The sequence below is a fragment of the Artemia franciscana genome, chromosome 7 (genome assembly GCF_032884065.1).
Source record: "Artemia franciscana chromosome 7, ASM3288406v1, whole genome shotgun sequence".
Classification (NCBI taxonomy): Eukaryota; Metazoa; Arthropoda; class Branchiopoda; order Anostraca; family Artemiidae; genus Artemia; species Artemia franciscana.
Window position 1 is genome coordinate 15,305,762 of NC_088869.1, and position 121,896 is coordinate 15,427,657.

Sequence of the window (121,896 nt, forward strand, 5' to 3'; positions counted from 1 at the left end):
AAAAACTGGTGGTTCCAAACAAGAAACACTAAATCTCGAGCTTTCCGCGCTTAACAATTAGCATGATTCACTTTCAAAATTCTTGCCTATTTGGCTCGACGAAACGGGAAAAACGCACCGATACTATACCACACCAACTAGAAAATATTCCTAACCCCAAAGCCGATCGGTACTACTGGAAATGCGTCCCCATGCGTATGAACGGGTTTTATCCGATATTCTATTCGGGTATCTATAACGTAAAAAGAACTTGAATAAGTTCTTGCTGTTTCTAGAAAGATATCATTTGCAGTACGTCGTGCAAGGAATCACTGCATAGAAGTACTGTATGTAACCTTAGACTCCAGTGTATGGTTATCCACCACGGTGTAAATAAGTTTTGCTATTGGTCCTGGAATTATCTAGTTCTGTGCCAAATGAAGTGTATTTTCCAATAAAATATATTTTATTACACGAATTTATTCGAAAGAAATGTACAGCCAAAGCACAAAGAATTAATGTTGAAACATACGATGACCTTGCTCTACTGAATGAAGCATGCAGAGAGCATGCAGGAGGCAGTCAGAAATAGTGATGAAAGCACTCGGAGGTGCAAAAAGTTTAAAGATAAAGAGTTAAAAAATCTTTGGTCTTTGCATTTAAAAGTACATTGGTTCTTAAATTTATTTGTAAAAAAAAAAGTGAAGAAAAGTGAGAACCATTCCATGGTCCTTATAAATTAAAGACAATTTCGATTTTTTAAGACAAAACAAAGAAAAATTTGGATTTCACGACGCTTAAGAGTAAAAAAAGACCTTTAATTATTTTTAACCTAGGATTCTATTTGTACAAGCCGAAACATGCGTAGGTTTAAATTATTATACACTCTTCTCTATATATTCCATAAAGGATCCACTTTTAACTTCTGAATAACTGAAACAATTTAGGTTAACGGCACACTTACTCCAGATGAACTTTATATTTTTGTACAAAAAATGAATTTTCTCAGGCCAGAAAAAAGTCCTTCCAGCACACGCTGGACTATCAACAATTGTCTTTAAAAAGCAAAAAGGACATAAACGAACAAAAGAAATACATTAACAACTTTCCAGTTGGGTGTTATGAATTGGTGTTGGACGTAAAAAAAGGATTTTATCAGGCCACAGAAAAGTCCTTCAAGCAAAGGCTGAACGATCAACAACTGTCTTTAAAAAGCAAAAAGGACATAAACAAGCAAAAGAAACGTATTAACAACTTTCCAGTTGGGTGTTATGGATTTATACACTGGGCACTGAAAATCCAAGCCACGCCACTGAAAATAATGTTGGGCCCTGTGCAATGGTGATAGCATCTCTGAAACCAATCCCTGGGTGTGCTCTCAACTTCTAAATTTGAGACACTCAGCCTTAATGAATACAACCTTCCTAGAACCCACTAAGTACATCCAAGTCTATCTTACGAGACGGAGCGCCCAAATTCAAGAAAAATAAAAAGTAATTTCATACCTGACTAACTGAATATCTCAGGAGTCCCTCTAAGAAGAAACGTGGTAGATCATCCGGTACTCTATCGCCAGATACAGCAGGAATCAGGGGAAGAATGTCAGAATCACATATAGGCCCTGACGAGATAAAGTTTGTTAATATTAAATGACAACAGTTGCAATAATATAAAATGACAATCAATTTTTAACGTTAGCTAATGAAAAATTTCCGACATTTTTTATGAAAAATAGAAGATTTTCAAAAACCTTAAAGCGAAATAAATCAAACATTTATGTCAACAAAAATCAGAAAGAAGTAAATGCACAAGAAGCAAAGAATTAAATATTTGAGATACTGAGATTGTTACTAGTCACGACCAAATTGCTTGGACAACTTGACTAAATACCCAACTGATTAATAAGTACTGGTTAACTAATAGGCTATTTTTATTCCGTTACAATATTAAAATACGTATTGGTCTAAAAAAATATGAACTATACTTCCAGTATTGAACCCTCCAATACTGGCAAGGGATGTGAGTTATGCAATTTGCTTACTATTACTTTTCTTTGAAAAACTTCTTGTTCGGAATTTTTTTTTCATCAACTAAATTAAAAAAACATTAATTTAAAAAATTTTTTAATTTTTTAGTCCAGACATTCAGATTTGAAACACTCGCCATTAAAGATGAATCTAACTACATCACAATAATTGTGGTTATGTCCTGCCTTCCTCCTTAATGAAATGGTTGAAACTCCTCCTAAATTAGCTTAAGAATCTTAAAGATGGTACAAGAAAGCTTACGTTAAGCTATCATTGTTGCCTCAAGACAGGAGGGATCGTAGGGGACATCTCCTGAGAAGGGGGGAGGGATGTGTAATTGTAGAGGGGATTCCGCACGAACGAGATCCTGAAGCGAGTAAGTTTTTTTTAGAACTAAACGTTTAAACATTTTTATAATAATCATGGATTATACTTATTTCAAAATACTCATTCAAATCAAGTTTTATGTATGCGTAAACTCCATACATGATAAGCACTACTATTAGAATAAAATCGTAATTCTAGCATCCCTATTGACCTGTCTTTTCGTACATTATCGCATCTTTGTTCTATTAAAATCAGAACTTTGTCAAGTAGAGACGAAAATCATAAAGTTTTCTTAGATAAGATCTCGAAAGAAAAAGACTGGCAGCATGTGCGCTGATGGGAGCGAATTTTCCTCTCTTATTACGGAAATAAGATTTTATTTTGGTAAATAATATTTTATTTTGATAAGCTAATACACTAAATGAAGCTTTTTCTCGATGTATTGTTATTCAGAAGTAAAATTTTAACGTAACGAATAAGGGATGAGGGGGCAGTAGTCCCCTCTTATATAGAGTAACCCTGTATATGACACTAAAAACAAAAAAAATAAAGAAAAGCTTTAATTAAATGAAAGTAAACAGCAGCATCAAAACTGAAAACGAAGAAAAACTGTATTTTATATAAGGAGGCTGCCACCTTTCCTTTAGCCCCTTTTCGCTAAATTTTCACTGTTTTCTCCAAAAGCTTCAAGAACAAATGTTTGAACAATAGACCAACTAGAATTGAAATTAGAAATTGAAATTAGGATTTCAAATTAGATGTTCCTGCACTGTTTGATGTTTAGCTTAGGGCACCGACTCTGTCCGTTTAGAGAACGAGTAAGGTAGTGTCATGAATTAAAACTGAATTAAAATCGAATAGTTGTGGGCATCAAGCCATGGCTAATTGTAGAAAAAGCGAAGACAGATAGTCCGATTGACTGAAAGGCAAATCTGGCTTTAACCCCCTTATCAGGACTGTATAAAAATAATGTTAGTCCATTTTTTAATAGATAAGTCTATCTATTATCCGTCCATGCGTCATTCCTAGGGCAGAAGAACTAAGGTAGATAGTCATAGAACTAAGATAGTCACAGAGCATGTCCAAGTGTTTCGCAATACCTCAAGAGCGGAAGCACTTATTGATACGCATGTTTTAAAGTTTCAGACACACGAACCAACATATTGTTGGGTCATGCGCACAAATTTGTATCTGCTCGGAACAGAATTCTACTGACCGATATTCGCTCAGATTCGGCTAGCAAATTCGACTAGCAAAGCCATTTTAAAGCCATACACAAGCGAATGTCGGAACCAAGCTAGTTGGGTTCTATTGGTTCCTAGAATTGCTAGAACAAAGGTGAAAAAGAAAGAAACTCACCTAAACTTGGTCCTTTCAAAAGAGCTATATTATTTATTCCCAAACCCGGGAAAGGAGATTCGAACCCGGGTATAAGAGTAGCAAAGATAGCATGAACTTCGTTGGTCGCTTCTTCCCCGAGAATTTGATACCAAGTAATGAAAAGTCTAAAAAAAAAAAACAATGACAAAACGTCCAAAGTTCCAAAGGACGCTTGAAGAACTAAAAAATAAACATAACTCGAAAAATTTTCGTAGAATTTTATTTTCAAAACTGACTTTATTTTAGATTTCATTAGAACAGCCTTTTAATTTTCGTCAAAAATTGATTTTAAGAGGAATTGGAGCATTTCAAATGAATATTCATTCATCTTCTTTGTGATTAGCTATAAGCCAAACGGCTTAAACAACTAAGTTTAGCATTGAACATACAAGCACTATTCGCCACCAAAATGATAATGTAAACATGCAATAAAAAAAGGAAAAAAGAAGATAACTGCAATAATAGAATCAAATAAAATTAGGGTGTGGGTAAGAGAGTAGAAACTAATCTAGAAAACAAGAAGGTGGTGTTCAGGGCTCATTTTAGATGTAAATATGTTATTTTGAGTGAGATAACATATATGTTCAAAACAGGAGGCAGCCAATATATGTTCAAAAAAAGGAGGCATCTCTGCGCCTGGACAGTATGTTGTATAACAGTATGCTGTATAACAGTATGTTATACAACAGTGGTGGTTTTAGAGGTGGCACTTGCCCTAGGAGCAGAGATGCCTCCTGTTTTTGAACATATATTGGCTGCCTCCTGTTTTGAACATATATGTTATCTCGCTCAAAATAACATATTTACAACAGTGGTGGTTTTAGAGGTGGCACTTGCCCCAGGCGCAGAGATTTTAAGGGTTCAAAATTTCAAAAAAAAAAAAAAAATCTAACAGTTATAGTCATTTTGTAATTTTTTAAATATAAGTTTTATTAAAATACAGTAGAGGACGCAGTTGGCAGCATGTATAAGCAAACTGAATTCAACATATTTATTTATTTTAATCCAAGATATTTATTTCGAAAATTTACTATCACAAGTCCCAAAGGGCATATTTCAAATTTCCGAGTCACAAAAAGAAAAACAAGCAAAAAAAATACAGAAAAAAAAAAGAAAACTTAAAAATTGGCGAACAATGCCAAAACAGCTAAGATAGTTAAAATGTAGTGTCAGATTAAGTTAAAAAAAATGATAAAGCTAAAAAAGAACTAGATAATATATAAAATAAAAATTAAAGGGTAATATACGCAAAAGGGGGACGGGGGCAAAACAGGCGAATAAAACACAAAACTTGGGCAACACTAGAAAAACTGTGGTGGTCGGAATCTGGGTTGGGGAGTGTCTATAGAGGAAAATAATTACAGTGCGAGTGTTCGCAACTGCATTTTTTGCAAGACAAAACATAGCTCAGCTATACTCACGTGTCTACAAAAATTACTCGCAGGGCTCACTTTTGGATAGATTCAATTTTTTCTGATTCTTCACGGGAAATGCCAGGGCGCCCAACTGGACAAGCATATTCAAGATGCGGGTGCATAAAGGAGGTACAAATCCTTAAAGAATCAGAAGGGGGGAGCTAAATTTATTTAAGAGCTTAAGAAGGGAAATCGAGGCATTAGCTCTATGAATAATATTTATAATGTGAATATCCCGCTTTAAATTAGAAGAAATTGTGACGTCAAGTAGCCTAGAGGATTACGCAAAAATTCCTGAGGGGACTGGGTTAAAAAATCGAAGTATGGTTTTAAGGAAACATCATCATTGACTTAGATGGGTTTGCTTCCATATCTAAATTCGAGGCATCGTCTGCAATGTCATCGCTGATGCTCGTAGGGTTGCTTATTAAATTTCTATAGAACGTTTCAGCAACTATTAGATAATCCATAAATCCCATCTGTCAGGACATTCATTAGCAAGTCTATTAATCATAAGTGAAAAATGAGGGGACCTAGGAGAGTACCTTGAGGTACTCTATTGTATACAGAGAGGGAACCGGAACGATGATTCAAATATTTGACTACCTGTAATCTATTTGATAAGAGGGAGGCAACCAATTTTCTCAGACAGGAATTAATATTGTATTCACTGACAAGGTTCTGAAGTAATATACTGTGGTTAACAAGGTCAAATGCTTTATTAAGGTTAACCGAAATTAAATTTAGCCAGTAATTAGTCTTTTCGAGAATATTCCTTATTGAGTCTATAAGAGAAACAAGGTAACAAGGTAACGCGTTGTAGAAGTGAATTTGAGGCTCCTGAATTGCCTCCAGTCAGTAAGAGGTAGAATTTTTTTTTTTTAGCCAATATGCAAGGAATCCTTCATATAGTTTTGAGAAAATAGGAGAGAGATAAATTGGACACGCACCTTCAAAACCAGGAGTGATGCACAGGGCGGCTACAAAACCTCACCAGATATCACGTAGGGGAGCTGCAGCCCTGACTTCCTCTCAGTGTTGCTGAAGAGACATCTCCCTCTACTCAGATCCTGATCATACTGCCGTCGCATGATGAGTCTTCGAAGGCCTTTTTTGACCCCCCCCCCTTCAAGGTACCACTCATAAAATGTACATGGGAGTCAATCCTCTAGCATAAGAAGGACATGGCAAAGATACGTTCATCTCAGAAGGTCAGTAACTAATGTTTGACCGGTTTACTGGCAAACTCCTATGTTCGTAACCTTTTCCTGCCACGATATCTTCAGTATTCTTCTAAGGCATATGTTTTCAAAGGCAAGGACACTTTTCTGTAGTGAGATATTTGGTTTCCACCTTTCACCTGCATAGAGAAGAATGGGCATCACATTGTTATTCCTGAGGCAGAGCTTCAAGCACATGGAGTATTTCCTGTTGCACCAATTTAGTTTCAACTTATTACAAGATGATGTAGCTTGTCTAATTTTCCCCTTGATTCCATTGATTATTTCACCATTATAATCTATCCAACTCCCGAGGTACATAAATTCATGAGCCTATTCAATTGCTCTATCCCTGCATTTCAGAGTCAGCGGAGAGTCAGATATAGCCATCCTCTTTGTCTTACTGACATTCAGAGTAAACCCCACTAATTCAGTAATTTCATCTCTGGCGTCGAGTAGCCGCTGCAGTCGCTGTTTAGCTTCTTCGAGAAGAACAACGTCGTCAGCGAAGTCCATGTTAGATATCTGTGGGCTGCAAATCTTCACTCCAGAGCCTGAAGACTGCCTTAGAATGCAGTCTGTAACAATAATAAACAGGAATGGGAATAGGACAAATCGCTGTTTGTTAGCAATTACGTCAATTCGTAAGCAAGTTCAGATCGACTATAAACCAGAAGCAACTAAATGATTTAGCGGTAATAAGCACAGAATAGCGGTGAATTAAAAGCTGTCGATTCGGACAAGGTTATTAATAATTTGAAGAGGCTATAGTAAGAAAGTCAGATTAAGCACGAGTGTATGGAAAATTTTGTTAATAAATGAAAATGTTGTTAAAATTTGGCCAGAAAATTTTGGGAGACAGGAGGGAGGTGCTAATCAAGATTTTGCCCAGTGTACAAGAGAGGCCAGAATCTCCACTGATTTACCTTTTAACACTATTTATAAATAATTTTAGATCACGGTTGTCAGGCTTGGTTAAACGAACCCAAATGAAAACATTATTTGCCCCGTGGTTTTTAAGCCAGTTTGTGCCTAATCTACGTAAACGGGCTTAGTTCAAAATTTTCATAGGCACACTTCAGTTTTTTCAAGCTCTATTGGTGGAAACTAGCCTAGCCTAACAGCAATCAATCCATAATATTTTCAAGAAAAGCTTCAAAACGAAGTCAGTGTAACTCAAGAGACTAACGGCATTTATTTAGTCTAAATGACAAATTACCCCAAATCACCAATTAGCCCAGTTTATCCAATTTTAGAATAATTCTTAAACTGAGTAAAACTGTTCGAACTTTCTACACGATTTGACAATTTTTTTTAAATTCTATTAGCCAAAATTATATTTCTATGAATCTTATTTTTGAAAACATATCAAAATACCATCTCTACAAGGGTTAAACTAAAGGCAATCAGCGTTAACAGTTTTTACACTATTATCCCCATCTAGATGTTTATGCATCAAAGTGTAATTTTTTCGCACCTATCATATCAAATATTCGCGTCCCCACCTCCACAAAAAAGAAATGGATCCCTAACTGGCGGATCAACTCTTCTTTTTTGACCACCTTCGTTTTTTAACGTATACGCACGTTATCTTGCTCAAAATAACATATTTGCCTCTTGAAACGATCTAAAAACGACTTTTACATTTTAGATCACGGTTGTCAGGTTTCATTAAACTAACCCAAATGTGAAAAAAACAATTGTTCTATGTTTTTCTAAAGCTAATTTGTACCTAATCTACGCAATTAGGCTATTTCATAAGTTCCATAAGCAGATTTCAGTTTTACTAGCCAGATGGATGAAACAAGCTTAATCTGACAGCACTACAATCAAGACTATTTTCAGAAAAAAAAACTACAAAGTAGTCTTTGTAAGTGAAGAGAATAGCGGCGTTTTATTTAGCCCAAATGCCAGATTAGTCCAAATTATTAGCTCATTTCAGCCAATTTTAGAGCTGTTCTTAAACTAATTTTGATTTGAAGATAAATATACAAGGTGGTTCAGAAGGGGATATGTAGAAATTTATCTATCATCTCCCTACATCAATGAGAACATTTTTGGACTGAGCCAGCAATACGGGTGGTATTGGGTGATAGCTCCCCTCTTATACAGAAAAAACGATATGTGTAACATAAACTATTATATTCACATTTTTCCGAATCTTTCGAATCCAGGGTTTTTCTAAGGCGAAGTCCTTTTAAAATGAAATAATAACGAGACAAATTGTGAATATACAGAGATCACGTTCTCAACTATTTCATTTTATCATGAACCCACAACAAATTCAATGTATAAGAAAGAAAGAAAAGGATCGAGGGGTCGCCAATTTTCAGATCTCACATACACCAGGTGCGCGTGCCAAGTATGGTGAAAGTGTATCATGGCGCATCTGTGCAAACCATTTTAGGGACTCTGTCAGGCGTAGAGGAATTAAGCAGCACAAGTGGTGCTCAGTGATGTACACTAGGAAGCGAAAAACAGCTGACCCCTAGAAAAGGACACAAGAGTGTAGAAATTATTAGCTCAATTCAGCCAATTTTAGATGTGAACTGAGTTAGATTTTTCTAACTACCTACAGGATTTGGTTAATTTTTAATAGCCGAAATTATATTTTTATGAATCTGCATTCTCAAAATATCATCTCTACAAGGGGTCAAACTAAAGGTATTACGGTCATATAACTTATGCAGTTTTGATTCTAGATATTTATGCCTCAAAATATAATTTGTCTGTTCCGTCACATCAAATATTCGACATGACACACTCACCCCCTCCCTTCATAAAAAAAGAACCGGGTCTTTAACTGTAGGATCTGTTGTCATATCTAAGTCTATCATCTTTTACACGAAAATCATATTTAAAGATTGGATTGGAAAACTTGACAAATCAAATTTTAATCACCCATGTGCCGTAAGATTTCCAAATACATTCCCTGCCAGTATAAGAATACAGGTAAACAGGGGTAAATTTATTTTCGATAGTCAGATTTCATGTTGACCCCCTCAAAAAGAAATCATGTTGCTGAATATTTTGGTAAGCTGCTGTCGCCATATCAGAGCTAAAAAAAAATTATCATTATAGACCGTAAAATTTTCTTTAAAAAAGAAACAATAGCTTCTAGTTTCTGCACTAGAAAAATATACTATTTGTGCTTTTTTTAACATATAATTTTACAAGAGCTTTTTTTTAAAATTTTCAGAAGGACTTAACAAAATTTCGCTTCCAATTAGATATATTTTGGAGACAATAGACCTTTGTGGCATTAGTAATAACCCAATTTTATTAGCCTGACCGCAATAATAATAAGATATAAAAGCTGGAAATCGTACAGAAACATTGTGTGATATATGCACCGTGTCGTAAAAGGCCATTGTTTAAGGTCATTTTCACTTGAAAAGATGTTCCGTTACAAACTATCTTAAGTTAAGAAGGCAAATCAAACGTGGGATTTTTACTAGGATAAATTACAAAGTTGACATATGGCGATTTATTGGGCGTCACCAATCGATCCTAAAGTGCGAAAAAAACATATGGTACATGTAACTCAAACTTGTTTTTTGTAGGGAATACATTTACGACCAGTAATATTTCATGAAGCACTTGCTAGAACATGGATGATAAAAGAGCACCGGTTTCAGAGTACTTTCACCTGATGAATGTTGACCAAAATATCTCAAATTTATCCAAATTTAAGATTTCCAGAAAAGCGTCCTGTATAAAGCATATGTTTAAGGATTCAGCATCTTAAAGAAGATGGGCAGTAAAACTACAAGGTGAGCATTTATAGCGACGGTTTTTCAACTCGGATGGAGAGAAGAGGGATTTCCTTCTAACTCATGGGCGCGATTATAGAGCTGATGGTACGCATTACTTACTTGATGGCATCTTTTCTTGCGCTGGGATTTGCTTGATAGTGGAGCAATCTCAGAAAAACCCGGTACAAAGTGTGATAATGCCAATGCTTACGCAGAGTCTCTGGAATATACAGCAGCAATTGTTGTAAAAGGCTTAAAACTGACTCGACTTCTTCTTTGGCAGCCCTGATACCTGTAATGAGAGAGAGAGAGAGAGTTGTTAGTGTTGTTATTTAAACAACAATCGTAGCTCAACTCACTAATTTGATGTTGAAATACAAAACATGTTATTATGCACTATTATATAATGACGTAAAAAAAAGGGGATGAAAGAGTTCTGGTAGCGGTTTATCTGAGTACGCACAGGCAGAAGTTTTAGCTTCTGCCTCGTACAGCTGACTGTTAGGGCTTCTGGGGGGTAAAATGTCACGGTGAGCAGGGTTAGACAGCGTCATTTTTGCCAAACCTCAGGATAAGCGTCACCCAAACGGAGTTCCAAACTTTTGAGTTCAAGGGTTGCTATGGCATTGTGGTAGGAAATGTCTCTTATTACTAAGGATTATCCTGGTTGCCCGTTTTGGGACTGAATCCAGTTCCTGCATTAGATAGGCGGTTCTTAATACTGACGGGCCCCAGACGGGACAGACGTATTCTCCTTTCCTAGTAATAATTCATTAATTCTATTTTAATACTTTGGTTAATAGCAATTTATATTCCAATCATTTAACAAAACAAGTTATTGCTATTATATTTCAATTAAATTATTATTAATTGGAACTACATTACTATACAACATTTTGAAACATAATAATTATGTGCAGAAATGTCGAAAATGACAGAAATGAACGAAAAATTCATAGTTTAAATTGATGCAAAACACATGGTCATAGTTGATATGCTTTATGCAGTCACATTTGATACAATCATAATACTTTAGTCATCCAAATCCATGATTCCCAGCATGGGACAAGGCCTCACGGGTATGGTATGGTAATATTTTGGTGGGTCATGGGAAGGACGTGCACCCTTCCGTTGACTTGACTTTATAGCCTTAATTTTGAAGAAAAAAATGATGTAAATGACGTCAAATTAAAATGTATTTAAAGAGTAAAAAAGATACTTGATAGGATTAACAATGGTGTTACACGTTGTAAAAAGAGCTGCTGTACTCAGACGATATTTTCCATTAGAATAAAATATATCCCCCTCCCCCAAAAAAATAATACCAAGTTAATGGTCTTTTAAGCTTCCTTCAGGTGAATACATGTAAAGTTTTTAACTACAAGATTCGAATATTACCAGGGAAGCATCAGGATTTAAAAAATGCCTAGGTGGGGCATGGCACAACATCGGTTGGGAACCACTGCTATAAATTGATCGTTTTGCACACTCACCAAACCTCACCTAAGTCAGCAAAACATTTTATTTCTATGATACGAATTTCTCAGCGTAAAACTTAACAAAACGACGTTTTCTATTAGCCCCTCACTATCTTGCGATTCCACAAAATTAGATTTTTTGTAATTTCACAAAAAAAAATCTAAAATCTAATGTAATTTCACAAAATAAATAATAATAAGATGAAAATTATTACAGATTTAAAGAAAAATACTCGATCAGCAGCTATGGAATAATTTAAGCGCAATTTCTGAAATTACAGAAAACTTTAATTTTCAGTTTTTTTTATTTTCAAATGTTTTTAGTACCAAATTAAGATTTATTCACCCATAGAGCATGTTATGTTCTAAAGAACATAATGTTTCAATGTTTTCTTCATTTTGTATATCACTGATCTCTTGAAAAGGGATTTGAAAGCAAATAATTTTCCCGACTTATACTGACGGTTCATATACAAATAAAATAAAGTGAAAATATAGAAAAACGGGTATGATATTTCAAAAAAGTTAGAAGTAAATGGCAAAGAAATTGTTGGTTTTTCTACTTATAATATAAGTCCAAATATTTTGGCTTCTCTTTCGGAAGCCTTTATTAACAGGAAAAAAAACTAAATTAAATTAAACAAAATACATAACGAAAAGGAAAAAACGAACACATAGTCGATAAAACTTACATTTTAATTATGTTTAACATGATTGATACCTTTTAGCAACTGTTATTGTAATTTCAGATACATTTTATATTTAAACTGCATCTAAAGCCAACCCCTTTGAACTCTGGTTCTGTTGCTTGACCCAGCCCATTCTCTCAGTTCACCAATTAACCCCATTTCCTCAATTACTCAAATTACCAAAAATAGACAAATCGATTAAAACCTGTTCTCAACTTGTTTCAAAATCATGAAAGGTTTAAGAAACAATACTCGAGCAGCAGCTATGAAATAATTCAAGCGAAATTTCTGAAACTGCCCAAAATTTTGCAGTTTGAATTGATCTCCCAAATAGTAGAATTAAATAATTATCAACGTTTCAAAAGCTGTTAAATCCTAGCTTTCAGATAGACTTTTAGCACATAGGATGTTAAATACTTATAAGTTGGAAAAATATACGAACATGGAGCTTCAAAAATGTACCTCAAATCTCAAGGCAGTTTCACGTTTTATAATTACTAATTACCCCGTTGAGATATCAAAATTCGAATCAGGGGTGTTGGTTTACGAAAATGTAATGAGGGGAGGGGGAGACGAATACATTTTTAAGAATCTAAGGGAGGGTTGTTTTGTAGTTTTATCGACTTTGTCAAACCAAAAAGAGGCAGTTTTCGACGACATAAATAAGGTATTTCTCAAAATCCATGGTGGAGATGGCAATGTAGGAGGAGGGGGGGTCAAAAAGAATATTTATTTTTGAATTCCTTTCGAAAAACCTTTCATGCTTGATCAGAGCTTGGAGCTCCACCTCCATTCTATCTTCATAAGTTTTAAAACTTCGCTTATGATGATTGCGATGGTTTTAAACGATGATTACGATGTTGCGATAAGTTTGAAAGGACTTGTTTAAATATGAAAGACTATACTTAGCCTATAGTCACTAAGCATATTATAATAGAAAATAACGTATTTAGCGTGAAAGCCGCTTAAATCGTATTGGGTAAACAAATATATATATATATATATAATATGTACCTTTCTGCTTAACGTATCCATCTAGTAGCGAAAAATTTTCCGAAAACAGGAGCATGATATGAGAGGCATGATGCTCAAAGAAACACTTCTTTTCAAATCCATCCAAGTTTTCTGAAAATGAATAAATTTAAAAATAAAGAATGAAAGAAAACTTAGTGTGAAGGGGGGAGGTCAATCCTAAAGTGGAATAAATTTAGAGAAGAAACGTTCGAAATAGCAACAAAGACTTCCAAAGTTTAGCGATTAAAATCGGATTCCTTACTTTCGGGTTTAATTGTCTAATAATACATATTTAGAACCAATGCACATCAAAAGGATAAATATCGGAATGGGTCATAAAACACAAACGGATATCAACAATTCAACACAGAACAGCCCAATCAAGCCCGAGGCGAGGCGAGAAGTGTCGGTACACTATTTTGGACTGCCTATCTTACAAACCAGTCAACTTCTCAATAACAATCGGCAGATTTAGACTTTTTGAACTGTTTTTCAAAAGAGGAAAATAAGAAAGAAACTTGCAAAACCGAAATAGAAAGATTGAATATTGCTAATATTTTTTTGTTAAAGACAGGGTAAAGGACAGAAAGGTGAAGAGTACAATGAACAGAAAAATAGAATGAATATTATCGAAGGGTAAATACACTGTAGTTCTCTCCAATGGAAAATTTTAGAGTTGCCAATCTGGGTTTTCATCCCAGTACCCCAGACGACATGCTCCCGAGCAGTTTTTCCAAAGTGCCACGCTCAACTACCGGATGGGATCTACCTTAAGAAAAGAGAAATCTGGATAATTTAGAGTCCTAGTAGAACAAAGGAAAAAAGATTGAAGGAAAGATATTCACAATTATTAACATTAACCAAAGATTTAGTAAAAAGAAAACGAACTTATTGAACAAATTTCAAGGCAATTGTAAGACCAGTTTGCATCTACAAATAGAAAGTACCCTGTAAATGCTCAGAGTAACAAATAAGCAAAAAGCCAGATGGATTTGGTTCAGTTTTCATTCATACCCCCATATTTTGGATGACTTCCAGAATATCTTTTTCAATTCATGAATTAGAGCTTATCTATCAGTTCACTAAAACAACTAAGTTTCAGTTTATTGGAGTACTGATTCTCCAAGCATTAAAAAATAAAACCACCAATGCATTCACTTTAATACTGAACCTTCTATACATCTGCCATTTACATCTTGAAATGAAACTTCAAAATTTGGGATCAAAACTACAGACGCAGAGGCTTCAACAAATAGGATTGAGCGAGGAAGTTAAAAGCAAAAAGTACAATATAAGCCTCAAAATTTCAAAAAAATTACCTCAGAGACAAGAGGTCCATTGAAAAGCGTTTAGAGAGGATCCCTCCTACCCTCCCTCCCCCAAATAATCATGTCTGACAGTCTCAGGTTTCCATTAAAAACGACGAAGTTGATAAAGACACGCATATTGAAGGGATAAATTCCAATTTAACATCCGAAAATCTTAAAAAGTGCAAAAGGCTTTTAAACTTGACAGGGAATATAATTTAAATACAAAACTAGAGCTTCGAAATTTGCATGAACTGGACAATACAAAAAATTCTTTCGGGAACATCTAACAGCAGCAGCATTACTTTACATACTTACTTAAGACGAAACACAGGCTATACAGCCCAACTCCAAATGCTTCCATTGGGTTCTGTCTTCTGTGAGTGGTCAAATAAACTCCAGCCACGCCTTGTCCAATTTCATCTGGCCACCAGGTATTTTATTTTCCATGAAGAAGTAAGGGCTGCTAGTAGTACCTGGCGTGTCAGGTTATCTTCCGGGAGCCTCTTTACGTGACCTTGTCACTTGAGACGTCTTTTCTTGATCGTGGTGAAAACGTCATACTTTTGTCTGCATACTTTCATCAGATGTTGGTTGCTAATTCTTTACGCCCGCCATATGTTGTAAATGGACAACAGACATTTTCAATCAAAGGTGTCAAGCTGACACTCTTCCTACACCTTGAGGAACCAGGTCTCACATCCATATAAAAAAAAAAAATTGAAGGCACAGATACTGAGTCGGTCCTGAGCTTCGTCACAAGGTTGATTTCCCTTCTAGCCCAAACTGGCTTGCATAGCTGGCCAAAGACGAACCAAACTTTGTTAATCCTGCCTTGAATCCAAAAAGTAACTCCACCTTTAGCATCTATCGATGATCCTAGGTATTTGAACTCTTTCACCCTCTCAATTGGTTCTCCAATGAGGTATATAGAAGTGTTCTCTTTCGTTGAGAGATAGTTTGTTTTGGGGATACTGATGACGAGTCCTCTGTCACTAGCCGTTTTCGCTACTGTTTCAATCATATTTTGTGCTTTCTGGGCGGAGTCTGCGAGTAGAGTACTATTATCTGCATATTCAATGTCAGTAATTGTTTCTTGTGCTGAAAAGGTAACACCATCATCTTTTTTCAATGCGTTTTTCGTTATCCAATCTATAATCTAGATGAAAAGAATTGGCGATGCTGGACATCCTTGTCGGACGCCATATGCTATTTCAAATAGTTCTGTTAGCTCACAATATATTCGTACGTTACTCAAAGTATTCTCATAGCATACTCTTAGCAGGTCGACTGTTTTCGTCGAAACACCGTCTTTGAGCATTATTTGCCATAACAAAGGTCATAATACAGAGTCAAATGCAGCATTGAAGTCAAGAAAGATTGCGAAGGTATCCGATCCGTGAATGAAAAGTTGGCGAAGAAGAAGCCGCAGGGTAAAGATAGGGTCTACACACCCCATTCCAGGACGAAAACCTGCCTGGTTCTTCTTGTCCGAATCTCGTTCTTTTCTAAAGCGGTTCATTAAAACTATTGCAAGAATCTTCCCAGTTATGTCTATTAACGAGATTCCCCAGTAATTTTTACACTCCCCTTTATCTCCTTTCTTGAATATAGGGATTATAGTTGCATTACGACACTCCTGGGGAATATATTCAGCATCCCATACTTTACTAAGTAGGTTGTTAGGGCTTCAAAGAGCACTGGAATTGCTTTGTATATTTCTGCCGGTAGGGAGTCCTCATCTGGGGCATTGAATTTTGTTACAGACTTTACGGCATTTCCGACTTCCTCCATCAAAGGTGAAGATATATCGCAAGAATACTGCTTTGCTGGTTGTATATTTTGGCAGGAGCGGACGGAAAAAGTTTGTGGTGTAGCCTGGCCTCTTCTATTCAGCAGATCTTTGAAAAGGGTATTTCACCCACAAATGGGTATTTCAGCCTATTTTCAATGATTCTCAAAAATAGAAGATGAGAACATGATAAACACAAATTTGAAGAGCCATACATTTATTCTTAACCAAAACAAATTCTTTCCAAGATGTCTACTATAGTCAAGAAAGAATTAAAGGATACACTTGTTTTTATATCTTCATCTGATTTGGTGTACCTGATAAATCATCAATACAATCTAACCTTGAGCACATTCAGGCATGGGCATATTAAGTGGCTTCTCTCTTTCAACATATCAAAATGCGTCACCATTCATTTTGGTCATGGATAATCCTCTGCACCAATAGACTACGAATGATTCACACATTCCTGTCCAAACTTGCACTAGTGGCAAAGACCTGGGAGTCACTACAGATAATCTTCTGAGGCTGCATGAACACTCTGCACAAACTGTTTCCAAAGCAAATTCTAGCCTTGGACTTATTAAAAGAACACTTACTAGCCAATCACATGGAATCTTCTTGAAGCTATACAAGGTGATTGTGAGACCAGTTCTCGACTTTGGAACCTGTCTTGCTGGTCCTTTTTACAAAGGTGATATACAGTTGATTGAAGGTGTACAAAGGAGGGACATCAAGTGCATCTCTGGACTTGGTGAGAATCCATATTGTGAAAGGCTATCTAACCTAAAACTCCCATTTTTGACCTTCCAATGCAAGTGGAGTGACATGCTACTGAAATATAGATTTTTAAACCAACCCTAAAATAAGCTCTTTTCCCAGTTACCCAATGAAAGACAAACACAGGGTCATTCTAAGAAGCTTCATAGGCCCAGAGTTAACAATACAATTAGGGAAGACTTCTTTAGCCAAAGGGTCATCAATGACTGGAACTATTTAAGCAAGGAGACAGTGTCTTCAACATCAGCTGAAGCTTTTTAAAGGAGACTCAATAAAGAATGGGAAGCCAAACCTTCAAGATAAATCTGGAGTTGCCCATCATTTGTGTCTCATAAATAGTGATTAATATATATTTATATATAAAAGAGTTGTGCTATGATACTGATGGCTCTCGACATAACCAACCAACTTACATACTCTATCAGAAATTGACATTGTGCGGCAGTGTCTACTCTAAACTACAGAGGAATAGTCCCCATGATCATACCTATCTGTGGTCACCATTACCAAATGGGCTTAAATTGCATCTATCCTAGCACACTCTTAGTCGGAAGGCATGTCACTGAGCTTTAAACACAGTCACAACCCTGTTCTTTCATATTTTATGTAAAATGTTTCAACTGCCATTTCAACAATGGAGCCAAACAAACTGAACATTTGACCTTATTTTTATCCAAAGTGCAAAGTAAGGTAATAACAGGAAGCTCTATATACAGGAGTATTTTGAAATTATTTTTTTTTTGCAATCATTGAAAAAAAAATTCATTTCCCATTTATTTTAAAATTTTATTTTTTTGTGTCTAATTTTTTTATTAAAGGACCTGCCCCCGCCTCCCTACATTTTAGTGAATTGACACTTCTGACTGATGATAGTATATACGGCCATCAGAGATGTGGTCAAAATATCAGGTTCTGGAATGTTTATAATTTAGTCCATTGTCTTTCAGATATTTTTCTTTTTGAATCTTTACATTCTCTGTCTGTTAGGCCAGGTATGTAAAAGTTAATCTTGAGATACAATGAAAACATTTTCTTTTTTTAATATTTACCAGATTTACCAATTTACCAGATGAGGAAAATCAAATTACTGACAAGGATAAGCAATCTTATGGATTTTTGCCCTTCCCACCCCCTTCAGACACAGACAAAACAAAGTTCAATCTTAGCAAGGAAGACTGGAATAGAGCTACAGTCTGAGTGTCAATTCAAGCTGATTCCTAAAAATAAGCCGAGGCTGTAAACTGAGATTTTAACTTTCTAAAATGTATTAAGACAGATGTGACAACATTGACTATGTAAGAATAGTTAGTTGAACAACAGTTAAAAAATAAAAAGAACATCTTTAAAAATATTTACCTAAGACAAACTTTAAATGTTTCTGCCTTGTTTGCAAGTCCTTTTTGAGGTCCAAAAATTTTTGCACTGACTTCTTAGGGTCCAACTTACTTTTACTGCTAAACATGGTTATTTCATCATCATACCTCCCTGATTTGATGATTCAAAGATCCTGAAAATAAACCTCAATAGCATGAAAGGTTACATATGAAGTACTGACAAGCTACAAGCTACTCAGCAACTGTGCAATAAGTGATAATGAGCTGTATAAATACACATTTTTTAGATTATAAATCTTGACCCCCCCCCCTCTCACGAACAACAAATCAAAAGAAAATTAAGGTGCAGTGGACATCTTCAGCAATCTAAAACCAAACAATAGAAAAAAAGCCCAAGATCATCAAGAAGAACACTCAGCTGAATTATCAGTCATGATTTAACTGGATTTGTTTTTCAATTCAGTTTTACTTTTTGATTTTAGCTCATGTACTCTTGTACTAAAGAGTGTTGGTGAAAATTAATGATTTGACTATTATGAGCATTCTTATCTTCAGGGACCCTGTTAATTAGTACTTTAGGATGGAAACAAAATATGAATATCTAGATAAACATTTTTCACGGAACATTTTAGATGGTTATTTTTTCAATGTAATGCATCTAAGCACATGAGCATTGCAAAGAGGAAGCAATGACAGTGATGAAGTATAAGCTATAAGAAATAAATATTGTTTTCATATCTTATTTTCTGTTAGCACATAATGCCCCTCAAGAGAAATGTTACAAACCTAGAGTCTTCAAATGGTTCTTGGACATTTTATGAGCCCTGACCTAATCCCTACTGATAACATCAGGACCTGCCCAGATCCTGAAAAAATATGTGGCCAACAGATTTTGTAGAATAATTTTGAATTTGATAACTACAGTAAACAAATTTTAGTTGTTTTTAAATACAAATTTCTTGTTCCAGATTGGAAAAGATGACTGCATGGTTTCTCAACATTTACACATATAAATATGGAGAATTAAATGACACAGTTTACATTTGTGTTATGTGAGGATTTTAAATGGGCTTAAAAATACACAAGAAACAAGTAATAATAATAATAAAAAATTATTGTTGCCCTATGCATACAACACAAATGCACTAAAGAGGAGCATAAAAAAGGAAAGAAAAACAACAAGGGCACAGAAAAAAGACCATGCACAATCCTTGACAACTTCAGACACTTTTTTATTAAAAATAAAGTATCCTCTAATCAGCTACCAACAGGTAGATAAAAAATTGCTAAGAAATTTATTATGACTTGAACTTGCCTCAGATACTATCTATACTAATCCCTGGGATTCCCCCAGGGCTGGATCCAGGGGGGGCCTTATCCCCCCAAGATTTTTCTGGCACCCTCATTCTATTCTGTTTTTTCTTTTTTTTAAGTAAACTGATCAATTTAGTCGATTGTTTGTAGCTTCTTTACCCAATTAACAACAAAAAACAAAGCTTTCCTACGAATGTAAAGAGCTAAATTGAAACTTGAATTGAACAAAAATTATTTATTTTCAGCCAGTTCAGTACATATCTGCAAAATCAGCATACAAATCTTTGATTGTATATCAAGAATTGTACAAATCTTGTATATACATGGAAACTCATGTTTTGATGAATCAGTTTTTCTTTGTGTTACCAGATGAATGTTCAGTGACACTGGGAGTTATAGCTGTTTGTCAATTCAGAATCTGACATTAGATTGAAAAGTAGCTTTGTAACTAAAAGTTCAAAATGGATAAAAATAGAAAATCTGGATATGAGCAAAGAATGGATAAGAGACAGACTGATGGCTGAATGTGGAAGGGGATTAAATGATATTTCTGGATATTTTAGTAAAATATCTGGAAATCAAAAGGTAAGTTTCGACTAATAATAAACCTCCTTCCCCCTCAAAAAATCCTTAACTTTAGTTTTGTGACTAATTAAATAATGAATGGCCCAATAGGGCAATAGGGACCAACACGATTCAGACACCTGCAACAACAATCCTTACTAGACTTAGTTGTAACAAATGACCCTGAACGATTAACTGTGAAAGATTTTGATCAAATGTCTAGATCAGTGGTTCTCAACCTTTTTTTACCCATGGACCCCTTTTCCCTTCTTTTTATCTTTGTGGACCCCTTCATAGCTATTGGATATAAGAACAATTTCCTATTCTTCACTAATATAGATTTTAAGGTTTTAATTATCAGAGAAATAGTATTCAATTAAGCTTTATTTTTAAATGAAAATTAATTTATTATCCATCATTTGTTTTCCATATTTTGTACTTTTCATCTTTAAATTTTGTCTGCATTATTTCATCACTTTGTATTTCCTTGAGGGGATCATGCAAAGATATGTCTATTTTGGCAACACTAACTTTGAAAGGAATTGAAACCCAAATTGTATATCCATCCCGAGTAGGTCGCCAACCCAAGTTTGCATATCTTCATGTATATTTTCCAAATATTCACAATATAATGCAAGATCTTCATCTTGCAAATCACTGTTAACACAGGCCTAACAAGGAAACTGTTCAAATGCATGACGCCTGATATTATTCTTATACAGCTGTAGTTTCCTTAGAAAAGTAGCAATAGCCCTTTTACTAGATATCAGATCAGAATTGTTTTCTTGGAGCTGTTTTTTAAGTGAATTAAATTTTTCAAATATATCTGATAAGTAAAACATGTCACACTTATTTGCAAGCAGTTTTGCTCCAAGTTGTGTGTCAGCAAGAAAAGAAACAATAGAATCCCAAAGTGCAATGAAACGCTTAAGACAATTCCCCTTTGATAGCCATCTCACCTCTGTATGTAATACAATCCACCCAAACTTTTCTCCATTTTGCTTACAGAATTCATGAAAAAGGTAGTCTTGGAGAGAATTTGATTTACTATGGTTAACTATTTTTATTACAACAGTAAGGGCATCATGCAGACATGCACTCATTTCCTTTGCAACTAAGTGCTGATGGTGTATCACACAGTGAACACAATATAAAGTGAACAGTAAATTAGAGTAGAAATTGAAATTTTAAAGATAAAGGGTGTTCTAAGTTAGTTTTCTTCATGGACCCCAAAATATCATTGTGGACCCCCAATTTGTTGTGTTTTGCCTGTGGACCACCAAAAATATTACATGGAAATATTATGTGGACCCTGGTTGAGAACCACTGGTCTAGATGGTCATCTGAGTGGGGTCTGCACTTTAATATGACAAAATGCAAAGTCCTGCATCTTGGACACAACAATCCTAGACAACTGTACTCAATTGGAGATGACTTACTTGAGGCTGTCAGTGAGCAAAATGATCTGGGGGTTATTGTTAATGACATACTAAAGTTCCACAGCCACACACAAACTCAAGTTGCTAAAGTAAACTGAGGTTTAGGGCTAATAAAAAAATATGTACCACAAGGAAGGCATGTGTGGTCACAAAGTTGTACAAAGCTGTTGTAAATCCACACCAGGAATTTGGAATGACCCTAGTGTCTCCCCATTATAAATGGATGTTAAAGCACTTGAGTGTCCAAAGGCAAGCAACAAAGCTTATGAGGAATGCTGTAGCTGTTTCAGGAATGCTAGCTGTATCAGCTGCATGAGCTATGCCTTGTATCCCTCAAACTCCCCACCCTAGTCTATCAAAGAAAGAGACAAGATGCAATTGCTACTTGCAAACTGCTAGAAACTGATCTCTCAAGTCAAGTATTTTCCTCATCCCTTGCAAGAACAACAAGAGGTCACACGAAGAAGTTGCAAGTCCAATATTGCCATCAATGTGAGTACCAGCATTCAAGAAAGGAGTTGATCAGGACTTGACCAATGCAGAGTGTAGACTAACCTGGGATGCCAGACCATAGTCATGTCACACCACCAGAGATGTTCCACAGGAAGCTCATCACCACCTTATCTCACTGGACATGTGATTTAAGGTGATAAGTTTGTGATTAGCTTGAATATTTTAATCATATACAATACTCACAATTTCAAATGAACTAATAAACCATAGTAGAGCCTAAAATTGGACACATTTATAACCTTAGTCTAATTTTGGAAAATTCTATCTAATCTTGGGTGCAGGATCTTGAAGTTAAACAACATATTCAAATCACAGACAAAGTCTATCTTGGATAGATTCAATCTACAACAAGTGTTGTGAAACAGAACAAATCATATGTATATAGAATAGGTTGTAGGGGTGACTTTTATCTAAATTCAAATGTTGAAAGACCAGAATTTTTTCAAGATTACAGTCAGCCAATCCCAACAAGTCTTGTCCTAAATATTAACCAATCCTAGCAATATTAACTTGTAGGTTGTACATAATACTCAAGACTACAAGCCAGTTGTCCATGTACAGGAAAGATAGGCAACTTTTCAATCACAATATCTGTCCAAGATAAGGCACTGGTCAAGTACTGGGGGTTATATCCTTGGCTATTTCTTAAATTTAAGAAGAAAACCTTGGGTAAAGGTATAGAGTATGGGCTATTGAGAAGGTTACATGGGTAAATTTATGACTGTTCATAGAACTGACTTATGAATAAAGTTAACATACCACTTGAAGCTTTTTTTTATGTTCTCAACAAATATAATAATTGCTTCTACAGTAAATTCAAGTTTTAGCACTTTTTAACCTAGTCTAACCTTATTTTAAATAATTTTAGCACTGAGAAAATGTAATTCTTTTTTTGAAAATGATGAAAAAGATGGTGCTGAGAAAAAATAGTATTATTTTGTGGAAAATGAGCAATAGCTCATACTTTGATTGAAAATTTGTCATTTTTGAGCTCAAAAAGTGCTTAAATTTGAATTTGTGGTAGAAGCATTATTATATCCATAAAGCAAGTGGTATGTTCACATTATTGGTAAGTCAGTTATATGAATTGTCATAATTTTTTGAAAATGTGTCATTTTTAAGAGCTCAAAAAGTGCTTAAATTGGAATTTACAGTAGAAGCAATTATTATATTTATAAAGAACATAAAAAAAGCATCAAGTGGTATATTCACTTTATTGGTAAGCCAGTTATATGAACTGTCATAATTTTACCAGTAACATGTTAAGACAACAATCTTTACTTCATAATAAGCAGAATAATTGAAGCATATATATATATATATATATATATATATATATATATATATATATATATATATATATATATATATATAGCCTATATATATTTATATATATATAGCCTATATATATATATATATATATATATATATATATATATATATATATATATATATATATATATATATATATATATATATATATATATATATATATAGCATAGACAGGCCTTTATATAGCATATATATATATTTACAAATATATAGCCCAAATTATATATTTTCTATGCATGCTGCCACCCACTACTCATGTTTTTCCAGTTCTAGTTTCATGACAGCTAATTCAATTTATCCTACAAATAGACAGGTTGAAACAAGAGGGCTATGTTGAGAGAATAAATGGAAAATATCTAATTTACCTGTAATTCACTAATGTACTTGTAAATTAAATCAACTGTGACAAACAAGAACCAGGAAAACAAGAGAGACACATTGGTAGTCTGGAAGAAAAATGTATAATTTTGGCAATATATTTGCAATTTTGGGATGTTTGGGGGCAAATTAAAGTGTAATAAAAATGTATTAGCTATAATTATTCTGCATGGTATGAAATAAATATTGTTTTCTTAATGGGCTATGTCATCTTCTCAACAGCCTCTAGGCCTACTCTAGACTTTTAACAAGCCAAGATATAGCTTAAAATCCTAGAAATAATAGAAAAAGCTTTTCAAAAAACATAAAAAATAAAAAAGACTAAAAACATAAAATTAAGGTCAAACATTTTTTTACAATTTGAACAGTTAGGCTATAAACTCAGGTGAATGTGCAGTTTTACATCTCTTCTGAGAAAAACATAGGTCTAGAATAAAAACAGTAGTAGCATTAGATTCTTTATTTTAAATTCTTTCAAAATCTACCCAACCCACTTTATGATCCTATACAGTCTTAGCAATACATTTTCTGTTATTATACACCTCGTGATACATCATGTATTATTTGTTAGCCATTTATACTGCACTTTAGACCAGGTTAAATACATTTTTAAGTGATTAATTGGAATATTGTATAGGAACAGCCTACTCAAGCAAAGTAGAGTCAGAAGGCTATCCCCAGTTACAAAATCAAATCCTGGCTTAAAATAATTGTTCAAACGTGGTATTAAGGAAAGATTGAAGCCGAAGGTCTGGAGGTTTAAAGCTTGTTCTCTTTTCCAGGTGGATGCTATTTTGCGAGATGGATCCTTTCCCAAAATTTTTAGTGGAAACTTACCTTGTTTACAATTTTCCATTCAAATAAGCCACTTCACTGTTGCCGTGATAAAAATAAACGAAAACCTCCGTGTTTTTCCATGCGGCTTTGGCTTTTATTTTTCCTATAATGGGGCTCTTGGACACTTGGCTAGGTTTTGCACCTAGTTCCCACTTGCTGCACCTTGTGAAAAAGTGAAACTGAACACATAAAAATGCTAGGAAAAAGAATTGCATGGTTTGGAAAAATAGCAACTGTCTATTCCTTAATCCTTACCTACAGAAGTAAGTTTCAACTCACTATTCTCTGTTTAACTTCTGTTTAAATCTATAATTGCTACATCAATAATGGCAATTTATAAGTTAAGATTTGCACGAAAATGAACAATGGTATATCACACTTTCTCACACGCTTTGAAAAATTTCAACTTATTCGATTGTGTGTTTTTCCGCAGAAAAGCTGTTAAAAATTTTCCATAGTCCGCAAAATTGTTACGGTTATTAGAAAAGGCAATACATGGAAACTAGAAACCTTTCCTGGTGAACATATTGTTCATAAGTAATCACAAAAACATGTTTGTTCATCAGTTTTTATGGATCAGCAATATTTTTTCATGAAAACAAGAATTTTCATTCTTGTTAAAAAAAAATGTCAATATTTTCAAAATAACGTGATTATTCTTCTATTATTTTGTGTTCGATTGGAGTTTTCTCCGGAAATTTTAACTACCTAAGCATATTTTCATTGTTTGATCAAAATCTGAAAGCTTCAGTTTTATACGAATATTTTTTTTCAAATTGCTCTTTGGAGGAGAAAGGGGTAGTAAATAAAGATGAAGTAGCGTTCTTATCTTACTTAAGATGAGAGATCGAGCCACAATAACATCATGTATTGAACTTTTCTGCTAAATTTGACCAATCAATCTTTTCGTTTTTTCGTTTTGTTTAACAGAAATTCAATTGTTGGTAGTTTTATTTGACAATAAATTCCACTGTCTATCTCGTAAGCGAAGTTTTTAAGTGGCGAAATCCTGCTGCATCGTGGGAAAAATTTTTTGTTGATCAACAGTTTAAGTGAAATCAAAAACTGTGGAAACAACAATTTGCGTAAAAACTAAGAAACAATTTCAAATTGCCATACACACTACTTCTGTATTATTTAGAATATCTCACACATTCTGCAATTGTCAATTCTTCATAAGATATAACTCTCAAATTAACTCTGGCCGGTTCAGTTATTCAATTCCTTGTAGGGTTTTCCTTTAATAATGGCTTCAGGAGTAGGCGAAATCAGGTAATTACTTCCACTAAGATTATAGTAATACAATAAAAGGCTGAAGAGCAAAAGAGTTTACAAAGTAATTTAGGTAATTTAACTGTGTTTTCGTAACTAAAACACTAATATTCTTTTACTCGCAGGGCTTTAAATTTATCACCAACAGAATCAACAACCATCTTTTACTTTTGTATGTCAATTTGACCAGCATTTGATTACCAGAAGGTTTTCTAGGAGCATCGTAACGATTAAAATAGTGCAAGAAAACGGTTGTTTATCAATAATCTTGATTCAATATTATTTGTAGTGTTTTCGAAAAACCTGAACATATTGTTGGTCAGCAATTTTAATCAACAATATCACCAGAAGTGTACTTATGGAAAGGCAAATCATAATGCTCTTTGAATATTGGGATCTCATTGATCAAAACTGTAACGGTTTTAAAGTTCACTTCAGCGCTACTTTCCTAATGCGTATACACTACCAGTAAGATTGTAAAATGAGCTATGATTGGTCAGCTAAGATTAATCTGCCAGTCGGAATCAAGTTTACATCTTTGTAGATGGTAGGTAATTCAATGTGAACTGGTCAAATAGCCAATGTATATCTAGCATAAATATAAATGAAAACAACGAGTCTAGTTAAGAAATATCCTGTCAAAAGGTTCATACAACTAATAAGTGTTGCAAAATGAAAAAAGTTGAAGGCTTGTCCGGAATGTATTATGAAAAGGGCTAAGCCGATAGTATATTTGGGAATAAAGGCACAAAATTATACTCTATGACAAAATAAAGTTTTTCCTTTATTATTTCTAATAGCCTAAAGATATTTTGCCCCAAGTACTATTTTTCCATTACTATTGCGAGAATGGAAGTTTCTTATTAATATTTTATATATGATGCATTGGACTTTAAAAAGAAAGCCACTTCAAAAAAATAATTAAAAAAGGCACTTTACAGCGATATTAAGCACTGACTAGTTCTGGCTTTAGAGACTACTGGAAATCTTTAAATGCTAAATTTTAAACAGATTTTGATCTCTTCAATAGTGTGAATGTGTTAACTGATTTGTATTAGCATGGGACTTAAACCCTGAAACTAGAAGAAGAGCGCAAAATCCTAAAATTCAAGATACGGTGCTGTCGCCGTAGAACGAGGACAACCTACCCTTACCAAAGGACAAACGAAGAGATGTGAAGACGGGGGAAAGACATAGTGCTAAATTAAATAAATCAGCATCGACTGCGATACCTTTGGCGGATTTACGCAACTAATGTTCGAAAGGACGACATAATGAGGAAGATTCTTGAAGAGGTGAATTGACACTTTGGCCGCCAGTTAATTGAAAAACTTTCCAGAAGAATATTAGATTAATCGGTATATTAGAAACTCGCTTATACCATTTGAAATTGACCCTACATATCCAATGAGAATAGCTGGGAACTAAAGTAGGTTTATCCTTTCCTGTCTGTCTGAAATTTTGTTCTTTGGCTTGTCTCTTTTAGAAAATAAGCAATATTTATGAAGTTACCATATTAGTGCCTTGAACAGGAAAGAAGCAAGATAGACTAAGGAAACTCCAGTGAACAGATAAGATAAGATAGTACTTATTTTCGAAAGACTTTAGCAAGCTCTAACAGAGCCGAACGAATACTTTTTATATGTTCAGTAAAAGAAACAACCAGGGCAGCGACGCATAAAGTTAAAAATCAATCAAGTATAAAAATTGATCAATAGAGATACAACATAATTTAGTGAAATATAACTTTAAAATAAAAATATAATTCTAAAAACATAAGTAAATTTTGTACGATAGGAACAATGGCAAGAAACAGGGAAGGAAAGGGTAAAATAATATTCGATAGCACCATATGACAATCAACTATCAAAAGCTGAAAAAAAAACTGACTTTGCATTCCAAGTCAAACACTTTGACTTGAAACAATTGAAAAATTGAAACAATTGAAATCAAAAGTCAAAATCATTAAAGATACATCAATAATCAGAAATATTTCCAATTGAAGAAGGGACTCTGCAATTTTTGATAAATATCAAAAATGGGAAAAATAAAAACCGTAACAAATAAAAAGGAGAAAGCTTTGTTTTGACAATACACCAGCAATTAAGAAAATATACGAAAGAGTCAATTTCGGTTCAGGGCACGTACCAGGAATAATTAATGTGCCCAGAATAAAGAGAATAAAACCTATTCGGAATATCTATGTAACAGCATGGATCGGAGAGGAATGGGGCTGTACAATTTGGAGAAAAGCTCCTCATTATGGAGAATAGAAATGGCCATTTTAGAATACCGCAAGAAAATTATTAAGGTGGTAATATATGCAGCTTTAAAGAGAAAGGAGTATGGGATTTGGTTCTCTTTGTAAATTATTCTTATTGAACGCTTTGGGCCGAATCAATCTTGTTACTAAGTTCATTTGAAATTCGTGAATGCAAGATCGGACATGAATATTCGAATAAAGGCCTGGCAAAGGTTGAATAAACACGGAGGGATTGCATCTTAAGGTAGTGAAATTAATTTTATAGTTTAAAAACGGATAAGGATTAGCAAGGACTAATGAAGAATAGGCAAAAATGTTATTCTATAATAAATATTTATCGAACATTATAAAAGTGGGAAGAGCAAAATAACTTGATTTATCAGAAGCTGCACTGCTTTTGCCACTTTTCTAGTTTAGCGTCAATCTTTCTGAAACTCAAGTTCTAAAGCTTGTAATTTTTCATTTATGCAATTTTAACTATACGCGTTCTGAAACTTACAGTCAATAATATAGTTCCTTGACATCAAAGATTTACTTTTTACTATTATTATTCTACTTTATTGGCGTCAGTTTCCACTCAAGCACCATCCGTGTATGAGCAGAGACTAATCTTGTTGAAAAGTCTCTGGGCCTTTTTTATTGGATATAAACTGAGAATAAGATACGCTCCAAGACTTCAAAATATTTCAGTTTCCACTGACAATTCATATGGAGTTCAATATTTTCCAGTTCCAAAAATTGTAGGGAGGTATATGGACTAACAACAAGTCCTTTCACCTCTTTGACTTCTTCTTCAGAAAAACTAGCTACTGGAAGCGCTATTCTGCTCCAGTCTGCGAACAATGGATATATACGATTATGAACAATAATAAACTGTTATTGATTGTGGGAAGTGCGAGTACCTGAGCTACCTGTCCCCAGCAGTTTAAGGCACTAGGCCGGCCGGTACCAATACGGCTCTTCCTACTCATTCCCGCTCTCTTCTGCACAATCAAAAACTATGGATAAATTGCGTCCCATTAAAAATTGACTTCTTCAAGCTTTAATCCTTATTAAACAATATTTCTCTTCTTTAAGGTATCAATTGCTGCCTTAAATATCTTACGATCAATTTCCCATGGCAGGTTAGAATCCAGGATAGCTGTATAAGTATTTGGAATCTTACCCAAGGAGCAGAAACGCTTAAGAGCAACAGTCTCCTCACTCTGAGCCTGGCAATCAAATAAAATATGCTGGATTGTTTCCTCTGTTGAAAAGCAGATTCGGCATAAAGGGGAATGATGTAGCTTCCAATTAAATAACAAGCTATTTAGAAGTAGGGCACCTGATTTCAGTCGGTAATATAGCACTGTATTTAATCTTGTATGAAATGGAGATAACATTAATGTACTGTGATTAACTTTGGATCTTTGCCTGATAATATCTCGTGAATTGAGGTCAGAGGAAGGACTAGGAGATAACATGGAAGCCTTTGCTGCTAGAGAATCAGCCATATCATTATATTTTATACCATTATGACTAGGAACATGTTGAAAATAAACTTCATTTTCCTTGATCTTAAGATTAAGAAGCTGTCTTCTAATATTATATAAATCTTTGTCATTAGCAATTCTATTAATATTTTGGATCAGTAATAATGCTGATTTAGAGTCAGAGAGACAGAGTATATTTTCAGATTCAATGTTATAATTTATAAGAGCATCCAAGGCCAGGCGGATGGCACATAATTCAGCAGACAGGATAGAAGATCCCAATGGGAGAGGAGAATAAATATTCAAATTCAGGGATGGGATACATGCTCCTGCTCCAGCTCTTTCCCTCTGGACGGATCCATCAGTATATATTTTTCTATAGTTGGGGTAAGCCTTTGAGATGTGTTCAGCCAAAATAGTCTGGATCTCATAATTAGGAATCAAATCTTTACTAATAGAGATAAGTTCTACTTGACAGCTTGGAGGACTCATTTCCCATGGGGGGGACTCAGTAAAGGGATATGCATGAAGCGACTGTTGATTCCAGTTTGGGACCTCCAGTTGAAACTGATTCCATGATGAATGGGCATTGGGACAGGCTGACTTCTCAGCAAAGGTATGTGCATATACAGCATGCTTGGCTCCATAAGCCTGGATTTGCGAGAAATACTTTATCCTTAGACTAGATGCTCTTTCACTTAGGGACACCAATCCCGACAGTGTTCTTAACTTTGACAGAGGAGTATGCTTATGCACACCCAAAGCTATTCGAATAGCAGAATTTTGTAAAGATTCAAGGATTTTGAATGAGGATGGGGGACGAGCTGAAAATATTTGAATCCCATATTCTATATTTGAACGAATATATAATTTGTAAAAATCCAAAATAATCTTTGGGTGACATCCCCACTTACTTCCAGCAAGTCTTTTTAGAATACAAAGTCTCTGAATAATCAGAGATTTCAAAGAATTAATATGTTCATGCCACTGCATTTTAGAATCCATTAATAAACCAAGTAACTTCACTGAATTGCAATATGGGATCTCCCTTGAGAAAATTGTCAGTGGATTAGGAGGATCTAGAGTACCATTAGTAAATATAATGGCTTTAGTTTTACTGATTGATATTGGAAAGCCAAATGCTAAAGAGAATCTCTGGACTAGACTTATATCATGTTTAATAAGGCTTTGAAGAAGGCTAATATCCCTTCCTGACTTCCAAATGATCAAATCATCTGCATAAAGGCCAAATGATGCATGAGATACTTGAAATTCAGAAACATACAAGTTGAATAGAAGAGGACTCAATATTGCACCTTGAGGAAGTCCTCTCGTAATGGGGCATTGCTCACTTCTAGACTGATTTACTTGAACGTAAATTGAATTTTACGTTCATGAAATTACGTTCGTAAAATGAATTTTGGTTATTTAGAAAGAATTCATTAAAATGACGAATTAGAAAGACAGACCTTCGCTCCGTTTCATTTTAACATTTCTGCCTAAATTGTTTCTTGAAAGCCCAAAGAATTTAAATTAGACAGCACACGAAGAGCAAACTCCCAGCTTCATCAGGGCGAGAGAGGATATAAATTGACGTTACTCATTATTTTATGACTTAAACCTAAGAGATTTTAGGTAGGCTACATGCTTATATTTCACGTTGACAGTAAACGTCTTGTCAAAGGAGCACTCAGAGACAAATCTAGAGCCTTTATGAGCACTGAGACAGTATTTTAAAGCACAACACTCCCTCTTTTCACTGAAAGGGTACTTGTCTTTCATGACCTGCAATTTGATAACCTAAAGTAGGCTATTTGTGCCATAAAACTGAAACTGAGAAATAACCTAGATATTGGCCTACAGCTTAATGAGATAGCCTAGGTTAAATGAGATAAAAATCTATTTCTTAGTAGCCTAGACCTGGTCAGATATTGCCCTAGGAATGTATAAGAATAAAAAACAATTAGGTTTTTACTTTATAATAGGCTATGCAGAATTTTTCTATGAATCAGATGATGCCTTTTCCTCCCATTAGGCTATCTTATATTGCTGCTTAGAGCAATCTAAGGATTTCTCCTTGCAGAGCTCTAGAGTTGATGATTTGAGTTGAAATCAGGATTCTTCACTGACCTAGTACACAATGCTGACCCATAGCTTCCCACTTGAGTGTGCACTCTCTAGAGGACCACTCAGCATCCTGTCTTTGTTTAAAGACATCCAGAAATTCAGCATTAATATTGGTAAAATTCTAGTTAATTGACTTCTTGCTATCACGGAAAGGGTTTAGGTTAGGAAAATGAAACTTTCAGGGATGGGTCTACAGGCTAAAGTGAGTCCTGGGAAGGTATTTTAAAGTACCCACCTCCACTCCTTCTCCCTCTAGAGGGCCCTGAAATTTGCCTACATGACAGGTCTATACCTATTGAAGTTTTGACAAAACAACATTTTACCTTAATTTTCAGTTAATAGTTGCTTTTCTCTGCCATTAGTTCTGAAAAAACAATTCCTGTTATTTGAGTAGAATTTTGAGTCATATAAATATTTTTTTTTCAAAATTTAGGAAATATATTTGCATATCTTTAAAACCTTATAAAATGGAATTGAGCAAAGTTATGAAGCTGAAAATAATTTTGTTGCACTTCAATTAAGCAGATGATCTATTTTGCAGGTTTTTACTTTTATAACACACATATTTTAAAGGTCGTCAAAGGTCAGGGCCCTCTAGAGGGAGAAGGAGTGGAGGTAGATGCTTCAAAATACCTTCCTGGGACATACTTCAGTCTATAGTTTCATCCCTGAAAGTTTCATTTTCCTAACCTAAACCCTTTCTGAGATAGCAAGAAGTCAATTAACTATAATTTTACTGCAATAGTTTTTTCAGAGACTTTATTCCAAGTATTGAGGATTCTTGAAGAAAAGAATTGAGCATGGACTCTGGATAGGGTAGGCTGCTTAATAAGTTTCAACTGATGACCTCTTGTTCTTGAGTTAAGACCAACAGTGAGAAATAATACTGAGAGTGCATTAGCCCTCATTAACTTATATAGATTAAAATGGTATCACCTCTATTTCCCCTTTATGCAAGAGTTGATAGTTGTAGCTTTGCTAGTCTTGCATGGTAGGAAAGTTCCTGCATGCCAGATATTACTTTGATAGCATGTCTCTGCACTTCTTCCAGAACTGATGCCTTTTTTAGAATAAGAGGAGACTAGAGACATTTTAACTTCATGCTTAGGATGCATAGTTCCCTCACAGATAAGACTGATGACTTAAGGGGAACAAGTGGAAACAGTATGTGTAATCAGTCCTGTGATGGAATTAACATCAACAGCAAATTTCTTAGCATGAGTGCTGGATTTTAATTCATTTTCAATAGTGATTTCAATATCCTGCTCAATATTTACAGAGGAAGGTAGGTGACTTGAGAGACAGTAAGATCAACAAGGGGTCATTTTGCCAAGCTGAATGACATGGCACTTGAAAATAATAAATTTAAGAAGCCAAGCATCAGTCTGTTGATTAAGCAGTCTAAAATTATTTTGTAAAAGGGCATAATCTTCACAGGACAAAACTGCTCCATGAGCTTCAGGTCATGAGCATAGAGTGTTAGTTTACTGCTGATAGCAGAATGAGCATCATTAATGAAGATACTAAAAAGTATAGGACCCAAAACACTACCCTGAGGAACTCCCCTCAAAACATGCTTTGACAAAGAAAGAATACAGCTGCCAGAGTTGTCAAATAACTGAACACACTGAGATTACGTGTAAACAATTCAATGATCCAAAGCAGGGACTTCTTTTCAAGCTTGACATCATGTAATTTGATTGCAAGTCACTTGTGACAAACTTTATCAAAAGCTTTAGAAAAGTCAAGAAGAATCATGTCAGTTGGCACCCCTGCATCAAGTAACTTAGTGATGTTGTCATATGGTTAAAGGAGATTGGTATCAACAGATCAAAACAAAAGCCATGGTGTGAGCTGTGCAAGAGATTATTTTCTTCAAAATGTCTAATAACTGCAGAATTGATTATTCTTTCAGGAATCTTAACAACTCTGATGTTATGCTGATAGGTCAGTAGTTTAAGTAAGGCTGTCCTTTCTACCTTTCTTAAAATATTAGAATGATATTGGCTGTTTTCTGATGTTTGGTAGTCTGGGAAGATTTAATGATAACTTGAACAGTAAGGAAAGAGGTTGACACAGGTCTGTTCAACATTCATAGAGGATACAAGGATGAATGCAGTCTGGTCCAGCTGATTTATTCAATTTGGAGTGACATAAGTTCCTTTAGAACTATCAAATCATTAATCAGAATGAATTCCATAGTATATAATATATCATACATAGGAGGTTGGGGAAAAACAATACTGGAATTGGAGGAAAAAACAGATACAAAATTTTGGTTCAAAATTTAAATTTGCAGCTCAGAATCAGTGACTGGTTGACTATTACTTTAAATTGCATCTTCTAGCAACTAAGGTGTATGAACCTTTAGATGTTGCCAGGTAATGTTGATTTGATATTCATGTTGCAGTTCATGAGTGGATCATCACTATTTACATATATACAAGACAGATGGGTGTCATTAGATGTATTGCCAGGCATGTTTGAGGGCTAAAGGGGTGGATGGTAACTAATAGACCCAGTTGGTTGATACTGGTTTGTCCTACTGCGTTTTCAATGACTTGCTGCTCCAATCTTGGTCAACAGCAATCTTGAAGCTGTCAACTGATCTGACCAACACGTAAGATTTGCTGAGTGAATTACACTGTGGAACAATGTGATTGGTAAAGAAGTTGAACCTCTCAAAACCAAAGTGTGGGTTGGCAACTGACATGCCAAACTCAGGATGGGGAAAAACAAGGGCTGTGTAAAGCATCTTGATAACTCTTGGCTGGCAACTTATCACTGAATGCTTAATCAAACCAAGGACCTTGTTTGACTTAGCTGCTTGGTATTGACAGTGACTATGACATTTAAGCTTATTGTCAAGCTTAAATTTCATGATGTCAGTGACAGTGCATCTGCTGCAATATTTTTGTGCATCTGTATAACACCAGAAAGACTTGGGATTTGGCTGCATTCCACTGTCTTCCATGGTTGCATCTGTCAGTCATGATTGACTCCAGATGTGGAGGCATTGTTGGTGGTAGTGGCTATAACTATTTCATCTACCAGAATTCCAGTAGAACACAATTCTGTTGGAGTAAAATGGTTGGCTCTGTGTATCCTACTGATTAATAACGTCTTAATCAGGACCATGTCTCCCTTCTGTCTTCTATAAATGAGTGATTATAGCTGAAGTTCTCTAAATCTTGCAGGACTGTCAAGACTTTGGACCCCTTTATACATTCTGTTACCTCTCCTTGAATAGATGCAATGGTAGCTACATCATCCTTATGAATAAAAGAGGCAATAGTTATTCCATAATCTATGACTGGCCAAACTAGAGTTCTGTACAATTTTAGCTTAGAATGTGGAACTCTGAAGGAGATTGTCCTTTTTATTAACACTAGACTTTGTGATGCTTTACCAATGACAACTTTTGGGTAGGATGTGAATTTCAGCTTAATATCTATGATAAACCCAAGATCTCTTTCTTTGCTGATTACAGAAGTGAGTTATGAATGTGAATTATCTAATTCTATAATATATACATGAAGAGTGTCAGTTTACCCAGAATTGATAGCTCTGCACTTTTTGATGTTCAGCTCAAGGCACCACCACTTCACCCATATAGAACAAGAGCTAAGAGCTCATATGGCACTTGTGACAAGGTCAGAAGAGCCAAGAGTTCATATGGTATGAGCTCTAGCAAAATTCTAAGAATCAATAGATTGCTTTAAAAGGAAAACAGAGGCTTAATGCCAGTCGGGATTTAAAATAAGAGCTCTGAGTCACAAGGTCCTTCTAAATATCAAAATTCATTAAGATCCAATCACCCACTCATAAGTTAAAAATACCTAAATTTGTCTGATATTTCCTCTCCCTTCAGCCTCCCAGATGATCAAATCAGGGAAAACAACTTTATCAAGTCATTTTTTCAGCTCCCTGACACGCCTACCAATTTTCATCATCATAGCACGTCCAGAAGCACCAAACTTGCCAAAGCACTGAACCCCACCACCTAACTCCAACAAAGAGAGCAGGTCCAGTCCGGTTACGTCAATCACGTATCTACAACATTTATAAGCATTTTCCAAAATTTCCTGTCTGCCCCTTCAACTCCCCAATGTCAAAAGATCTGGTTGGGATTTGAAATAAGAGCTCTGAGACATGAGTTCCTTCTAAATATCAAATTTCATTAAGATCCAGTCACCCATTCCTAAGTTGAAAATACCTCAATTTTTCTGATTTTGCCAAATTAACAACCCCCAGCACCCTCAAAGAGAATGGATCCGTACCAATTATGTCAATCTCTATAACTTGTGCGTATTCTTCCCTTTGAGTTTCATCCCAATCTCTCCACTCTGAGGTTTTTCCGAGATTTCTGTTTCCCCCCTCCAACCCTCTAAGTCCCCAGATCCGATTCAAATTGAAAATGGAGCATCTGAGACATAAGATTCTTCTATATATCAAGTTTCATTAAGATCCAATCACCCATTTGTAAGATGCCTTGATTTTCATGTTTTCCAAGAATTCTGCCCCCCCCCAACTCCCGTCAGTGTTACCGGATCTGGTCGAGATTTAAAATGAGAGTTCTAAAGCACAAGATCCTTCTAAATATCAAATTTCATTAAGATCTGACAACCGTCTGTAAGTTACAAATACCTCTTTTTCTAATTTTTCCAAATTACTCCCTGCCCCAACTCCACCAAAGAGAGCGGATCCGTTCTGGTTATGTCAGTCACCTATCTTGGACTTGTGCTTATTCTTTCCACCAAGTTTCATCCTGATCTCTCTGCTCTAAGCATTTTTCAAGATTTCTGCCCCCCCCCCCCTAATGACACTGGATCTGGTTGGGATTTAAAATAAGAGATCTGAGTTTTGAGGTCCTTCTAAATATGAAATTTCATTGGGATACAATCACTCTTTCGTAAGTCAAAAATACCTCATTTTTTCTAATTTTTTAGAATTAACCCTCCCTCCAACTCCCCCAAAAAGAGCAGATCCGTTCCGGTTATGTCAATCCTGTATCTAGGACATGTGCTTATTTCTCCCACCAAGTTTCTTCCCAATCCCTCCCTCTAAGCATTTTCCAAGATTTTAGGTTCTGCCCCCCCCAACTTCCCCTTAATCGGATCCGGTCTGGATTTAAAATAAGAGCTCTGAGACACGATATCCTTCTAAACATCAAATTTCATTAAGATCCAATCATTCTTTCTTAAGTTAAAAATATCTCATTTTTTTTAATGTTTAGAATTGACCCTCCCCCCAACTCCCCCAAAGAGAGCAGATCCGTTCCGGTTATTTCAATCACGTATCTAGGACTTGTAATTAGTTTTACCACCAAGTTTTATCCCGATCCCTCCACTCCAAGCGTTTTCCAAGATTTTAGGACCCCCCCCCCCCCAACCCCCTCCCCCCCAATGTCACCCGATCCAGTCGGGATTTTAAATAAGAGCTCTGAGACACAATATCCTTCCAAAAATCAAATTTCATTAAGATTCGATCACTCCTTTGTAGGTTAAAAATATCTCATTTTTTCTAATTTTTCAGGATTAACCCCCCCACCCCCCCCACCAACTCCCCCAAAGAGAGCGGATCCGTTTCGGTTGTGTCAATCACGTATCTAGGACTTGTGCTTATTTTTCCCACCAAGTTTCATCCTGATCCCTCAACTCTAAGTGTTTTCTGAGATTTTAGGTTCCCCCCTCAATTCCTCTAATGTCATCAGATCCAGTCGGAATTCGAAATAAGAGCTCTGAGACACGATATTCTTCCAAACTTCAAATTTCATTAAGATCCTATCGCTGCTTTGTAAGTTAAAAATACCTTTATTTTTCTAATTTTCAGAATTAACCCCCTCCCCCAACTCCCCCAAACAGATCTGATCTGTTCCGGTTATGTCAATTATGTATCTAGGACTTACGTTTATTTTTCCCACCAAGTTTCATCCCAATCCCTCCATTCTAAGTGTTCTCCAAAATTTCCGGTTCCTTCCCCCAACTCCCCCCATTGTCAACAGATCCGGTCGGGATTTTAAAGAGCTCTGAGACAGGATATCCTTCCAATTATCAAATTTCATTAAGATCCAATCACCCATTTGTAAGCTAAAAATACTTCATTTTTTCTATTTTTTCCAAATTATCCAACCCCCCACTCTCCCACAGATGGTCAAATTGTGGAAACGACTATTTCTAATTTTATCTGGTCTGGTTCCTGATACGCCTGCTAAATTTCTTCGTCCTAGCTTACCTGGAAGTGCCTAAAGTAGCAAAACCAGGAAAGACAGACTGACAGAATTTGAGATTTTTAATGTCACTTGGTTAATACCAAGTGCCATAAAAAGAGTTGCTATCAGCTTGTAAGGTAGTATCTGCATTTAATGGGTCAATGATTTTAGAAATGTAACTATAAAGACTTAGTTTTTTTTTTTCTGACTACATATAGGGCATCATTGATGTAAATGTTACATAATGTTATCCCAAGCACAGTATCTTGCAGAACCACACTTATGACTATTGCAGCCCAGAAAAGAAAGATCAGCATCTGTCTCCATGGACCTTCATCACTTGCTTCCCAATTGCCAAGAAGACCATTATCCCAGAGCTAGAGCTAGGTTTTTTCTCATCGGGGGGGGGGGAATGTAGACTTTGGTGGCCCCTTCTGTAACATCAATACTGTAAATAATACAATTTTCATGTAAACATTACTTTTTAGCTTGTTTTACACCCACTCGACCTGCCGCCATGGACACTCTTGGGCACTAGGAGGCTTGTTTCAGTTAATTTTCTGTTTCTAAAGCCATGCAAATTTAGGCCGAGTAGCACATAAGAGAGATAAGATAAGATAATATTTATTTTCAAAAAACTATCACAAGCTCTATATAGCCGAATTCGCTTTATATGTCAGTAAAAGCTAAGGAAAAAAAAATTCAGAACAGTACATTAAGTCAAACAGTTAAAATTAAAAGGAATTAAAAAAACAAAATCATCAAAAATAAAGGGCAAATCAGTAAACTTAACAATTAAATTACAAAAACATTGCAGTAAATCAAAAAAAGAATAAAAACGGCAATAGAGGAAAAGGGGAATTTGGCAAGTACATAATCACGAATTATTAAGGTGTTCCAGAATAAAGGGTATAAAACTCTTACGAAACCTTTCTGTAACAGCATGGATCGGAGAGTAAGTTGGGATTGCTAAGGAGGCTGACCGGGGGAGTTGGAGTCTAATGGGATTGGGAAAATCAGGGAGTAAGTCCTCAGTACAGGGATTGGAAATGACTGATTTAGCGAAAAGCTGGCAAATTTTTTCCCTCCTTTCTTTTAAGGTGGTAATGCGTGCAGCTTTAAGGAGGAAGGAGTATGGAATTTTGCCTTCTTTGTAAATGATCCTGAGCGAACGCTTTTGGACCGACTCGATTTTGTCACTAAGTTCATTTGAAAGTTGCGAATGCCAGACCAGACATGCATATTCCAATAATGGCCTGATAAAGGATAAGTAAACACGGAGGGAATGTATCTTAGGACAATTAAATTTGTTTAGCAGCTTAAAAATGGATAGTGAAACATTTGCTTGCTTAACAATGTTGGAAACATGTGTGTCCCACTTAAGATCATTAGAAATTGTGACACCAACAAGCTTAACATGTTTCACTAGCATTTCGCTTGGGATCAGGTCGCAAAAAGCAGGAGTAGATTTCAAGAAGTTGATCGTCATTATCTGTGATTTAGTGGGATTTACTGTCATATTTAGATTCTTAGATTCATCCGAACATTTGGTTAGAATTTCAATGGGGTCACTTTTAATATTCCTATGAAATACTTCAAGGATCAACAAATCATCCACATATTTCCATCTTTGGGGGAATTCCTTGCCAATTTTGTTAATCATGACAAGAAATAATAGTGGTCCCAATAAGGTTCTTTGAGGTATTCCACAGTACCTAGGGAGGGGGTTGGAGAAGGTATTTTTGTATTTTACAACTTGTGATCTGTCTGAAAGGAACGATATAACAATATTTACTAAAAGTGGGTCAATTTCAAAGTTATCATGTAGTAATCAACTTAGGATAGTGTGATCAACTAAGTCAAACGCTTTTTGGAAATCGACTAAAACCAGGTTTAGCCAAACATTTGGTTTCTCTAGTTCACTTAGGATTGTGTGAATCAAGTGTACAAGGTAATGGGTGGTGGAGGTTTTTCTTAAATTACCAAACTGTCGGATGTCAATGCGTGGTATAATTTTAATTTTAAGCCAGTCACAAAGGAACCCTTCGTAAAGCTTAGAAAAAACTGGAGTGAGTGTAATAGGACGCATATTGGTTATAGTCAGACTGGAAGATTTCTTTGGGATGGGTTTTATAAAACCTAGTTTCCAGCAACTTGGGAATTTACCAGATTTTGTAATTTGGTTAAAAATATCAGATATAGGTCCAGCAATTGTGTCTGAAAAGGCTTTAATCAAGTCAATTGGGATGTCTAATGGGCAAGTACTTGATTTTTTGAGCTTTCGGATTTTATTTATAACATCAGAGGGAGAAATTTGGGGGAAAGAGGTGGAGGGAGGAATAGTTTGACCTGAGCCAGTGAAAGGGGGGAGACTTTGTACACTTGACGCAAGATGCAGGTTCAGATCGTTGGCTATCTTGTAAGGGGGCTCAGGGAGATGAAAATTAACTTCAACAGGGTTTTTTCCGCAAATCTCTTTAATTTTCCTGTACCATTGTTTGGGTTTGTTAGAATACAAATCCTTAACATTACTATTGTAATACTCAGAAGCTGCCTTTCTCAATTTTCTCTTCAGGAACTTTCTTAGATCATTAGCCTGTGTGATATGTCCTTGCTTGAACAAATTAATTTTTTTCCTTATTAGTTTTTTAAAAGTCGCAGTAATGTAAGGTTTATCGGTAGAGCATATTTTAATTTTTTTCACAAGAAAATGGGCTTCATAATTACTCCTCAATAAATTTTGGAGGGACAAAGCCTTGCAGTCGACATCATTTGTTTGGTACACAGGGGACCAATTTTCATTAGTGATCCAAGAGCCAAAATTGTAGAGTCCTGAGTCAATTAGAGGTCTAAAGACGGTTTCAGTAATAGTAAAGGAATGTTTAACTGTAGCTAGTGGAGATAAAAGTAGGCTAAAGTGGTAACTACCTCCAAGAGGGGGAAGAATGGTGACGGGTCTGTAGAAATTTGACATATTGGTGCATATTAAAAATCAAGAGTAGAATTGCCTTTGGTAGTAGAGACTTTTACAATTTGTTTTAGACTAAAAGTATTACATGTAGACTCAAGTTTTAATTCATTTGCATCACCTAAGAGGAAAATTCCAGCATTTGGGTATTTAGATAGTACATAGTCAGCACATCAAGGTCCATGGTTATAGCTGAATTATCATGACTTTCCAACACAACCTATAACTGTTATTATAGTAATTGGTCTATAGTTATTGTATGCATCCCTCTGTTTTTAGGGTTAGTAATGAACAAGCTTGGAGATGCTAAATGGGTCACTTAATGTCTACATGGTTCTCCTGTGATGCCCATTTCTGCATTTCTTTTTTCTTGGGGGGGGGGGTACATTTTTGTCTCTTCTGCTATTTTTGCATTCTGCAGTAACTTTTGTTGTCAAATTTCCAAGGTAACTCCTAGTTTATTAGAAGTTTTCTATTTTATCTGGGGATAGATAATTTTTGTAAGCAGTGCACATTCTCCTTTTTTGTGCCTCTTGGAAAATAAATGGAAGCAGGGGGAAATCTCCAACATTATTATTGGGGGGCCAGAGGGATTCATATCCAGAGAGTCAATGGGCATGGCGTAGCTTAGATCTTCCTGTGCCTCCAGACAGAGATGCCATTTGGGCCAAATCTTGGGGTGGCCATGAACTCCATCCCCCCCCCCCGACTCTTTTCGTGTCGCGTGAGAAAAAATGCAGGTTTTGGCAGCACATCGATTGAATACTCTAAGTAAAAACGCCTTTTCAGCACCCTTGTGTTGCTTGGAAATGTACAGTAACCAAATGTGGAACTCAGTCATACTGACCTCTGAAATTAATTATAACAACGAAGATTACAATCAACGAGGTCAAGTGATTAAATTGAAAGTGTAAAATTCAACCAGACTGCAGAATGGCCTTCCTCAGCAAGAAACTTTTTTATTTAAGTAAACAATGTGTCAGTGAAAGTAATCTTCATTAATATGCTGAGGGTTGTAACCAAAATCTCAGTTTTCGTTCAGTAGGAATATTTCAGATGAAATATATTTACAAAAAGGAAAAACATAACAAGAGAAAAAAAATATACAACACTCAAAGTAACAAGGGGAACCGCCGAGGTTTCATCTTTGCAAAATCATCAACAAACTGGTTGTAGTCCAAGTTTTTTACTAAATCCTTCACTGCAAACATCAAAAGGAGGTAGTTTTTCAAAAGGAGGTGCAGGTAGTTTTTCACTATTTCTAGGCTAGAAAACAAACGCTCATTGCTTGCTGTTGTCACAGGAAGTGTGACAGCAATACAAAGTACTTTAATTACTTCTGAGTAAGCCATTGGTAATGCCTGAAGATGGTCGACAATGTCTAGGAAGTTCAACTTTTTCTTCTCATTGAGCAAGAAATGCTTGACAATACCAGCTTGAGATTCAAGGTGAATGTTGTTGAGTGTGTTCAGCAGTGGCAAGTTATCTGTGAACCTTCTGTCAAATTTGGCTAGTAGATGGTCAAAAGTCATGGAGTACTCTCACTTCATTCCATCTGCTAAATTAGTCTTTCCTAGCATCAAAGTTGTCACAAATTGTTTCAGATGCTTGGGGATAAGCGTCTCTAACTTTCATAAGGTTTATGTGTTGAGTATAAAAATGTTTATTTACACTTATGATACAGTAAATGTACATAAGATGAGGACAGAAACAGAATAAGAACTGACTTGAGTAATCTAAAATGGTGGCTTATATTCACTAAAACAAGGAAATAAACATCAAAACATTTGATTTTAATGTTTAATCTGTATTAATCTGTTTTAATCTGTCAACTTAGAGAAATTACTGCAAATATTCAGAATGTATGATATTAATATAATCATCTAGGAAATGTGCATTTGACAAAACTTGAAAATTTTACTATGTATCTAACCTACTTTCAAAGTTTACAATGGATAAATATCAAATAGCATAATTACCCCAAGGGTTGTCAAGTAATTATGCTCTTTGGTTAATAGGCGTGAAGTAATTTCAAGTCAATTGGACAGAATGGATTTTGTTGGATATAATGGATTGTTATGGCCGGCAAAGGGTCCTTTGTGGTGGAAGCTTGGGACCCCTGGAAAATCTGGGGTGGGCATTTGCTCCCCCCCCCCCCAATGGCGCTTCTGCCACCAGAGGTACCCAAGCTATCTATGAAGAGTCTCCAACCGTCTCTGTAACTGGCAGGAGCGATAATGTCTTCCCACTCAAATGGTCCCATGGGCATGGGATATATATTGGGTCAAAAGCAGTGGGTAATTTATGCCCAATCCCCTGACACTTCAAATTTCTTTGAATTTTGGGGCACACCCTAATCAAATTATCTAGTTTTTTTTTTTAGAATAGTCCTCTCCTTTCCCAGGAAAAAAAGAAATATCATTTATGATTTCCAGTTCAGTTCTTTTTTATGATTCACCCTCTGGAAACAAACTCATTCATCAGCAGTAAAAAAAACAACAAAAAAAGTCAAGTGTGTCCCCCTTCATTTTGTTCTGCTTCTATCTTGGTATACGTGTTAAAATTAACAATTGTTAATTATGCCCTTTGTTTATTGTTTTGACAATAGGTGGCTGCATTGCTGCTGTTGACTTTTGTTTTACCAAGTGTGCTTATTTTGTGTGCAGTGTGTCCATTGCAATACTATCCTATACACTTCTAAGAAATGCTTGGTAAAGAAAACTCCCCAGGTTTGTCTTGGGGCTAAAAAGTTGTCTGACATAATAAAGGACAGGTGGTTATAATTTTCAAATATTGAAATAAAATTATTTCAATTTATTATAAAAATTAATTGAAATAAAATTTTGTGTGCAGTTAAAGATAATCTACAGTCTACAGTCTTTAACCATGTAATATATTCTTATGAATGTAGGGTTGGGACATACTTTTTTCCCCAATGTATAGGGGGGGAGGACAAATTGTCTTTTTTTAATTGTTTTCATTGAAAACACACAAAAGTCTATGATCTATTATGGTCAACTGATGCTGCTACAGACAGTAGAATGTTGGACACACAGCCAAGTGTGTCCATGCTAAAGTTGCAACAATAAAAAAAATGGGCCTTAAGCCTAGAACACATGTTACTTTATTGGGGGCATTTCTTTCAGTAGCTCAGTGGGCAAACAATACAAGTACAAAAACTATCCCCTTTGCATGAGACTTTCAAAACTAAAAATCATGTACATGGACCAACTACATCTGTCAACTACAGCTTATCAATTGTTGCATGGCTGATTTTATTAGTTATTTTAGTTATTTTAGGTTATTTTATTATTAAAACTTGCATTATTTTTAAATGTTTAACCATTATTATTATTATTCATATTTTTTTTATGTTCATGTTCAAGTGAAGAATCATGATCATGTTGAAATTTGGCACTCTTTTTGCAAATCAACACAGTTGATTTTGAATTGAAATCAACTGGTTATTAGCATCAAGCCATGGCTAATTGTAGAAAAAGCCAAGACGGATAGTCCAATTGAGTGAGAGGCAAATCTGGCATAAGCCCTTATTAGGATTGTATAAAAATGATGTCAGTTCATTTTTTATTAGATAAGTCTATCTATCATCCGTTCATGCATCATCCTTAGGGCAGAACTAATGTAGATAGTCATAGAACCTATAGTTCTCCAAGTGTTTGGTCAAATGGCATGGGTAAATGGAGGGAGTAAGTATTACTTTCTTATAAGACCAATACTTGTTTGCTGCTTTTTAGAAAGGCACACCCACCTAGAAACTCAGCCAGGTTGACCAAGAATTAAAAATTGACATAGGATTTTTCGATTGCCTTGAATGAGAGGTAAACAAGAAATACCTACCTATGGTCTTAGCCAGGTTGACCACGAATTTAAAATTGACACAGGACCGTAAATTTGCACGGAATGACAGGCGGTAAACCGTCCAAAGCCAAATTGGGCCCATCTGCAATGAGTGTCTGGCATGGCAAATGATTCAATTCAAACTTAATTCAGTTGCACTAATAAAAATTTAATTTCAATGTTAGTTGATCAACAAGGTGCCTGAAATTGCAAGGGGGATAAGCATTTAAAGCTTAAAAGTGCCTGTCTGTCTGAAGTATTAAGCTAACAAAAAATGAATTAAATATTTGTTGACCAATCTTTAGTTTACTGTTTGTGTCTTGGGTTTGACTGTTCACAAGCTCAAGGAGTTTCACCAACAAAAATGCACAGATAGTCATAAATTGGTATTACCCCAGACTAGGCAGCTGAGGAAAAAAAAATTCTGTTTATTAATTAATTAAAAATTTGCGACCAGAACCCCTTATGATAATCCACAGACTTTATATAAGCCGGTCACTATAGAAAAAATAGTGAAAATTGAAATCGGCTGAGAATGCTGGACTGAGCTGAAGCAATGAATAGGCACTATTTGGAAAGTTATTGGAGACGTCGGGCACCCTCCCCGCCTATCCTAAGAGAGAAGCTTGAATGCTATGCGGCGGACATGGGCTAGATGGGATTCCATGTGAAAATGAACATACTGTGAAAACTAAAAATTTTTCAAGTCCAAATCAGTACAGAATTCTCTGCATTTTAACACTCGTTTCCAAATCAGTACCAAAAAAGCTATGTATATTCTGGGCCTTAGACTGGGTAATGACCCACAGGCCAAATAATATTGCTTTCTTTAATTGTTTTTTAGTGGAAAGATTACATAAACTGTTAATTAAAAGAGAGTAAGTAAATTTAAATAAGGTGAAATGATGTAAGAGAAGGGCTAGTCACTCAATCATAAACACTTCACAATTAAATCAATGGGTGCAATCAACAACTATATTACTTTTTTGCCCTGCTGTGTTGCCAGTAAAAATCACGATACTAATATCATATTTAATCTCTTTTTCTCCTAGTCTTTGGGTAGTTTTTCGAAATGATAACTACAAGGTGCCGTGGAATAAGTCAGTAATATATATAAAATATTGGTAAAATACATAAATAGTAAAATAGGCGAAATATCAACAGGGGTCCATAAATTATGGTAAAATACTTAAAATACCCAATTTCACCATTTACATCACTATATGTATGAATGTAATTATACCTCATTGTACAAAAAGGAAAAACATGGAGAACAATTAAAAAAAAAGAAAAGTAAATCAACACTGAAGAACGACAACACATATTATGCCTAAACATTGAAAAATGACATTTTGCCATTTATGGCCACTTTGCTTAATGGACTTGTAAACATTAAGCTTGTATAACTTGGCACCTGGATGTGAAAAACTATATTTTCTCATAAGGTACAAGCTAAAGATCTATGGGAGGACTTGTAGTAGGTAATTGATACATCTTAAACATGCACGTTTCATTCTAAGAGAATCAGATTCACTTAATATATTTGTAAAATAGAACGAAATAAAAAATGTGTGCCGTGTCTACACCAACATGAACAGTTGCAAGGAGGGCTCTATTCAAATAGAATTAGGAGTTAAATTCCATATTTAGGTTTTTGAAACTCATTCCACAAAAGAAGCCAGAACATTGATTATTGACATGTGGCTTTAAGGCTTTTGTTTCTAGAACATCTAAAATTCTTGATGCCCAGTCGACACTTTCTTATAGGGACAACGTGCATGCTCGGCGAGCATGGATAATTTTTGCACAGTAAAATTCAAGTTCAATCTATATAGCAGGCAGGTCCATCCCAGGTTACCACTGAAGGAGCTGAAACTAGAAATTGAATTCTATACAATATGTGGTTGTACTCCGCTTATAAAACACCCATATCGATTTTATCCCAAGACTTAAGATGCAAATTTGGATTTTCCTTTACCCGATTTAGAAGAATGAATATGAAAGGCTTATACAAGCTAAACCCTTTTGCTTAGCTCTCATGAAAGCATCCGAAATTCGATGAAAACTAGGTTTTTACTCTCCTTCATAATCCAATGACTAATTTCGAAACATATTTTGTTAATTACCATTTTTTTTCAAGGTGTCGTTGGCTGTTTCCATATCTGTTTTCTTTTGTTAGATTCTTTTAGTCAACATGCCTGCACAGCAATTTGAACCATGCTTTGAAGAGAGAGATTTTTTTCAGGTATAGTAACTACTTTTTCCCTCTTATTTTTTTTTCATTTGCACTTATGTTTCCATAATGGCAACATAAACTATATATACTTAGCAAATATATAGTATTTGTTACTACACCTACAAGATTGAAGGGGGGCTGAGGTACAAAAGAATTGGTGGATCTCTGGTTTTCATTGAGAAGAATCTTTCAGCGTTCTTTCTATGTCTACATAGTGGAATTTAGGGGATATGAGTGGTAAGAGGTGATGAGGGGGCTTAGATTGATGATTTTTGGTTTCAGTAAAATTATTTAACGTAAGTAGAAACTAAACCAAGTTAAAATGTATCCCAAGCAGCTGGGGATTCAACAGAATTATTTGAATTTAAATACATACTTCACAAAGTTAAATTGCAGCAAACCCAATGAGGGGATTTACCTCTGCTTCTTCCCCCTCTCTCCTGGAAAGAGGTCCTTTGAACTCTCTCTGAAGCCAGCTTCTTTGTGCACCTACTTTTGGTTTAAACAAAATATTTTACCAACTCTAACCAAATTTCAATTGTAGCAATTTTTAAATGTTAGTAATGCTGCTGTCTATGTCAACGCTAATTGTGCTAATGAAATTTTAATTGAGTATTAATCTATGCACCCAAGATTTAAGCGTGGAGGAATTACAACAGATCACCCACACTTTGACCTAGCCTATTTTATTCCAAGTTCTCATTTGTTTCATTCTCTATCATAAACTTTGATAAGCTTTTTTGTATATGTTGGTCTCAACATGCATGGGCATTAAAATTTTTAAAAACTCTTTCCTATTCCTCCACCCGCCTTCCTAATCACTAATGTAAAAAATGCAGGAGATAGCGTAGTTTTTTTTTCAATCGTTAATATGACAAGGGTGGATTTCCTGGTGTCTTGAGTTTCCCTGCGCTGAGTTGGCAGTGCTAAGCTAACTCAATTAAGTCAATTGTATTCAGTTGTTTGTTAAGGTGATGCAGTTGAATCACACATGTTAATTCTATTTTGTTAATTGACTTATAGAAGTTGTCACTGTTGAGTTTCGTATTTATAGCCGGCTGGATTGTGTCATCTTTGTTGGGTTTCTTTTACTATGTTGTCTATGTTATGTTTCATTTATTGACCCAACACTCAACACACATTGCTAGTGGTGATTGTTTATGTTAGTGGCGATTGAAAACGAGGGGTGGTGATGCTCCCCTCAACCTCCGCCCAGCCCTGTACCGTTTTGACTCTTAAAAAGGAGCTAAATCTGAGTATGTGTAATTAAATGAACCCTCCCATAACTCTCCATGATTTATCAATTTTCTATGGCAAGACCAGGAAAAAAAGAAGAAAAATTTTTATGTAAGATATGTTACTTTCTGTGTTGTGTTTTCTATAGCATAGACAGTTATAAGGATATCCCCTTAAAATAAAGATTTGTACCCTCAAAGTAGAAAGAATATTTCAAACACTGAACACTGCTTTTTTTTTAACTACAATAGCTCCATTCTAGAATTTGCTTTACAAGTACAGAAAAATCCCGAATATATTTTCACCAGATAGGTTGTTATGCATCAATTTTTTCTATATTAATGTGTATGCAACACCCCTTGTGTATACCCCTGTGTATGCAATAGATTTGCTCTTTGCCCCTTCGTATGAAGTTCCAATTCCTTTAAAATGTTTATGACCTCTTCACACCCCATTTGAGGACGTTCTAGTTTTTTTGGCCACAGATGGACGGCCAAAAAGAACTATTTTTGGTAACCCATCGTCCTTCATTCATTAAGTTTGTCTTAACCATCTTAACCTTTATTCCATCATTGCCCTAGAAAGTAGGATCAAACATCACTTTTTCTATAGTTTATGGTACTGTTTATTATTTGTTGATTTGTACTTCTTAGTTTTTTTTTGTTTCTGTTTTTGACGTTTCGAGGTTGAAACGTCAGTTTTACTTTTGAACTTGGCCAACTATTTTTAAATTTTGTTGTTTTTTTTTGTTTTATTCAAAAAAATATATAAATATATATTTATTTTATGTTTTAGTTTATTTTATATCACATATATTCTCATAAGATTTTTTTATTCTTCTTTCCAGACAAGTTTCAATCCTGACCAGTTTCTACAAAAGTATCAGCCAGTTGTGTCTCTAGATACTCTTAAGGAGGACTTGGATACTTTCCATAAAGATTTAAGAGCCTCGTTAATTGGTGTTATAAATGAGGACTATCAAGATTTTATTGGCCTTGCCTCAAATTTGATAGGCTTAGAAACCCTCACACGAAATCTAAAAGGTCCATTTACAACACATCTAGAACAGCTCAAGGTATGTGAAAAAGATATATTATTTTGTTCTTTTACAATTACTTTGTTTTTTTTGTGATTAGTATAGTACATACGTGTTACTATAATTAGAAATATTATGCATACTTATTTTTCATGCTTATGTATGTATATTATATGTACTTATTCCATAATTGCCATAATTGCTTATTGCATGTATAATTAATTTTACAATTACTTTTACTTTTATAATTACTTTACGATAACCTTGTAAGGTACAATTACATAAAAACAATTTATCAACTTTTATGCTGTCTGGGAATTTTGCCCTTTCTTCTCAACGGCTGTGTGTCCGTGATTTGTTAACTTTCTGTGAACATGGTCCAAGTAATGTTCTAAATTATAAAACTTATTTAGAGCCAGTTTTAGCCACAAATTTAGTAACTTTTTGTTTATTGACCAATGATGACCGTATTTCAAACAGTAGGTTGTGCAAAAAGTATGGCTCAATCCCCCTTTCTAGGGCTATAATAAGAGAAAGGTTGTGATGGCTGGGGCACGTTCTGCCAATTAAGGACAACAGATTGCCAAAGATTGTCCTTTTTGGCCGACTGTCTAGGGCTAATCGGAAAGCATGTCGCCCTCGGTAGGGGAGGGAGGAAGTCGCAAGAGAAAATCTAGGGGAAACAGGAACTTCTTGGGAGGGTGTAAAGAGGAAGGCTTTGCATAGATTGGAATGAAAGATGAGCGTGCGTAGATGTGTTGTTCTCAGGCGGCAAGGTGCTGCGGTGAGTTTTTTGTAGTAGTAGTAGATGGCTGTCCAATCTGTTGGATCAATGTTAGATGAAAATTGAACTTTAACCCCAAACTGAAAAAATCCATTTCAGTTAAGTGTTAATTTTTTTGAACTTAGAGAATATATGCACTCAAGCACATGCCAAAGGGGGAAGATTCTCTCTTGTTTTGCAATTTAGGTTCTCTTGTAGTTCTGTAATTTATGAGTTTCAACATATCTAGAGTAGCTGCATGTGTTTGAAAGATATTTGGCTAATATGCTTTATTCTTCATTCTGCAAGTTTTGTTTATAGCTTATTCTCTATAGTTCTCCTTTTGTCCTTTGTTTTCTCTTACTAATATCACCATCCTTTATATAAAGAATTGGGGGTTTTGGGGAGTCATCACCTCCTGAAGCAATTGGCCAGTTTCTGTTTGTTGGGGTTTGAACGCAATATTCCCTTTCGTTTAAAAACAACACTTGTTTTTAATTTAAATTCTTTCCTTTTTTAATAAAATATGTTGGGTTATTATATATTGGCTGTGACAAACAGTATATGAGATTGGTTGACAGGTTGTGTATCAGGGTGTACCGTCCTGCCGGGCATTCTTCTTCGGAAATAACCGTATTTATTTTTCATTATTAGGGTTTATAATAGCCTTTTGTGATAAAAAATTTTCAGTCTTGTTCTCAGTGCCAAAAAGACATGATTGTAATAGAAGCATCGTCTTTAAAACAATGTTGTACAAATTATGTTGACTATTTAACTTACAATTATTGTGACTAATTAAAATATGTTTCCATTGATATATTGTGATATTATAAAATGATATGATACTATTTTAGTCAACAGTTCATTCTGATCCGAGCTTAAAGTGAATAGCCAAATGAAGTCAAATCCTGTAGTGTAACTAATAAGTAAGATGAAACGCCAGAAAGAAGTCCCTTCATTAATTGCGTTTAATGAAATATCTCTAAGCGCAATTTAGTTTAAAATTATGACAATAAAGATATAATTATTTGTATTTTAGTGATAGTGTTTTTATTAATAATTTCTTGTGTCAAAAGCATCAATGTATGTTTAATCATAATTGATAATAAAGCTCTCTTACGTATTATGGGTACCAGTGATCTTCCTAAAGTGGCATTTCTAAAGTAATGTATTTTGTTTTTTAACTGAAATCAAAGTTACTTCTTTGTCTAGATGTATTGATGTAGTAATTTGTAGCATGTCGTTTGTGGGTTAAGGCTTAAGATTTTTTAGTCTAATTAATAACACATTAAAAGCATTGCAATAGTAAGAGCATTATTTTTAAGTGCATCTCTCATCTTGTTAGCTGCATTTTTACTATTTTTGAACATTTTTTGCGTTTATGCTTTTGTCGTCAATTAATTTCACTTTTCGCTCTTTACTAGTCTATTTCATATATCACTATTTTTCTGAAAACTTTTTATGGTTACACTTTTTAGGTGTTACAAGCAAGCCTTAGAGAGGCTCTGAGAGACATAGAAAAATGCAAAGAAGACAAGGACAATTTAAAAAGGAAAGCTGGTGTTGCAAAATGTCGAACAGAAATAGAAAGGATTTGTCATGGAAACATCAATGAGCGACCTACGGAAAGACTTGTTGCTGAGCTTGCTTACCTCAGAGTGCTAATGGAACAGTGGAAGAAATACATTTCCGAGGAAGAAAAGACAGTAAGAATAATTTCAGTTTCTTACTAGAGAGTCAAACAAGAAAGATAAAACTCATCTTAACTCACCAATGTTGTCAATCTCTTCATGGTGATGAACAGATTGATTTTTGCATATGCAGCGAATAAATAGATTGATTACCGCGTATGCAGTGAATGATCTTTTGCAATGCTGATTTTGGACACATAAAAGTCGATATTTTAAAGTAATCCATGAAAGGTTTTTAACGCGAGAATATTTGCATAATTTTAGAAAAGGGAGAAAAAAAAATTCTACAACGGATATGATCTTGATGAAAATTTCATTCTACATTTCATAGAATTTTATTTTCAGAGAATGTTATTTTTGATAGAATAACATTCGAGAACTGGGAGAACTCTATATTGGAGGTTTCAAATTGCTAAATTCAACGTTAAAAGTTTTTTTGTTTTTTTTTTTTTCCAGGAAGGACAGTCATGGATGGGTTTTTTGCTGTTTTTTTTTTTTTTTTTTTTTTTTTTTTTTTTTGCGAGCTATCGTATCGAACCAGCAATCGTGGATTATAAAGAGAGAATTCTGCATTGTGCCAACAAACCACAATTTTTGACCCAACTAGGCCAAAATATAACTGAGCGAAAGTTTTGAGATAGCTAAAAGGCTTAGAATTATCACAAATATTTTTAAATCTCCGTTTCAGAGGTTGTGCTGCCGGGTGGTGCATATCCATGCTTAATCAAATGTGCAGTCTCTACAAAATGAATAGCCATAATAAATCGTTTATGCAGTAGGCTATAATCAACGACTACACAGCATTGTTTAATTGGACACACATTATTGGAGAAAAGGTTAATGGGTTTTTTTTCATCGTGGGTAGGTGTTCCTGAAGCCTAAATGCCCTTTTATTCCAACAACTTTAAACTTCCTTGTAAGGATCATCTTATCAGCGTGGAGGGCAATTCTACTGCTACTACTACTAATGCTATTACAAACAACTCACTGCAACACCAAGCCGCCTGAGGTCAACCCATCTACACACGCTCCTCATCCATCCCAATCTATTCAAAGCTCCCTTCTTTTATCCTCCGAAGAAGTTCTCATTTCGCTTAAATCTTTCCCCACGACATACTACCACCCTATTCGGGAAGTTACCTCAGCCTTTCTCTCATTATAGCTATAGAAATCGGGATCGAAACCACGTTTTTTGCACAGCCTACTGTTTAAGATACGGTCAGTCAGTCGGGTACCCAAAATAATCCGTAGACAATATCTCTGGAAAACATCTAGCAAATCCTCCTCTGTCTTTCGAAGTGCCACGCTTCAGAACCATACTTTACCACTGTCGTAACTGTAGCTCCCAATATTTTAATCTTGTTTAGCAGAATTATTTTCCTATTCTTTCAAAGTTTTCCGACTGTGAAAAAACCCTGGGTCTTGGCTATTCTACTTTTTAACATCTTCACTGCACCCACCTTTGTCTTTACTAATAATACCACATAGATAAGAGAAGCTGTCCAATTGATTGGTCTTCTTAACATTAATTTTCAAGCCTATTCTTCCACCCTGAACTGTCGAAGCCTCCAAAAATTCATCGTTTTGCTAACATTTTCATCTAGGATTGTAATTATTATCTGAGACAGCACAAGACTACTGTCTAAGTAAAAAGTCATGTGCCTTTCATGTACTATTTTTTCCACGGGCACTTCATGTTGAAGGAATTGTTGTAGAGACGTTGGAGGAGACTCATATAATTGGAAAAGTGAAAGTTCTAGTTCTGTTGAGTCGAAAGTGATTAGAGGGCAACTAGTGACATTAAAGGGCACGCCTCTCCTGGTAGTATGAGGCTAGGGAGCTTAAACTGTTATGGGCTGGTGAGTAGCTTGGACCATTTATGTTCGTCTCTTCCATACCACTGAGTTGATATATATCTTAAAAACCATGAAACAAGGATAATTTTCGGTCACCGAAAAAATATAAAAATTATTCTCGTTTCTTGGATTCTACATTATTTATATGTATTTCCATTTCTTTTATACAAGCATAGGGGGCTTAACTTGTCGCATTGAAAGTCAATGTTCCTTGTCGTATTGACGGAGATAGTAACTCAAACACAGTTCTAATTGTTACACCGACAACGTCATTTAGCCAACATTTTGCGGTCTGTAACCTTGACGAAATACAATTTAACCATTTTAATAATTTAATTTTTCGCATTGCTAAAGAATCTAAATAAGGAACTTGCTGCAAAATATTCAAGCATATGTGGCATTTAGCAGATCGAGTTGCAACGAGGATGCAATAAAAAAAGATGATTAGCGATGTCTTCATGAAAATAGACAGGATTTCGTTACTGCAAAGTGACTTCAACTTGTATCTTCCTTCTCAGAATGATAATTCTATAGCCACTGGGCTGGGGTAGCACAGTGGCTGCATTAATGAAAAAGTGTTTTTTAGGTTGAACAATGTTATACGTCAATGGGAGCAATGGGACATTGCTGTCCCAGGAGCCACGCTGTCCCAGGAGCAAGTGTCATAAATAATGGATATTACTCATAGTTTACTCATTATTTTTGAAAGCTGTGAAATAATCACTGTTTTTTAAACATATTCTTGACTTATTTTGATTTGGACTTCTGTATTTCAATGTTAAACTCGGATTTTCTAATCAATAAGCATGTAAACTCTTCTAAGGTAGTTCCGGTTGAAAATTGTTTAAAAGGTTTAAAAAAATTAGCCAACTCAATTAAGCTTTTTTGGAAGGTGGAACTGGTGTCATAATTATGCCTTTTGGGGATCGGAATCTTCTGTAACGTTTTTGGGGAAATTGAATTTCTAAGTTTTTGTCATCGAGACATTCCCAGAAGAAATTATTGAACATTAAAGAAAGTTGATGTGGTTAATTAACAATAAGTTCTTATAATAAAAGAGCTAATGAAATAGCTAGGCATCTTGGGAATCAAAACACGATCTAAACTTTATTGGGGGGGGGGTAAGAGATGCCTCTAAAGATTTGTCATCAGGACATTCAATAGAAGGGACTTTTGAATCTTAGACAAACCTAGTTGGAAGTAAAACTAAGTGCCATAGTTTATCTTTTTATGGGGCTGCAACTCATTTTGCCCTCTATGACGACGAAGTACTTTCTTAATTTTTGCCATTTGGACAAATACCAGAAAGGGCTATTGGGTCTTAGTCGAAGTTATCAAGAAGTAAGAACCGGAAAAGGGCAGATGTTAAACACAGGAAAATTCAAAAGTCGTAAATCATAGGAACAATCCATGGAATCAGAGTCCCTAATATTGTTCATGCCCCCCCCCCCCCGCAAAAAATGTTTAGCTAAACTTTTCTATTAAACTTAGGCCTTAAAACAGGGAAGAGCAAGGTAGGTAAGTTCATTAAGATTAACCCAAAGAACTTCTCGTAGAAAATTGAGGAAGAAATAATGAAAGTTGAGCATTTGTACCAGACATGTAAATCTTTTTTTCTACAAACTAGAATTCACTGAAAAATAACACAAAGCGATTATTGCAGAGAAACAGTGGGAAAATGTAGTTTGTTAAAATTAACCTCAGAAGCGACTTTTTAAGAAACTTTTTACTTAAAAAAGACCATCATCTGGTGATAATAGATCGACAGCCTAGCAAGTTGCTGTAGCGGTCATGTCATTACCAACTTAAATGAATAAAAATGGAACTCCAATACGGTATTCAAGTCATATTGCAAACTGCTAAAAATGGATTGGCTGTCTTTGAATATGCATTTTATGGGGTTTGACCCTCTGGATAAAAATTAACGTTTTGTGGCTCAGAGTTGCAGAAAACGCAAGTTTGTTGTGGCTAGACCTTTTTATTACTTAAAAACGTCAACGTCTGCTGAAGATCTGTCAAAAACTTTAATAAGCACTTCTGTGTTCATGCTGTTATCAGCTGACTTCTTATGAATAAATCCTGAGCTCAGTCCATTTCTCAAGATGGGAAGAGGAGGGGTGCTCAATACCTCCTGTTCGTGCTTATAAACTATGAAAGATTGATTCGTTCAATCAGGATTTACATTGTCCTGGGTGTTGATCCTTACTGGAAAAACAGATTATGTTTTGTAGCGCAAAATGACAGAAAACACCACTTTTCTGTGACACAATTTATTTTGTTACTAAAAAAAGCTCTATATATTGCAATTTTCTTTCAAATCAGCCCTCTTCCAAAATTGTAAAAGCACTGGATCAATACAATCATCCCCGGGAAAAAAGAGGCACATCTATGCTTCTTATGCAAAAAGCGATTTTCCTTGTTGTTCGAAAAAGATGGGGATCTATTCCCCTTGCAATTTCAGTCCAATTGTTGTTCAACAAACATTAAATTAACTTTTTTATTTGTGCAAATGTCCAAGTTTATTAATTGAATCAATTGCCTTGCCTGACACTCATTGCCGAATGGTCCGTTTTTGGCTTTAGACGCTTGTTTGCCTCTCATTCTAGGCAAATTAACGGTCCTCTGTCAATTCTAAATTCTTGATTCAACTAAGGCTATAGGTAGGCGTCCCTTGTTTACCTCTCATTCGAGGCAATCTAATGGTCTTATATCAATTACATTATGTTACATATGTCAATTACATTATCCTGGGTGTTTATCCTTACTGACAAAACAGATGATGTTTTGTAGCGCAAAATGACAGAAAACACCACTTTTCTGTGACACGGTTTATTTTGTTTCTAAAAAAAAGCTCTATATACTGTAATTTTCTTTCAAGCGAGCCCTATCCCAAAGTTATAAAAGTACAGGATCGATACAATCCCCCCTGGGGAAATAAGAGGCACATCTATGCTTCCCATGCAAAAAGTGATTGTCCTTGTTCGAAAAAGATGGGGGTATATTTCTCCTGCATAAGGTTTTTGACCGTAGTGATTCCCATGGGGTGCTTCTCTGTTTTTGTCTGACGCGAATTTTGAGATGCTTTCGGTTCTTTGGAGCAAATTTGATAACTTTGTTTTTGCAATAAAATTTTACTATTAATATTAGTTGAAATTACAGTTGCCATTACTGGTTCAGATTGAAGTGGCAGCTCTTTTTCACTAGAATTTTTTTTTTTCAAAACACTAATTTAACCTTTTTCTTACTATTGACCGTAATTTGCTCTTTACTAGGCTGCAGGGTCACGGCAATTTGCCTATTTTAGGCTTTTTTTAAGCTGTTCTTTTCTAGCACATATCATTTGCAATCTGCCTGTTTTAGGTATTTTTTTGAAGCTCTTTATCTCCCCTTTTTATTTTTATCAACTATACATTCGTCGCTATTTATCAACTATCGTTTTCAAAAATGATCAGTTTTATTCAATAATGTCATCCTGACCGTTAAAAAGATATTCCTCTATACATCATCGAGAATTATGTCGATATTAGCCACTTCGGTTCAGCTAGTTACGCAGGGGATGGGGTTTAGGCCCATAGCCTGAATTTCAAGATTTTATGATTGTCTTTACCATTTCTGATATTTTCAAGATAATTCGACTGTTTTTTTCTTTTCGAACTTTCTTCAACAGCGAACACATATGATATTGTTTATAGTAATATAAGCTCTTTGTTTTATTCAGTACTATGATGGAAACTTTTAAATCAGAATGGCATATGTAATAGAATAAAATGAAAAAAAGAAGTATAGAATAAGGGTTTATGTGAATATAAAAACTGGGCAAAAAAATGGTTAACTAAAATTTTTTCTACTTGAAAAAAAAAACGGTTGACGATAGATTTTTTGCCCGGCCTAGTAGGCCTTGTTGTTTTCTACAGGTTGGGAGGCCTCTTCCTGTGTGCCCGAACCTTGTTCAAGTTCATGATTATGGATATTCTTTGGTCTAAATCTCTAAGATAATTGTTTCTGACTTGATTCATTTTAAAACAGAACCTCTCACTTGTGATTACCTGCTCTTGTGGGTAATGATGGCTGGAGAAGTATGAATTTTCGAAGCAAATTTCGTCAATGTATTTTGTCAATTAGTGGGTTTTGATAAATTTGCAAAGAATAAAAAAAAAATGCGTTTTATTACATTTTAGTTATTATCAAATTTGGAGGAAATAACTGCAAAGAAGCTGTCAGAAATGTTGGCATTTACTTTAAAGAGTCAGAACAGGGATGAGAGCATAGTGGTTCTGAACTTTTTCATTCTTCTTGGCTTTAACAAAACTGCAGAGGAAAGCGTTCGCCTTGGCTTCGTTCGTCCGTTGCTGGAAAAACTATTTGAAACCAATACTTTTGGAAATGAGCCTGCAGAACTGGACCGTTTCTTTTTCCTGCTTAGAAATACTATTATAGGTCAATTTAGAACCCTGCTTGAAATTAGTATTCAGTACTTAAGGTAGGGGCCAAACTTTAACCTTTATTAAGATAAATTAGGGTTAAGATGATTCATGGTAGAAGACAATATATCTCGGCAGAAGAAGACCACTAATTGACGTTGCTCTGTGGCTTCCATCTGTTACATAGTTAAAAAGGAAGTCTTTTAAATCTCATGAACAAATATTCCTTTGAGTACATGTCCAAAAAAAGAATGCGCCTAAATTAATTTTGCAAGTACATAAAGGGGAAGATTTTATCCGTTCGACACTCTTTTTTTTCGGCGAGAGAGATGAATTTTTCTAAAATAATCCGAAGCTGATTTGAACCGAATATTGGTCGATATGATCAGTAGAAGTAAAATCAGCGAAATTCCAGTTTTAAATACTTGTTATTACGCATCTATGATTACAAAAATGATGAACGAAAATAAAAATGTTGAATAGGGAATTAACCCACCCCTAAAGACCTAAAATGACCATATAAATGATATTTAATTCTCGGACCTGACATAACAAACAGGTGTAGTTAATGACCAATCGAAACAGAAATAGCTAGTGAAATATGACATAATAATAGCATACTCTATCAAACGTGTGTAAACGAAGTGATGTATGTCATTAAATATGTAGGCTGCCTCTGGGACAAGGCCCCCAGATCAGTCAGTAGACGTGAAATCAACAAAATTCCAGTCAGGTCAGAATTTAGCTTTACTTGTATTAGTTTTGCTCGCTGTGTCACGTACTTGATGGGGTGCTTAAATCAGATATACACTTACAAAAAAAAAATATATTATTGATAAGTGGCAAATTACATAGTATTTTTTGGAATCTTTCCTGAAAAGACTTTGAATACTACTTAAGTAGAGTTACCCACTTAGCTTAACCTCAGGTTTCTATTTAAAGCTGACATAATAGCCACTACACAATCAATGTAACGTAAACTTATTTTGTTTATCAATGTGCAAGAGTGGCTAATATTTTTTTTCAGGAAGTTCTTTTTGTGAGTGTTTCAAGTACGACACTCACATGTCACACTTGAAACTATGAAACAATGGCAAAGGGGTTAAGCCATCCTTTCTCCGTAATTTACTCCCTCCATTATTTCAGCTAAGATTATATTTTCGTAAACTTTTTGATAGTTATTAAAATTTTGAGCAAAGCCTGGATAGACGACCATAAGTGGCGAAAAAATTACTGTATCATGCACGCATATTTAATATTCTCTGTTTCAGTGTATGTTTATTATGCATAAGTATCTGGATAAGGTCTTTCTGAACCGGATCCGATGAATCTCTAGGGTGTCGCGTACCTTGGTGCCAAAATCGCAAACTGCAAAAACGCCAACTCTAACAATATCTCTTCACAATGTTTTTTTTTACAATAGAGCTGACTGTGATATCTAAAAATGCTTTATTTTCTCTTGATATATAATAAAGCCGACAAATCTAAACTAATGATAGATTTTTTATAGTATTTCCCTTTGGGAACCAATAGACCGTTTTATTGGGTAGTAAATTTGTTTCTGCTTTAGAGTGCAATTCCTTTAACTTTATAAACATGTGTATACACAGGTCTGACTTCTTGGAGGGGGGATTGATTAAGTAGATAAGAGGATGGGGCTGCAATAACGAAGCAATGTGACAGAATGCATTGGACTCGTTTATTTTGTGCTATATATTTTTACGTTAGGGGGTGAGTGGGGTTGGTGGTTTGTACCTTAGTTTAGGGGTGCTGTCCAAATTCTTTATTCCCCCCCCTTAATATATAGCCTGAATTATATTATTATATAAACTAATGGTTATATGGTGGCTATATTTCATTAGAATAAATCTAACTTCACTTCTCGAGTGTGTTTCGTTTAAGTAACAAGTACCCAATTGTAATGCAGGCTACTATTTTTCACTATCCAAAAGGGAGCCTTCGTACTAATCTAAATGGTACCTCCCTTCTCTCTACACAGGTATGTTTATAGACGCTAGATTAGAAATTAAATTAAAAAAAACTAGTTTTTTTTAACTGAAAGTAAGGAGCGACATTAAAACTTAAAACGAACAGAAATTACTCCGTATATGAAATGGGTTGTCCCCTCCGCAATCCCTCGCTCTTTACGCTAAAGCTTTTAATTGTTTTAAAAAGTAGAATTGTGGCAAAGAGTCAAACTTTAGCGTAAAGAGCGAGGGATTGCGGAGGGGACAACCCATTTCATATACGGAGTAATTTCTGTTCGTTTTAAGTTTTAATGTCGCTCCTTACTTTCAGTTAAAAAAAAACTCATGCCTTTTTCGTGCTCTCGTAATATCCTATTTACGCAGTAGTGGCGAAATGGTGACAAACACATGGGACAAAATCCCACAATTAAATCTCAAAATCTAGGATTTGGTTGTAACCTTGATTCAAAAAACTTGAAGAAACTTGTTCAACTGCTTCTATGAACCTAAAATATTCCTGGGAAACAAGTTAGTTCATTACAGCACTAAGTCACCCGAAGCCAACGTAGCTGTGCACATCCCTCTTCTACCCTTTTGTGCTTATAATTTCAGTCTTTGCTCCCTCTCTTGGGGTGTCTATTCTCTTTGGATCTTTTCTTACGACCTCTTAAAACCCCATTCAACAGCGTTTTCATTTATGTTTGACTTCTGAAAAATTACAAAAATCATTACTTTTAGCCATCTATTACCATTTATTTTTAAAACTTGACTTAACCATCTTAAAATTTTTAGTGTAATTTCTAGAGAATGTAGTCGAACTATTTTTCTTACAGCTTATCGCCTAATATGCGGTCATTATAACCTGTGCCTAAAAATATCCTTTGATAATTCATCTTAAATATTTAGCCCTTCCAAACTTTTTGTTAGCTGCGAAAAAAAAGTAGACCCTAAGTCATTGCACTTTCTATGCCTGTGCTGTAAACACCATTTTTTTTAATAATCCTACCTAGAAAATATTATTCGAATAGGTACTTTCAAAGAAAGAAAATATTGTTTAGCCAAGTCACCGAGCAGCATGTTAAGTGAGAACGAAATAAATCAATTCTCTATAATAAGTATTTTCAATGATCCAGTAATGAAATTAATCAATTTTATTGAGTTTAATTCTCGAAGTTAAATAAGTAAATGGAAAAATACTCAAAACGGGTCTTACTGTAGAAAGAATTCCTCCTTTTTTTAGGTCTATCAGAGTCTATTTTTAGGTCTATCAAGCTGCAAAGGTGGTTCCTCTTTCGTATGCAGCTAATGTTTTCTTAACAGAGAACACCCGGCATCTGATTGCTAGTTTATTGCGGATTGCCCATCGCTCTTATTTTTTCCTCTTGGATTTCTGCTAGATTCACACTCTAGGGAAGAAATGGAAGTTAATTAAGTGGTATTGACTGAATGAAAGTTGATTGCTAAGTAAAATGATCGTCTTGATGCAAATTAAAGAATCATTGCATATGAAAATACAAAGTGTGTTAAAGTGTAATCATAATAATTAAAGAAATAATTCTTAGCGAAATGATCATTTAAGTACCAATGACATCAAAATGACAACATTTTTTGTCACCTGGCTCCTTCTCATTAGATACCTGAAAACCAGGATTTTCTGCGATTTTTCTTTTGGCTGTTACAAAATATCAAAGGCTAGAATTCATCCGCAAAGTTTTACAATGTTTCCAAACCGAACCGTGGATAACGCTTTTCGAACTTAAAATTCGATCGCTTTTCAGCTTAAAAATTAAAAGATATCGCAGACACCTAACAAATAATCATTTAGGAAGATATGTCATGAACTTCCGGTTACACAATATTTCGTGGCCATCTACATGGGCTAGTCTGTTTGATTGTTTATCGTGTCTCAAGCCAAACGGGGTAGGGTAATATTTCAAAGTAAGTTCTTTTATTACACTGAAATGTGTCATCTCCGTTTTGTATTTCCTGGTTTCAAGAGTAAGGTATTTTCAGTGAAAATTCAAACAGAGAGAATTCAGACGAACATTCCTTACGACATTTGGGATCGAATTATTGCACCTACAATCAGCAAGTACGTCTCTAACCACAGCGCTGTCGTAAGGTGTATGATTTAATTTAATATTCTAATAGTTCATTTAGTTACGCTTGAAAAAGTTTCCTTAAGCTATGATAATAGTTACACTTTTGGAATAAATATTTGGAAGGGATAAATTTAACAAATGGAGGATAATTGATCTTTCCAAAAAGATGCTTTTGTAAGTAAATTAACAACTAAATAATTCTAAGAGTTCTTGCTTATTCCAATTTCTATCAAACAGTTCGTGGGAACGAACTGTAGTAAGGAGCGACCCGGCTCAATAGTAACCAAAACTCTAAAAAATGGAATTTTGAAACCAATAGCTACATCAAAAGATTTGCATTTTAATGCTGATTTTAAATATATAAGTTTAATCAATTTTAGTCTTACCCATCAAAAGTTACGAGCCTAAAAAAAATTTGCGTTATTTTAGAAAATAGGGGGAAAAAACCCCTAAAAGTCATAGAATCTTAACGAAAATTACACCATCAGATTCAGCGTATCAGAGAACCCTACTGTAGAAGTTTCAAGCTCCTATCTAAAAAAATGTGGAATTTTGTATTTTTTGCCAGAAGGCAGATCACGGATGCGTGTTTATTTGTTTGTTTTGTTTTTTTTTCCCAGGGGTGATCGTATCGATCCAGTTGTCCTAGAATGTTGCGAGAGGGCTCATTCTAACGGAAATGAAAAGTTCTAGTGCCCTTTTTAAGTGACGAAAAAAATTGGAGGGCACCTAGGCCTCCTCCCACGCTAATTATTTTCCCAAAGTCAACGGATCAAAATTCTGAGATAGCCATTTTATTCAGCGTAGTCGAAAAACCTTATAACTATGTCTTTGGGGACGACTTGCTCACCCACAGTCCCCGTGTGAGGGGCTACAAGTTACAAACTTTGACCAGTGCTTACATATTGTAATGGTTATTGGGAAGTGTACAGGCGTTTTCAGGAGGATTTTTTGGTTGGGGGAGGGGTTGAGAAGAGGGGGATATGCTGGTGGAACTTTCCATCGAGGAATTTGTCATGGGGGAAGAAAATTTCCATGAAGGGAGTGCAGGATTTACTAGCATTATTTAAAAAAAAAAACAATGAAAAAATAAATATGAAAAAGTTTTTCAGCTGGAAGTAAGGAGCAGCATTAAAACTTAAAACGAACAGAAATTATTACCCATATGAGGGGCTCACCTCCTCCTAATTCCTCGCGCTTTACGCTAAAGTATTTTTAGTAATGTCAACTATTTATTCTACGGCTTTTGTGATTCAGGGGTCATTCTTAATGAATTGGGACAAAATTTAAGATTTAGTGAAAAGAGAGAGGTACTGACGAGGGGGCGAACCCTCTCATATATGTAATAAAAACACGAGAATAAAAAGTTCTTTACGTAAGCTAATTTATAAGTTACGTATATCTTTTACTAATAAAAAGATTAGTAAAAAATTAAAATTTCTAGTTGCATTTTTAATTAAGCCAAAATTGGAGGGCAACTAGGCTTCCTCCCTCACTCGTTTTTTTTTCAAAATCATTCGATCAAAATTATGAGAAAGCCATTTAGCCAAAAAAAAAAATATGCAAATTTCGTTTTAATTATTCCTCTGCGGAGAGCCAAAATCAAAACATGCATTGATTCAAAAACGTTCAGAAATTAAATAAAAAAAAAAAGTTTTTTTCAACTGAAAGTAAGGAGCGACATTAAAACTTAAAACGAATAGAAATTACTTCGTATATGAAAGGAGCTGCTTCCTCATCAACGCCCCGCTCTTTACGCTAAAGGTTTTTACTGTTTAAAAAAAAAGAGTTGAGAGAAAGAGTCAAAGTTTAGCGTAATTGGGGTTGCACAGGAAGGTGACAACACCTTTGCAACTCCATTCCATTAGTGGCATCAAAACAGAAGTCATTTGTAATAAATTAATTAATAAATTAATAAATTAATAAATTAATTAATAAATTAATGTGCACATATATTGAATGCTAGCCTCGACAGAAGTACGTCCAAAATAAAAAAAAAAGTTAGCTGCAGAAGTATAGATTTTGATGAAAAAAAGAGAAAGAAAATGAATCTAAAGAAAACGACCGTAAATTACGCATATGTTATACTTCTTCGGAGGAATTAGCAAACTTTCCTGCACAAGCACACAAAACATCACAAAATCGAGGAAGGCATTTACAGTTCACTTTTTTGCTACACTCACAAAAGAGTTGTGAATATCCCGACGGAAGTGAGGAAGCGCTCTAAACAACAGGAACAACATCCTTGTCCAGAAAATTACCATTCGTAACTCAAAGGGCTTTGCAGACATGGTCTTGCAATCAGTGAGGCATTCCAGATTGTAAGCTGATAGTAAGAAGGCTTAAAAAGTTCCACAAATGCCCCCTCTGTAGGAGGCAACGCTTTTAGCTCCATCGTAAATCACTGAGGGGGTTTTTCTTGACAAGACGCTAAGATTGTTCGTTTTCCTTTGGAGAAAAAGTAAGTCGTTGCGTCACACCCCAGAATGCAGTGAATTAACGCCAGGGAGTTCAACATTTGCTTCTCCATTCTCTGGAACAAAAGATCAATGGGGACATAAAAATTTGGAAACTTTACGAGAAGTTGAGGCACAACTTTGTCCCCAGAAAAATGATTTTTCGCACACGTTCTTTATTTTTAAACTTAGCGCCTGTGAGTGTAAAAGCCGAATTAAAAATTGAATTTTTTTTTCATTAAAAGTTGAATTCGCGGTTTTTCTAATATTTTTAAGACTCGCGCAAGTTTCTATGTAACCATATTAAAGAATTTGATTTAATTTTCGGTGTCATTGGTACTTAAAAAAAAATGGATTCATCCTATTTTTGTTGATTATAATTATTGTTCAATCGCAGCAGTATGATTGATCATAGCTGTTTTGATCGATCACAACATTATTGATCATATTTTGATTGAATTGTTTGATTCATCTTATTGCTGTAAAGCTCCAAAATCATGTAGCTCTTAACTACGAAAAACAGTATCGTATATGTGCTTAATTTTTTTTTCTTTCTTTTTATAGCTACAGGGGAAGCACATTCTCAATTTTGATCAACTCTCTGTGGCCGGAGATTGCTGCAAAAGTTAAAGATTTTGACTCTCTCTTTTCCACTTTAGATATGGACCACTTTCAACAGGTACAAACTTCCTCTAATAAAATACGAAATCTTTAGAGTAGTACTGCGTTTTGGATCCCGGTTTCCTTGATTATTTTTACCCAAGTTCTTATTTATTCCTGCATTAACGTACGCCCTCCCCTCCCATGGACAGTTGTCCTAAAATAATGTCTCAAACTGATCAAAAGTTTATCTTTGCTTCCTTCTACCCACTTACTTCACTCCTATTCTGTCTTTTTTTTACCCACCTGTCATATCCTGTCTGTCTTAGACATATTTGTCTATTCTTTTTGTTCTTCCTGTCTGTCTATTCTTTCTTTTTTTTTACCCACATGTCCTGAGACATGTCATGTTTCACATGTCACGTCTTCATATATTTTACTCTTATTAGTTTGTATTGAAGTCTAGTGTTTTGACTTGAGTTCTTATTCTCTTTCGTTTTTTTTTTCCCTTTCGACAATTTTTGCCGATTTTGAATGAGTTTTGTCAGCGTTTAAACATGGTTATTTTACTAATCATAATGTTACCTTCTTGTCTCAATCCTCTTCTTTCTTTTTTTAAACCAATTTCACCTGTCATGTCTTCTCATATATTTTGTTTTGCTTTTTTATTTATTCTCATTTAATTCTTGTTTTGTGGCATGTGTTCTTATTTTTTTCAACTTTCTAATAATTTTTATCTCCTTTTAGCAACTTTTGTCATATTTTTGAAAAGTTTATTTGACTAATTATAATGTTTTTTTTTGGAGGCTCGGAGTTAACATGATCATGGTAAAAGATCGAGAACAAAAATTTTTTTTTTTCGTTGTATGTTGCAAAATTTGACGATTTTGTATATTTTTGTCCCTCAAAACAAGGTAAGGAGGGGGGGGGGTAATGCTAGGCTAGCTTTGTATTCTCATATTTAAATGGTTTCTTTACTTTATCTTAGCACATTCTTTCCCAGAGATAGCTTTTAATTATGAACTAGCTGTTGGGGCGGAATTGCTTGAATTGGTATGAAGACCTGTGAAGCCGATTTTCCATTTCCATTTCTACTATGTAATAGAGGGGTCTAAAGGGGTTTTCATCATTTATATTCTGTGATCTTTTCCTTTTTTCCGCTTTTAGCTGATTGAGTCAATCCAATCCCTAAAAAAAGGAAACAAATTGTTTCATATTGTCTAAATATATGTGTTTGTTAAATTTATTCTCCGAAATCAGTTTTGTCTGAAAGGAGGGGGTTAAGAGGAGCTTAAATAATTTTTTTAATGTTACAAATTCGATGATTAATGTATATTTTTGTCTCTTAAAACAGGCCAAGTAGGTAACATAATCTTAAAATATATTTATATATATATATATATATATATATATATATATATATATATATATATATATATATATATATATATATATATATATATATATATATATATATATATATATATATATATATATATATATATATATATATATGATTGTAAAAAGAATATAAATATACTTGTAAAAATAATATATTTGTTTCATCGTTACATTTCATTCACTTCATCGTTTCTTCATCGTTCACTTCATCGTTACATTTACTTTTGCAGAGATACCTTTTAACTATGAATTTCTTAAATTGGTATGAGGACCTATGTGGTTCCTACGAGACTATTGCACCCCTGAAGCTGCGAGAAGACTATTTAGCCCTAAAAAATGGATGGAATTACTCAGCATATTATCAAGCAAGGTAATATCCTTAATTGTTTCAGGCGTAAATGCAAAGTTTGTAAGATGAAAGATACACTCACACGTTCTCTTTGTACCTTTAAGCGGCTAAAGCTTCACTCTCATGTGTCTTGAGTGCTTGGGAAGTCTTTAAGTATTTAAAGTTAAGCTCTCAACTGCTTGAAGTGCCTGCGAAGCTAAAAGTTGGTTTTAATTGATAAACAAACTGAGTTTTTTTGCCAATTTAATCAATTCTTTTACTGAAGTATTTGCTGACCCTGAATTGCTCTACATATAATAATAGCAGGAGCTGAAAATCTTTAAAAGCTTCTGCTTGGTTCCATCCCATGTTGTCTTGATTTTGTACTCTTAAACAAAAAGTTTAGACTGTAATTTTACTAATACTTGCTTATTTTAAAAGACTTGTAAATTCTGCTTACATTCCTAACTGTTTGATTGCAGAGAGACCATTTCTCCCAAGCGACTGGCAAGATCTTATCTTTGTTAGAACGACATCTTAGATTCCAGAGATATAATGGACGTAGCGGTTACTTGCAATCCCCTAAATTCAACAACAAGGAATATTACTTTGTTGCATGTGATTCATACAGAAACATTCACATTGATGTCGAAATTTTTTCTGAAAATTTCATTGAGTGTCTAATATCTTCATCTGAGAGACTCGGATCAAGGAGGAGTAATAGAGTAAAGGAGTAACGGAGGTCTTTTATCTGCAATATTGGAAAATTTTCTGACATTAAAATAGCTTACCCTAACCTTTGTGGATCACGCTATCTTGATGATGCTGATGAGGATTAGTTTGGGATCCTTAAGTTACGAAAATTGAAGTTTTGCAAAATACACTGTTTTTGCTGTTACTATTTTAGTGTCAATGCCATTTTTTTTTATTGTGCTGTGCTGTTTGTTTTATTTATTTTTTTCGAAACCGTTCAATAAAAAGTACACCTATTTCCAGGCAGCAAATTCAAACTTGCTATCATAACTAAGAGAATGCGATGTCAAGAGGAAACCCTATTATGATTTTCACTTGACCCCCTCTCCACCGCTCTTGGAAAATGAAACGAAAACAACATTTTAAATAGGGCATATATCCTTAAAAATGAGCTACTTTTCTTAAGCAGAAAACATGGCTTCTTGGAAGAATTCTAATCTGCGTCCCAAGTTTACGGATGGATGTAATGTTACTCGGGACTGAAGAAATGAATTTTTATTTATCTGTGTCACGTAAAAACCAAATATGCAATGCATTTTGTAATTTATTTACTCAGGATTATCAATATTCTACGAACAAATTAAACAGGCTGCAATATTCTTATAAAAGATTTCGACGATTGACGAAGCGTCAACCTATCTCTGTCTCTGCAGAAAGTCCTCACCAAGATATTAACCATAGCAAAAGTTATTATGGTAATGTACCTAAAGTGTTAAAATAGATATTTTAGATGTTTTAATGCTGGAATTAAAAATGATAATAACTGTTTGAATTAATGACATTTCTTGACTACAAAGGCTCTTGCGTCGGCCCTGTGGCATCTGGGATCGAATCTCTTGCCTCATAATGCCGAGAAGAAATCAATGGGCGGCCACAGAAAAAAAAACATACTTCAAATAGTGTATTTGATTGGTAGGCAATTTAGATAGCGGGCTGGTAATAATATTTTTATAAAAATATTGGACTGAAAAATGATCTAGTCTTGACAGCGGTGTTGTTAACTTGAATTAACAACACCACTTCACTGCAAAGGTTCTTGCGTCGGTCCTGTGAGTTCTGGGATCGAACCCTAAGCCTAAGAAGATGCTAGCATAATGCTAAGAAGAGATCAATCCACTATGGCGCTGACAATATATATATATATATATATATATATATATATATATATATATATATATATATATATATATATATATATATATATATATATATAATATATATACAATATATATATATATATATATATATATATATATATATATATATATATATATATATATATATATATATATATATATATATATATATATATAATATATATATATATATGTCCAAAGTCGCTACTGGATCATGATACCGTATTTTAATCATCAGCCAAGTCTAAGGCTTTTTAGAGTTTTAAGAAAAACAAACTGAGCCAAATTTGTTTGTTCCAAGTTGCATAAGATAACGCAAGGACTGGTGTTGAAAGGTGTATGACAGGTGTCGAAATCAGTGAAGCAATGGAAGGTTTTGACAAATTGAAGAATCGAAACGCTAAAGATTAAGAAATAGCTCTGAATTTTCAGCAATAAATAGTTCTAAATTCTGAAATTCAGCAATAAATTTTTCCTAAACCTTTTCTTTGTTTTTACATAGTATTGACAAACAATATTTGAAAACTAAAATGGATTTGTTGGTTCGGACAAGAAATCATTTTCTTGTAGCTTTTTTTCTTCTTTGTTTTACCTTCTCCTCTACCATAATGCTGTCAAGCAAAAACTAAAAATTGGCTTGCGCGAAGTTTTGTTGTTACTTCTCCTCATCATGGGGAGGGATTACAGTCTGCAATTATAATATTTTGTTATATAAAACAAGTTTCCAGATTAGTTTTGAAGAGATCGCTGGTAAATTGGAAAAAACACTTAAAACACCTCTGCCGTTCCTTAATTCTCTTGAGTGGTTATTGTTTTTATCGATGGCATCAAGTTTGATACTAATCGATTGATGATAAAAACCAAACCACGTTACATATCGATGCCTAGCATGACGCTAAATACGGGCTGATACTGGATAACCTATGCATATCACTGTTCAGCTTTTACTAATCTAGATTCTAGATACAAATCCAGACTTTATACATTTGTCAACTAATTGCAGTCTTAAACTGTACCTTGCACATCGTTTTTCCTGAGAGGCGTCTATCCCTTTGTTTGTACTTTGAAAAAAAAGAATTTTTTCTTTTTGGAATATTCTATTCAACAATTTTTTTTTTCTGAATTAGGTTTCAAGAGATTGCTGGTAAACTCGAACTAGCTCTTGAAAACCCGTTCAACACCCCTATGTCAACTTCGAATGGTGATTTTTTCAAACTTGCATCGACGAGTGCTTTATGGGCATCACTACAAGCATGCTGGTCTCCAAACGTGTTTATACCCCCATTGACTCACCGATTTTGGAAATTAACTTTTCAGTTATTGTCAAGATATAATACATGGTTACAAGGATTACTTGAAATGGTATGTGCCAATTCACAAGTAAAAATTATATATATATATATATATATATATATATATATATATATATATATGTATATATATATATCTATCTTTCTATATAAAAATGCAGTGTCTGTCCGTCCGTCTGTCTGTCACTAAGTATGACGTCAATATATAAAAAAACTAACTAAAAAAAACTTAAAAGGATTAAAAACTATCTTCTATAAAAAAAACTGAAAGAGGAAAAAAAAAATAAAAGAAAACTAAAAAGATAAAAAATAAAATAAAAGAAAACAAATAAAAAAGAAAAAAGAAAAAAATAAAAATAAGGAAAAAATAAAAAAAAATAAAACACTAAAAAATAAAAAAATAAAAAAAACTAAAAAAAGACAAAACTAAAAAAAGAAAAAACTAAAAAAGAAAAAAAAAACTAAAAAAGAAAAAACTAAAAAAAAGAAAAAGCTAAAAGAAAAACTAAAAAAAGAACAACTAAAATAAAAGAAAAAAAAACTGAAGAAAAAGAAAAAAGAAAAACTAAAAAAAAACAATAATCGTGTTGCGAAATATTAACCCACCAAAGTTTTGCAACGGCACGCGACTTGCCGTAAAAAAAAAAACAAAACAATGGAAAACGTAATAGAGGCAGTAATCTTGACAGGGCCTTCCGAGGGTGAGGCTGTTCTTATTCCTCGGATTCCTATGATTCCAACGGATCTGCCTTTTCAGTTTAAAAGATTGCAATTCCCAATTCGATTAGCATTTGCAATCATCATCAACAAAGCTCAATGGCAATCATTAGAAAAATGCGGTATAGATCTGAAAACGGATTTTTTTTCCATGGACAATTATATGTTGTATGCTCAAGAGTCAGTAAACTGGATAATCCATTTATATGCACAGACAATGGGACTGCGAAGAATGTTGTAGCCAGGCTTGCGGCTGAAAGAGAAAGTAAAAAAAGAATGTGTGTCGAGGAATTACCAGAGTATATCAGAGGAATCACCAGTTGTATATTCGCAAGTTTTACGCAGTTAAAAATTAGCATCCTGCAAACGTTTAACTGGGACACGTTGCAAAAAACTATAAAATCAAGAAGAAAAAGAAAACTAAAAAAACAAAAAAGGGTAAACATCTAAAAAAACTAAAAAGAAAAAAACTAAAAAAATAAAAAAACTAAAAATTAAAAAAAAAAATAAAAAACCAGGGATTACAAGAATTCAAAAACCTTAAAACAGAAAACCAAAACTTCGAAGCTTAGTAGATATCATTGTTAGAAATTGGATTAGAAATTGGAATCAAATATCTTTGAAAAAATGCAATATGAAAAGACAGCAAACCTCCTGCGGTTAGAACACAAGGGACAATGAGAATCCATATATAGACGAAACATCAACACGCATGTAGTACATTCGTCATATCAGACACATACAATATTGCAACGCATGACAAAACGTCTCTGCAGAAAGCCCTTGCCAAGGATATTAACCATGAAAAGAATTACTGTGTTCCTAATAACGTACCTTCGAGAATACCACAGTAAGTAGAGAGAGAACTAAAACAAATAAACTTTTATATTAAATATAAAAATGCTTTAATACTGGACTGAAAAATGATCTAGTCTACTCTATGAATTTACGACACCGCTTGACTGCAAAGGTTCTTGCCTCGGTCCTGTGAAGTCTGGGATCGAACCCTATGCCTTAGTAGATTCTAATACTAGCATAATGCTAAGAAAAGATCAATCCACTGTGCTGCTGCAAAAAAAAAAAATATGATTCTATTATAAAAAATAATTTTATTATATAATTTTATTATAAAAAAATAGAAAATTATTATTATTATTTAAGAATTAACGACGCTTCTTGACTACTAAGGTCCCTGCGTCGGCCCTGCAGTGCATTCCTGCAGCGTGATCCGATCTCTGGGTCCCGTATTACCAAGCTAAGGTCAAATCCACTGCGCCACCACAGGACAAAATATTTAATAAATTGCCTGTGGCAGGAATCGAACCTGCGACCTCCGGACTAAGTCCAATGCACATACCGCTGTGCTACACAGGCTATGAAGTGGAAGGCTATTTAAATTCTTTGCTAAGGCTTTTTGGTGAAAACAAAGCCAAGCCAAAAATTGGATTATTTGAAGTTGCCACTATTGTGCTACCAAACAGCACAACAAGTTGCGGTGAAAAGGGTGTGACAGATATCGAAATCAGTGAAGAGATGGGAAGCTCCGGTGAACAGAAGCATCACAAATATCAAAAACAAGAAGAACAATTGGGAATTCTTTTAGTAAGGCAGTGGAACTCTAATTTGAATGAATATTTCATCCCTATGTCCAAGGGCCGTCCCCAGCAAAACATAAATATATAAAAAAGAAGAATTGGACATAGGGTCGAAATATTCATTTAAATTAGAGCTCCACTGTCTTACAAAAAGAATTCTCTATTGATCTTTTTGATTTTCATGTTTGTGATTGAAAGGCAGTGTGGTCTTCGTCGCTAAATAGAACCATCGAAACACTAGAGACTATTCAGCAACTCTGAAATTCCAGTAAATACTTCTTTTTTCATGTTTTTCTTTATCCCTTCCTTTATTTTTTGGAATAGTATTGCCAAAGAATATCTGAAAACTAAAGTGGACTTATTGGTTTTTATTTTCAGTATAAAAGCCCAGAGTATGAACCTATGAGATAAAGGTGCTCGAAGTAAATGAATTTTAATCTACAATTGATGGGTTGAAAGCGTCTTGTTATTGGTTTTTCTAGTGCTGCAAGAAAAACTAGAGGATCACTTTAGTTATTCTTTTCATTAATTTAGCTGTTCAATTATTTTCTGTTCTGTTGTGACTCCTCTCCATCTTCTTGCTGTTGGTAAACCTGAAAATGACTGATTGACTTTTAGTTGAAATACCACCACTTTGTCAATGCATTTAATTTATAAAAGTAAGGCAAATTATGCCATTTTAAAAGAAAGTAATCGAAAGAAGTGTTTTTGCAATTTTTTATTATAAACACGCAGCTGTTATTTACTTTGACTAATGCTACTACTATCCGCCTGGCAACAATCCGCCTGGTGCTAGCACACTCTCTTCCTCCATCCCGATCTATCAAAGCCTTCATTCTTCATTATTACTATGAAATTATAATTTTCTTTAAATACTTCTTATGGACCCCTTCTCACCCCGGTCCGAGACAACTCGGGTGGCTTTTATGTTTTCTCAATTTTTCTTAAGCTCTTCGTTTTTCTCTAATAGATGGCCTGAAAGAACGGCATTTGTCAATCTGTCATCCTTCATGCGTTAAACATGTCATAGTTATCTCGACCTTTCTTTTATTATAGCCCTTGAAAATGGTATAGAACCACATTTTTCGCAGCTTGTTTTTATTCACATACAGTCAGTCAAAACGGTAGAAGATGGCTTTACATTGTAAACAGGGGCACATGAATGTATAGCCATTGAATGCAATGGAATGACTCCACTCCAATGACATCATACTGTAATTTTGGTGAATTGCAAACCAGTCCTTTAGGACTTTTTTTTATTTATAGCTTACTTATGAACTCCTTAAGAGTGGCTTGTGGACCTCTAGATAGTTGAATTATCACACTTAAAAACCCTATTTAGACTTTGTTAATCTCAACCAGCATAATTATATGGTAAAAGTACAGCTTTAAAGAACACACTTAGTCTATCCATGCTTCTTGTTTCGTTCTTTTTCTTACAGTTCATTGAATAGTCAAACTCATGCTGTAAAAGCTTACTGTAGATAATGCTAATGGAGAAACTATTTCTTGGTAGAAAACTTATGGGGAGTAGGAATCTTGTTCGTGTCAGTATTTGATGGAGCAACAGGTAAACTATTTGCTCTTGGTTTAAAAAAGTATCCTTGGTATACTCTGTAGAGCAGCGGTACAAATTAACTGACGTGATCTGAGTCTTGACTACCCTTCAACGTCCATAGTGGAAAGCCGCGTATATTTGAATGTGGTGGAATGGAGTTACAAAAAATATTATACACAAATAGAATCTTCTGGAAGGTAGTCGAGAGTGAAGCCATGAGCAGATTAGATGGAAGAAGGTGTATTTGCAGCCATGTTAGCCTTGGACGATTTGGCGCTGTGATGACTTGCCGGTAGTAGTATTCCTTGTGGCTGAATCATTGTTATCGAGCTTTTTTTGTTCAATTTGAAGTTGGAGCAATTTAGTAGGTCCTAGGAAAGGCTTTTGTGGAGTTTAGATTTTATCCTCTGTTAGCTAGACTGAGTAGTTTGAACTATTAGCCGTTATTAATAGCCAAATAGCCTAAGATTTCCTTTTGAATTCATCTACTCCATTATAAAATCTCTTTTGTAACGAAGTACCCCTCGAATTACTATAGTGTTCTACCATCTTAGAAAAAAAAAAACCTAGTGACATTACAGAGGATTTAGCAATCAGCCAGATCCCTTCTAAGGCTTAAATTTTTAGCTGGGAATGGAATTAAACTCATTCAAAATGTGGCTGCTTATTAGAACTTTTTCTGAAAACTTATATTCGGATCATTAGTGAGTTTATCTCTGGGGTTGATACAACTGATCTTTTAGAATCCATTTTACCCTTATTTTGAATATTTTAAAATTCAAACGTTTTAACTGCAGGATTCTGGAGGATAAAGAGAAGTAAGCACAAGTTAAAAAGTGAGATGATTTTAAAAGTGTGCTTTTCTTTCATTGGCATTTGCAAGTCAATGTAATGTCAGTTGCCAATGTTACTGCAATTGCCTGTGTCGTATTTTCGCAAGCCAGTTACGTTATTTTTTAGTTTATGCAATTTCTGGAAAGACAGATTACCCGTCTTTTCAAAACCTAATTGGTTTCCATGTGTAAAATTAAATCAGCGAAAAGAACGAAAAGTTAAAATTCACATAGTTCCCCTTGTTTCTCTGTTCTGAGTTTCGAGGATATTCGCCGCCGCAGTGGAAAGCATAGTTTTCGTGGCCTAGTAGCAAGTGCCAAATAGTCAAATGCCACTAGGCCTAGTAGCAAGTAGTAGTAAGTGGGGTAGCATAGTAGCAAAAACTATTTGGCAGTTTTCGTGGCCTAGTAGCAAGTGGGGTAGCATAGTAGCAAAAACTATTTGGCAGTTTTCGTGGCCTAGTGAAAATTGTTGACAAATTTGGCAGCTTTTGGAATTCTGTTGAGTTTTGCTACTGGCAGCTGTGGAACTTTTTCCATACCTGATCCACAGTTTACCGGCGCAAAATTTAAGAGCACAGTAATCAGTACTTTTTTCTTTTTGTTTTATGAATTAGATCATTGTTATAATGCAGCTAAGAAGATTTGGCTTAAGTTACTAAACTGTAATTAGTATTTAATCAATTAACTTTAACCCAGATAACAATTAAGTAGATTTAATCATAATTTAAAGAATGAAACCTTTTGTTTTGTTACTTATTTTTGTTTACTTGGGTAAATGCAAAAGTTTTTCAATTAAATCCTCTATATTATTATCCTAGAGTTTTTCAGTTTTATAATATTGTTAATTTTAACTTTGAATTTGAAAAGGTAGTGTCCATAGTCAATGTTGTCAGTGTTCCTCTCTAATTTGTTGCTTCAAATGATTTTCTTATGTTTGAAAGTAGTAAAAGCAGAGCTAAAAAGGACAGTCATTGGAAATGAACCACCAAATGCTTTTATAGGAGCACGTGTCTGTACGGAAGGTGAAACCCTAATCTTAGAGAGTAGTACATGCCTTCGTAGTTTTTCTCCTGAGTGGAATCATAGTTTTGCTGTAAAAAATGTTAGGAAAGACATGTCGATTAAAATATCAGTGAAAGATGCTGAAACAGTAATTGGCGAATGTACTGTTACATGGGAAGATATAAAATCTTTACGCAAGTCAGAGTTAAACAAGGAGTTAAAGTATAAAGAGAAAGTTTCTGGTATATTGATGCTAAATCTAACACTTTGGGCTGGTGATTCAGGTACCGAAATTCCGATTGATTTTAGTGCATGCAAGGATTTGATGGAAGATGACCAGCACAATAACGATCAAAGACAAGAGGAAGATAAACAAGAGGAGGCTGAGAAACCAACACCAGCTGTCAGGCACAGGCACAGAAATTCAGGTGCAGAAATTCCGATTGATTTTTGTGCATGTAAGGATTTGATGGAAGATGACCAGCACAATGACGATCAAAGACAAGAGGAAGATAAAAAAGAGGAGGCTGAGAAACCAACACCAGCTGTCAGGTACAGGCACAGAAATTCAGGTGCAGAAATTCCGATTGATTTTGGTGCATGTAAGGATTTGATGGAAGATGACCAGCACAATGACGATCAAAGACAAGAGGCAGACAAGAGGAAGAAAACAACCCCAGCTGTCGTCTATTGTTGCGCTGGAGTCTTATTGATTATATTAAAAGCGGTTCTATATGCTTGTTTTGTAACGTATTCCTTCAGGACTGGTAGAACTGATTCAAAATCATAGTACTATCTAGGATTTACTTTATACTTCATTTATGGTTGTAACCTATGATTATAACGGCATCAATCATCTTGTGTACGAAAATACAGTTTTTGTAAAAAGAAAATTCACTTTATTTTGTATAAAGTGTTATGTGAATTACAAAGGGTGTAAACTTAGCAATTTTCTATAAAATGTGCCCTTAAACAGCTGTCAATGATATCCCAATGCCCCGCCCGCAGCAGAAAAATCCCGGAAAAATAATATTCTTCCCATGCAAAATAAAACTTTCTATATTATGGATACTAGATTGAGTCTGCGAACTTTGCTATATGTGTATTGCCGACAGCCATTTCCATGACTCCAATATTGTTTTGCCAAAATTCCACGTTTCTAGATTGAATAGTTTTGATGTTTTTAATCTATAGTCATAAGTGCATGCACACGGGTGTGCCATTTTATATGTTACTGTTATTACTATGATTACTTATAATTCAGGGAAGTACCAAGCCACATGAAGCCAGCTCTACTACGCATGTTCCGCATGTTATTTTTCTACTCCAATCCACTCAAAGGCTCACGCTTTACCATCTACCGTGAAGTTTCAATCCTTTAAGTAGTTGCTTACAACCGTTCCCATCCCATCCGCGAAGGGCCTCCTGTTCGTTTCTCACGGATGGATCGTCAAAAATGATAATCTTTGGCATCATGGCTAAGATTGTCATATTATCATCACGAGATTGTCATCATGTCATATGATGCCAATTTTTTGTATAATATGTCATTCTTTAGTTTTAAGCAGCAGTTTTGTTTGCGATTCAATGAGATTTTTGCTGTTTCTTATCACGCTCCTTTTTCCTTAGATGTTCAGAGCCGTTTGTTATCTTGTGTAATTTTGTGTGTCATAGTTACTAAAAACTAATTTCTCCTTCCTGTTATCCTTTACAGATTCGCACAAGCTACACTATTATATTCCTTCATTCTGTCGTAATTTTGTTTTGTCTTCTAACCGTAATTTTTGTTGTACACCTTTTTTGCTTACAGTTTAGTGTGATTTTTGCTGTTTTTTGTTCCACACTTTTTTCTTTAGCTGTTTGGAATCATTAGTCGCCTTTCGTAATTTTGTATTTGTCATAGATACTAAAAACAATGTGTTATTAAAAAGATAAACTTGCAAATACATTCCGTCACACTATAATTCTCGAAAGAAACAAGATATTGTCATGATGAAACTTGGTGAAAGGATTTTTTTTTAGTTAAGAGAAAGGTCGAGTTTGTAGATGGGTTTTGTAGCCATCATTTAGAGGTGGGGAGCGGGTTTAAATTAAGGGACAAAAAAAATTTAAGCAGCTAATGTGATCCGAATTGAAAATGGTGCATGCAAACCTCTAGATCTTTCTGTATGTCAAGTTTCAAAAAGGTCCGATCACCCATTCGTAAGATAAACATGCCTCAATTTTCACGATTTCCTCTCCCTCCAGCCCCACAGATGTTCGAATCGGGGAAATGACTTCTCAAGTCAATTTGTGCAGGTCCCTGACACACCTGTCAATTTTCATCGTCCTAGCACGTCGAGAAGCACCGAACTCGCCAAAAATCTTCTCATCTCCCCCAAAGAGATTGGATCCGGTTCAGTCAACCTCGTATCTAGAACTTGTGCTTATTCTTCCTATCAAGTTTCATCCCGATCTCTTCAGTCTAAGCGTTTTCCAAGATTTTTGTTTCCGGATCACAAATTGTGGACATAAATTGCTGTCGCTATATGGAACTTGGCCGACGGGCAAGTGCCATAAAAACATTTCCTTTCAAATGATCAAGTGCCGTTTCCTTTCAAATGACCCCTCTTTCAACATTTTATGGCTACTGGTTTAACAAGATCACCCCTAGGAGAAAAAAGGAAACACATCAATGCTTTCTCTGCAAAAAAAAATATTTTCCTTGTTTTTCAAGGCAGGGGACTGTATTTCTCGGGTTTAGAGTTTTCGACCATTATGATTCTAAAGGCGCACTTTTCCTGCTAAGATTAAACGAAATAATTGTTACAATTCTTGAATCAGATTCAAATGAATTTCTTTTTTCACTAGACAGTTGTTTAAGGTACTATTTTAAACGTTTGGACACTATATTACCCCCCCCCCTTGTATCCCTGGCGATGGAGCCTTTCGAGGGGGAATAAGTTTATTGTAATTCCATTTTGAAGTGTATTTTGTATTGTATTGAATAATAATAAACTTCTTCTTCTTCTTCTTCTTCTTCTATGGGATGTTGTTCGCTCTCTACTAGGTTTCAGATTTTACTGCAACCATAATTTCAAAATGTTTCATTTTCTAGGGAGCTAAAATTGCTATTGAAGACTGGACTAAGATATATGCAGATATTATTGAGCTGGATAGGAAGCTTGATCTTGTGAAAGAAATGGCATTCGTAAAATCGCAACATCCAGGAAATCAGCTTTGGTCAAAATTACAAGGTGAAAGTAAAGACAATTGAATAATTAGAATTTTTGGCTACATAGTATTTAGGAGATGGTTTCGCCATACTTGTTCATAGGGTTGCCACTAGGGGAAGAAAAGAATCACTAGATTCTTAAGAAAATATCACTAGATCAGCAAAAAACATCACTCAAAATTTGCTATCTCAAAAGCTTATTTTCTTATCAATGCCGTACCAGGATTTTGTTCGGAGGGGGGGGGGTATAGTTATTTTCTGGGGCGTAAAAAATTGAAAACTCATCCGAAAATTTTTTCGTATGCATTTTGTTACGTTTTTACAAGTCGGACAAAATTTCTGGGGTGGTTATAATGATAACATTTTGTACTTTGTATTTTAAGGGTATTGCATATTAGAAGTTATCTCTGGAAACAGGCTATTTTAAAATATAATTATATGATAATAGTTTTTTAAAGGAATATAGAGCGATATACATATGATAACAAAATTATGAAAAGTTTTGGAAACTTATGAAATGGTTTAGGAGAGTCTTTTGTCATACTTGTCGATAGTTGTTATCGATCGCTTACTTTTTGTTAGCTTTTCACACCTTTGGTTGCGAAGGACATATATGTATGACAAATTTTTATGTAACTTCATTACATTTTCAAAATTTTAGTTACGGTTAATGATGTAATTTTAGTGGAAACGTGACTTAAATGTTTCAAGCAACCGTGTGTTATGTGAGAATAATGTCCAAAAATGAGCATTGTTTGAAAAGCTGCCGCAGATTTGTAAAAAGAAATATTTTTGAATTGTCGCAGAAAAAAATCATCTAGGGGGTAATACAATGTTGAAGTTTCGTGTCATTTTGGATTCATATCCCCATGCTCCGCCATATATCCCTTTTTGGTACCCTTTCTGTATCTCTTATTGTGTTCATTCTAAATATTTGACATTGAATGTCTGTTTGCTCGTTCGGTCGTGTCTGTACTAAAAATGAGCTAAAATAACGGTGCTAAAAAATTTTACAGAATAACAAAGGAATCATGAGAATGGCTATGACTACGTAAATGCCCCTTCCCCCACCCCAAAAAATATCTTGAGCAAAACTAAGACAACTGGATTTTTGAATGACGTCATAGATATGTCATAAGCGGGCCGCAATCTCGAGCTATCATGGAAGCAACCGAGGGAGTTTTCAAAAAAAGAGGCCCGGTGTGAGACCACATTTGCGAGAACAAAATCCCGTAGCGTGTTTGCGGAGGCCGAGTCTGTACTGCCAATATTGGAAGTAGAGACAAGCGAAAAAAGGCTGCAAAGCGGAGTTTTTGGCAGCAAATGACCAAAGCTATGCTGCTCAATCATATTTCCTAAATGGCCTCTTATAGGGAATTTTCAATTCAAAGGCTAGAGCTCCATCACAATATTTCTAGGGACCCCTTTCCCGTTCTAGAAAGTGTTCAAAGATGATATTTGAAAATGGGAATATTAAGAACTGTTAACCCACAATGTGTTTTTACATTTATTTTATATTTTATTAAATAAAGCTTCGGACAGGTTCTTTTTTTTATTGCAGAAACTTTTTGAGTGCAAAAAAAAACTGATATGACATTCTTTAGTTGGCTTTACAGGGAGGGGGTTTCACCTCGTGTGAAGATTCTTCCTATGGCCCTTCCACACCCTCTTTATCTCTGAAAAAAAACCTCAAATAATCCTGAAATATCATTGATAGCATTTGGTGAACGGAGGAAGGCGGTAAAAACCCTGCATAATGGAATAATTTGATTTTTATTTCAGGTGCTTTTAAGGAATGTCGTTCTGTGATTTTTTCTCATCGTGAGAAGGTGCTACAGCAAGCTGTTGGATTGTTAAAAGATCAATCAGCTGTGCATCTGGAAAATATTACCGATATACCGAGACTTTATAGAAGAACTAACAGAGTTACTCCAAGCACACATTGTTCCTACATTGATAACGCTTTTCAACCGCTAATTTCGTTCAAAGTAAGCTATGGAGAAGAAATGGGAGATATCGAGACGATGAGCATATTAGAAGAAGTTGTATGTTCCATTTTAGCGAGGTAGGATATAGCAGTATGTAATCATTATTTTCAGATACCGTTCCATATTCTTGGTGCCAAGGCTGCTATAGTGGTGTCTCCGTCTTTTTTTTTTTTCTTTTTTTTTTTTAAGCTGCCAAAAAGAAGTCGTAAACTCTACCGTGCTTAAAGTGAAGGTCTGAAATTTACTCATGGCAGGTATCGCCATGTGGAATCTGCTGGTGTCTGAGATTTGAACAAGCGAAAACGTTTTTGAACAAGTCTCAAAAAATATTAATAGTATCAATGTATACTACTATTTATACTATTACGATGAGCATATTCGAAGTCGTATGTTCCATTTTAGCGAGGTAGGATATAGCAGTATGTCGTTCAAAGTAAGCTATGGAGAAGAAATGGGAGATATCGAGACGATGAGCATATTAGAAGAAGTTGTATGTTCCATTTTAGCGAGGTAGGATATAGCAGTATGTAATCATGATTTTCAGATACTGTTCCATATTCTTGGTGCCAAGGCTGCTATAGTGATGTCTCCGTCTTTTTTTTTTCTTTTTTTTTTTTAAGCTGCCAAAAAGAAGTCGTAAACTCTACCGTGCTTAAAGTGAAGGTCTGAAATTTACTCATGGCAGGTATCGCCATGTGGAATCTGCTGGTGTCTGAGATTTGAACAAGCGAAAACGTTTTTGAACAAGTCTCAAAAAATATAAATAGTATCAATGTATACTACTATTTATACTATTACGATGAGCATATTAGAAGTCGTATGTTCCATTTTAGCGAGGTAGGATATAGCAGTATGTAATCATGATTTTCAGATACCGTTCCATATTCTTGGTGCCAAGGCTGCTATAGTGATGTCTCCGTCTTTTTTTTTTTCTTTTTTTTTTTTTAAGCTGCCAAAAAGAAGTCGTAAACTCTACCGTGCTTAAAGTAAAGGTCTGAAATTTGCTCACGTCAGGTATCGCCATGTGGAATCTGCTGGTGTCTTCGATTGGAACAAGCGATGATGTTTTTGAACAAGTCTCGAAAAAATATTAGTAGTATCAATGTATAAATAGGAAGTTTTTATACATTTTAAGCGTGGAACAAATGAGTTTCTCAGCTTTTATCTGAAACACAAGCGCAGTACATAACAGGGTTTTGACTGTCACAGTTATAGCCTGACGCTGGTCCTCTCCGTTCACTAAGTCCATCGTCTCTTATACGCTTGTAAAATTACGTAACATTTCCCCTTTTGTTTCTTTTTTTAAGCATATACCTTTTGGATTTGCATAGTTTAAATCCATTCTTATGGTTCGGGAATTATACGGCATATGTTTTCACGCCTTTAGCTTGTTTAGCTCAGGCTATTTTGTTTGCAAAAAAAACTTTATTCACACAAAAACGCTTTAATTGTGTGTATTTAGATGTGTCTGTGGAGTTAATTCATTTGGTTCACAATCAAACAGTTCGTGGTAACGAACTGTAGTAGGGAGCGACCCGGCTCAATAGTAAACGAAACTCTAAAAAACGGAATTTTTATGCTAAAATATACATCAAAAGAATCAGATTTTCATGCTGATTTTAAATATATAAGTTTCATCAAATTTAGTCTTTGTCATCAAAAGTTACGAGCCTGAAAAAATTTGCCTTATTTTAGGCAATAGGGGAAAACACCCACTAAAAGTCACAGAATCTTAACGAAAATCACACCATCGCATTCGGCATATCAGAGAACCCTATAGCAAAATTATCAAGCTCCTATCTAAAAAAATGTGGAATTTCGTATTTTTTGCCAGAAGACAAATCACGGGTGCGTGTTCGTTTGTTTGTTTGTTTTTTTTGTTTTTTTTTTCCAGGGGTCATCGTATCGACCAAGTGGTCCTAGAATGTCGCAAGAGGGCTCATTCTAACGGAAATGAAAAGTTCTAGTGCCCTTTTTAAGTGACCAAAAAAATTGGAGGGCACCTAGGCCCCCTCCCACGCTCATTTTTTCTCCAAAGTCAACAGATCAAAATTTTGAGATAGGCATTTTTTTCCGCATGGTCAAAAACCATAATAACTATGTCTTTGGGAATGACTTACTCCACCATAGTCCCTGGGTGAGGAGATGCAAGCTACAAACTTCGACCAGTGTTTACATATAATAATGGTTATTGGGAAGTGTACAGTCGTTTTCAGGGGATTTTTTTTTTGGTTTGGGGGTGGGGTTGAGGGGAGGGCGCTATGTGGGAGGATCTTTCCTTGGAGAGATATGTCAAGGGGGAACAGAAATTCAATGAAAAGGGCACAGGATTTTCTAAAATTACTATAAAAAACAATGAGAAAATAAACATGGAAAAGTCTTTTTCAGTTGAAAGTAAAGAGTAGCATTGAAACTTAAAACGAACAGAGATTATTATGCATATGAGGGATTCTAAAAATACTTTAGCATAAAGAGCGAGGTATTTAGGAGGAGTACCTCGTTCTTTATGCTATAGTATTTTTAGTAATTTCAACTATTTATTCTACGGCCTTTCTGATTCAGGGGTCATTCTTAAAGATTTGGGACAAAACTTACGATTTAGTGTAAAGAACGAGGTATTAACGAGGGTACAAACCCCCTCATATACATAATAAAAAATAAAGAATATAAAAGTTTGTTACGTAAGTTAATTCTTAAGTTACTTATATTTTTTACTAATAAAAAAATTCGTTAAAAATTAAAATTTATAGTTGCCTTTTTATGTAACCGAAAAATTTCATGGCAACTAGGCCTCTTTCCCCATCCCTTATTTCTCAAAATCGTCTGATCAAAAATAAGAGAAAGCCATTTAGCCAAACAAGGAATTAATATGCAAATTTCATTTTAATAATTTATTTGCGGAGAGCCAAAATCAAACATGCATTAATTCAAAAACGTTCAGAAATTAAATTAAAAAAAAAATAGTTTTTTTAACTGAAAGTAAGGAGCGACATTAAAACTTAAAACGAACAGAAATTACTCCGTATATCAAATGGGTTGTCCCCTCCGCAATCCCTCGCTCTTTACGCTAAAGTTTCACTCTTTGCCACAATTCTGCTTTTTAAAACAATTAAAAGCTTACTTTCAGTTAAAGAAACTAGTTTTTTTATGTAATATGAAAAAAGAATCGACAGATGGAATTAAATAGATTCAAGAAATATGTAAAGATGGCGTTGGTCCCTTCTAGCAAAATCCAGACAAATGCGTAAGATCAAATGTTTAAGCTATGCAAAGAACTAGTAGTAAAGGACTAGCCAAATTGTAAAAAAAAGGTTCTTATTCTTGTTTGGATTAGTATTGAGAGGCTTTTCGTATGACGCTTTCATTGCCGGAATCAAATTCCAAGCCCTGCATTGTGCTGCTGCAAATGATTTTGAATTCTGATTTTGATTTTTTTTTTTTTTTTGATTTTTGAATGGCTTGATTTTTGATTTTTTTTGATTTTTTGATTTTTGAATTTTGATTTTGAATGGCTTGTGTTATCAAGTTGAGATCAAACCAACTGGACCAATACATGTCACTTAGTAGCTAATTCATTTGACTTACAATTATCATCGGGAACAACCTCCCAGAGGAGTATTCAATTCAATTAAATTGATTTTATTTGATAAAATTATTGTTGCATATCGTAATAATTAATTAATAATTATTGCAATAATTATTATTGCATATATATATCATATATAAAATTTATTATTGCATATCGTCCAATTCGAAATCTTGTACTTGCAATTTGAAACATTTGAAGGCTTGCACTATCCATCTAGAATCACCTTCCTTGGGCGGGAGGGGGAGGGTGGTTAATTCCTTCAAAGCCGCTTGTTAAGTCTCTGATGAAAAATTTCGACAAATGCCAAAAACCTAGTGATTAAAAAGACCGTCCTTAAAAGGCAAAGGGACGAGTCAGTGATTTTTGATTTGTCACAATGTGATTTGTCCTTAAAAAAGGACAAAATACTAGGGGTCACATCGGGTACCCTATGTGCCTCAAAAAGTAATAGATAAAACAGACCAACTACTGTTTATTGCATTAAAGTAATTCTCTTTCTCTCTTAGCTATTCTGCAAAGGTGAAAGAGCTGTTAGAGTCTGTGGCAAAGACAGAGGAGAGTTTGAAAAGGTTTAGAAAAACTCGCGAAAAAACTCCTACCACTCAGCATATCTCCAGTGGCCCCAGTGACGAAGATAAAATTCGAAATCAAGTTTCCCTAGACGCCCAACGGTTTTGTTCTCATGTAAGTTTTTTTTTTTTTTTTTTTTTTTTTTTTTTAATGCCCCATGCCTCGCTAAATAGAGTTCTGAAAAGATGATTCTTGAACTGCGTCATATTGCCGGTATCACTTATATTTATAGAATATCTTAACTCAAGCTTCTCAGTAATCTCAATGTCAAACCCCTATCCTGGACAGAATAAAGCTGCAGCAGCTTAGATGGCTAGGGCATGTACAATGTATGGATAGCACATGTATCCCTTAATAGATGGAAGAACATCTTCTCGTCGCTTAGCCTACCACACCTTCTCCGCCTGGCAGAAGATGGAAGTGCACACAGGAATAAAACGAATAGAACGGTGAAATAAGAGGCCCCAAAACGACCTTAAGTCCCCCAATAGAACTTAAGTCAGTAAGTCAATAAAAATAGATGTGTTTTATTTTGATATGAAAGATAAATATGACATATATACCCAATTGGGTTCAAATACATATACATAAACATTACACAAGTTTTGAGCGTGAAATAAAACATTATATTAGCATGCTTACCTGCAAAGACTTGGTAGGAGTGGAAGAATCTCCTGGGAACAAAACCTTTCCATGGAGACATCTCGAGAGATAATATCTTTGGAACGATTCAGTACAAATTACTATAAATTGTACTGACCTCCATTCATAATATAATCTTTAGTATAGTGATATAGAAGTCTTTCATATAGTAATATAATCATACCCTCGAAAACTCAGTCTTTGAACAAATTATTCACCATTACAAGGCTTAAAAATACGGTAATGTTTGTAAAAAGAAAAATCCAAAGGCTGAAAGTGTGCTCGATAAAACATACTCCCCCCCCCCGCTGAAAAGAAATACTGATATATTGTAGTGAAGGAAGTTCTTTGTAATAACTGTGTTCCTAAGGAGGTTGTCCCACTCCTTCCACCTCTATGTAGGTAAACGTATATGAATATAATATATTCTTACGTCAACAAAATGCTTTTAATATGTATCTGCATGCGTTTAAACCTACTTATTATTTCAGAAGCACTAGTGCTTCTGAAATTGTTTTGTAATTTGCAATTACAAACTACATAAATTACACCGAATTACTGAAATTATACTAGTACTATAAATCATAAAAATTTCTGAAATTATACAGTAGTTGGATAATTCTCTCTACCTAGCCAGTTTGATTACCAGGACAACGACCTTTCAAAGGATATAAAAAGGCATGCTCCCCTCCCAAGCTCCATTTTCATTGCCTTTTTGCCCATCTTTAAATACGACTTTTCGACGCCATTATAACAAAAGTCACTTGTATTCCGGAACCCTCCAGCGCCTCACTCCCAACCCACGCCAAAAAAAGAATCTTCGTAAAAATCCTGCTCCAGCAATTCCGGTGATCTGGCCATGTCAAATGAGCGGGTTAATATCTTCACTTGAATATCATCTGCACAGTCCAGTTTTATGGCTCTCATCCTTCAGGTATCTTTTCAAGTAAGTGAAGAAAAACCTTCGCTCCTTACCGCTTTGTGGGCATTCTTTATCTAGAAGAAGAGTATCAGGCATCTAAAGGTATATTTGCGCCTTTAGGAAGAAACAGGCCCAAAGACGGGCGAAACTCGGGTTATGTAAACCATTACAAGGTACTTGCACTTTACCTGAAACTTATTTATAATTTTCTGTATCTTCGTATCTAATGTATTTCAAAACTTTATGTACTATTTTATCATTCTTATTATTTTTCAGTTTCAATAATATGGTTTCTGACCCCTTAATAAGTAAATAATCGTTAATTCATTTAGCTTAAGTAATTAAATAAAACTTTTAAATTATCTTAACCTATCTAGCTGTTTTCGTTTTTCCTTTGGCCTTATTACATTTTACAAGTAGGAGTAAACTAGGATATCACCTATCCCTGTTTTATACCTACCGGAACACTAAAGTCTCGTGTTGATGATACTCTATTTTTATCTTGGATGTTGTAATACCTCTTTTTCTAATTTCATTATAAAAAATTGTCCCTCCCCTTAGATAGTGAAAAATACCTTTTTTTTATTATGCTCAAAAGAGATTAAAGAAAAAACTTTGCCACCCCTTCCCCTCCATAGTTCCATGCATTGGTTGTTCAACTGTTCCCAAGTCTACCTCCGGCTTATTATATTTTCGTGTCTGCGAAAACTATACTACAATTGGAAGGCAACCCATAATAATTATAAAAGTAATAGGAGGTTAAATAGCCAATAAACAGCCCATCCAAACGATTAAATCAAGAAGAAGACTATCCATTATCCAAAATCCAATTAAGGACTGTGGTGTTAATTATAAATATTGACACGAAATGCGTCATTACTCAAAACTACGCTTAGTCCTGTTCACAATCATGGTTCTGATTAGGTGAACTGGATTTCGCTTCCAGGGACATGGACGGAGACACGAGCTCACTAACAGTAATCCAGTCACACGAGAGAAGCTCCAGTCAGTCAGTCAGTCAGCCCTTTTCAGTCAGCCCATCCTCATTTGGACTCTTCTTTTCTTTTTTTGACGGGATACTGGCGATCAGCTGGTAATGTAGTGCACCGTAGCAGATTTTTCACCTATATTTTGGCCGAGAATGGTGGTTAACTCTTCCTTTCCCCTAATGGCAATTAATCTGGTTACCAAACTTGGGTTTGGGTTTTCGTAGTGTAGAATTTTGCCAATTTTTTCGCCAGAAATAACAGTAGATCGTAACTCTCCTAATGTAATGAATCATTCATAGTGATGGGTTAGGACTTAATGGGTTAAGTCTTTCAGGCGTTGTATTGTATTATTTTTTGTTGTCGTGTATTTTGCTTCATCAAATGGTAGATGGAGTAACCATTTGGCGTTGTATTGTATTATTTTTTTTTTTTGTAGTGTATTTTGTTTCTTCAAATGGTAGATAGGGTAACCATTTTGATCTTATGGTGAATAGAGACTAAGCTCGACGTAGAGTTTATTAAGAAGCGGTCCAAGAAATATAGGCCTAAGTGACAGTAAGTAAATGAAGAACATTTGTTTAGTTATGGTTGCGAAATTTAGGGATTTTAAAAGGGGGAAAAAGTTGGAGAGGATTGAGTTTGATTAAAATATTTTAGGTCTAAGTGACAAGTTTTAAGAATTGATTTTAAGGGGCGTATTGAGGCTGATTAGTGTACGAGTCAAACGGTTGTAAAATGGTTAAAAGCATCCATATGGAATCCTTAAAATGTCCAACGTAAAACGGTTAAACGGTTGAAACGGAAAAAAACGTATTAAAACGGTTAAAACGGTAAAACGAATAAAAATCGGTGTAAAACGGTTAAAAGCATCCATATGGAATCCTTGAAATGTCATGCACTATGGATGCACTAGAAATATACAGTTTTAGTTCCCTGAATTTGTTTAATAAAAGGCTATTTATTTTTGGACGACCCTCGTATATTACACTTCTTGCACTTAGTGTTCTATTAGGTATTTTAATTTCTCTCTCTCTTCAGGAAATTTCTTGCTTGATGCCTAAAGTCATATCCTCTTTTAGGTCGAAGAGCTGTGCCCTCAGTTAGATACATCGTTGCTGAGTATGTGCATTTGAAATACTTACATTTATCAATTTTTGTTTCTAAATATTTTATGAGCGGATGGTTGAATAAACGGTTGTAGTTAAAATCAAATTCTTTGTGCTATATATTTGATTCATCTACTGTCTGGTAGACAATGATAATTCTAAAAAAAAGGCTTGTAGTAGCAGTAGCAGTAGAACAATTTTATTGAAATGATCATTTTTTATATAATAGCACAACAAAAGCAGAGCTTGCGAGGATGTGCTAAAATAAAAAAAAATAAAAAGAGTAAGAGTATGGAGCATGAGACCATTTACCGAAACCAATACAAAAACATACAACGAAACACTACAATATAAGACTCCATAACGACACATAAAAAAATACCAAAAAAGGAAAAATAACCCATTCAAAATATAGTTAATCTGTTTCGAAAGCATACCTACCGACAAAACGTTGTTAAGATGAAAGATTGAAATTCTTTCTGAATTCCTTCAGAACCCTAAAATACGCTTTCGTTTGGGAAGTTACCTCACTGTTTTGGATTCAACACCAAAAGAAACAGTAATTATCAAGCATAGAGTTTCTGTGATATGCTATAGACTCGTTACATTCGATGAACTGTTGAATTTTTGTCTTGGCTAATATCAGAATTTTGGTCTGTTGGGCCACAGCTCAAGGAGTGTCAGGGAAAAGTTACTTTAAAATCGATTAAAGGAAAAGTACCATTATTGCTATTAGGCGAAGACCAACAAAACTCTTTTCTAACGACAGATCTTTTACGAAAAAATAAAAGAAAGTATTCCCAAAAAAGACTTTTAAGGAATACAAGAAATTAAATAAATTAAAAAGTCTTTCATCAAATGCCTATCCCAAGATTTATCCACTGTTTCTAATTGTGGATAGATTTGAAAATGCCTCATCATGGCGTGTTCATGTTAAAACTTGTGTTTATTTATTTAAATGAATAAAAATGAACTGTTTTGAGTGAGACAGAAACAGAGAAAAAAACTAATTCAACAAATACAAAAAAAAACTTATTATTAACTCTGGAATATATGTTATTTCCTTGCGACAGGCAGGACTGAGTCTGTAAACCCACGATCAGAAGGCACGACCATATCCATTGTGCTGTCACAAGGTAATAGCTGTATTGATTTTTCTAAGAGTTCGATAACATTCTAATAAGCGAGTTATAATGGCTGACGTATACCTGTTAGCGTAGCCATGAGCAGACTTGATATCAATGGCAATTCAAAAATAAAATGCTATTTTTGCATGAATGAGGAATAAGATAGGCATAATCAAAATATCTAAGGCTATACTACTGTAAAAACTTTGTATCAGCGCCACACATCCCAGACCCCTTGCCTGGATATGACTCAAGGCAAAATATAAAATTTAATGGTTTTTCACATAAATAAATTTAATTTTTTTTTGCTGAAAGTAAGGAGCGACAGTAAAACCAAAAAGGAACAGAAATTATTCCGTGTATGAAAGGGGTTGTCCCCTCCTCAACGCCCCGCGCTTTACGCTATTATTTTAGACATTAGATATTTTGACTATGCTGAACAAAATGGCTATCTCAAAATTTTTATCTGGTGACTTTGGAGAAAAATGAGGGTGGAAGGGGGCCTAGTTGCACTTCAATTTTTTGGTCACTTAAAAAGGGCACTAGAGCTTTTAATTTCCGTTTCGAACGAGCCCTCTCGCAAAATTTTAGGACCACTGGGTCGATACGATCATCCCCGGGGAAAAAAAGCAAATAAACACTGTGAGCTTTCTTCTGGCGAAAACACAAAATTCCACATTTTTGTAGATAGGGGCTTGAAACCTTTACAACAGGGTTCTCTGATACTCTGAATCTGATCGTGTGATTTGCATTAAGATTTTTTGAATTTTCGGTGGTGTTTCCCCCTTTTTCGAAAATAAGGCAAATATTCTAAGGGTCGTGACTTTTGATGGGTAAGACTAAACTTTATGAAACTTGCATATTTAAAATATGATTCTTTTGATGTATCTATTGGTATTAAAATTCCGTTTTTTAGAGTTTCGGTTACTATTAAGCCGAGTCGCTCCTTACTTACAGTTCGTTACCACGAACTGTTTGATTTCAATTTTAAACTCACCATTATCGACAGAATAAAGCTGCAGTAGCTTAGATGGCTAGGGCACATATAATGTATGGATAGCACTCGTCTTCCGAGGATAGCTTTTGAAGGCAGTGTACATGGTTTTTACCTAGAGGGTGCCCCCTAATAGATGGAAGGACAACTTCTCGTCGCTTAGCCTGCCATACCTTCCCCGCCTGGCTGAAGATAGAAGTGTATACAGGAAGAATGCGAATAGAACTGTCGAAGAAGAGGCCCTAAAACGACCTCCAAAAATGGATGGGACTTTTTATATTGAATAGTATTACGCATAAGTATTAGGCATATACCTACTTTGGTTTAAAAACATATGCATAAACATTATACAGGTTTTGAGTGTGAAATAAAACATTATATTTGCATACTTATCTGCAATGACGCGGTTGGAGTGGAACAATCTCCTGGGAACAAAACTTTCTGTGGAGACATCTCGAGTAAACATCTCTTTGATATCTTTGGAACGATTCTAAACAGTCGAACGTAATTACGTTACTATAAATTGAACTAACCTCTATTCATAATATAATTGTTAGTATAGTAAAATAAAAGCGACATAAAAGTCTTTAGTACAGTCATATAATCGTACCCTCGAGAACTCCGTCTTGCTACAGCTGCAGCAGCTTAGATGGCAAGGGCACATACAATGTATGAATCGCACTCGTCTCCCGAAGATAGCTTTTGAAGGCCGGGTACTTGAGTTTCGACCTAGAGGGTGCCCCCTTAACAGGTGGAAGGACAACTTCTCGTCGCTTAGCCTACGATACCTTCTCCGCCTGGCAGAAGATAGAAGTGCATACAGCAATAATACAAATAGAATGGTGAAAGAAGGGGCCCTAAAACGACCTCTAAAAAAGGATGGGACTTAAGTCAAAAAAATAGATGTGTTTTTTTTTATTTGGAAGATAAATACGACGCATATACCTATTTTGGTTTAAACACATATGCATAACATTAAACCAGTTTTGAGTGTAAATAAAACATTATATTTGCATACTTATCTGCAATGAAGAGGTAGGAGTGGAAGAATCTCCTGGGAACAAAACTTTTCCAAGGAGACATCTCGAGTAAACATCTCCTTAATATCTTTGGAACGATTCTAAAGAGTCGAATGTAATTATATTACTATAAACTAAACTAGCCTCTATTCATGATATAATGTTTAATATTGTTACATAAAAGTGATTTAAAAGTCTTTAGTATAGTAATACAATCGTACCCTCGAGAATTCGCCATCGTACCTTCGAAATTATTCGCCATCACAAGGCTTAAAAATAACGTAATTTTTGTAAGAAAATTGAGTGCGTATGTCCAAAGGCTGGAATTGTGTTAGATAAAACATATCCCTCCCCCCGAAAAGGAATAATTGATATACTATAGTGAATGAAGCTCTCTGTAATAACGGTGTTCCTAAGGAGGTTCTCCCACTCCTCCACCTCTATGTAAGTAAGCTTATATGAATATAATATATTCTTTCGCCAGCAAAATGTTTGCAATATGTATCTGCATTCGTTTAAACCTAATTAGGTGCTTATGTAGAGCGAAAACGAGAGAAATTTATTTGAAATTTTTATTAAAACGAAATTTTTAATTAGAAATTTCTAATTAGAAAATTAGAAATTTTTATTAAAAGCAAAAACAAAAAATATCAGTTTAATAACCATCTCGAGAAATAGAAACTTGTCGAAGTGGGTGTTAAATTACATTTATTAGTAGAAAAGGTCATATTTTCCCATTTGAAACCACAAACCGTACAAAAAACAATTCCATTAATGAGCATCTCCCCCCCCACCTGCCAAAAAACACCCGGAAAAAGAAACAGAGTTTAAAACATACTCGGCAAAAAGAATTTCCTTGATTACTTAAAAAAAGAGATCACAAATATTATTAATATTCTACTCAAGGTGGTTCTAACTCCCCCCTCCATGAAGTAAATACCGTTCACCGGGCTGAAACGACCAATAGGGTATTGATACCTCATGAATCGAGCGTCATAGTCGTAAACCGAGGATCCCTAACTCTAAATTAGCTGCATTAAGCTATAAAAATGTGTAATGTTCACACTCCTAAGTATGTGTTTAAATCAAAATTTATATAGACATAACATACACATAGTGTATGTGTCTTTTCGACGTAACACCTTAAATTAGGTGTTCTACTTGTGACGGTCGCTGTATATGTGATCGAAATATTTGGACTTTTGTACCTGTTTTCGCTGTCTAAAGAAATGGATCTATCCCCATTTGACCGCTTATTAGGTGTATGTGTAGGCTCCAGATTAATGTGCACAAAATTTAAGGGGAAGGGGTAAAATGTATTTCAATATCTAAGGTTCGTAGTTGTGTCCCCTCATACATCCTGAAATACACTTTTATAGGGATACTTTTATTCACAAAGATTGTGATAAAGATCTTTCGATGTCATTTATTTCTCGTGGAATCGATGTTTGGACTCTTTTTGAACAACGCATTAAACATTTTTTTTTTTTTTTTATTAATCAAAGCAAAATTTGAATATGTTTCACTTGGCTTTTTAAGGACATTTCCAAAGAATTTTAGAACGAGAAGGATTTCACTAGCAAGGGATTTGAGCAATCCTGATTGTGGCTGACTATAGTATTAACAAATCACTCTATTTTCAACGTTACCAGTCTCACTGGTAATCATCATCGTTACCAGTAATCATTGCTCTAATTCAACTTATTAAATATATTTTCAAATGAATGGTGCTTAATAATTAATCTTTTATTTGCAATTGTTTTTACCCCCAAAATCACAAGATTTGCACGATTTTTTCCCATGTTTTTAAAACAAAAACATTATTTTAATCCGTAATATCTATAATTTTTGCTTATACCTACTATCCCAGCTTAATTGATACTGTGTTTTATCATTTTTTTTTTCGACGGAATGTTATCTCATGAGGTTTTTTGGCAGGTCGAGAAGGATTATGTATACACCTGAAAAAATGCTTGTGAACTTTTTATCTCCTTTTTTATCCTCTCCGATAAACTCTGTCAAAATCTGAAACAAAATCTTGGAAATATAAATCACACATGAATGTATTGGTAAAACCATTTTCCATATATTCTCTGTAGTTGCATAAGATGCTTCTGTGGAAGTCCAGTGACGCGTTGGAATCATCAATCTCTTATAACTACTAGTTATAGACAGGGTCGTATCCAGGATTTTTTTTGGGGGGGGGGGGAGTGGGGCTAGAAAAGTATTTTTTTTTTTTTAAAGTTAAACAAACTTTAAAAAAACACATCCAAATTTTTTCATATTCATATTTTTTAGGTTTTTACGGGTCGGACAAACATTTCGAGAGGGGGTTCAACATCCTAGCCTTCCCTGGATACGGCCGTGGTTACAGGGAAACTTTTGCATTGACGAATTCACTACCTAATACATGGTCTTTCCCTTTGAAACCTAATTCCTCAATGCTTTCTTTTTTCTCGTCGATGCGTAGATTTCTACAGAATCTTGTGCACATTTAGGGTAATGTATGAGGTTTTTTTTTAGCGATCTATAGTTGTTTCCAGATGATATTATCAATGTGCTTTTATTAATCCCAAATACTTTGGTTTCTAGTTCCTATAGGTTCCAAACGCAATTTAGGACCGACTGTGGAATCAATCCTCTCCGCTATACATGAAAGTGGTAAATGCTATACGGAAGATACGTGTCAAAAATACTCGTAATACGATGCTCACATCTTCAGCCCTCTGAGCATTATTTCAACAAGTCATCTGGAGAAAAATCAAATCTGGATTTGACATATGATTGTTCAAGTGTTTAAAAATTATTCAGCATTCAATAGTCAAAACTTTTAATTGTCAATTTTGGTGTACTAGTCCCTATTTTTGGGACTTAGCTTGGTGTATTGGTCCCCTTTTTTGGGACTTAGCTAGGGTGATTTAAACATCGAGCTTAGATGCTAAAAGAAGAGCTAATCGATATCACTTACGAAATACTTTCAAGATACTTGTGAAAAATAAAAAGAGGTGACATCAATCGATCCGTAGCCGTTACACTGCATAAGGAGAATGACCCCACCCCTATATACAAAAAAATTGTAAAATTATATTTAATGCTATTGAAATTGTACATGGTTTATATGAAGCTCAGAACAATCGTCATCGGCGTTGGTGTAAAACCCTAAAATTATAGTCAAATTTTCCCAGAAAAAGGCCTAAATAATTGCAAAAAAGCTGGTTCTTAGACCCGTGTATCAAGGTTTCTGTGGTTTCATAATTATTTTTTTTCAGGAGACCCTTTCGTGCATAATGCGCGTATTTTTTTTCACATCATAGCATCAAGGCATCGATGACATTATCTAGACGGACAAACTGGTGACATCTTTGCAATAAAACAAAATAAGGAATTACCAATCGGAAAATTTATTAGAACTCGAACACGCACAAACAGCTCCAAATAGCACGCGTTTTCTTATATTTAATAAGACAAGTCAATCGAAATTAAGACAAGGGTACCTACTTAAGATCGACGAAAACAAAATTTACATGGAATGACAAAACTAAGTTTTCTATATTATTTCTAGCAGAAATTTAACAAATAATAGTGCAAAATATACTCCACCACAAATAAGATTAAGACTAAAGACAAATGTGGATATATAAAAGGATAGATAAATACACTGTACAGTATCGATTACAAAGCTTTACATCAATCTCAGTACCCAAATTCTTAGCATAACTACCACAAATTCTTTATTGACACTGTTATTCCAAAAAAGGCGTTGCAAGAAACTTGATTTTACAAAAAAAAAAAAAAATCCTGATTTTAGGTTGCAAATTTAATAATAGAACTTATTTAGCACAAACGTGAAACTATCTAAAATAGTCTGTTTAAAAAAGGTTTTTAACTTAAAATAATATTTTAATTTCAGCGAAAATTTATCATTTCAACTTTGTTTATGAAGTTGGTGGTATCAAATACCATAATAAAGTGAATTTTATGGACAAAAATATTTCACTTTAATTTTTTATTTGGTACTATATAATTTACCCCACTACATATACCCCACTTACGGGATAACAGTGTCAATTTTGACAAAAAATGAAGAAAAAACATTGCTGTTTTTTCTTATCAATGCAGCTTACAAAGAGAAAAAAAGGCGAAAGGTCTTGATTGCGTACCTAACCAAAAAAGGAAATAACTTCAAATAAACAAATATGACAGCCATTTATTCCCTACGTGGCGTTATTTAGATCAGAGTTATAAGAAGAAAATAATATAGGCGTTTCAGCAAAACCATTTGAAAATTCAAAGAATATTACAGACTTGTGTTCCCACTTCCTTTCCCATTGTTTGCCACTGCATTTTAGTTTGAACAAATGAAGGTACACAAACACAAAAAAAAAATAATCAACTAAATTACTTTAGAGTTGTGAAACGCAAAGAAGTAAATTATCGCATAGTAAACTAACGCCAATTCAGAGAAAGAGGCATCTGGTATTTTAATAAAGTTTTTATTTCTAAGTTTAAATTGCTAAATTAAAAAAATTGCTGTAAAACTTATTACGCAACGGTCTTATTCATACTGCCATAACATTTCAATTCTTTTAACGAAAAAGCTATATATGACAACGCATAATATTGCATTAGATTTTGCTGAGACGCGTATATCAAAGAGTTCGTTTTAAGATTTAATTGAGACACCAGGTTAACAGATAGCCATCATTCACCTGACTCGAAAAATCTACTTTACTGAAAAAAAAAGAATAATTCCTAGAATTTAGCAGCATCCAGATTTGGGTGCTTCGACAGGACGATTTCTGTCCCCAATTTGGATTCCTTGGCTCTGGCCCATTGGGACAGAAGATGGAGCTGTTCTATTTTTGATTTCAGAAGCCATCTTCAAAAAAGCTTGCTCAACATTTGTGGCATTCTTAGCAGAGGTTTCCAAAAACGGAATTCCCAATTGGTCAGCATAGTCCTGCAAAACAAAATTATGGTATTAGTTCTATAACAGTCTATTGACGAGAACAGTGGAAGTAACGAAAGCTAGGAGCAAAAACTTGTAACGTGAAGAAAACAGAGGAAGATTTGTTCAATGTTTTCTAGAGGGATTGTCTAAAGACAGTCAAAGGTACTTTTTTACCGACCGTATATTAAGCAATAATGCATGAAAAATATGGTTCGACACCAAGAGATATAACGAAAGAAATATTTAAGATGGTTAACCGATATTTTAAGAAAGAAAGTTGACAAATTGCCAAATATTGTGCTTTTAAGCCATCCATCAGGGGGGGGGGGGAAGGTACAGAATACGACACCGGACTTTAAAGTCCCTATCCTGGGTGCTGATCTTCGTTTCATGGCCCTTCAGCCAGGAAGTGCAATGGACGGGGGGGGGGGGGGGGGCTGGAGGCAAGCCATCCTGTACTTTTGCAATACCCTTCCTGTTTAACTTCCCCAGATTTCTCCAGGTATCCATTTACAGCTGCGTCGACACTGGCTGAGCTTACAGTCATGTCACTATTCCCCGTTCCAAACCAAATAACCAGCAACACCAGGAATCGAACCCTGTCCCCACAGATTTTATTTAAATGTAGAGTGCCAACCAATCGGTTAGGACAGGGCTGAATCAAAAGCAGGTCGTCCCCAAATGGGGCAGGAACAGGTAAAAAGGAGAGAATTAAAGGAAACTGGAACTTCATGGGGAAGGGCAAAGAGCAAAACTCTGAAGATTTGGATGGAGGAGGAGCATGTGCAGCTATGCTCAGGTGACTTGGTGCTCAAGTGAGTTGTTAGTGGTAGTAATAGTAGTATTTGGATAAAATCTTTACACTTCAGAAGCACATCACTCTTTCTTGTATGGTACTAGAACTTATTAGGATAGAACTCTTTGAAAAAAAAACATGACATATACAAACATTTAAAGCTTTAATGCTATTGGATAGATTCTAAATCAGATGATGGGTACTAAGTTGCAGTTTCGATCTAGGTACGTATAACTTCAGCGTATATAAACTAAATTGTGGATCTATATGACGTCCACTGAAACGAATTACTAAATACTCAAGCTAGAAACTGAAAATGCCTCTAGAATCTGTCTTTTATGACGAGAATAATAAACTATTCCAACCTAGAAAATCAATTATTCCAACAGTAAAAACACCTTTTATTGTTATCTAGGCTAAGTTTCTGAGTACTCTTTCTTAGACAAACTATAGTTCATCAAATCATTGTGCCCAAGACTAAAAGACCGTGTAGGATATTTTTATTATTTATCAGGAGATTAAAATCGAATTTTGAAGTCTTTTGCGGAAACAATTTAATCTTCTATTTAAGGATTTAGATAAGACGATAAATTCAAATTTATTGAACAATCTTGTAGCTTATTATTATAGTACATAAATAATGGTGGGTCATCTTAAACCAAAGTTGACCAGAGTTGACTCCATCCCTATCACTGCCGGGCTCACCTACCTTTTGTGATGTAAATAAAAACATTTAGTAAAACCAGTAAAAGGTCCACTTGATGAATCTTAGAACAATTACTTGATGGAAACCATCATATTTGTTTATTGTTTCAAGTACGACAAAATCACACTGTCACAGATGATACTATAAGATTAATCAAACAAAAAGCCACAAGGAGAAAGCAAGGGAGGAGAAAAACTATGAAGGTTAGAAAAGAAAGAGAGCAAGGGAAAAGAAAAACAGAAGTAAAAGAAATCTTAAAAAAGGTAATTTCCCATACTTTATTCTTGCTGGGATCCTCAATAGACATTCTAGACATAGAAGCTGGCATAGCTCATCGTATTTTTTTTTTATCATTTCAAATTTCGATTGCGTCTAGATGGGAGCCTTAAAATTGGACTTTAAAACTCGAAATCTTACTTGGCTTTAAAGATAGTTTATGAAATTTGTATTTGGCTTTCGATTGGCTATAGCTTCAAAATTTGAGATCTTACTTGGCTGTAAAGATAGTTTATGAAATTTCTAGTTGGCTATAAATTTTGACAGGTCAACAAGGAGATTTCCCAAAGCTTAATGTCAAGGAAGCTATAATTATAATGATGCAATGGTCCTTACAACAAAATAGTAAATAAAAATGTACACGTAAAAAAAAGACAGATTAAATCATAAGGAGACAGTATATTATCTAAGATTTATTGACACCTATAATTTTGTCTTAGATTTTCTCTTTTAAATACTTAATGTTTATATTGTTCTTTTACAACAAGTAACCTAAATAGTTTGTGGCACAGTTACACCACACTGCACCATTTTGCCGAGAGAACTTTCAAAAGAGGAATTTATGCCTAAACAGTTAAATATATACGAAAATATAACCAATAGGAATCAAGGATTTAAATTACCGAGAATATCAAAATAGAAACCTATTTGCCCACTAGCCCCATCTTAGGTCTATTCATACCCAAAAACCTAAAAAAAACTTTTAAAAACGTTCTTTTGGTTGTTCTATAATTATGAATTTAGGGCAGTGTACTGGTAGTTTGTGTTAGTGTCACCAGATAAACCGTGAAAACAAACAACCAAAAATCAATCAATCAAATCAATCGAATTTGACAGCTCTTTTGGCTCATAAATGTTGAAATATTAACAATCTGTTGATTCCCAGAGACAACTACATCTACATTATACAACTACATCTAAAAAACTACATATATAACTACAAAAGGAAATTATGCCCGAAAGTTAACTAGAAGAAAAGTAAAAATGTCCAAATACCTTTGCTATCTGGTAGTCAACAACTTTTTTAGCTGCTAGGTCACACTTGTTTCCAACCAATAATCTGTTGACGTTTTCACAGGCATATCTATCAATTTCCTCTAGCCACTGTCTTACATTGTTGAAGGACTCTTGATCAGTGACATCGTAAACGACTATAATTCCATGGGCACCTCGGTAATACGAAGAGGTGATGGTGCGGAAGCGCTCTTGACCTGCTGTGTCCCACTAGAAACATATATCAACATATGTATCAGCCTGTCAAACATATATATCAGCCTGTCAAACATATATACATCAGCCAGTCAAACATATATATCAGCCTGTCAAACATATATATCAGCCTGTCAAACATATATATATCAACCTGTGAAACATATATATAAGCCTGTAAAAAGTATATATTAGCCTGTCAACAGAGGAGACATTCAAAAACAGCATTAGAGGCATGATAAAAGTTGCCTAATGACCAACAGTAAATTAAAGAGTTTTTGGTTGATACATCAATAAGGAAGCACAAACTGCTAAGGTGATTGAGCTGATAAAAGACATTAGACTAATGAAACTAGAATTATTAGAAATAAACTTGTTAATTCGAAATTTTGAGAACCCTCCACACCTCTTTCATCACTTGCCACTGGGACAGCAAAGCTATTTCAACTAATGAAGGAAAAAACTGCAATTTTAGTGGCTTCCTTTTGTTTAATCATTTTTATTTGATTTTTCAATTGTATAAAATATTGTATTTATAAAGGAATTTCATCCCTGATTAATACTATTCCATAAAAGATTTAGCCAATTTTCCGGTCAAGTATTCCAAGATATGTAGCCTACAAGTCTTTGGTAAATTCTAGACAACTTATATTGAATTCAATAAAATATTAGAATGCTGATCTGCAATTTAAATTTAAAATAGAAAGAAAGAGTTATAACTCTTACGAATATTGATTGAGGTACAACTTCTGACTTTTAGGAAAACAAAACTTCAGTTTTTTTTGTTTATTTTTTTTTTTAATCAAAGTCATTTTACGCAAGCTGGTTTTTGGGTTGTAACTTCCAATCCAGGAAATATTAGTTAGTCCTTTGATAATGGACTAACTAACGGATTTAGTTAATAACTACAGCTTGAAAATTCTAAGACCTAGAAACAAGGAGACAGCAAAGGAAGAGAAAGAGAGAGAGGCTAAGGGAGCAAGAAAATGTGAGAAGGAAGACTATGTAGCCCAAGAAACAACGAGAGGGCAACAGGTGAGAAAAAAAGAACTATAAAACACTCCGTAAAAAACGTGAATTTCCCCAATTTTAGTCTCATTGAAGTTCTATATAACATTCTCGATATGGAAGCTGATATGCGTTATCGGATTCTTGCTACCAAATTGTAAACACGTTTTGTGAGCAAGTTTACAGGAGCCGTTGTTTTTATACATCAAGTCGTTTTTACAGCCTAGGGAGAAGCTCTAGCCACTCAAAGGCAATAATTACTTCTATTTTCAGAGGCGAAACACTGCTTCCTTTGCTTTACACAACTACACATCTCTTGTTAAAAGGTGAACCATTCAAAGGAGGCAATAACTGGCAGTGACTTTTCAATACTGTATATTCTTTTATATATTTTTTCTCTGTTGGAAAGATTTTTAGAATGCACAGTCCATAAATGTATTGTTGCTTTGTTTAGAGAAGAAGGTGGGAGTCATGTCACAACTTTAAGAGTTGGCAACAATAAAACACGAAAAACTAACTCTCTTCACAAGCATTCAAATAAATATAAAGTTCGTAGAGTAGCCGCCAAAACTGGAATTACCACGTTACAATGAAGTCAATATAAAAAAAAAAGAAAAAAAAAAGAAAAAAAAAAGGAAAATGACCCAAGCTTTTGAATCTAGTATCAATTAAATTTAAAAAAAATGGATGCTTGCCGCCAATTATTAGTTTTTCGTTGCTAAAATCGTTTCTTAAGTTATATTAATAAGACAAAGCACACCTTTAATGATAAATTTTAAGATTTTCACCGCTAATAAAATATTAATTCAGAGTCTTACTACAAAAAGAAATAATACTGTAAAAGAACTACTCATTTTTAGATGGATACAGACTCTCAAGTCACTATCTAAGGAGGAGGGGTGGGAATACTACACACAGACACTGATTACTCTTTTGTAAATAAGTCTATTATTAATCTACTTAATGGGAATGAATTTTTATCTGCTCCATCAGTTTGAGCAGAAGAGCCAACTGACAGCCCCTTCTACTAATTGATAGATCTGGGAGCGATTTTAAATGATCTTATTCTATTAAAATTATACTTTACTGTCTTCAATTCACGTTTTTTATTTCATTTTTTAAAGCCTCTTATCCCCCCCTTTTATTTTCTATTCTAGTCCTTTATATTTCCGAGGATGCCTGATTGTTTTTAGCATAGGTTTTTCTGCCTCTTGCTTTTGGTTTACTGTTATATTTCTAATTTTCATGCTTATTGATTACTTTCCATGTTTTTTCGTAAATGCATTTCGTTGGGAAGGTGGTAAGTGTTTCATTTGGAGTATAAAACCGAACTTTTTTTTTTCCAAGAAACAAATATATGGTTGTCAACGTCTTTCATGTCCTGAATCAGAAAATTCAACCTAGATGTTACGACTTCCCACATTCTCTACTTAACAATTTTATAACTTACAGGACAAAATATTTACTTTTTTCTAGATTTTTTTTTCATTTGAATATTAATTTTTTTGTCAAATTAATTTATTTCGAATATTTAACTCAATTTTAAATATAAAAACATTTTAATTACAGCTATTTGATGCAGCCTGGCAAGCCAAATTCAAAATATAATCGGATTTCGTTAAGCTTTAACAGATAATAAGCGCACTCTTTTTTTTTTTTTTTTTTTTTTTTTTTTTTTTTTTTTTTTTTTTTTTTTTTTTTTTTTTTTTTTTTTTTTTTTACTACTTCAAGTCTGGAACATAATTAAATATTGGTTCTTCTAATATCTAATTCAATTTTAAATTTAAAATAATTTTAGCTATAATTATCTGATGCAGTCTAGCATACGAAATTCAAAAACATAATCCTGTTTCGTTAAGCTCCCACCGACAATAAACAGACTCTAATTTTTAAGGCCTGTTCACGTCTGAAACATAAACTTCCAGAAAACCAACTTACGATCTGAAGTTTAATTGTTTTTCCTTCCAATTCAATTGTCCTGATTTTGAAGTCCACACCAATTGTACTTATGTAGCTTTCTGTGTATGTATCGTCCTGAAAGTAAACCATAGCTTAAACATCCTGAAAAAATCAAAATAATTTGGCGTTACCTACGACCCCATTATGTTCTTCATGGAAATCGATCTTTGTTGTTAAAAAAAACAGCAAGGTTCACAGAGGATAGCGATGTGATTTGTTCATCAAATCAATACCAAGGTTGCTAAACATCCTCAATATTACATAAGTAGAAAAAAAACATTATTTGGAAGGTTTACTGTCTAAATATTTTTCAAAGAGCCATTTCTACAAATGAGTTAAGATCCTTACATAGTTACTTACACACGAAGTAAAAAAAAAAAACAACAATACAACAAAACACTTAAATCTCCTTAGCCTTTCACTTGCTTGGAGTAAGTTAATTTAAGATTATGATACATAAATAAACGACCTATCCATCTTGACTATTCTTTATATATCCTTTTTTTTTATTATTACTAAATTGTCTTTGTATTTTTATTTGTTTTAATTCTGTTATAATATTCTGCAAGTGTTTGCTATTTTTTTAACTTTTTTAAGACCAACCTCATTATACTTGTTTTTTTTTGCAATATTTATTGGTTCTTGAGAGCGAGTTCACCCCATCTAGGCTTGTAATAGTCATTTTTTAGAAATGAATTTTTATCTAGCATTACCAACAAAAACCATAAAATTAATTATAAAAGTATAAAAATCATATTTTGTTAATTCTTTATTTGATTTATTTTGCGACGGTTGAAGATTAAAGGCTCACTTATAAAAGTCTAAAAAGCAGTTTTTTTAACTCTTTATTTAATTTTGTTTTACGACGGTTGAAGATTAAAGACTCACTTTCACCCAAAGAGCTGAATAGTTATGTTTGTATTCTTCAGTTACAAGCATGTAGATGATATGGAAATTGATTTTGGATTGCATTTATATAGCTTTTTCTGCAATATTTACTCTTTATTTTATATTTTTAATCCCATAGAAGTCTCAATATATACTTTCATAGAAGATAGCACCAGGCTTATAGACACAGCCGTTTGGAGTGGTTAAAAAAAAAAGATTACCAAATATTTTTGATTGAATCGAACTTTGTGATTCTGTGGATAACGCCAGATGACGTTATTCCCTTTTTCTTTTTTTGTCTTGTAATAGCAGGTTAATACAATATAAGGTTATAAGTTAGGAGTTATAGTTCCTATGGTTAAAAGTTCTTATTGCTACTAAGAAAAACTTGCATAGTTGACTATTTACTGTAAACTCCTTTAATTCAGTGATAACAAAATTTTTCAGTCAAATGAGACACTCTGACAAAGTGTATTTTAAGCTGAAATGAGCCGTTTAAAAGACAAATTGAACAACTCCATTTTTGAAAGTTGTTTTTTCATGTTAGCTTAAAAGTACTTAGCTTATCTTCTAGTCTTCTGCATTCATAGGGTGAGGGGTATATAACAGGGATACAATTTCTCCTTTGCAAGCTACATAGCCTTTGAATATATTGATCAAAACAGGTCATGGCCTGTTTTTGTGCCAGATACCAAAAATAACAAATTTTAGTGCCCAAATTGCCTAAGTTGCTATGAGCTTGAAGATAAATATGAGAAGGGTAAGGTGGAGGTAGGTTACGATTAAGCCTGAATAAGGGTGCTGCAGGGTGATACCTCCCTTTTTATTGGAGAAAAATGTTTCTGACATTTATTTTAAAACTTCAGTTTACTGAAGTTAGCTTTAGAAAATTATGCGCACTAATGTGTAAGTGTGCATCAGCTACAATGAAGGAGAGGTTGCGGGAAGTAGGGGTGGGAGGCAGATATTCCAAAGAGTGCGTTTTAATGCTAAAACATCCTTACAGTTATTAACCCTTCATATAAATATATAATTAGTCCTAGAGAAGAGGTGAGGTGGAAACTGATATTCAACCCCCTCTTGATTGCCAAGAATATTTCTGGTCTACACTTTTTTTTAACAGAATAAAGAGTAATATTAGCCGTAAGCCAGAAGAATTTATTTCGTACAGGAGGGGGGGGGGTCTCCCCTTCCCAATCCCCTGACGTGATCGTAGAAAGTCCGGGGGATGCTGAATCGATCGGAAATTATGAGTTGTAGAGCCTTTTTCAAAGTCAAAAATGATGAAGAGCAACCAGATCCTGTCCTATAGCCGTTTCTAATAGCTGGTCCCTTTGAAACCCTTTAGGACATCTGATAAAATTACGAGGTAATGTTGATCAAGAGCCCCGATAAGGGCTGTAAATTATGCGCATTGACAATTCTTTGCAGATAAATTTTATGGCGGAAAAAAGGGGAGGGGGCAAGTTTGACCTTAGCAGCCCAGAAGCGCAAACTTTCAAGGATTATCTTCTTGGTCGAAGAGATCATAAACACTTTAATGTGGGAGGATGGTGGTTAGGGGACCCGAAATCCGCCATACAAACTTTTTACCTGATCTATTTGAAACTTACAGCCGCAAGCTCTTGGGCCAAAGGAACTTGGGCTAAAGGATTGGTACAGTTGAAATTAGTCCCTCTTCTAACAAAGAGCGTTCAAAAAGCACGGACTTTTTTCGATTGGTCTGAAACTTGTACGAAAATTCGGACTAAAAGGACCCAATACAGAAGGGACAAAATATGGCTTCCACTCAAAATGTCGCCCAAAATGGCCAGAAAAATGCCAAAAACAAAGGATTTTTTCGTCCACGTCAAATGGAAGAGGCTATTTCAGAAAGTTTGAAGGGGAATTGTTCGATTGAAAGTTCGTATGTCCTTTTTAAAGGCCAAAAGCTACTGGAAGGAAATCAGTCCCCCTCTCAATTCCTTTTCTGGTATCTGGACCTCTTCTAACCCTGATGATACCGAATCAAATTTAAGATATCTGTTTTCTTTGAAAACTTTGAAATGTTGAACTAGTAGTGTTGGGCGATAATTTGATTAAACGATATATCGGCATTTTTGATCAGATTTTATTCAGATGAATCCTTGGCTTTGCCGAACTTAAATACAAATTTGACAATTATCTTTTAGCCAGTAAAGATTCGAGAATTTGGATCTATAAAATGAGACAATAACCTATCTTTTGCTGTTTGTATACGGAGACAATTAGCTTCGCCTCAGTGGAAAACTACATTGTAGCTATATTTCAATAAATATTTAGTTGGTATTTTGGTTAGGTTAGGTTACATTTTTCATGCAGCCCCGGTATAGTTAACCCCGACCCCCCCCCCCCCCATTTGAAAATATACAGCCCACATTATATATATATATATATATTATATCTATCACCCAAGCATCTCAGTTTTTTTCAACCTCGTACCTGTAGATCCAAATTATCGAGTGTGTACTGGGTAATAGATAAGGTCCAAAAATTGTAATAAAAGTTTTTTTATACACTTTTTTTAAAAAAACTTTGAATAATATAAAATCAAGCAATAAAAAAAAACTTCGATTATATAAGTGAATATCATAGAAATCTAGAGTTGAAATTACTTGGGCTCAGGATACTGGCTACTTTTGGCTATTAAAACTTAGCAACATGTCAATGTTTTTCCCTGAGAATTTGTTCTACCTTTCAGTGAAAAAAAAATTGTTTCACCTGAAAGTAAGGTTCAGCATTAAAAACTTATAAAGAACAGAAATTAGTCCATATAGGAAAGAGATGCCCTTCATATATATTTTTTTTTAGTATTTTAAAAAAGTTTCTTATTGTAATTAAATATTAATTAAATTAAATGTGGGAGGGGGCGGTTAGGGGCGCACGTGCCCCTAAGGGGACAACAATCCATGACAAGTCATGTTACTATGTTGCCTCTAAGACCAATCAACATTAACATGTACAGGTTCAATACATACTTAGTAAATTACGGATTTGAACAACTTACAGTCAACACCCCCTATTTCATCATCTGCAATATTACCATACCAAAAAAGAAATCATGAGCATTACCAATTCAGAGGGCATGGTACAATTTTATTAAGGAAAAGGGTTCAATCAGTTCATGTGAATAGCCCATTTTAATCTTTAGTATAGAATTTTAAACCAAACTAGATCAAATGTACAAAGCTTTTAACAGAGTAAAAAGCAGTCACATTCTCTAGATCAACTGCAGAAATTTAAATGAAAGTTTCATTCTTGAAAAAAAGAATAAATATACAGGATTCTAAGCTCTAGTTGCTCCAAGTAGAACTTAATATTAGATATTTACAGTAAAAAAGATATCAAAATAGAAAATTCTTTGCCTGCTAGACTCATTTTGGGTCTGTTCATGCGCGAAAACCATGGTTTTGTAAGATTTTCTTCTAGACCTTTAAACTTATAAAGTTTTGGGGTAGTATTGTAACTTTCCCAGTGTTATTATGTTGAACCTTGAGGACAAATTTAATGAAGACAGAGGTTTTTTCAACTGAAAATAAGGAAAAACATTAAATCTTAAAACAAACAAAAATTATTACATCCCCTTGTCAATACCTCACCCTTTACACTAAAGTTTGAATTTTTGTCCAAATTCTTTAAGAATGACTTCTGAATCACAAAAGCTGTTTAATTAGAATAAATAGCTCTTTTAAAAGTACTAAAAAATAGTTATAAAAAGCAAGCTACTGACAGGAGGGTGACCACCTTCATATACGTAATATTTGTTTTTGAAAATTAAAACGTTTAAAAGCAATATTATTCTCAGAAACAACTACATCTTTAAAGGAAAGCTATACTTCCTTAAGCTGATTGATCCCAAAGGACTTCACCTCAGGTTTTATTGGTTTTTCACTCATATTTCTTTTCTTTAATTTTAACACCTGCTGCAACCAAAAACTGTCTATGTAGGTCTTTTTCATTAAAAATTGAATTCCTGATTTTTCCCAATTTTTTTAATGATATATATGGCTGTGTACTTTTCAACTAACCAATCAGATTGAAACAATTCACAAACAAAATTTCACTTTTAATGTCCTTGGTATTTCAAGACAGTATATTAGTACTTTGTCATAATTAAAGAGCCTGAAAAAAAAATGTACTATGGAAATCAGGAATATTACTTACAGCAAATCGCAGAAGGAGACATGATTTTCCTACACCAGAGTCACCAATCAATAGTAGCTTGAAAAGATAGTCACTGAAAAAAGATAAGACATTCAATAGAACTAAACTAGCTCTTTATGCAACATGCTTTTATTATTCCCACCACCCACTTCTGCTATTTTTACAGGAAAGTAAAGTTATGCTCTAAAGTATATTTTTTGGCTGTATCTGATACTTACTGAAAAATTATGATAATCTTGTTCATGATACTGAACAGTGTGTACAAACAATTCACTAATAAAATTTAATTCAGTCCTTTAAATTGTATCTTGTTTAGAACCACAATCTATTCTTATATTAATTAGATTTCAGCTTAAGTTATTTAGGATATTTTTGTATGAAAAGATTTTTCATTTTGTTAGAATTTCTATTGACCAAATGATTAAGAAGTCAGACATGTTTTACGTTAGAGAGTAAAAAAATACACCATTGGCAGGGCTAGTTGTCAATACAAGAAATTTGGAACATTATAAAATGGCTAAATCTAGTTTTGGAGGAAGTTTATTTTAAATTTAATTTACTGGGCAGTGTTTATGTAGATGGATACAACTAGGGGCAAATTACCTTTCAGAACCAGCAAAAGGTATTTGATAGAAAATGTGATTTCTGATATGGGGGTATGCTTGTCCCCTTTGTGGGGGGATGATGAAGATTTGGACCATTTTCTATGGGAGTCCCCAGTACTTTTGATTTCAGATTGGGAGGGTGGATATTTGCAGTCAATTGACTTGCAGCTTCCTGACATCTTCAATGTAGTAAACCAAAAAATAACAACCCAAGTTGGTGTGTATATATACAAATGCTCAGAAAGAAAGAAAAACTTATACAATTAAGTTCTTTTGTCTCTAAACTATGCATTTTTTTTAAACTTTGTAATTTATTTTGTTGGCAATTTCCTTATTTAGTACACATTTTTTTGTGTATATGGCCCCTTTGCTTTTGAAATACACTGATCCATCTATTTATTTTAAGACAGTTTTGCTTGGGCAAGACCTAGGTATTACTCAACAGACTTAACCAGACTGAAATAAAAATGGAGCAGACTTAACAGAAACACCTTTTCAAATTTAGTTTCATGTGAAATAAGTAATATGCAAATCATCTAAAATTTCTTGAAGAAGATTTCACCTTTCAGAAACAAGTCTTTCCAGCAGTTATTTTTAGAAGCATTAGAAAGAATAGAAACTGAACCCTTGAACCAACTGAGTCAGGACAGCCCTTGAATATACATATATCTTAATCTGCTTTTTTATTAAAACAGTTTTCCTGTTTTCTATTTTTCTGTTACTGCTAGTTTGCTTGGTCCTTTCAAGGTCATGCAAAAGCTAAGTTTTGTTGCATTGAAAAAATTCAGACAACTGTCTACATACCCTATAATTTTAAAGTGCATCAGGGTATGGAGTGGTATGCTCCAGGAAACAACTCAGGGGTTGGCATCCCTGCCCACAGAGCTTGAGAGTGGTAGGTACCACTAAGTGCCAACTCCAGCCCCTATTTGGGTCATCACCACCTTTGCTAAAATTAAGTACAAGGTCTTATGACTGCTCCTTATCTGATGAGGCAAAGTCTGTTTAGGAGTTCTTTCGTTCACTGTTTGGGCCAACTACCCATTTAGCTGGTATTTACTGAGTTTTCAAACAGAAAAAAGAGCCTTGGATCTGACTTCCTTCCAGCAGACAACCAAATGTGCATCCAAAGACAATTTTTAAAGATACATTTACTGTTACCCACTGCAATTTATGTGGTCTCCAACCCAAGCTGGATCACCTACAGCATATGATGAATGAGGTCCCCCCTTTTGTCATGTGTTTATCCAAGACTAACCTGAATTCTGAAGTCATTGATAGTGAGATCAGCATCCCTGATTAAACTCTGCTAAACTGGATGGCAAAACCCAAGAAGCTAAATTTTTTATGAAGGTGGTGTTACTATGTATATTATAAATAACATCCCATTTTTGCACTTTTGACTCCTAGCAATAAGGAGATCCTTTGGGTGAAAGTAAACCTACCAAACAAATTGTTTGTTATTGATACAGTCTATAACCCACCTCAAACAGATGTTTGATAAAAATCACCAAACATCTGGAAGATTGCTTGGAATTTGCAAAGCAAAAGTTCCCTAAATCAGGTATAATAATCCAAAGAGACTTCAAAATTCATCATGGCCACTGGCTGAAAAATTTGTATAACTGATGCAGAAGGCAAAGCTCTGATAGACCTGAGTCTGCAAAGCTTCTTATCAGCAAAACCATGCAGTAATTTAAAAAAAAGCCCCACATAAAGCAGCAGCATGTTACGAAAAAGCAATTAAAGAGGCCACTGAGCAATTTGTCTAATCAAAAACAGTAAAAGTCTCATCTCACAATAAGCCTTGGTTCAATGCTGGTTGTAGAGAGGCAACCAGGACCAGAAAGAAGGCTCACAAAAAATGGCATTCAACTGAATCCAGCAAGGACCAGGCTGCTTTTATTAGCACTTGAAATGAGTCTGCTAAAGCTGTACAACAAGCTAGGGCCAATTGCAAAAACAAGTTTGTAGAAAGCTGAAAAGTATCCCTGCAAAGTGGTATTGGAGGGTTGTCAAAGAAGCTGAACCATCTTCTAAATCAACATCAATTTCCTTACTTCATTTTGAAGGGACAATGATCCAGTCAGGCCAGGAAAAGGCAGATGCTCTTGCACAGGCCTTTTCAAAGATCTCAACTTAATGATGATGGAATCTCCACTCCCCTCTTTCCACCACAAACAGATACAAGAATCATTAGGATTAACATAATTATTAGTAAGGTGCTCAGAACACTAAACCAGCTGGATATCACCAAAGCTTTAGAACCTGACCCAATTCCCAATCTCATATTTAAAAGATGTGCCCCTGAACTTGTTAATGCTCTTGCCTCTCTATATGAAAAATGCTTAGCAGAAAGATCATTCCTGAAAGCATGGATAAATGCTCATGTGGTCCCTGTTCCAAAGACAGAGTCCAACCTTACTAATATAGGATTGTATCATCCAATAAGTCTGCTGTCCTGTGTAGGTAAAATTTATGAAATCATCATTAATAAGACCCTTTCCCAATACCATGAGTCACATCTGTTGCTAGCAGACATGCAATAGAGTTTTTTTGTAGAAAATGGTCTACATTAGACTGTCTGATTGCACAGTATCAAGAGTGGGTTGAGCATCTTCCTCAGGAGCACCATAATTGCCTTCTCTCCTTAGACATTTCAAAAGCCTATGATTGTGTAAGACATAAGGGACTTCTTTGTAAACTGAAAGCCTATGGAATTGATGGTAAAATATTTGAAATGCTTGCTGACATTCTTTGTCAACAATCATTGTAAGTTGTCCTCAACAGCTTCATATCAAAAAAGAACAACCCAGTCTTTTCAGGAGTATCCCAAAGAAATATTTTTGGGCCAACTCTTTTCTTGCTCATAAACAACCTAGGGGACAACCTTTAGAAGAAACATTGCCACTTTGCTGATGACACAACAAAAAAAACATCAATTGCAAAACAAAAATATCCCAGAAAAAAGGAGCTCCCGGCTGACCTGGAGAGAATTGAGGTATGGGCAGATGCATGGGTTTAATACACTGTAAAAGTTTTAACACATCAAAAACAGAAGAGCTCCTAATTTCTCAGGCATGTAATATGAGGGTTCATCCTGATTTTGCCTTCAAAGAAGAGGCAATAATTTGAGTTGATACACTGCACCTACTTGGAGTCAATTTCTCTTTGGATCTCTCATGGACTGAGAATATCAGTAAAATAAGATCCTCTTGCTCCAAGAAGTTAGGAGTTATCCTAAGATGCAAAAGTCTTCTCCCTGTGTAGCAACCTCTGGCAAAATGAAAGCTAAAACCCCACAGTTGATCCAGGAATGCTTTGATGTGGCATCTGTGCCAGTTTTCTACAAGTACATATATAACCCTCCATCAGAGGAGCTATCAAAGCTTGTTTCTGATAGAGCAAAGCAATTGCAATCAATTCACCAAAGTAGAGCTTGTCAGTACAACCTTTAGCAGGGTACTCCCCACAAGAATATTTGAAAACAATTTTTGCCTATTGATTGATTGCAACATGGAATAGATTGCTGGCAGAGGTAATCCCAGAAAATCCTTCCCATGATGTGTCCAAGAGAATGTACAACAAATACTTCAGTGTTGAAAAATGAGGTCATCACAAGGACTAGCAGCAAATCATCACCTGTGATGGAGCAGTGAAGCCTGTAAAATAAATTGCTACAAATTGGTTCAAAAACATTTCTTCTTTTCTTGGATTTGTTTATCTAGCAAATTTGCCCAGTTAATTGCAATTCCATTAGAGACAAAACAAATTTGACCCTATTTTGGGTGTCAAGAATCAATGTAACCAAATTGTGTGTCTTCATTAAGGTTCCATTGTCCCAGTCTATTTCCACAGAATTTTTTGGCACAATAAAAAAAAAAAAATAATAATAATAATAATAATAAAAAAAAAAAAAAAAAAAAAAAAAAAAAATGGAAAACCATTAGTTGACCTCCCTTGCAAACATAAAAAATGTGAAATTGTATTGGTACCTTTCTTCTTATAACAGTATACCACAGTCACAACTACATCCCACAAACCATTCCCTAGATAATATATTTACTGTCTCTTGGTTTACCAAAATACTTTCATGTGAATAGATTCTAAATTCCACTGGGTCTGACTGTGTAGTAACATTTTGGTGGATTGAAGACACACTGCCTTTCCATGATGATAAACAAAAGTTCAAATAGGGATAAAATCTTTTCAAAAGACAGCAATAAATTTCACAAATACTAGACATTTCCATCACATATGCAGTGACCAGCATCAGTAGTAATAAATCAGTGATGGTTGTCACTGTATATGTGACTGAGATATCTAGTCTTTTTGTGAAATTTATCACAGTCTATTAAAAGGATTTCATCCCCATTTGAACTTTTATTTATTGTTTCACTCTGGGCACCAGGGTTTCATTTCAGGGGCAAGGGCATAGTTGCCCTCTCCCCAATAATTTGGAGAAAAATGATTATATATAACCCCTTCTCACTTCTAGCTATTTCCAGCACTCTATTTTAATAAACTGGGTATACATAGTGCCTTCTGTTGCCTTACTATGTCACCATGAATAGATTCAATATTCTATAGGGATTTATAGTGCAAAAAGCTTTTGAGTGAATCAAAGACAAAAAAAAGTCTCTCATTCTTTGACCCCAAATACAAAATTTTATGTCCTCTTGCTTTCTTTCTAACACTCCAAAAGGTTCAACTTGGTCCCATAAGTTGTTCCTAAGATATTGTAGATATGCAATTTTGATAACCTTCAAGGGAAAGGTGGGGCACATAGGGTATCAACAAAGCCTTGCCAGATGACCCCAGAGCAGAACAGCAGCCATGGCATTCTCCCATTGTGGTTGTAACAATGGCTCAGCACTCAACAGGTCTTGGTTGTATAGTTGTTGTAGGGTGTGTTTTGGTCACCCTCTTTCTTGCCTAGCCTAAGATTGCCACTCATAGACAGCATTTGGAAGAAAGTCTCCTAGCATTTAGAGGACATGATAACAATATGTCCTGCCACAAAATGTTAAATATTATTCTGAGTCTGATATTTTCAAATGCTAGGATACAATTTTGCAGCTGATATTAAAAATCTCTATTATAATCTCTAGAAACTGGATTGCATCATCACTAAATTTGACTAAATTTTATTAGGCTAAAAAGAATAAGATCAGTTTGAATCTTTTAGCCCTAAACAATACTGAATATTTTCAACACAATGACAGTCAATAGTGGAGCCTAATCTTGGGTAAACATTTGAAGCCTGGGCCTGATCTTGAAAAACCCTATCTAATTTTCAACTCCCTCTGACCAGCAATCAATTCAAACAGATCTTGATAGTCTAGTAAGATGGGCTAACATGTGGCTTCTGACCTTCAATGTTGACAAATGCCATGTAATTCATTTTGGCAAAAATAACAAGCATCATAAGTATTTCCTACAAGACAACTTCCTTTCTGCTGTTTCCGATGAAAGAGATCTTGGGGTTATTGTAGATCACCAATTAAAGTTTAGCAGCCATGCTAAGTCTGTTTCATCTTCTGCAAATAAAACCCTTGGTATCATAAAAAGAACCATCTCCAGCCGACACCCTAGAGTTCTTATGAAGTTATATAAGGTGCTTGTACGTCCACGCCTGGAGGTTGGAATGTCATTGGCAGCCCCTTTCGTCAAAAAAGATAGGAAGTTGCTTGAGGATGTCCAGCGTCATGCCACTAAGATGGTTACCAACATGAATAAATTTCCATACAAAGAAAGACTACATTGTTTGAAGCTGCCAATGCTGACATACCAACAGAAAAGGGGTGACATTATTTTAACCAAAAAAATCCTCTCTAAAAATACCCTTCCCCGTCTCTTTGCACAGCCCTTGCATTCTGGTACTAGAGGACATTCTTTGAAGCTCTCCATGCAGCATTCCATGAGTAGACATAGAAGCCATTCTTCAGCCAAAGAATCATCAATATGTGGAACCAGCTCTCTGAAGAAACAGTTTCTGCTACTTCAATTGACATGTTCAAGTCCCACCTTGATAGGGAATGGCTCTGCCAGGAGTTCCTCTACAATTGGGAAGCTGCAGAGTCCTCCACAAGAGTCTAATCTAACAGCCACAATCTACACCAAACAAATTCTTTTTTTTTCTCATGGAGCATCACAAGGATGGATAATCCTTATATCACTCCAAGCTGCGATTTAAGGTAATTTTAAGGTAAATAGGCTAGACTATAGGTGCATTTTTTGTTAAATTTAATGTTGAAAATGAAAGTTTATCAATCTACTCATGCCATACTTCTTGCCTTGTTGTTGAAGCACTTTGCTTCAACTAGCCCTTCTTTCCCCACATCAACTCAGATATAGCCTAGGTCTAGATTAGGGACTAGCCTATTGAGAAGGAAGCATATTATGGAGACAATTCTTAATTCATAGTGTATTAGGCCTGAGAAGAATAATTGTAGCTAAGACATTTTGTATACAGCTCTGCTATACTTTTATTTTACATATTGGGGGAAGGGGAGGTCAAAGTATTGCTGAGCTACATGTAAATGTGTTTGATGTAATTATCCTGCATATGCTATTGTGAATGAAAAATTGTATTCTTAATATGTTTCTTTCTCAATAGCCCCAAATCCAGGCCTTCCCCACAACTCATCACAAAGTTATAGGCCTAGTTCATAGTGTTTTTCCTTTTTAGGGGATGCAATATCCAGGGTTCAATTCTTAAATGGGCATTTTTTCAATCATGGCTTTGTGCCTTATATACGATTATTTTCAAGAAAGTTCACTATTTTTGTAAATTTCTGCAAATAAAAAGTGTTAGCTGCAATTATTCAGCATATAGTGAAGTTTTTTCTAAACATGTTTCTTTCTTAATAGCCCCAAATCTAGACCTTCTCCACAACTCATTACAAAGCTGTAGGCATAGTTTAAAGCGTGATTCCTTTTTAGGGTATGTATAGTAACGAACATACTATTCTGGATTCATTCTAGGATTTGTATTATGTCTGAAATTTCTATGCTAGGTGACAACTCAACAAAATTCTAAATTCTTCTTTTCTTTGATGGAATGGAATGGGTACGAATAAACAAGAAACTAATCCCTCTTACCCTTAGAAAGTCAAAGAGTGAAAATGTTTAATTTTAGAATACTCATATAAATTGAAATTATAAAGGTAATATAATTAAGCTGGTAATATCCTGTACTATCATTCTATTTACTGCAAAAGATTGGCCTACCCAATTATATTCATCTTCAAGTTTTTCGGAAGTTGAGGCTGTAGCAAAATATTTGAATTTCAAAACTATATCCGTCTTTTTTTTAAGCCTATTGTGTACTTGGCTCTGTTTTCTGAGTATGATTTATTTACTCTTGACTGTTTTCAGAACCAGCTAAACTTTTTAATGTTTTATTGTAGGGTAGGAATCAACTGGTAACAATAGATACCCCTTTAGACTTTGTCCTCAATTTGCTGTATTTTTTTGTCTTATCACAAGCCTATAAAAGATTGGCTCTATTTAACTAAATTAAAAATACTTTAAAAAATATAAGCAAAATAAATTGAAAAAATCTACAGAATCATCAAACTTTTGTAGCTTATTACCTTAGAGCTAGCCTATATTTAGCATGACTGAGGGGAGAGGGCTCAGGTGCAATTGTGCATGCCTGGTATTAGACCTTATTGCTTCCAAATTCAAATTGAAATGATATATTAGGCTACTCATTGTATTTGGAAATGGCAATGAATAGAATTCTATTGCTTATTTCTTTATCCTATCTAATTTGTGTCCTGTAACATACTGTTAGACTATTCTAATGGCTTAGCCTTTAGCTAAGCATGCTAGAACAAAAAGAAAACTTTCAGGGTCAACTGAACATACAAAACAGAACTCAAGAGGTGGAAGAAATGGTCAATGTTGGTATTAGGCTACCTGAACAATTGTTTTAGGTCATGAACCTATTGTTAATAGGCCCAGATGCATTTTGACTTTTGGAACATCTTTTCTCTCTGGCAAAACTACCATAAACTCACTGTTATGGAGTTATTCCAGTCCAAATATTCCTGTATTTACACATAGGCCTATAGAATTGCAATCATTTCTGTTTTTGTTGATTGGATCTTTGAAATCACAAATCTGTAATAGTTTAGAAACAAATTTGGGCTATGTATTTGCACATTAGGAGGTGGGAGTAAAACATAGCATAGGCCTATATCAAATATGTAAACTAACCATTGCTGTATTTAATATATGCTATGCCCCCCCCCCCCCTGTTGTGCAAATATATAATAACTCCATAATGGTGAATTTGCAGTAATTTTGCAAGAGAGAAAAGATGTTTAAAAAGTCAAAATGCATCTGTTAACAATAGTTTCATGACCCAAAACAATTGTTCAGGTAATACCAACATTGACCAGAGAAACCAATAAGAAACATTTCTTTCTAAAACAGGTTCATGTTTACAATGTCATGCATGATAGAACACTACAATATTGATTAAAAGGGTACTCATTAAAGTTGCTATCTGTCTAAAATATGTGGTTTGTTCAAACTGCACAGTATTTTTAATTCAAGGCAATATTTTTTGTTTTATAAGTTCATTGCTAAAATTTCTGATAAAATCCTTGTTATAATTAAATAGAGAATAGTTTGGTCAAGGAAATAATGCTGTGCCTTATTATTTTCATAAAATTTGTCAATGATCCACTTAAAATAAGTAAGTTGAGCTGAATAAAGGAAGAAAATGAAGCTTTGAGTGAAAGATAAGCAGTAAAAGATACTCAAGCCCTTGATTACAAGAAACTAAAACTACAGGAGACTAGTAATTATAAGGAGCAGCTATAGGGTGATAGAAAGAAGTATAAAACAGGCCCTTGCTATGCTGCTTTTTCATCAATTGAATTTTGTTTCTATTCTTCAGCTTTTGAAATGCTTAAAGTACATGAATTTTAAAGACCTCATCTAGGTAATAGTTTATTAAAATTAATTAAATAACCTAGTATATTATCAAAACCCAGAAGGTATGCATTAATTTATCCTATATTATTCTTGTAATTCAAAAAGAGACAAAAAATAGCTGTTACCATTAAATGCACCATAAAGGGTTAAGAAGTTTGGATTAACCACATTCCATTAAAGTGCAAAAATAGATGCCATTTCAACAACTAAGCTGAACAGATCCAGTATTTTAACTTATTTTGCTCTAAATGCAAAATAAGGTAATTTTGTATTAGTAGGAACATAGTTTGTTGCACTTGCAGACATATAAAACTTTTAGCTATAGCTACTTCAGAGCTTTATTGATATGAGTTAGGTCTGTTAAAATACATTTTACAAAATTGGGTTTTTGATACAATAGCTTTAGAAAATGCAATTTTTGCAGGCTGAAATAATTATAGATAAACTTCATCATGTTGTACTTGCCTGTATGCTAAGTAAAAATTTCCTCCAGGATCAGCTCAAAAGACTTTAAAAAATATGGAACAATTTCAGACTAGACTTTCCAGTGTTTTGTTAGGACATTTGTAACCTATATTCTGACTTTTATGTTCTGCATTCCTATCTGTTGGGAGGGTGGATCTTGTGGTAGGCTATTCTACTCCCTCTGCCTCTAGGATTTTGATTGTATATTATGTTTGCTAAATCAAGCCTTTTAAGAGGTATAGTCTGTAATTTATCTCGTAGGTTATTTCAAGATGTCTACTACCTCTCAGAAGCACAAGAATTTTATAGCTGAACCAATGGGTGAAAAACCTGTTACTGATCTTGCAGGTATTGGTGAAGTTCTTGGTAAAAAACTTGAGAGCAAAGGATATGATAAGGTAATATTAAAAGAAAAACATTTTTTATTACAATCTTTCTTTTTATGAATCTGGCTTCCTGTAATCTTTGTCGTTAGGTGGTAGATACCCCTTTGTAGTCAGGTGATGTTTTTTGTTGCCATGTTTTTAGCCATTTACAGTTTGTCATCCAAAATGACTGGAAGCTTAGTCACATAACAGCATCATGACATTGCTAATTTTGACCAACCACACAACCTCAGCATTTTGAAAATTTTCTCAAACCAGGTTATTCTGTTGATACAAATTCTGTGGATATCTACTCCTTGTCAATGCTCTTATAGTTAGAGGGTCTTACTGTGAATAAAGATTGAATTTCATTTTTGAGTATAAATGATACCAACAAATAGGCTATACTGATCTCTAAGGTTTTATTCCCAAGTAAATAAATAGTCTAGAATAAAACAAGATGAAGAAAAAAGGTGTATATATATATATATATATATATATATATATATATATATATATATATATATGCTTTCAAAATACACTTGCCACAAAAAGAAGAAAAACAATAGTGGAGTCAATTCTCTGAAATTTTCTTTTTAGTTTTGTAGTTATAGTGCTGAAAAAATCAATTATATACCCTTCAGGAGAAGCATAAATGCCAATAGATCCATCTTTAGAGGTTTGAAATTGGATAGTTTTCCTTTGGTAGGATGAGGGGGTGGGGGTTAAAATTGAAAAAAAAAACTTTTCAATCATACCATTATTTTCCAATTTTTGAGGGAGAATTGATATCATCTCCATTATTGCCCCTGTTAAAGATCTTGTACAAGTTTTCAGGGAGGTAGTTGAAATAAAAAAGCAAATTCACCTAAAGGCTGTCCTCAGTAGAGACACTGGAGAATCTTTTCTAAGCCCTATTTATAAAGAGCTTATTAATTCTGATCAATTTTAAATCCACCCTTAAAATTATATTTTGCAACCTAACAGAATCTCTGATACCTACCCTACCTGGTGAGTCTACACATTTTCATAAAATGAAACTGTGAAATGCCATTCTGTATTGTACTTTTTTATTCAGTTATGCTTTTATTTTTGCTCTGAAAGGGTCTTTATTTTAGTTACATTGTTTGTTTTGAGCTTTGTTTTTTATATTGTCCTTTGGACTTCTATCTATATTTTTTTTTTTTTTATTCTGCACTGAAAACAGTTGAGCAGAGGTTTCAGCCAAAATGTTTGCATTTTTTTTTTTTTCTGTTTTTCATTGGCTATTATTGTCCTCGTTTCTCTCTTCTTTGCAATTTTTTGTTTTATCAGGATTAGCTAGTGTGGTCTCAGAATTATTAAATAAAAAAATGTATTTCAGACATTCACCAGTGAAAGTCAACATTCAAGAATTTTGAAAATTCATGGTAACATCCTCAAAATTTTATCTGTCTCATAATAATAATCTCTGTCATATTTTTAAGAAGGGAACAAAGCAAAAAAAAAACAATTTTCCATATTTTTATTTATGGTAGCTTAAAAGAAATTTTGATTTCTAATGAGGCTTTGTAAAATTGGGCTTATCCAGAAGAAATGGATAAACGAAATCTAATAACGTAGAAATCGAAATATATTAGACTGGTATTGTCTTTTTTTTTTTTTTTTTTTTTTTGTTCTCAGAATTTTGTGGTTGTTTTTCTAATGGATATTAACTGCAAAATAATTTGATTAGTATGTAACAAATTTCAGTGAAAGTGAAGTAAATCAGAGGATCCTCTTCAGTTCTCTACTTGATATTTAAACTCCTATTTTTTTCAATGGGGTTCAATTTCTGATCTTTAAACCAATTATGCATTTTCCTTACTCATCTTTGCGTACTTCTCATGTAAGACTTTAGAACTGATGTTTTTTTTCTCTCTCTTGAAAAAAAGAGGCTTTTCAAGTTGATAAGAAAACCATTACTTTATACCAAAATTCAGTCCATGAAAGAGTCTGGAGTCCAAAGGGTTGTTAACAAGGCTCAATAGTTTTCAGTTAATTCGTGACCTGAGTTGTGAAGAGTGAAGCTATTCAAGTTGAATATATTTTTTGTATTGTTATAAGTTCTTGCCTGAAATTCATCATCACAAATTGATATATCAGTGTTTTCTGATCATAAAAAAATATAGCTTAAAGTAGGCAGTGCAGTTTAAATAACGTGACGTTAAAGTTCCAATCTGGAGCTCCAGTTAGGGGGGGAGTTCTCCCCCTCCATATTTGTAAAAATACCTTGCTTTGGTATAATCATTGAAGAATACCTTATTTTGTATTTGTTGAAAAAAAGCAACAACAAAATAGCCCCCATATCCTAAACTTTGAAAATTAAAGTTGAACCCCCTTCTTTCAAACATTTTCGTAAATTGGCGCTCCTTAATCCAATGTATCTCAATTCAATTGCCTTTGGTTCATTTTATTGCTAAATTCTCATTAGAATTCATTGTTTGAGGTTTGATATTTTATTTTCAGGCTTTCATTGTCCTTGGTCAATTTCTTGTCTTGAAAAAAGACAAAGAGTTGTTTTCTGACTGGTTGAAGCACACAATAGGTGCCAATTCCAAGCAGTCCGGTGATTGTGCCCAATGCTTATCTGACTGGTGTGACGAGTTCCTGTAAATAATTTGTATTATTAAACCTGCCTCTTTTTAAGCTTCTTCAGTGTGAACAAATTTATCAAGTTTATTTTACTTGCTGCAACTAAGTTACTAGTATTGTATCTTTATTAAATAAATTCTTTTGATTTTTTTTGGCTTTTTCTCCACATTTATACTATCACCCATGAAAGAAATTCAAAGATATTTTATATTGGCCCTATATTAACTTAGCCAAATGTAACTACAACCAATGGCCTGCAAAATACAGCTGACTTTATCTAAGTTATGAATTTCAGTTAACCAATTTCGACCAAGTAAGCAGGGGCCTTGTTCTTTTACGGTCTCTAAAGGCGACTTGTTCAATTAGCTTTCATACTTTGCTTCATTGTCCAGGGCTCTGACTTGAAAACTCTGAACCAGTCATCCTGTGGAAAAAACTTAGAACAATATTATTGTTCTAGATTAAAATGATAAATGATAACTAAAATGATAGATTAAAATATAAATAGATTACAATTAAACATTAAAATGCTTACATAAATGTTTTCTATTTACATTAAAATGTAAATAGAAACGAGTACTGTTAAAGGAAATTAGTGTTCATAAAAGAAATTTCAGATACCACGGCGTAAATTCTCCGCCTCAACCCTGTGGTGCGTTGCTACAGCCTGCTTCAGTCTCTGTTTCCCGTAAAAACAAGCTAAGGTCAAGCCCACT

At 34.5% G+C, this 121,896-nt stretch overlaps 4 protein-coding genes across 9 annotated transcripts in view; 2 read left to right on the forward strand and 2 right to left on the reverse strand.

Annotated features, from left to right (window-relative positions):
• The window catches only part of LOC136028884 (ral GTPase-activating protein subunit alpha-1-like), a gene marked incomplete at its 3' end in the record, with an annotated part of 109,822 nt that extends 84,792 nt beyond the window's left edge, over nt 1–25,030 (reverse strand). Inside the window, 6 exon segments of one of the 3 annotated variants that reach the window (XM_065706835.1) lie at nt 1,485–1,600; nt 3,693–3,838; nt 10,224–10,395; nt 13,285–13,395; nt 18,520–18,670; nt 24,875–25,030. In XM_065706835.1, the coding sequence (XP_065562907.1) occupies nt 1,485–1,600; nt 3,693–3,838; nt 10,224–10,395; nt 13,285–13,395; nt 18,520–18,625 (651 nt within the window). 3 annotated transcript variants of the gene reach the window in all.
• A 6,345-nt stretch (nt 25,031–31,375) lies between these two features.
• Nucleotides 31,376–89,171, forward strand: LOC136028886 (conserved oligomeric Golgi complex subunit 2-like). 4 transcript variants are annotated; one of them, XM_065706840.1, is made up of 12 exons: nt 31,376–31,516; nt 47,186–47,290; nt 49,365–49,592; nt 51,795–52,022; nt 58,042–58,343; nt 65,374–65,488; nt 67,041–67,180; nt 70,155–70,389; nt 79,143–79,287; nt 81,042–81,324; nt 85,343–85,520; nt 89,039–89,171. In XM_065706840.1, the coding sequence occupies exons 2-12, from the start codon at nt 47,240–47,242 to the stop codon at nt 89,090–89,092; spliced, it is 1,959 nt and encodes a 652-aa protein (XP_065562912.1). In that variant the 5' UTR covers nt 31,376–31,516; nt 47,186–47,239; the 3' UTR covers nt 89,093–89,171. The 4 variants fall into 4 exon arrangements, with proteins under 4 accessions (XP_065562912.1, XP_065562910.1, XP_065562911.1 ...); XM_065706838.1 differs by lacking the exon at nt 89,039–89,171 and adding an exon at nt 87,917–88,171; XM_065706839.1 differs by lacking the exon at nt 89,039–89,171 and adding an exon at nt 87,917–88,134 and having other exon boundaries at nt 79,143–79,281.
• A 6,419-nt stretch (nt 89,172–95,590) lies between these two features.
• LOC136028887 (ras-related protein ORAB-1-like) lies at nt 95,591–115,856 on the reverse strand. Its single transcript, XM_065706843.1, has 5 exons — nt 115,754–115,856; nt 108,181–108,253; nt 103,090–103,185; nt 99,931–100,158; nt 95,591–97,165 (listed from the first exon to the last, which is right to left on the reverse strand). Exons 1-5 carry the CDS (start codon nt 115,765–115,767, stop codon nt 96,965–96,967), a joined length of 612 nt encoding a protein of 203 aa, XP_065562915.1. The 5' UTR covers nt 115,768–115,856; the 3' UTR covers nt 95,591–96,964.
• Nucleotides 115,857–116,009: 153 nt separating this feature from the next.
• On the forward strand, nt 116,010–121,330 carry LOC136028888 (barrier-to-autointegration factor-like). Its single transcript, XM_065706844.1, has 3 exons — nt 116,010–116,134; nt 118,464–118,600; nt 121,055–121,330. Exons 2-3 carry the CDS (start codon nt 118,475–118,477, stop codon nt 121,199–121,201), a joined length of 273 nt encoding a protein of 90 aa, XP_065562916.1. The 5' UTR covers nt 116,010–116,134; nt 118,464–118,474; the 3' UTR covers nt 121,202–121,330.
• Nucleotides 121,331–121,896: the final 566 nt, after the last annotated feature.

What these genes read in the sequence shown, in the direction of transcription:
- LOC136028887 (XM_065706843.1), bottom strand. An exon ending in GTCTCCTTCTGCGATTTGCT is followed by an intron (nt 103,186 to 108,180) that starts GTAAGTAATATT and finishes GTTTACTTTCAG; the next exon opens with GACGATACATACACAGAAAG. An exon ending in TTGACTACCAGATAGCAAAG is followed by an intron (nt 97,166 to 99,930) that starts GTATTTGGACAT and finishes TTTGTTTTGCAG; the next exon opens with GACTATGCTGACCAATTGGG.
- LOC136028888 (XM_065706844.1), top strand. Translation starts at nt 118,475, where the DNA reads ATGTCTACTACCTCTCAGAAGCACAAGAATTTTATAGCTGAACCAATG. An exon ending in AGAGCAAAGGATATGATAAG is followed by an intron (nt 118,601 to 121,054) that starts GTAATATTAAAA and finishes TTTTATTTTCAG; the next exon opens with GCTTTCATTGTCCTTGGTCA.
- LOC136028886 (XM_065706838.1), top strand. Translation starts at nt 47,240, where the DNA reads ATGCCTGCACAGCAATTTGAACCATGCTTTGAAGAGAGAGATTTTTTT. An exon ending in TTTCCGAGGAAGAAAAGACA is followed by an intron (nt 52,023 to 58,041) that starts GTAAGAATAATT and finishes ATTACATTTTAG; the next exon opens with TTATTATCAAATTTGGAGGA. An exon ending in GTATGTTCCATTTTAGCGAG is followed by an intron (nt 81,325 to 85,342) that starts GTAGGATATAGC and finishes TTTCTCTCTTAG; the next exon opens with CTATTCTGCAAAGGTGAAAG.